Source organism: Tachypleus tridentatus, chromosome 9 (genome assembly GCF_004210375.1).
Source record: "Tachypleus tridentatus isolate NWPU-2018 chromosome 9, ASM421037v1, whole genome shotgun sequence".
NCBI classification, from domain to species: Eukaryota; Metazoa; Arthropoda; class Merostomata; order Xiphosura; family Limulidae; genus Tachypleus; species Tachypleus tridentatus.
In genome coordinates this window covers 152,052,213-152,196,391 of record NC_134833.1, presented here as the reverse complement: position 1 = coordinate 152,196,391, position 144,179 = coordinate 152,052,213, and the positions used below count along the sequence as shown (strand labels likewise).

The 144,179-nt window shown below is 33.5% G+C and overlaps 2 protein-coding genes across 7 annotated transcripts; both read right to left on the bottom strand.

The window, feature by feature from the left end:
• Nucleotides 1–17,870: 17,870 nt before the first annotated feature.
• On the bottom strand, nt 17,871–28,245 carry LOC143227277 (uncharacterized). 4 transcript variants are annotated; one of them, XM_076458737.1, is made up of 4 exons: nt 28,155–28,245; nt 26,058–26,911; nt 21,624–22,635; nt 17,871–18,035 (listed from the first exon to the last, which is right to left on the bottom strand). In XM_076458737.1, the coding sequence occupies exons 3-4, from the start codon at nt 22,356–22,358 to the stop codon at nt 17,892–17,894; spliced, it is 879 nt and encodes a 292-aa protein (XP_076314852.1). In that variant the 5' UTR covers nt 22,359–22,635; nt 26,058–26,911; nt 28,155–28,245; the 3' UTR covers nt 17,871–17,891. The 4 variants fall into 4 exon arrangements, with proteins under 4 accessions (XP_076314852.1, XP_076314854.1, XP_076314853.1 ...); XM_076458739.1 differs by having other exon boundaries at nt 26,058–26,244; nt 28,155–28,239; XM_076458738.1 differs by having other exon boundaries at nt 28,106–28,231.
• A 19,019-nt stretch (nt 28,246–47,264) lies between these two features.
• On the bottom strand, nt 47,265–104,682 carry LOC143226667 (homeobox protein OTX2-B-like). 3 transcript variants are annotated; one of them, XR_013014704.1, is made up of 5 exons: nt 104,199–104,682; nt 73,911–74,003; nt 62,147–62,331; nt 60,019–61,075; nt 47,265–47,406 (listed from the first exon to the last, which is right to left on the bottom strand). XR_013014704.1 is itself a non-coding variant. In XM_076457921.1 (4 exons), exons 1-4 carry the CDS (start codon nt 104,335–104,337, stop codon nt 60,455–60,457), a joined length of 1,038 nt encoding a protein of 345 aa, XP_076314036.1. In that variant the 5' UTR covers nt 104,338–104,682; the 3' UTR covers nt 59,722–60,454. The 3 variants fall into 3 exon arrangements, 1 of the variants encoding a protein (XP_076314036.1); XR_013014705.1 differs by lacking the exon at nt 73,911–74,003; XM_076457921.1 differs by lacking the exon at nt 47,265–47,406 and having other exon boundaries at nt 59,722–61,075.
• Between the last annotated feature and the right edge of the window lie 39,497 nt (nt 104,683–144,179).

The following is a 144,179-nucleotide window of genomic DNA, read 5'->3' as shown; positions in this document are numbered from 1 at the left end:
TGAAATATAAGACACATGAAAGTGTCATGGCAACCAGTCTAGAACTGTCACAGGTAATATGCAAGTTATGCATAAACTAAAGCCTCTTGGGATAGGAAATTGGTGGTATTTGCTTATCAACGGGCCCATCAATCAGTTACATTCTATAAGTACAAAGTTCCTCAAATCAGTGACAGTAGCCAACAGCCTTAGCATCTGTCATAACAAAAATAGAATGAACAAGTTTAATGGTAATGAGAATCTGACCCAAGAGACATATCATGAAACTTCACCAAACCATCCTAAGATAGTTAGAGTAACTGAAAATAATGAAAACCCTATATGTGATAAGTTGATTATTTCTGTGACAACTGTTCTGAAAGCCACTAACAATATTTGAATTTTCATCACGTAACACAAAATGTATATATCAGAACATAGAATTAATATGTTCCATAGCAAGTTTGGTTGTGCTGGTGTATAGCAGTGATGTTCCATAGCAAGTTTGGTTGTCCTGGTGTAGCAGTGATGTTCCATAGCAAGTTTGGTTGTGCTGGTATAGCAGTGATGTTCCATAACAAGTTCAGTAGTACTGGTGTGTAACAGTGATGTTCCATAACAAGTTTGGTTGTGCTGGTGTAGCAGTGATGTTCACAAGTTCAGTTTGTGGTACTGGTGTGTAGCAGTGATGTTCCATAACAAGTTCAGTGGTACTGGTGTGTAAACAGTGATGTTCCATAGGTTTGGTAGTGCTGGTGTATAGCAGTGATGTTCCATAGCAAGTTTGGTTGTGCTGGTGTAGCAGTGATGTTCCATAACAAGTTCGGTGGTACTGGTGTGTAGCAGTGATGTTCCATAACAAGTTCAGTGGTACTGGTGTGTAACAGTGATGTTCCATAACAAGTTCAGTAGTACTGGTGTGTAGCAGTGATGTTCCATAACAAGTTAGGTGGTACTGGTGTGTAACAGTGATGTTCCATAACAAGTTCAGTAGTACTGGTGTGTAGCAGTGATGTTCCATAACAAGTTCAGTGGCACTGGTGTGTAACAGTGGATGTTCCTTACAACAAGTTCAGTAGTACTGGTGTGTAGCAGTGATGTTCCATAACAAGTTCAGTGGTACTGGTGTGTAACAGCAGTGATGTTCCATAACAAGTTCAGTGGTACTGGTGTGTAACAGTGATGTTCCATAACAAGTTCATAGTAGTACTGGTGTGTAGCAGTGATGTTCCATAACAAGTTCGGTGGTACTGGTGTGTGTAACAGTGATGTTCCATAACAAGTTCAGTAGTACTGGTGTGTAGCATGATGTTCCATAACAAGTTTGGTTGTGCTGGTGTAGCAGTGATGTTCCATAACAAGTTCAGTGGTACTGGTGTGTAGCAGTGATGTTCCATAACAAGTTCAGTGGTACTGGTGTGTAACAGTGATGTTCCATAACAAGTTCGGTAGTACTGGTGTGTAGTGATGTTCCATAACAAGTCCAGTAGAGTACTTGTGTGTGCAGTGATGTTCATAACAAGTTGGTTGGTACTGGTGTGTAACAGTGATGTTTCCATAACAAGTTCAGTAGTACTGGTGTGTAGCAGTGATGTTCCATAACAAGTTCGGTGGTACTGGTGTGTAACAGTGATGTTCCATAACAAGTTCAGTAGTACTGGTGTGTAGCAGTGATGTTCCATAACAAGTTTGGTTGTGCTGGTGTAGTGATGTTCCATAACTTCAGTGGTGTAGCAGTGATGTTCCATAACAAGTTCAGTGGTACTGGTGTGTAGCAGTGATGTTCCATAACAAGTTCAGTGGTACTGGTGTGTAACAGTGATGTTCCATAACAAGTTCAGTGGTACTGGTGTGTAACAGTGATGTTCCATAACAAGTTCAGTAGTACTGGTGTGTAGCAGTGATGTTCCATAACAAGTTCAGTGGTACTGGTGTGTAACAGTGATGTTCCATAACAAGTTCAGTGGTACTGGTGTGTAACAGTGATGTTCCATAACAAGTTCAGTAGTACTGGTGTGTAACAGTGATGTTCCATAACAAGTTCAGTGGTACTGGTGTGTAAGCAGTGATGTTCCATAACAAGTTCAGTGGTACTGGTGTGTAACAGTGATGTTCCATAACAAGTTCAGTAGTACTGGTACTGATGTTCCATTAAGTGTACTGGTGTAACAGTGATGTTCCATAACAAGTTCAGTAGTACTGGTGTGTAACAGTGATGTTCCATAACAAGTTCAGTGGTACTGGTGTGTAACAGTGATGTTCCATAACAAGTTCAGTAGTACTGGTGTGTAACAGTGATGTTCCATAACAAGTTCAGTGGTACTGGTGTGTAACAGTGATGTTCCATAACAAGTTCGGTGGTACTGGTGTGTAGCAGTGATGTTCCATAACAAGTTCAGTGGTACTGGTGTGTAACAGTGATGTTCCATAACAAGTTCAGTGGTACTGGTGTGTAGTGATGTTCCATAACAAGTTCAGTGGTACTGGTGTGTAACAGTGATGTTCCATAACAAGTTCGGTAGTACTGGTGTGTAGCAGTGATGTTCCATAACAAGTTCAGTGGTACTGGTGTGTAACAGTGATGTTCCATAACAAGTTCAGTGGTACCGGTGTGTAACAGTGATGTTCCATAACAAGTTCAGTGGTACTGGTGTGTGCAGTGATGTTCCATAACAAGTTCAGTGGTACTGGTGTAACAGTGATGTTCCATAACAAGTTCAGTGGTACTGGTGTGTAACAGTGATGTTCCATAACAAGTTCAGTGGTACTGGTGTGTAGCAGTGATGTTCCATAACAAGTTCAGTGGTACTGGTGTGTAACAGTGATGTTCCATAACAAGTTCAGTGGTACTGGTGTGTAGCAGTGATGTTCCATAACAAGTTCAGTGGTACTGGTGTGTAACAGTGATGTTCCATAACAAGTTCAGTGGTACTGGTGTGTAGCAGTGATGTTCCATAACAAGTTCAGTGGTACTGGTGTAACAGTGATGTTCCATAACAAGTTCAGTGGTACTGGTGTGTAACAGTGATGTTCCATAACAAGTTCAGTGGTACTGGTGTGTAACAGTGATGTTCCATAACAAGTTCAGTGGTACTGGTGTGTAGCAGTGATGTTCCATAACAAGTTCAGTAATTTGTACTGGTGTGTAGCAGTGATGTTCCATAACAAGTTCAGTGGTACTGGTGTGTAACAGTGATGTTCCATAACAAGTTCAGTGGTACTGGTGTTATGTGCAGTGATGTTCCATAACAAGTTCAGTGGTACTGGTGTGTAACAGTGATGTTCCATAACAAGTTCAGTGGTACTGGTGTGTAACAGTGATGTTCCATAACAAGTTCAGTGGTACTGGTGTGTAGCAGTGATGTTCCATAACAAGTTCAGTGGTACTGGTGTGTAACAGTGATGTTCCATAACAAGTTCAGTGGTACTGGTGTGTAACAGTGATGTTCCATAACAAGTTCAGTGGTACTGGTGTGTAACAGTGATGTTCCATAACAAGTTCAGTTGGTACTGGTGTAGCAGTGATGTTCCATAACAAGTTCAGTGGTACTGGTGTGTAACAGTGATGTTCCATAACAAGTTCAGTGGTACTGGTGTGTAACAGTGATGTTCCATAACAAGTTCAGTGGTACTGGTGTGTAGCAGTGATGTTCCATAACAAGTTCAGTGGTACTGGTGTGTAGCAGTGATGTTCCATAACAAGTTCAGTGGTACTGGTGTGTAACAGTGATGTTCCATAACAAGTTCAGTGGTACTGGTGTGTAGCAGTGATGTTCCATAACAAGTTCAGTGGTACTGGTGTGTAGCAGTGATGTTCCATAACAAGTTCAGTGGTACTGGTGTGTAACAGTGATGTTCCATAACAAGTTCAGTGGTACTGGTGTGTAACAGTGATGTTCCATAACAAGTTCAGTGGTACTGGTGTGTAACAGTGATGTTCCATAACAAGTTCAGTGGTACTGGTGTGTAACAGTGATGTTCCATAACAAGTTCAGTGTGTACCTGGTGTAGCAGTGATGTTCCATAACAAGTTCAGTGGTACTGGTGTGTAACAGTGATGTTCCATAACAAGTTCGGTACTGGTACTGGTGTGTAACAGTGATGTTCCATAACAAGTTCAGTGGTACTGGTGTGTAACAGTGATGTTCCATAACAAGTTCAGTAGTACTGGTGTGTAACAGTGATGTTCCATAACAAGTTCAGTGGTACTGGTGTGTAGCAGTGATGTTCCATAACAAGTTCAGTGGTACTGGTGTGTAGCAGTGATGTTCCATAACAAGTTCAGTTCAGTGTACTGGTGTGTAGCAGTGATGTTCCATAACAAGTTCAGTGGTACTGGTGTGTAACAGTGATGTTCCATAACAAGTTCAGTGGTACTGGTGTGTAACAGTGATGTTCCATAACAAGTTCAGTGGTACTGGTGTGTAGCAGTGATGTTCCATAACAAGTTCAGTGGTACTGGTGTGTAGCAGTGATGTTCCATAACAAGTTCAGTGGTACTGGTGTGTAACAGTGATGTTCCATAACAAGTTCAGTGGTACTGGTGTGTAACAGTGATGTTCCATAACAAGTTCAGTGGTACTGGTGTGTAGCAGTGATGTTCCATAACAAGTGGTCCATACCGTGGACTTGGTAAACAGTGATGTTCCATAACAAGTTCAGTAGTACTGGTGTGTAGCAGTGATGTTCCATAACAAGTTCAGTGGTACTGGTGTAACAGTGATGTTCCATAACAAGTTCAGTAGTACTGGTGTGTAACAGTGATGTTCCATAACAAGTTCAGTAGTACTGGTGTGTAACAGTGATGTTCCATAACAAGTTCAGTGGTACTGGTGTGTAACAGTGATGTTCCATAACAAGTTCAGTGGTACTGGTGTGTAACAGTGATGTTCCATAACAAGTTCAGTGGTACTGGTGTGTAACAGTGATGTTCCATAACAAGTTCAGTGGTACTGGTGTGTAACAGTGATGTTCCATAACAAGTTCAGTGGTACTGGTGTGTAACAGTGATGTTCCATAACAAGTTCAGTGGTACTGGTGTGTAACAGTGATGTTCCATAACAAGTTCAGTGGTACTGGTGTGTAACAGTGATGTTCCATAACAAGTTCAGTGGTACTGGTGTGTAACAGTGCACAAGAAACAATGTTTCCAGTACTTTTAATTCTCAAACTTAGAAACAATAAAATCAGATTGTGAGCTAGTTATTTAATTTTAATATACTACCTAATGAGTTTTAATCACCTTTGTTATAAGATACACCATAAATGCATCACTTCATAATGATTCATAATGGATAACAAAGGAATATTCATTGAACAATGTTTGGAAGACATTTACTTATCCATGTTCATTACTTGATAAAGAAGCTAACTGAACATGAAATCTTAACTTGACAAATGTTTTCAGATTTAACACTTGTACTTACTTTTGATATTATAAAAGCACAGCAGCAACATTTGACATGAACTAACTGGTAATAGTGTTCTAAACAATTTCAATTATAATAGTTCAAAATTCATAGATATAATTTTGTAGTTTTTAAAAATAAATATAAACCTTCAGATATTGATGACTTGGGTGATGAATATAGACGTGTTTTGTTTGTTTTTTTTTACTTTGACAAAAAACTTTAACCTAAGGCCAAATTCCATGTACTTGTATTTCACAAAATTTTGATATGGCAACTACAATTCAACAAAATATAAATAAAAGATATTCATTCATTTTTTTTCATATAAAGTAGTAACAAATAATATTTTGAAATAAGACACTTGTTTGCTGAGTTCCGTGTTTAGTATCTTCACATACCACAAAATGGAATTGTTTTTTCTCACAGTTGATAAAATATGATAACAATTTTGGCAATAAAGGAAACAACAAAATCACTGTGGAATAAGAAAATTATTTTGTAATTCAAATGATATTTTCAGAAATCTTGTTCCTGAAGTAAAGTATAATTCTGAATCTCAAAGATTATTACCAAATATTACTTGCAACAGCCACCTGGGATGACTTAATACAGAGAAGATTCAATATAAAAAATTGTATACATGATGCACACCCACCGCCAACTCTTGGGCTACTCTTTTAGCAACGAATAGTGGGATTGACCGTAATATAATAACGCTCCCACGGTTGAAAGAATGAGCATGTTTGGTGCGACGGGCATGCAAACCCGCAACCCTTAGATTTCGAGTCGCACGCCTTTACACGCGTAGCCATGCCGGGCCAAATTTTATAGTTTAATTTTCTCTCTTAAACGCTTGACTTTGAGTGAAGAAATACATATTGAAGTTTTATGGATATTACTAATATATTTCTTTTCGTTTTACATTAAAATCGACTAATTTTATAAAACATTTTGTATTTCCTGGCATTTCAACATTATTCTATTTATTAACGTTTCACTATCTCTAATGAAGCACTGTTACCAAATATTTTTTAACAATATTAAGGAATTTCGTTTCATAATAATATGTATAGCACCAGGTCTTCATTGTTAAAAAAAAAGAGAGAGAGAGAAGCAAACAAGTTACGATTAATCAGACTTTCAAAAAGGCGGGATATTTGGAAAGAATTTTAAACATGTGTGACTTTTAATTACTTAATTTGTATCAAATGTCAGGAGGTAAGATATTGGAGATTGTGCAGATTGCCACAGTGAATACATTAGACTGTCTTGACATGTGAGATACTGTCACCTATTATTACAAAAATGTTTTCATTTTTTGTATACAGAACTGTTAGACAGAGATTGTACAGATTGTAACAAGATGTAAGAATTGTACACTTTATAACTGATAGATAATTAACTTAGAGGTAAGACAGAGTAGAGATTTTTAACAGCTAGATAATTTTCTTTGGCATAATATGTCGGATATACATATGTAAATAGAATTTAAGTTACTCAGATATAAAATATCAGAAGATATCATACAGTTACTAACATTTGGTTTCTGCTCCTATCCACCAGAAACGCCTGAACCATAGATAACAGTTTTAGATGGTGTTTCTCTCATTTCGTATCCAATGTTTTATTTCATTCTGTAGCTCTATAATCTTTAATATGTCTGGTAGCTGGAGTTGGACAAGTGAAATAAAAACTTTAATTGTGACAAAAAAAAATTGTACTTCTATTTTTTTTTCTTAAAATATTAAACATTAAAAATGCAGTAAAAATACATAAAGGTTCTAATACTGAAATGAAAGACGTATTGTTTTCAAGAATTCATCTTGATATGAAATTAGACTAGAGTATACAATGGCCATCTTCCTATCATCCTGGACCTCTTGAAAGTGTTCAGGTTATAACGATTTCTATTTCAGTTTTATCAATACTTCTTGGACCTACGTGTTTTAGCATGTCATAATTTTTACACGAAATACTTTTAGTTTTCTGGCATATTTTCATGGTAATTTATGTTTACATCAGTGATGCTATGCTATTGTAGTCATATTCAATGTTTTTAAATTCCTGAGGTGGAGACCCAACTAAGAAAAATTAAATGTTGACCTAGATCGATAAATCAGCAAGTACTGGAAATATTTACTTTTCTGTGTTGAGACTTCATTTGCAAGGAAATGTTAATATTTGCATTCAAATACAATATAATAGCGACAAAAATACTATAAGATAACGAAACTGTTTGACTTACAGCTGAACTCAAAGGTTCGATTCACTTGGGTGGACCCAGCAGATAGCCCAATGTGGCTTTGCTGTAAGAAAACAAGCACAAACAAACAAATTTACAGCAAAGCTACAGTTGACTATCTGTGCTCTGATAAAGCGGAGGATTGAACATCGGATTTTAGCATTGTAAGTTAGTTTATTTCCACATTTTATGAGAGAGGCTAGTTAGAGAGTAAACTCATTTCAAGATGATTGAGAGTTATTTCAGCTAGTGTGTGAAATATTTTGGATCTGTGTAGCCATCACGCTTATTTAGATACCTTGTACAAGTAGGTCGGTTTTACTTTAGTTTTAATTCCGTTGAAGAAATGTGAACGTTATTTGTAACGTAGGTCTACAACAATTTACGACACTCTACATATGCATGGTTAAGCTTAGAGAATTACTGGATACCATTGGTTTTAGAACTTAAACAAATTTACCTACACTTTACAAGTAATTATTCCTATTGTTAATCTAATTTCTTTTTAAATATATGCTGTTCGTTGTTTATCTTGTATGTTTTTTCTTGGTGGTGTTTTAAAATTATCCAATGAAAATAATTCACATTCGAATCCACGTAAACTATAACGAATTATTTTTATTTCCTCCTTTCACGATTCTGCAAACTGAAACACTTGTCCATTGTGGTGAATAGTTGTAGGCCTACGTTAAAATGACGTTAAGCTAACGTAAAATATTTCAATTACTTGTTTAAATTGAGGAGCAAAACACATATAAATATTTCATGAAGACATACTGACTGACTAAACTCTCAATCTTGAAAACTTCACAACTATAATCTGATTACTTAGTCTGATTGGAATTATGTACAATGGGCGGTCTGTGTTTCGTTTACCACAGATATCTAAACCCGTTTTCTTGCGGTGCGAGTCCGCAGACATTCCATTGTGCCACTGGGGCATAAAGATAATGAAAAACTTGACGAAACACAATTAAAATGTGAGTGATAGAGTTCCGTGGAAACCATTTAAAAACTTTTGTCTTTTTTATTGAACTAAATGACTGGTAATTCAACCACAATCTTAGGCACAGGCAAAGATTTAGTTTTGGAGAGATGATCTATTCGTAGATTGAAAGAAACAAGTTGTTGAAACCTGAATGAAATAACTCACACGTTTTCGAACTCTGCAAATCAAATAAACACAACATAACCATAGAAAACACCCAAATACTAAATAAATAAACAAACGTAAATAAACGAAAATTAAAGAAGCCTTAGTCATACAAAACTCAAGCCCAAAGTAAACCAATACAAAGCAACACCTTTATACCTATATTAATAAAGGTATCCCAACATCTGATCACGCCCTCTTTATTCCTACACTCAATTACATAACCACCTTCAATCATGTGGTCAGCTATCGGTCAGTTGCCCCTTTCTTTCTTTGTGAACCTGACGATGACTGAAGAAGGTCGACACGTTGTTTTCTTCTCTACATAGTCCTTTCTCTATCCATACCAGCCGTTTTTACATATATAATTTTCTCTACAAGTGGGTTTTCTCGTCATCACGGATTGTTAAAACACTCCTTCTCTTTGGTATCATGGAAATCAAACTGAGGCTTTTCGTTAAAATATGAACAAGAAATCTTAGCAAAACATTTCACAGCGTAATTTGAGCTTAACACACTAAAAATGAAAACCTTGAACAAAGCGATTTACACCCAACTATATTATTTTATCGACTCAAACATATTCAATTTATCGTTCTGTAATAAGACCTCGATAGGCTTAGCTGATATCACAATTATTTTGGTCACGGAAAGACTTCAGCCGGTTTAGCTTTTACTAAGAGGATTATCTGGATTTAGAAAAGTTGGCTTAGTGAGTGGTCAAACACTTTAAAAATGAATGTCATTGTGGAAAAGTGTAAATTTATCCATTTAAGGATTAGTCACAATGTTACTCTTGGTTTAACGGTGTAGAAACAAGCATGATTATACAAATAAGATTACTGTTACGGTGAGTTAGCTCATATTAATTGAAGAAAATATATTTAAACACATTCAAACGACATATAAAGTAAGTAGGCATAGAAATTCCATAAAACTCCATAAATTTGATATTATTACACATCAGAGAACAAGCCTAATTAAACTCGTTCTTCCACAACAAATACCGAGTGGTTAGCAAGGCTTAAAACAACGACAAAAGTGTGTATTTCTTTAGTTTTTTGAAAAGTTAAACAGGGGAATTAAATGTGTTATATCAGCAGCTGGCTGAGTCTGTATAAATTAAAACGTATTACACTCAGCAACTGCTACATACCACGTTCGTAGAAAGATAATTTTATTTTTCATACCACAAAAAAGATGAATGTTATTTCGTCTCTTTCAGCAACCATACGCATTCTCTGAAACCAATGTCACGAAGTTTATGTATAAGGATAGCGATTTTTATTAATATCAGGATACTAAGGCTTTGAGCAGATCGTTTTAGTTACAGAGGTTAATTAGGTATGTACATCGAAATCGTTTTACAGCAACAATTAATGCAGTTTTTATTTATTGAAATTTAGCAAGTTAATGTTACTGAGTACCTAACTTTATTTAAATTTCCATAAAATATGAAATCTCAAGAACTTTAAATAATTTGTATTGAGATTTTCGATAACAACTCAGTGATACAGCAACTGATATCCCTAAACATAGCATAGGAGAGCTTCAACATATTCTTCAGTATTATTTAATACAAAATTTATAGCTATTATTCGTAACGTAAAAGGTCAAAGTATCATGAAAATTAGATATTCTCGTTTTATGTTTTCTCTGAATGTTTTATTGGATGTCTTAAATAATTTGTTACCCCGATAGCCAATAAGCTTCACAAAAGTGGTGTTCCATATCCAGTACTTCGACTACCCCGTCACCCATCATTGTCAAGAGAGCTCAGTTTTTTTATTATTCATATCATCCTATGCTGCAATTTACATTGTAACAAGCTGTGGTAGGGTCAGTTTTAGTTTCCATTTTTCTTCAAACGTTCCACAGATCTTGTATTATGGACTGTCCATGAAATGTGGCCAGTGAGTTGATAGAGAGGTTCATAGTCCGAGTAATTTGTTCCATTTTGTCTATTTTAATGTAATTGTGTACCAAAGTAAATGCTTCAATCTTTTTCCCTATAAACGCAGTATTCTACTTTATTGTAAGTGAAAAACTTTAGAACAGTATTATAATTTATTGAGATTAAAGTTGGATGTTTCGTGTAATATATTGGTAGCGTATATTTGTTGTATCTACATAAAAAAATATCGATTATGTAAATATTTTGAAAGTATTGTATCGTATTGTAAACAGTACATATACAAAACTGTTTTTCGAAAACTGTGCCAAAGTTACTTTTGTATCTAAAGATTCTAAACCTTATTTTATATTTTATAACCTGATAGTTTTAGTGCTTTAAGAGGCATCGGCATGGCCGGGTAGGTTCGACTCGTAATCTGAGGGTCGAGGGTTCGAATCCAGGTCGCACCAAACATGCTCGCCCTTTCAGCTGTGGGGGCGTTATAACATGATGGTCAATTCTACTATTAGTTGGTAAAAGAGTATCCCAAGAGTTAGCGGTTGGTGGTCACGACTAGCTGCCTTCCCGCTGGTCTTACACTGCTAAATTAGGGCGGCTAGCACAGACAGCCCTCGAGTAGCTTTCTGCGAAATTCAAAAAACAAACAAACAATTTAGTGCTTTAGGTTTATTCATATTTAGTATATTGCCAATCCCAGTGAAAGAACTGGGATATTACCGTTCGGGCGCAATATTTCTAAACGTATTCTGCAAATTTTGCTAAGGTTATTTGGTTCAAAAATTTGTAAAAAGTCATAGTTGAAGTGGATACAACTGAGTGGCTGCGTGCTCTCTTTTCAGTAATTTAAAACCACAAACAGCTATATCTGAACTCTAGAAATATTTGATCCAGCCATTCAGCTGAAGTGTCTCATTAAATCTTGTTTTGCCTGACATTGGTTTCCTGCAGCAATTTTATTTTTATTTTATTAAAGAAACACAAAAATTTGTAAGGTATTCACCAGAGGGCATAAGATGAATGTGATAGAACGTAATTCCTTTGTTAATAAATAAGAAACTGACTCTGTGATTCCACTAGAGATTGTAAATGGTTTGTTTAGTGGACCCTACATTTCTGTTTGATTCTTCGAAATACTGTCCTTAATTCGATTTTACGACATTTATCAATCTCTTGTTTTCGACGTTGAACTGTTGAAGGAGCGGGAAAATACAGATATTAAACAGGTTACTCAGAGGACTGGACTCGTAATCTGACGGTCGCGGATTCGACCTAACATGCTCGCCCTTTCACTCGTGGGGGCATTATGCTTGTCACGATCAATCCCACTATTCGTTGGTAAAAGAGTAGCTCAAGAGGTGGCGGTGAGTGGTGATGACTGGCTGCCTTGCCTTTAATCTCATACTAATAAGTTAGGGAAGGCCAGCGCAGAAAGCTCCTGTGTACCTTTGCGCGAAATTCCATAAACGAAACAAACTCAGAGGCGCTGTAATTTTAGCGTGTGAAAGTTGCTTTGATAATGTGCGCTTAATCTTCTTTGTAAGGTAACACTCTGCACCTTTATTTTATTTACTGGTCATGTAACCATCTAGCATCAGTATTGATGGTGTGACATTGATTTGAGTGTTATGTTATATATTTAACAAGTGTTTTAAACACGTTTATAAACAGGTTGAAAGACCCTATCGTCTTGAAGTGGTGTTGTTGTACTTTATCTTCGCTTTATTTGTGCTTTGTTCAAAACGAACAATTAAAGTTAATTACGTAATGGGGTATGCTATCCCACGATAATTAAATAGTAAACTTATTAGTGCTCGGGAAAAAGTAATGTAAAAAAACGCGTTTATTTTAATTAAAGCTAACTGTAGCTTAATAATAGACATGAGGATATATTCTGGATTTGAAAAAAAAACAATTACATCTAACCTACAACATAAACCATACGTTGAATATACGAAAACAACCTACTTTTGATGACATTTCATATTATTATTATACCTATTAACTCTCCTTCTTTAAAACCAATATTATGATTATTTAAATATTCTTTCAGATGATATAAAACTGAGGTTTAAAGATACCAGAATTTCAAACCGTTACGAATCCGTAACAATATGTTCCCAAAATCTGACATCGTGATTCGTCAAATGAATTCATTCGACAATTTAACTGCTCAAGAACTTTTTCGTGCCATTTTTTCAGATAAAAGAGAATTTTCACAATTCAAAATTAATAAAATTGTAAACTCGAGACTATCACAGTGCTTGTTGTTGGGGTTGTCTGTGGAACGACCTTGACTTTATTTGTTTCTCTACTGTTGGGGCTAGCATTAAGTCGTGCTTTAAGAGCAGGAACAATAAGGCTTCAAGTGCATCGTATTTGTCGACAAATTTTCAACCTTACTACTACAGAAATAACGGAACCATATAACTGGACCTCAAAGAATGATCATATTATACCGGTGGGTAAAATACATGGACAATTTGTAGCAACGGTTTTAATCAAAAGAAATCTAATGGTTCATGTCATCTCGGCAGAATGTTTGTAAAAGATGGTTTCCGTGCTCAAGAGTTTGGAAAAATGTTAAATAAATGTGTTGAGACTCTCAAACAGAAAGGAAACAAGAATGTGAAATCGCTTCCAGATGGTTAGTCATGGAGTTTTTGTTAAAACGTTTCCTTCCAAGTGATTCCATCAAGACATGATATTGAGGCATGAACAGATATGAAATCGTGTTTTCAGACAAGTACTTTATTAATAGTATGAATATATAACATCAGCCGGTTCCTTTTTCAAAGACTCTTTCAACTTTAAATATATTCTTAATCAACTGAATCATAAAGCCTTAATGGTCAGTTTTGATGTAATTTCCTCTTCACAGAAGTCCCAACAACTGAAGCCTGCAAAATAGCTTTAGAACTTTATATCCAAGGCCCCAACCCATTGGTAGACATCCGCGGCAAGTAATTAACAACCCTTATAGAATTTACTACCACCGAAACTAACTTTACGTTCAATTACCAAAAGTACACACAAATAAATGGCCTAAGTACGGGAATCCTGTGTCACCAGTTCTAACCAACATTTATATGACACAAATTAAATCATAAGCAATCAATTGAGTCTTACATCCACCACTATACTGGTACAGGTATGTTGAGGATACAGTTGCTGGATTCACATTTACAGAACACACACTTTATTCAATCATGTTAACTCGATACACCCCAACATTAAGTTCACCTGTGAACAGGAAAAAACTAACCAAATAGTATTTCTTAACCTCAAAATCACTAGAACTGATACACAATTCAAAACAGAAATCCACAGAAAAATCACTCGTATTGGATTATTCATTCTCTGGGACTTAGCATATGAAACAAAACAAAACTCAACATATTAAGAAATCAAATAAACACAAAATTGTGTTCACCAGATAAAGTTAATGATGAAATCAACAAAATAAAACAACATTTCATCAACATCAACAAATTTCCTAAAAAATCGTGGAAAAATTATACGCACACATCTAGACCAACAACAAACAAACAACAATAAATATCAGGATACAACAAAACCTTATACTGCTGTATACCATATGTTTCCAACAACAGCGAAAAAATAACCAACATTTGAAGAAAAATGTATAACAAAACACAACATTCCAGTAAACAGCAAATTTATTCAAAACCCACGTATAAAACTAAAGTCCATACTATGTAAAACTACACTGAGAAACACAACACCAACATAATTTATAAAATACAATCCAACAATTGTCACGACTTCTATATTGGAGAAACAAGCAGAAAATGTAAACTAGATTCAAATAACACAAAATAACACACGGTTTTGAACACTGCAAATCAAATAAACACAACACAATCATAGTAGACACCCAGATACCAAGTAGGGAAACAAATATAAACAAACGCAAAATCAAAGAAGCTCTAATTATACAGCAACTAAAACCGAAATTAAACCATTATAAGGGAGCATCTTTATACCTGTACTAATTAATAACCTGAGATCCACCTGCAACGTCCCCTACAATCCCGTACCCACTTACACTCTCGTCCTTAAGACATGTGGCCGGCAACGGTCAGTTACAAACTCTCTCTTTATTAACCTGAAGATGACCTAAGAAGGTCCAAACGTCGTTCTCTGCTTTATTTATACATGTGTTTATACCGATACCAGCAGTTCTGAAATACATCAAGCTGTATATATCTGTTCTTTACGTCCTCTCATGGCCAGGCGGTTAAGGCTCTCGACTCGTAATGTGAGAGTCTTGGGTTCGAAACCCCGTCATACCTGCTAACTACAACAAATACTCTGGGAAAGTGGAAACATGGCGAGAATGCTAAAAAATAACAATTCAACATCTTACGAGACCTGCTGAACATTCTCTGCTCTACTTTGGAACTTAGTGGATGTCCCCTTATCAACTCAGTCCTGTCCATATCATACGAAAGAATATTACCAGTGTGAAAGAAGCAGACAGTGTAGACAGTTTCTGTATGACTTGTATTTGTTTCTATCTGCCATATCAATCCACGTATTCATCATGATATTTACATAGTTAAACAACATCAGCTCAGTACATTTATTAAAGCAAAACTAAACATATTAAAGGACTAATTGCCGGAGCTAAGAATGGTCTTATCATAAGTATTTGCGAATGTACTTTAAATATTTTAAAAGATAACTTAATCGATACAAGTCGATATTGAGAGAATTGGCAGCCAAGAAACATGATCTGAGGGTCGCTGGTTCGAATCCCCGTCATACCAAACATCTTCGCCCTTTCAGCCGTGAGGGCGTTATAATGTGACGGTCAATTACACTATTCGTTGGTAAAAGAGTGGCCCAAGAGTTGGTGGTGTGTGACGATGACTAGCTGCCTTCCCTTTAGCCTTACACTGCTAAATTAGGGACGGCTAGCGCAGATAGCCCTCGTGTAGCTTTGCGCGAAATTCACAAAACAAAGAAACATCTTTCATAAAATGATCGAAAATAATTAGTAGAATATCCATCCCTGAGAGTAACCTAAGAGATCTGATGTTCCATGTAAACGACAGACCTTCAATCCTATTGGATGGAAGAAACGTGTAGTTTGATTATTGTATATATATACAAATTTGAGTGGCAAATAACCAGAGTTACATGACGTACGAAGAGTAAGTGACAACTTAAAACGCAAGCAAATTCCAAGCGTGTTGGATCTTATTGTCTAGTCTTTAATAGTTTTTTTTTATTCATTTGTGTCATAGCAACTCTTTAAGTTTAGTAATATTTTAAACTGATTTATAAGCAAAGTCACTTGTCGTAACAGAGAACTAAAGACAAACCTGATAAAGGTAAGTCATTTGGTTTGTAATATATTTTGAATTTTGCGCAAAGCTACACAACCCACCGCAACTCTCGGGCTATTTTTTTACCAACTAATGGCGGGATTGATCGTTACGTTAAAATGCCCCCACGGCTGAAAGGGCGAGCATGTGTTTGGTGTGACGGGGATTCGAACTCGCGACCCTAAAATTGGGAAAAGTGAGTCAAGTAGCCAGATAAAGCATATAATGTTTAATGTGTTTCCAGTTATGGTGAGTGCAGCCTTTATTCACATTAGTTCATTCATCGTTTTAAAAAAGTCAAAGAGTAGTTAAAACTATCAGGAGATATACGCAGCACTCTAGCCATTAAGAAACTAGATGAACAATAGCAGGCTAATTTGGCAAATCTCTCTAATCTAAGTCACTGTAATTTAAGTAATTATCTCGCATATTTTCTAAACATCCATGGGTCGTTCCGTTCAAGGATAACTGAAACACAGCGCTTATCAAAGCTTTGAAACAAATTGTAAAACAGGACCTAAAACCCTGTAAAACTTCAAATTGATGTTGGAAAATAATTTACTAGTCGTCTGTTTCAACTTTACCACAAGGATAAAGACATTCTGTTCTTGCTACGCATAACGAAACAAACACATCTAGAGAAGAACAGAGATAACCATATTCTTACAAGTCTGAAGTGAACTTGAGGTGATAGAAGTCATTTACTATTCGTTCAATGACACGCATCATGAGAAAAGAAGCTATTTTACATCCTTTTAAAAAAATAAATGTTGAAAAAAGAAAACCCTTTTATTTATCGATGAACATACATATTTATAAGAACAAGGTCTATCATTTATCGATGAACTTACATATTTATAAGAACAAGGTCTATTATTTATCGATGAACATACATATTTATAAGAACAAGGTCTATCATTTATCGATGAACATACATATTTATAAGAACAAGGTCTATTATTTATCGATGAACATACATATCTATAAGAACAAGATCTATCATTTATCGATGAACATACATATTTATAAGAACAAGGTCTATCATTTATCGATGAACATACATATCTATAAGAACAAAATCTATCATTTATCGATAAACATACATATTTATAAGAACAAGGTCTATCATTTATCGATGAACATACATATTTATAAGAACAAGGTCTATCATTTATCGATGAACATACATATTTATAAGAACAAGGTCTATCATTTATCGATGAACATACATATTTATAAGAACAAGGTCTATTATTTATCGATGAACATACATATCTATAAGAACAAGGTCTATCATTTATCGATGAACATACATATTTATAAGAACAAGGTCTATCATTTATCGATGAACATACATATCTATAAGAACAAAATCTATCATTTATCGATAAACATACATATTTATAAGAACAAGGTCTATCATTTATCGATAAACATACATGTTTATATGAAGAAAGTATATCCCTTACTAACCAAAACATATATAGCGAGGAGATAGAGATACTTCGTTAATCATTTAAAAATATACATCTTTTGAAAGTTTCGCTTATCGATCAAAAATATATATCTTTATAAACGGAAGTGATTTCCCGTTACATCAACCTAAAGATAAATGTTGGCATTTCACTGAATTTCAAGTTAAAGAAATAAAGTTCTGTCAGTGAATCCACCCATGAATATGTTTTCTTACGTAACAACAACAAAAATAATCCTAAAATAAAAAACTAATGTGTAGGGGCATAGTTAAATAAGTGGTTTTTCATAATCTACCTAGCATGACCTGCACGTCTGCTACATTCTAGCCTTTAAAGCTGTCACTCAAATACAGCTACAGCAATGATCAGGAAGAGACGTTCAAATAGTTACGACGTAACACTTCATGAATGTCACATTCCGTTTCAGGTCCGACTTGACACAGCCGCAGGTCCAAAGTCAATAAAGTTTTGTTTTGTTGAACTCCAATTTTTAATTCTTCACCGCCGTCCTGGTTATATAAATGTATATTATTTATTTATATATAAACACAGTGAGGGGGAAATGTTATATTTACATTATATGTTACAATCCATAAAGTTTGTCTATGAATTTCGCGCGAAGCTACGCGAAGGCTATCTGCACTAGCTGCCCCTAATTTAGCAGTGAAAGGAAGCTACACATCAGTATCAAACACCAACTTTTGGGCCACTGTTTTACCAACATACAGTGAGATTGACAGTTACCTTATAACGCTCCTACAGCTGAAAGGACGAGCATGCTTGAAGAAACGATGGTAAGAGCAGAGGACCCTGACCACCTGGCGAGGCCGGACACAACCACAAAGAAACAATTAGTATAAACAGTAAAAGTAAATTTCATTCTAAACTAGATGAAACCATTTCATGAATTTGAAACGTAAAGCGGTTTTTTTGTGGCATCATACGTAATTTAACTATCCCTAAATTATAAAGCATACCTAGAGAGTGAAATACGATTATTTCCTTTCGCAAAAGTAAATAAAATATGTAACTTAAAAAACCTTATTAACGTTTCACGTAAGTAAAACACGATTAAAACTCATTGTGAAAAAATCCAACTACCTTTAATATCAAAGACGTTCTACCAAAAGCTGTAACCTTTAATATCAAACACATTCTACCAGAAAGCTATAACCTTTAATATCAAACATATTCTACCAGAAAGCTATAACCTTTAATATCAAACACATTCTACCAGAAAGCTGTAACCTTTAATATCAAACATATTCTACCAGAAAGCTGTAACCTTTAATATCAAACATATTCTACCAGAAAGCTATAACCTTTAATATCAAACACACTATATCAGGAAGCTGCAACCTTTAATATCAAACACACTATATCAGGAAGCTGCAACCTTTAATATCAAACACATTCTACCAGAAAGCTGTAACCTTTAATATCAAACACATTCTACCAGAAAGCTATAACCTTTAATATCAAACACATTTTACCAGAAAGCTGTAACCTTTAATATCAAACACATTTTACCAGAAAGCTATAACCTTTAATATCAAACACATTCTACCAGAAAGCTGTAATCTTTAATATCAAACACATTTTACCAGAAAGCTATAACCTTTAATATCAAACACATTTTACCAGAAAGCTGTAACCTTTAATATCAAACACAATTTACCAGAAAGCTGTAACCTTTAATATCAAACACATTTTACCAGAAAGCTGTAACCTTTAATATCAAACACATTTTACCAGAAAGCTATAACCTTTAATATCAAACACATTCTACCAGAAAGCTGTAACCTTTAATATCAAACACATTCTACCAGAAAGCTATAATCTTTAGTATCAAACACATTCTACCAGAAAGCTATAACCTTTAATATCAAACACATTTTACCAGAAAGCTGTAACCTTTAATATCAAACACACTATACCAGAAAGCTGTAACCTTTAATATCAAACACATTTTACCAGAAAGCTATAACCTTTAATATCAAACACATTTTACCAGAAAGCTATAACCTTTAATATCAAACACATTCTACCAGAAAGCTGTAACCTTTAATATCAAACACATTCTACCAGAAAGCTATAACCTTTAATATCAAACACATTCTACCAGAAAGCTATAACCTTTAATATCAAACACATTCTACCAGAAAGCTATAACCTTTAATATCAAACACATTCTACCAGAAAGCTATAACCTTTAATATCAAACACATTATATCAGGAAGCTGCAACCTTTAATATCAAACACATTCTACCAGAAAGCTGTAACCTTTAATATCAAACACATTCTACCAGAAAGCTATAACCTTTAATATCAAACACATTTTACCAGAAAGCTATAACCTTTAATATCAAACACATTCTACCAGAAAGCTATAACCTTTAATATCAAACACATTCTACCAGAAAGCTATAACCTTTAATATCAAACACATTCTACCAGAAAGCTATAACCTTTAATATCAAACACATTCTACCAGAAAGCTATAACCTTTAATATCAAACACATTCTACCAGAAAGCTATAACCTTTAATATCAAACACACTATATCAGGAAGCTGTAACCTTTAATATCAAACACATTCTACCAGAAAGCTATAACCTTTAATATCAAACACATTCTACCAGAAAGCTATAACCTTTAATATCAAACACATTTTACCAGAAAGATATAACCTTTAATATCAAACACATTTTACCAGAAAGCTGTAACCTTTAATATCAAACACATTTTACCAGAAAGCTGTAACCTTTAATATCAAACACATTCTACCAGAAAGCTATAACCTTTAATATCAAACACATTATATCAGAAAGCTATAACCCTTCAATATAATACAAACATTTTATCAGGAAGCTGTAACCTTTAATATAAAACACATTCTATCAGGAAGCTATAACCTTCAATATAAACACATTCTATCAGGAAGCTGTAACCTTGAATATAAAACATTCTATCAGGAAGCTGTAACCTTGAATATAAAACACATTCTATCAGGAAGCTGTAACCTTGAATATAAAACGTTCTATCAGGAAGCTGTAACCTTGAATACAAACACATTCTATCAGGAAGCTGTAACCTTGAATATAAAACACATTCTATCAGGAAGCTGTAACCTTGAATACAAACACATTCTATCAGGAATCTATAACCTTTAATATCAAACACACTATATCAGGAAGCTATAACCTTTAATATCAAACACATTTTACCAGAAAGCTGTAACCTTTAATATCAAACACATTCTACCAGAAAGCTATAACCTTTAATATCAAACACATTTTACCAGAAAGCTATAATATTTAGTATCAAACACATTCTACCAGAAAGCTATAACCTTTAATATCAAACACACTATATCAGGAAGCTATAACCTTTAATATCAAACACACTATATCAGGAAGCTGTAACCTTTAATATCCAACACAATATATCAGGAAGCTATAACCTTCAATATAAACACATTCTATCAGGAAGCTGTAACCTTGAATATAAAACATTCTATCAGGAAGCTGTAACCTTGAATATAAAACACATTCTATCAGGAAGCTGTAACCTTGAATACAAACATTCTATCAGGAAGCTGTAACCTTGAATATAAAACACATTCTATCAGGAAGCTGTAACCTTGAATACAAACACATTCTATCAGGAAGCTATAACCTTTAATACAAAACACATTCTATCAGGAAGCTGTAACCTTGAATATAAAACATTCTATCAGGAAGCTGTAACCTTTAATATAAACACATTCTATCAGTTTTACTGTGGCTACAACGATCAGTAGATATTTTGTTTCAGAGCCAAAACACGTGACTACATTTAACACTCATTCATTCTTCTTGGAAATAGAATAAATAAATAAATAAATGAACTATTTATATTTAATCTCTATTAGTCCTATTTGAGAGGCTACACGAAGAATATATCGATAATAGTGTTTTTCCATATCTTATTTCTGAGACCAAATTAAGAATTTGAGTTATATTTAACTCGTGTTCGTCTTATTAGAAACAATAAATAAATTAATTGTTGTGGTATTGATTACAGACGACACTTACCTAAAATAAACACTACTAACCTCTCCAAAGTTATTGCATGATAAGTCCAAGTGTGTGAGCGTAAAATTCTGTTCCACAACTTTGCTTAGAACGGATATAGTTTTTTCACCCAGTTGGTTTCCAGTAAGATTGAGTTCAGTGAGATGTGTGTTTTTCGCTAGTGTATTACAGATGGTAGCCCCGCCTTCATCTTCCAGGCGATTTAAACCAACGTTTAAGGTTTCCAACAGACAGTCTTTTAAAAGCACTGTGGCAAGATGTGCTGCTCCACGTGATCCAATGTTATTCCTAAAAATATTTAACTTACGCAAAGGACAACTACAAGTTAGCAGCTGTGCGATCGAATGTGCTCCTTCATCTTCCAAATGATTATAGGAGAGGTCCAGTTCCTTAAGGGTTGGATGGTTCTCAAGTTTAACGAGCAGAGAGTTAACTTGGTTATCAGTTAATCTGTTGTCTTTAAGTTGAAGGATTCGAAGAGAATTTAGGTTTGGAAAAACGTTAGAGAGATTAATGCAGTCCTCGTGCGTTAGAGAAAACATGTCCCATTCAAAATTCATACCACAGTTCCTTACACTAAACGTAAGGCTTAGTTCTTCTAAATTGAATAAGGCAGTTAGAACACCTTCCAAATTCAAGCGATTACGAGCAACCTCTTGTATCGATCGCCCTGACTTCCAGAAGTTGTCTTGATGGCGTCTATAGGCATCAACAGTTGTGTTATTATTAATCGCTTTACATATACGCGACACCATGACAGAACTTTTGTCAAGTCAGTATACGTGTTTGAGCCGGGCAAAAAGTTTTCAATCAATTCCTGTAGATGGCGTTCGACAAACATTCTCTTCCAACATGCTCCATATTTCTCCAAGTCGCATATTTTCCACCGCGCCAGGCAACATCGTTTCCAGTAGAGCTGGTCGGGTATTACAGAAATGACAACTTCAGGGGGTAAATCAACAGGTATTTTCTTAAGAATAGTAATACGATCTTTTGGTTTTAACGTGTCCAAACAAATTGTTTTGGCTAGCTCTGAAATGAAGTTACATACTTAGGAAGATTACATGATGCAGCAAAAAGTGCTACAATAATTATATATAAGATATTAGCATCGAAAATGTGTAACACATATCTCTACTTATCAAATTTTTTTAACCGGTAGTTTGATACTTGGCACGGCATGACCAGGTGGGTTAAGGCGTTCGACTCGTAATCTGAGGGTCACGGGTTCGAATCCCGTCGTCACACCAAACATGCTTGCCCTTTCAGCTGTGGGGCGTTATAATGTGACGGTCAGTCCCACTATTCGTTAGTAAAGAGTAGCCCAAAATTTGGCGAGGGGTGGTGATGACTAGCTGCCTTACCTCTAGTCTTACACTGCTAAATTAGGGACGGCTAGCGCAGAAAGCCCTTGAGTAGCTTTCGCGAAATTCAAAAACAAAACGAGCACTTTGATACTTTAATTTGGGGCTGTTGCTTGTTTTATAGTTTTTGTCTGATGCTAAGTAGGAGAAATGTGCACTTACATCTTTCTAATTTCGAACAAAAAAAGTTGGGCCCGGCATAACTAGGTGGTTAAGGCACTCGACTGGTAATCCGCGGGTTCGGATCTCCATCAAACCAAACATGTTCGCTCTTTGAGCGGTGGGGACATTATAATGTTACAGTCAATCCCACTATTCGTTGGTAAAAGAGTAGCCCAAGTGTTGGCGGTGGGTGGTGATGACTAGTGGCCTTCCCTTTAGTCTTACAACACTAAATTAAGGACGGCTAGCGTAGATAGCCCTCGTGTAACTTTGCGCAAAATTCAAACTAAAAGATTAGCTTGTGACAGTTTGTTTAATTGAATAGTGAAATTTGACTGTTACCTTATATCACACCCAAAAGCACATTATTATAGTTTCGAACCTCGGCTCCTCTAATTCACAGCCTAGGCACATTAACTATTTCATCACGCCAGTTGTTAGACCTTCAACTATATTCCTTAAAAACTCGCCAATGTTGTAATAACATTTCGCAGTACATTTCTCTTATTATAGTGAATTTGAATTACATCTTTTCTTTGAAGATGGCTAATACCGTTTATTTCCGAAAGGTACTTCAGGCGACAAAAATTCTTTCGAAGTTTTATCTTTGATTTTCCAGGTAAAATGGTACATTTTCAAGACCCGTGAAGTACGCGTGTGGTCGCATCGACATCTGAGATGTTCTGTATAATTATATATAATTAATAGCATTTAGCTAAAACGTAATAAGTGCTGCAGAGCATACTTACAGAAAAAAGTCGTCTTAGGGTAAAGATAGACTATCACGTTTTGTCTACCATGAGGAATCGAATCTCGGATATAGGGTTGTAAGTCCATAAAATTACCACTTACCCACTTGGATGCTTATTTTTATTTATTTGTAGTTAACTGCAAAACTATACAATTTGCCATCTATGCTCTCCCCACCACGAGTATAGAAATCTGGATTCTAGCAGATCACTTGTGTTTGTTTGCTCAGAAGTAAGAAACAGCACTACATAATGGGCTATCTGTGTTCTGCCCACCACGGGTATGAAAACCCGGTTTTTTAGCGGTGTGAGTTCACAAACATATCACTGTGCCACTGGGAGGCGACCACTTGTGGGATGAAAAATATTTAACTCGTTTCAAAGAAAGTATAATTTGATGGCAAACAAACAAATGTATTTTTAAATAAAATAGTATTTGATCTAATATCTCATCAACTATGACAAATTAGATAATTATCACCAAATAATATAACATTGAGTGAGTGAACAAAACTATGTAAATTCAAAAGACGCGTTACTAGTTCAGTACTGGACCCTTTTCCACATATCAAACTTAAAGGCACTTCTTAGCATTAAAGAAACACGCGAGATAGATTGTTTGTTTGTTTTTGAATTTTGCGCAAAGCTACACGAGGGTTATCTGCGCTAGCCGTCCGTAATTTAGCAGTGTAAGGTTAGAGGGAAGGCTGCTAGTCATCATCTCCCACCGCCAACTCTTGGACTACTCTTTTACCAAAGAATAGTGGGATTGATCGTCACATTGTAACGCCCCCACTGCTGAAAGGGCATGTTTGGTGCGATGGGGATTCGAACCCGCGACCCTCGAATTACGAGTCGAACACCTTAACCCACCTGGCCATGCCAGGCCACGCGAGATAGAAAATCTCAATTTTGATGGAATTTCTTCTTTTGTTTTTCTTCTCAACGAAACTACAGAAAATGTATTTGATAGAAAAACGTGTGTAATATTTATGGACCTTTTATAAACCTTGGTACACTAATAGATCTTTACAACGTACAATTATGTGTAAAATTTGATCTAAATATAAGCCACATGTGCAAAGTTATTGGACAAAAATCCCTTAGTTTGGGCCAAAATTTTTGCGTACACGTACGCAAAGAGTCACGTGAGCTATCAGTCTAAACTTTTTACCACAGCTTCACCTGAGAATAAAAGTGCACAGTTTTTAGATTTTTTGTCAAACGTAAAACTATATTGTGAAAGCACGTAAAGATACACAAGTATTGTTTAGCCAAAGCAAACTTGATTAGTAGTTTCTAGCTCAAGTTTTCAAAAGAATCACACGTTTGAACATTTATTATTCATTATTAACTTTGAAGCACATATTTGATAAATCTTATGAAATTCTCCCAATTAAAAAAACGTTTAGCATCACTTAATATTAGCTTAATTTTTTTACAGCACATTTTCACACCTAAGGTTTTATTCATTATATACCATTCTTCTTTTCAATACACACCAACAATTCACGGCAAGTAAGAAAGTAACACTCGATAGCAGCCAATATTAGTTCTAGAGTCACAACCGTCTAATTCTGAACAGACCTATTATTTAGAGAGCTAACCAGATTCTTTGATATACGTGGTGATAGTTTAAGTAGTGTTAATAACTTCCCTTATAGTGACGTCAATGAATTTAGGTTAACAGTTTCTTATCATCACCCCCATGTACTCGGTACGACTTTATCAAGCATCAGTGTTTTCTCTAACTGATCGTCCCTAATTTAGTAGTCAAAGACTAACGAGAAGGCAGTTAGTTATCACCACTCTTTTACCAACGAATAGTGCGATTGACCATCACATTATAACTCGCTCACGTCTGAAAGAGCGAGCATGTTTGGTTTAACAGGGATTTGAATCAGTGTCGAGCGCTCCATTACCACTTGGCTATAGAGGGAGCCAAAATTCTCGCTGACATGTTAAAGTTTAAGGATTATACTTAATTTTTCTTTCACTTTACGTACCTTTTTCAAATTTCCTAACATTTCAAGATTATTGGCCAACCCCTAATTATACGCCAAAAATTGTGAGGGAGTTAGTGACTTTAGTTTGATTTAACTTTTATTTTTCTGACAACAATAAAGAAAAGGTGAAAGTTTATAGATAAACTCTAAAAGAAACTGCTATCTATACTTACCGATAAAGTTTTCAGTAATTTTCTCAAGACTAAGGCTAACTAAACACGGGATATTTGGAATAGCCCAGTTGGGGTTTTCTGGATATGTTCTACGAAAATAATTAACAGCTACTTTTAATGGCGTAATATCTGAAGAAGCAGTGGTTATTTCTTCCAGCTTCGATGGTGGTAGTTCGGTGGTAGAATGCTATAAACATAGGTATCTATTACAACTGTGAAGAACCAGTACACGTCAATTTGAATGACAACCTGTGGTCTTGTTGTCTCGTCAGAAAGAGATCATTTAGGAAAGAAGACATTTCTGAATTATTGGCATTGTTTTATTATCCCTATTCTTCATATCTTAATGACAATCCAAATATCTATGAGAGCAAATAATGGTTTCATTACGTCTTAAATGATACAGATTGTAGTTAGCATTGGCTGATATGGACAGGAGCCACTGAAGTGTGACGTATCTTCTAAACCACGACTTGACAAAAGTATTTTGTGTGTTTGTCTAGCTTAGAACTGATGATTCACTAGACTGATTGTCACCAAACTTGGTGTGTATCCTTAGGATCCCAAAAAGGGACAGAGTGAAGTCGACGTTCAGATTTGACCCCTACGCCATTACTTGTGGACCCTATGACATTTTTGCTCGTTTAAAGGTCACAACAGCTAAAAAGCTTTATTTTTTTAACACATCATAAAGTAAGTTACTTAGTTTCATTGCGAAAGAAAAATTGCACGTCTGCTAGCATTGCAATTAAATCTATCATTCTTGTTTTCTTCACATCAAAAATGAGGTAATGTATAGTCCAAAATGAAAAGCATTAATACACATCAGATAACAAAGTCCACGCTATGTCCACCTGAAACAAATACAAAAAATAAACAAAATAACAAATACTAGTTAACTTATTGCTTAATGTGATCCAATATTTTCAGTTTTGACACACACATATATATGCTAGTTATACTAAAGTTACAATTTATTGAAGCTTTGTCTTTAGACAAAACGTTCGAAATAAGACCTTAGTTTTATAGCTCAAAATAATTATGTTATTTGTGTAAAAGATATTCTAATTTAACAGTTAATTTCGTCATATTATCAATCATTTTCATAATTATAGTCTTAATTTAGACAAAGCTAGAATTCATTGGTATATCTAAATTAGGCCTAGCAGGAACAACTGAAAACGAAATACAACACATCATTATCAATCATGCAATAATAAAACTCTTGCTTACATACATGATACTGGAAAAACGTTTTTTATTACGCGATGCGCAACCCCAACTTCGCGAAATTTTTATACTGCGTGCATGTAGTTTTGCAATAGGGGTTATGATTTTTCCGTTTCGCCTTCGTTCCTTGTAACGGAAAATGTTATTTTTCTCCATTTTCAGGGTACGGATATGACATCATGAATATTTCACATGCAAATCTAATGCACTGCCGCCACGAGTAATTACGTAGCTAGTTTGTATAATATTGTTGGTATTTAATACTCACTATAGACATCTCAAAGTCTCGTTCGATCAGTAGTACTGGATAACGATCGCACCAGTGATTGAAACATCATACTTGTTCTGAAAACTAATCTTAAAAGCTGTAAATTGTAATCAAATATATGTATCTCAGTTTAATGTTTCTGAAATGTATCTGTTGTTTACATTTGTATTTAAGTTATTCAATGTTGTAAAAAAATGACAATAATTTTGGTAAACCATATCACGCTCTCTGTTTAAGCCTAATCCTTCCCGTCAAATGTACGTGTTCCACCATGATTAACACTAGTACTACTACAACCAATAAGTTCTAACTTTGTCTAATATGAGACTATAAAAATGTTTGATAGTAAGTCGAGATTAATAACTGCTTAATTGGAATACTTTTTACACAAATAGCACAATTATTCTAAATTATTAAACTAAACTCTTATTGCTTATAGTGTAAGTATTAACCGTCCATTACCAGAGATATATGTAAACGAAAATGTCGCTAAACTTATGCTGAACAAATCAAAATAAAAAGGAGAGTAGACTATTAAACCTTAACGTACATGTAGTTCAGTTATACGTTTCAGTATTACAAATACCAGTTTTTCATACCGTGTTTTGTATTTCAGACATGGCAGTACGAAATAATATACCTTTTACTCTGCTCCTAGACAAGCGTGTACTATTTGACGTAACACTCGTTGCCATGACGACTGTTTTTGTTGATGACCGTGCTGTGGCGTTTTAAAAATCGCAATTTATATTGTGTTTGTGCTTTTCTTATAGCAAAGCCACATCGGGCTATCTGCTGAGCCCACCGAGGGGAATCAAACCCCTGATTTTAGCGTTGTAAATCCGGAGACATACCGCTGTACTAGCGGGGGGGGGGGCGCACGCAATTTATATTAACACCGGTGTATTTTTAATTCAATTAGCTCAAAAATGATCCTTCTTCGTATTTAATTATTATCTGCATTTACAGAGAAATTACGTTTGGCTAAAACAAGTGGAAAGTTAAACTCAATCTCGATACCAGAGGGTAATTGCAAAAACAACAAACGAAGGCGGAATTACTGTTGTCATCTATAATATATTTATCTACCTAATAAACAACCCTAAACGAAGCCAGATACTTTCGCTTGATAAAATAATTTCAATTTAGGTGTGCCATAGCGAAAATAGTACGATAAATATTTTACACGAGAAACAATATTCAGAAAAGATTATTCGACGTAATAGTAGTTCTATTATATCATATACAAAATATTCATGTTCACAAAACCTTACATTTCTCAGCGAAAGGGCTCAACTGTGAGAAATATACTTTTTTCATGAAAGGCTTTAATTTTCGTCGCAGGTTTCTGTAAAGAATTTATAATATTCCAGAAAAAACATTAATTCACTCTTTTCAGTTCAATTACTTCACTTTACTTTTACAAGTTTGAGCTTATATATTCAAATGGGAAATAGTTGAAATACTTTTCTCGTGATTTGATAATGTCATTACATATCTTTAACTTTAATACAGTGTTTTTGGTTCGCGCAGTGAGCCTTGATGGTTGATCAGTTCTTTATGAAAGGAAGTAAAAATAAAAAAAAGTAAAATGGCTACTTCATATAAAGGAAAGTACGTTACAAAAGTATTTTGGGTGTTATAGAGCGCCTACAGATTAAAATAATGCATTGTTAGCATTCAATGTTTGACAAAGATGTTTAGGTTCGAACCAAATAATTTTGAAGAAATTTCTTTTCTGCCTGTATTAAGACTGTGACTCTAAATTATTAGAATCACTCAAATGTTGTTAAGTGAAAGAAAGATTAATTTGTAGATTTTAAAACCAAATTAATTCAAAGTTCTATCTATAAACATGTTATTAGTTTTAGGCCACGGTCAAGGTCAGTATACATTTTTATGCGGTCAAAAATTCAAAACATAAATTTATTGTTATTGTTGTTGTAGCTCTTGTGTTTAATCAAAAAATCTTATTTACATTACGAGGTTGGACGCTGGAAATATATATTGATCGCCATCTTGGTCTCTCCCACCCAGTCTTGACAACATATTTTGTTGCAGTTAAAATTAGCTAATAGTACCCTAACATTAAACCTGAGCATATAGCACTAAAAATCAGGTTTTGATACCAAACAACGGGCAAAACACAAATAACCCATTGAATGGCCTTGTGCTTAACATCGTACAAACCCTGGTTTGCAGTTTAGTAAAAGGTTTTGGAAAATTTACTAAAGAAAGTTGACAGATCTGTTGATACAGGTTCATCGTCTTGTACTAACTGTAGCTTGTTGATAAGTTCTTACGCGACGTATAATCAAGGTGCAGTGTATATGTTCAGTCTTTAAATATCGAGAAAACAGTTATGAACTTTAAAAATATATGGTTAAGAAGCGTCTGGGCAATTTTATTATTTTTACCTGTAGATACAAGTTCATTTACAAGTTGGTAAGCGTTTGTTTCTTTGAATTTCTTTAGAGAATCAAAAGATAATTTCTTTTCGACTCGAAGTAACAATTAAAAGGCTTATTAGCGTTGAAAAATAAACACTATTATTGGTTATATTTTCCATCCATGTGTAATAACGTTTATGTTATACATCTTATTATTTTATATAAGAAAATATTTCAATCGTTTTAAGAATATTGTAAGGAAACCACAGCACGCTATCTGGTAATAATTTCATATCTGCTGGTGTTAGAGATAACTTTATTTTCATGCTACAAAGAAACCAACTGAAATCAAAGAATACATTTCGTGTTGAATATCTCAAAAGTTTAATTTTTGTGATTGAAGACGTAAAGCTGATTTCTTAATGAAACAAATTATCGTGTTCTCATTGGTCATCTACACATATTGTTTAATTATTTCGTTGTGTAGTATCGTAGTAAAAGCATTTCAACAAATGTTTGCAACAGAACTTTTGCTATTCTTCCTGGTAAAAAGAAACCAATGATTTTTTTGGTTTTTTTACTTTTAAAATGTCTTCCAGTGCATGATCGTTCTACATAAAGATGGCCGTCTTTTTTTATTCCTGATATCAGTTTGAGGAATCTGAAGAGCAGACGTCGACGTTCGACTGGAAACGTTGATCATTGCAGAATCAGGAGACATCTTCATCATGTTTCTCTTAAACTCATCCACATCATAAGATAAGTCAGAGTTTAATGAAAGACACTGGACACAGCCAGTGCTTACTATTTAACAGTGGACAAGATCTACGCCCATAAATGGACAATCATCAGTATCTTTTGCGATGACAATAGCAGGATGATCGCTCTGTATTCGAAGAGTGTGTACTTTTTGCACTAATTTATTTTCAATACTGTAGAATTCCTGGTGCTGTTCTAGTAACTTATTTTCGACATTGTAGAATTCCTGGTGTTGTCCGATGTCATTACTGTTTAATGATTTTAATGACATCATTAAACTGTCATTTGATTCGCCAGATAATGTGCAACTTGCTGAGATGGTTTCATCCAAGCTCATTCCTTTATGTTGATCAAGAGAACACTGGTGTTGATGAAACTCCTTCTCAGAACTTGAATCTAAATCAGTTGAAAACTCTGGAGCGTTCTTTTATATTTTCATGTAAATGATTATTACCAATTTTCAAGATTAAAGGTTTTTTTTCTTGATGGAAATCATGTCGTCTTTAATGGCCTGAAGAGTGGAACAACGTTGTTCTTTGCCACTTCCTATACAGACATCTTAAATATCATCGCTTTTGAAAAAGGTTGGTCCGATGAATATCGATCAATTACTGAATTTCGACTGCTGATTGGATGAGCCACTTTCTGTTCAACAACTTTCAGCTGGGGCTTCATCGAAGTTTCGTTTCGGGCCTGCAACATAAGTTCAAAAAGGAACAAAAATTGTAAATTAAAATTTGATTAAAGTGAATGAGATTAAACTTATTTCATGGTTGTAGCTATCCCGTACATTATTTGGACTTGTTTTATAATAAAAAAAAGACAACAAAAACCAGTGATTGATTAAAACTGATTTGACACAATAATATAATAAGCCTATATAGATTTAAACTACAAAATAACCATCGTCGGACAGATGATAATAAAAACAAAACTATTTTGCACTATTCCACCTTCTGGGCCCGGCATAGCCAGGTGGCTGAGGCACTCGATTTGTAATCCGAGGGTCGCGGGTTCGAATCCTCGTCACACCAAACATCCTCGCCCTTTCAGCTGTGGGGACGTTATAATATGACGGTCAATCCCACTATTCGTTGGTAAAAGAGTAGCCCAAGAGTTGGCGGTGGGTGGTGAAGACTAGCTGTCTTTCCCTCTCGTTTTACACTGCAAAATTACGGACGGCTAGCGCAGATAGCCCTCAAGTAGCTTTGCGCGAAATTCAAACCAAACCAAATTGCTTTAATATTCAAATTAAATCTTTTATTTATATTCACGTGTATATTAAAAGCTGTATTCTTTGTGTAATTTATTCATTTGTGTTGTGCAATACTCGTAAATAGCTTTATGTAATGTTCTTATACATTTGTGAAACCACACACACACATGTATGACTCACACATATATGTTGACATGTGCATATATTATCGAGTATTGTTACTTTATCAGTAGCTTCCCTCCACATATATTAAAGCTACTTTGGTAGCAATCTTTGATTACCCTTCATTAGTTAAGTGAGAACCCTCAGATGTTTCTCTCCACGCATATAGAAATAAATAAATAATTATAAAACTCAGCGACACTAAATTATTCTAGTTATGAACCATAGAGCCTAGATTAACGTTTGTACTGTTATTATGGTATTCATACCAACACATCCTTAGAGGAAACACAGCTTTCTAATTACTGTTATTATTGTATTCATACCAACACATCCTTAGAGGAAACACAGCTTTCTAACTACTGTTATTATTGTATTCATACCAACACATCCTCAGAGGAAACACAGCTTTCTAACTACTGTTATTATTGTATTCATACCAACACATCCTTAGAGGAAACACAGCTTTCTAATTACTGTTATTATTGTATTCATACCAACACATCCTTAGAGGAAACACAGCTTTCTAATTACTGTTATTATTGTATTCATACCAACACATCCTTAGAGGAAACACAGCTTTCTAACTACTGTTATTATTGTATTCATACCAACACATCCTTAGAGGAAACACAGCTTTCTAATTACTGTTATTATTGTATTCATACCAACACATCCTTAGAGGAAACACAGCTTTTTAACTACTGTTATTATTGTATTCATACCAACACATCCTTAGAGGAAACACAGCTTTCTAACTACTGTTATTATTGTATTCATACCAACACATCCTTAGAGGAAACACAGCTTTCTAATTACTGTTATTATTGTATTCATACCAACACATCCTTAGAGGAAACACAGCTTTCTAACTACTGTTATTATTGTATTCATACCAACACATCCTTAGAGGAAACACAGCTTTCTAATTACTGTTAGTATTGTATTCATACCAACACATCCTTAGAGGAAACACAGCTTTCTAACTACTGTTATTATTGTATTCATACCAACACATCCTTAGAGGAAACACAGCTTTCTAATTACTGTTATTATTGTATTCATACCAACACATCCTTAGAGGAAACACAACTTTCTAATTACTGTTATTATTGTATTCATACCAACACATCCTTAGAGGAAACACAGCTTTCTAACTACTGTTATTATTGTATTCATACCAACACATCCTTAGAGGAAACACAGCTTTCTAATTACTGTTATTATTGTATTCATACCAACACATCCTTAGAGGAAACACAGCTTTTTAACTACTGTTATTATTGTATTCATACCAACACATCCTTAGAGGAAACACAGCTTTCTAATTACTGTTATTATTGTATTCATACCAACACATCCTTAGAGGAAACACAGCTTTTTAACTACTGTTATTATTGTATTCATACCAACACATCCTTAGAGGAAACACAGCTTTCTAACTACTGTTATTATTGTATTCATACCAACACATCCTTAGAGGAAACACAGCTTTCTAATTACTGTTATTATTGTATTCATACCAACACATCCTTAGAGGAAACACAGCTTTTTAACTACTGTTATTATGGTATTCATACCAACACATCCTTAGAGGAAACATTAGTCTTCCTTAATTTAGCAGTGTAAGACTAGATGGAAGACAGCTAGTAATCACCACCCATCCCCAACTCTTTGGCTACTCTTTTACCAACAAATAGTGGGATTGGCCGCCATATAATAATGCCCTCGCAGCTGATAAGGCGAGCATGTTTGGTGTGACGAGGATTCGAACCCGCGACCTACAGATTGCGAGTCGAGCGTCTTAACCACTTGGTCATGTTTGGCCGATCTGTGAGGAATTAGATAGATCTTCAACCAACACCAACCTGAGAAGTCGTAAACATTTGTTCATGGATCTCAACCTTTTGAAAAAGTAGTCAGTCCCTGATCCAGAGCTTTTTCTCTGAATGTCATTCCTTGGTTCTGTATTACTCCAAATATATCTATGGTTTCTGTGGAAGAAAATCTCCCAATGTGTAGTGACTCACTGCAAGAAAATCTCCCAGTTTGTAGTGACTCACTACAAGAAAATCTCCCAGTTTGTAGTGACTCACTACAAGAAAATCTCCCAATGTGCAGTGACTCACTGCAAGAAAATCTCCCAGTTTGTAGTGACTCACTGCAGTCCCACAGGTCATCAACCCCAGTATAAGGTGAGATAGCTCTTGTTGGTCGGTGATTTCTGTCAACTGAATCTTCAATCTTTCTATACTCTCTGTGGCTACGACCAAAGCCCGAGTAGGGATTGTTCTCGCTGGCAAAGTTCTAGGATTCATAAAGAGACTATCCCAATAAATCTTGAACTTATCAGGTACCAAACCACTATGATGTGTCTCATTTGTTTGTATTTTTCTTGTACTGAAGTTGAATTTTATGGGTAGAGTATTATGAACATATGTCAGAATCTCTCCTTCGTGCTGTACAAAATGCTAGTATCTTCAATGGACTGGCACACACAATAGATAAAATACAGAAACTTTACAATAAGATATCCTCTGGTCAATAAGATATCCTTTGGTCAAGACACCAATATTTTTTCCTTACTTGTTCATTCTGTTTTACTTTCGGTTAAGACTAACTCTGTGCAGACCAACAAGACAGGTCTGCTAATAATGACAAGATACTGTGAGATAATTCTATTCTCTCTGCCTAATAAAGTCATAATAAATAAAGAAAAGTGGACACATAGAAACAATCACAATAAATAATTTTTGTTTGAGATAAAAGACAATTAAATTATATACCTAACTGGTCACCAAAAACAATTGTCTTTACTGGAGTGTTACTACTAATTCAGTAATCTCAATTCCAAAGTGTATCTCTTAAGGTCATAGTTCAAATATTACAATCATATTCCAGATTGAATCCTCTGGTATCTTGTACCAGACTGAATAGTTTTCACATTAACTACCTTAATCACTAAAGATGGACTTACACAAAGTAGTTAGAGTTATATACATGAAATACAAAAAAGGTCGCTACCTATAGGAATCCATCTGACCACTATCGGAAAAATATCCGTCTATCTTTACATATCATGGTGGCCTTACAGTTATCTTTTCCACGTGAAGATAAAAGGTAATACCTTAGGTGAATGACGTTGTACTATAGGTAGCTAAAGTGAAAGGAATTTAAAACATTAACCAACGTTGTGTGAAAACAGCACTAGATGAAACTTTTTATATATTAACACAAGCAGTTAGAAGATATATAGTAGGTTAGCATACGACATATTTACAGGGATTTAAAAATACATCTCTGTATCTACTATACACTCCAGCTCAAAAAGGTTGTTACATGTGATATTTTGTTGTCACAAAAAGGTTGTTACATGTGATATATTGAGCTTGTTTGTCCCTCATTTCTTATTTTTCTTGTGTTTTTAATGTGTGCAATGTCTTTCCTTTGCTAATTATTGGTAAGTAGGTTTATAATATGAACATTCATGTAATATTTCATAATTATGTCTTTTTTATGGAAATTTCTGTGGAACTTAAGATCTGTACCACCAGAAATGGACTTTTTTCTTCACTTCTTAGTCAAAATAAATAAGACCGTCATTTTGTTAAAATATTTATTATCAATCTGATAGTTTCAGTAAACGTGCAACAATTATATTCACATCAGAATATTTAACTCACTAACGTCTGTAGCCTTACGTGCTGCGTGGCATACTCTCAACTAACGTTACGAGTCTTTGATTTGGAATTCATTCTGTTCCACTCTTCAGTCAATGTTTGATGTAATTGCTGTAGGAGAATCGTTCATTTTCCTTATTGCACAGTCAAGTTCATCCCAGAGATGCTCCATCGGGTTGGTATCTGGGCTTACAGGTAGTTGCTCAAGGACTAACACACCACGATGTTGCAAGAAATCTTGTACATTGCGAGCACTATGAGCCGATGCATTGTCCTACTGCAGCCGGAAATTGTCCTGGAAAATACCCTGGACAAATGGTAGTAAGTGGCGATCCAGGATATTCTGATACACAGCACCAGTGACGTTTTGATATAGAATGACCAACTGGCTGACAGCTGCAGAACAGAATGCACCTTAGACGTACATTGAACCCCCGCCTCCTGCGACGTTGGGTTGAACATTTTCATTATCCAGCTGTTCTCCAGGAAGCCTGTGCACTCGTATCTATCCATCAATGGGGTACAGCAGAAATCTGGATTCGTCAGGAAAAACTACATGTTTCCAGTGTGCGATCGTCAGGTTACGGTATCGCTGAGCTCACTGCAGTCAGTTGTTGCGATGTCTAGCTGTCAGATTAGGTTTCTTTACCATTCGTCTTGCTCTGTATCTAGCTTGTACCAGCCGTTCATTAATCGTCTGGCGTGAAATCCAGGTCAGTTGTTGCGCACGTAACCTAGAAACAACGACCTGGAGGACATCGTACAGTTTCGACGAGCAAGTGAGGATCAGGCGATCATCACGTGCTGTAGTGGTGCGTGAACGGCACGTGGGTCTGCTGAGACTCACACTTTCGGATGCAGTTCTTCTTCTGAGACGGAAGTATGTGTCATGCGTCCCATAACAACGTACTGAATACACTGAAACTCATGCTCTGTGTTGCCGCCCCCTGTGTAATGCCATTCTATCTTGAGCTTTGACGAAGATTAGACAACCACATTGACTTCAAGTTACAACAGATTATCAGGGATTTTACTTGATAAACCAAAGGTTTCACAGGTATTTACCCATTAATTTCATTTATCTTTTATTGAAAAGTAAAACATAGCATGCATGTATAAGTGTATTGTGTATAGGTCAAAACTATGAAGCATTTAGCCGGTGTTGTGTCCTCTGTGAAATCATTTTGCATTGTGTATCAGCCATCCAAAATTGTACTGATGATTGTGGCATACACTTAAAATTGTGACTTGCAATCCAATTAATGTTATACTTATGATTAGATAATAACCTTACATGAAAACTGACTAAATAATATTTCTAAACAATTCTAGAATGAATTTTGAAGTTGTCATTGGGCTATTTAGAAATTCCTAATTTAATGTAATGTAGTAGTTACATTATTGTAACAGGTGCTTGTCACACTTATGATAATAAGAACAATATCACAATCACAGTTTGACCTGTATGAATAATGTGAACTTATGAAGAAACCAGCCTTTCTATGAAGGTCAACTGAAATTTAGACATTTTGTTTTGGTGCTACTATGACCGTTCAATATCCAGGCCACGGGTTTACTTTGTTCCAGCGCGCGATTCCTGCTTCGAACGCCTTAAACGTATGATCTCCGAGCCGCTGACCATGGTGTACGCTCTACGTACGGCTAACGATCGGCTCAGCCCGATCGAGATCCAGATGCCAACCGCACGCCACACACACCCCCGCTCACTCCCATTAGCTGCCCAAAGTTTTACAACATGCCCTATCAAAGCTGTATTTGTGTTCCCTAATTAGCCCTGTAATTTTACATTATCACTACCCTCTAATTAAGTATTTGTGCTATATGGTTACAAATAAACACTTTCTCTAACAATATTTCACGGATATGTTCTGGATTTTCATGTGCTATTAATATAATTTGGTGATTTCAATGCCGCAGAGCAGTTGTTCGTAATGTTGAACTACGTTTAGTTGCTATTTGTTCCTTATTCATGAAATGACCCAATAGTATGTATGTTATATATTTTTCCTTAGATTTAAATAATGGGTGCAACTGCATTGAACCCCAAACACTCCATATTTCTAGACAAACAAGCACTCTTAGGAATGGCAGCAAACTATGGTGTGGCAGAGGATGACCTCGCAGTGGAGGTCCACCAGTTGAACTGGCTAAGGATGACCTCGCAGTGGAGGTCCACCAGTTGAACTGGCTAAGGATGACCTCGCAGTGGAGGTCCACCAGTTGAACTGGCTAAGGATGACCTCGCAGTGGAGCTTCACCAGTTGAACAGGCTAAGGATGACCTCGCAGTGGAGCTTCACCAGTTGAACCGGCTAAGGATGACCTCGCAGTGGAGGTCCACCAGTTGAACCGGCTAATTGCCAGGAAGACAAGGGGCAGGAAGTATACACACCATTGGAGCTTGCAAACATGCTGGAGCCATACAAGGATGCCTTCATGGATCTCCACAAACTTGTATGCATTGCTGTGACCCTGCCTGTCACTTCAGCTGCCTGTGAGAGAAGTTTCTCCTGTCTGAAACTTCTCAAGACATACTTGTTCAACAGCAGTGGTAACAACTGCACCAGCAACCTTGCTGTCATATCATTAAACTCCAGGAGGGTAAAACAACTCGATATTAATACTGTTATAGACACATTTGCTGCCAATCACCAGAACAGGAACATTGTTTTGAAGTAATATTGACTATAAACACAACATGATGAAAGATAGTTAGCCTGATAGTGACCTTACTTTTCCTCAGAGTGTATTAATTTCACATAGGATAATTCGTTTCTGCTATGTAACCTATGTCTTTATGTTATATTTCTTTTGATTTGTAGCTTTACTCTTAATGGTATATTAAATGTTCAATCTAAACTAATCTTGATTTTCTTTATTATTATGTGTTACCTTGGGTGGAATTTAGGTGAGCTTCCTCTTTTACATATACACATATTTTCATAAACAGATTATTTCTAATTTGTAATAATTAATTTTTAAACAGAGTATGAGTTTCCAATGAAAACTGCATTGAAAACGCAGTTCAAAATATCACACCTTTCTGAAATGTACCTTGGTATTTACATTATTATAATTTACCATCTATACTTCATATTGATGGCATTTTGGGAAGCCCCTCCACAGTTTACCTCAGCCCACCAACGAAGATATCCTGGCGCCGCTTTCTCTTCTGGTCAGCTCAAGTTTTTCCCTTGTTTGACCCATACAAATATCATTTTTCTTTAAAGTGCTTTACATGCTCGTATGATGGCTGAAAAGGGTGACTTCGCACCAGGAAGTCGTAAAGTGCAATCCTTTTAAGAAAAAAACACATCAATTTTAAGCACCGTTTGCATTTCAAAATCACTACGCTCAATTGCAACTTGAGAGACATGGCTTGTATCATATGTTATCATGGACCACTGTGTTGTCCAGGAGGTAGGTGATTGCACACGAATATTGTTCCATAAATCACGGAAGCAGTTAATCACTTTCATTTCGGACCTTGAAGGGTCAGGTGTCATCTCTTTCCTCCCTCACTTCCTGATTGTTATTTCAATTGAAGCTTGGAATGTTTTTTATATCATTTTCAATTTATTATTTCATTTTCAGGGCCATGTCCACGAAAGTTATACTATGGCCAATATAGATGAATCGTTGGATTGAGGTGACTTTTACTTTTTACATGGTTTTGGATATTTTGGTATTTGATTGTGTGGTATTTAGGCTTAATAATGAGTGTACGATGTGTGTAATAACAGCTATGAGCTATTATAGCTTATTTTTAGCTATTTCTATTAAAAATGTGAAACCATCTGTGCAGTTGTATAAAATGTAAGAACGTATTTTTATTCACACAAATGTTAGTTGACTTTCTGTGATTCGATTTTTGTTTTGCTATACATTTGAGCTGATTGGTTGTTTCTAGATTTGTTTTGTCGGCATTAAAGTTTATTTATTTAGTTGCTGTGACCGTGCGACCTGTTCATAAATATATACATCGTAGTTTATTTTGTGTTACGAGTGTATATAATACTGGTGTGTTTCTGTTAGCATTTATTTCTGGAATGTGTGTGTGTGTGTGTGTATTTTTGTTTCAGCTAGCTTTGATTTATTGAGCATATTGTAGATTCTAATTCTGGTGTAATTATATTTAAGACATTTTTATAATTATCTGTAATAGCAGAAAAGTTAGCCCTCTGGACAGGTATCACTGCTAGTTCTTATACAGGATTATTAGACCTGCGGCCTTTCCTGGAATTATCAGACATTTCAAAAACAATGTTCTCATAGTTCGCATTCAAAAATGTTCACCGTCCGTGAGAGAAAAAATATATTTTATTTGAAATTTTAGTTTAAATATAAGCTATCATCACAACATCACGTCACAGCGTAGATTTTATTGGAGTGTTTCTTTGTAGACACAGCTATCAATAAAAGTGTCTTGCGTTTGTGTTGGAACACTCATGAGATTTTCACGGAATAAAAAAAAAAACGATTGTTTTACGTTTGGTTTCCATTGTGTGACATTGGAAACTTACTCCATTTTTGTAATTTTTATTGGTTAAATTTGAAACACGGCCCGGCATGGCCAAGCGTGTTAAGGCGTGCGACTCGTAATCTGAGGGTCGCGGGTTCGCATCCCCGTCGCGCCGAACATGCTCGCCCTTTCAGCCGTGGGGGCGTTATAATGTGACGGTCAATCCCACTATTCGTTGGTAAAAGAGTAGCCCAAGATTTGGCGGTGGGTGGTGATGACTGGCTGCCTTCCCTCTAGTCTTACACTGCTAAATTAGGGACGGCTAGCACAGATAGCCCTCGTGTAGCTTTGTGCGAAATTAAAAAACAAATAAACAGTTGTAATACTGGGTTGTAACCTCGCCGAGTGTTTTTGTTTGTTTTTTCACCTGAAATTTCTGATACCATAGCATAATACACTAATATATTATACTTTGGATGTCCAGTGTTTCCTGTTTATATATATTTTAGTTACTTTACAATTTGTTCGTTTCTTTCTGGTATTCGCGTAAAGCTACACAAGTGCCACCTGTGCAATTCATCATTAATTTTAAACTAATAAATTTGAATGAAAAAAGCCAGTTAACATTACCAACAGATAACTCTTGAGCAGTTTACAAATACGCGAAATTTAGACTTGGAAACACATACAACATACACGAATCTAATATAAATACCTGAAACTTAAACAGATATAAGGTAAACTTATCATTAAGAGAAACGTACATAGATATAATGTACACCTAAAAATATATGATCACACACGGGTGTAATGTGAACTTATAAATACCTGAAACTTACAAGGATGTAAACTTATAATTATGTAAAACTTACGCAAGTCTAATGTAAACTTATAAATATGTGAAACTTACACAAACCTAAGGTAAACTTATATAAAGATACGGGAGACCTAAACCGATGTAATGTAACCTTAAAAATGACTACTAGCTACTATAGTCACCAATCTACCCAACATAATGTTCCTTATAATACCTATTAATTTGTGAAAACCACGGTAAACAGAAAAAACTGTCAGAAGTCCGATATCAGAGAATCTAGTTTTCACATGTTCATGCGTCCTCTTCAGACTCGCGTTGTCTTCGAAGGTCGAAACTAGTTACTCTGACATCAGACTTCTGACACTTTGTTCTGATTACTGTAGTTTTTTCCACTAATTCTTACACATGATACTGTGTTCGTTTTTAAATACAACTATCAGCTGCTTTAATCACCAACTGACAATGTTTCTTCTAATATCTATCATAACGACTGTTAACTAATGATGATAACGTACATAGTTAGATCAAATCGAGTATGTATAATAAACTGGTATTGAACACTTCCTAATTTTAAAAATATCTTGACGACGGTCTATTTCTTATGTTTATATTTTAGTTTTGGTAAAATATTATAAAAAACTATTATTTTCAATAACGATATATTTCATTCTTATCTTTATCACATTTTTTCTGACCTTCTGACCAATTCTTTGATCCCTATGAGAAACGTTACTTTTAAGATACGACAAGATCTATCACAAAGTGGCTCACTTTACAGGTCACCAATAAGTAATTTTACAATGATGTCGGTTTCACTATAGTCATCGTTCTGATCAGGATGACTTTGAAAGAGACCAACTTGCATTGGTTTTAAACAGATCCTATAGGTGAAGCTGTGATAATTGGCTTAGACTAATTTGAATTGACATGGCGTCGTAAGGTGGCTAAATGTACCAACAGTATACATATATATATTTGTGTCTCTGCTGAGGTTTGACGTCATACTGACGTCAAGTGATGCTGAACTCGAACGCCTCATTCGATATAATAGTTTAAAAAAATGAAAATAACGAATATGCGTCTTGAAGCCCTCAGTTTTACAATGATCAGATATATGACTGACTTGTTTTATGTGAACGTCGCACTATCAGGATATGAAATATTAAATACAAAAGGCACTTTGGGCACTGCTTAGATGAAAACTTAGAAGTTGTCGAGCAGTACCTGGTACTCTATTTACCGACCTTTATCCCCATTATTGTACATGTTTCTGAGCTGGCTCGAATAAATGCATGTTTGTTGAGGTTGATTTCGATACATTGTATTATGTACTTGCGTTGTCTTGGATACGTTATAACAAGGCAATACCTGAAAATACTGTTTGAGAGACTGCAAATGTATACAAAATACAGTCATATTGACTCTAACATTTTTTTAGAAATGATATAAATCACTTTCGTCAACAAGACAACGTACAGGGCTACGTGTTGGAAAGTTCAAGGTTCGAGCTGCTATATCTCTGTACACACTCTTGCATTTTCAGGCTCAAGGTAGTTATAACGCTGAGAGTCAACCCACCAAACTCTGTTATTAAAAGCGTAACGTGTGTGCATGTATTTCTAACTCTTTAAATTTTATTAAACTATGAAAAAAAGAAATTAGGAATAAGGAATTATCGATGACATCATCACATGTGTAGAGACAGTGTTATGTAATACAAAGGGATAGATATTTGAAGAAGAGGTCCGTCATCTCTCAGTGTTATGTAATACAAAGGGATAGACATTTGAAGAAGAGGTCCGTCATCTCTCAGTGTTATGTAATACAAAGGGATAGATATTTGAAGAAGAGGTCCGTCATCTCTCAGTGTTATGCAATACAAAGGGATAGATATTTGAAGAAGAGGTCCGTCATCTCTCAGTGTTATGTAATACAAAGGGATAGACATTTGAAGAAGAGGTCCGTCATCTCTCAGTGTTATGCAATACAAAGGGATAGATATTTGAAGAAGAGGTCCGTCATCTCTCAGTGTTATGTAATACAAAGGGATAGATATTTGAAGAAGAGGTCCGTCATCTCTCAGTGTTATGTAATACAAAGGGATAGATATTTGAAGAAGAGGTCCGTCATCTCTCAGTGTTATGCAATACAAAGGGATAGATATTTGAAGAAGAGGTCCGTCATCTCTCAGTGTTATGCAATACAAAGGGATAGATATTTGAAGAAGAGGTCCGTCATCTCTCAGCGTTATGTAATACAAAGGGATAGATATTTGAAGAAGAGGTCCGTCATCTCTCAGCGTTATGTAATACAAAGGGATAGATATTTGAAGAAGAGGTCCGTCATCTCTCAGCGTTATGTAATACAAAGGGATAGATATTTGAAGAAGAGGTCCGTCATCTCTCAGCGTTATGTAATACAAGGGGATAGATATTTGAAGAAGAGGTCCGTCATCTCTCAGCGTTATGTAATACAAAGGGATAGATATTTGAAGAAGAGGTCCGTCATCTCTCAGCGTTATGTAATACAAAGGGATAGATATTTGAAGAAGAGGTCCGTCACCTCTCAGCGTTATGTAATACAAGGGGATAGATATTTGAAGAAGAGGTCCGTCATCTCTCAGTGTTATGTAATACAAAGGGATAGATATTTGAAGAAGAGGTCCGTCACCTCTCAGCGTTTTGTAATACAAGGGGATAGATATTTGAAGAAGAGGTCCGTCATCTCTCAGTGTTATGTAATACAAAGGGATAGATATTTGAAGAAGAGGTCCGTCATCTCTCAGCGTTATGTAATACAAAGGGATAGATATTTGAAGAAGAGGTCCGTCATCTCTCAGCGTTATGTAATACAAGGGATAGATATTTGAAGAAGAGGTCCGTCATCTCTCAGTGTTATGTAATACAAAGGGATAGATATTTGAAGAAGAGGTCCGTCATCTCTCAGCGTTATGTAATACAAAGGGATAGATATTTGAAGAAGAGGTCCGTCATCTCTCAGTGTTATGTAATACAAAGGGATAGATATTTGAAGAAGAGGTCCGTCATCTCTCAGTGTTATGTAATACAAAGGGATAGATATTTGAAGAAGAGGTCCGTCATCTCTCAGTGTTATGTAATACAAAGGGATAGATATTTGAAGAAGAGGTCCGTCACCTCTCAGCGTTTTGTAATACAAGGGGATAGATATTTGAAGGAGAGGTCCGTCATCTCTCAGTGTTATGCAATACAAAGGGATAGATATTTGAAGAAGAGGTCCGTCATCTCTCAGCGTTTTGTAATACAAGGGGATAGATATTTGAAGGAGAGGTCCGTCATCTCTCAGTGTTATGCAATACAAAGGGATAGATATTTGAAGAAGAGGTCCGTCATCTCTCAGTGTTATGTAATACAAAGGGATAGATATTTGAAGAAGAGGTCCGTCACCTCTCAGCGTTTTGTAATACAAGGGGATAGATATTTGAAGGAGAGGTCCGTCATCTCTCAGTGTTATGCAATACAAAGGGATAGATATTTGAAGAAGAGGTCCGTCATCTCTCAGCGTTATGTAATACAAAGGGATAGATATTTGAAGAAGAGGTCCGTCATCTCTCAGCGTTTTGTAATACAAAGGGATAGATATTTGAAGAAGAGGTCCGTCATCTCTCAGCGTTATGTAATACAAAGGGATAGATATTTGAAGAAGAGGTCCGTCACCTCTCAGCGTTTTGTAATACAAGGGGATAGATATTTGAAGGAGAGGTCCGTCATCTCTCAGTGTTATGCAATACAAAGGGATAGATATTTGAAGAAGAGGTCCGTCATCTCTCAGTGTTTTGTAATACAAGGGGATAGATATTTGAAGAAGAGGTCCGTCATCTCTCAGTGTTATGTAATACAAAGGGATAGATATTTGAAGAAGAGGTCCGTCATCTCTCAGCGTTATGTAATACAAAGGGATAGATATTTGAAGGAGAGGTCCGTCATCTCTCAGTGTTATGCAATACAAAGGGATAGATATTTGAAGAAGAGGTCCGTCATCTCTCAGTGTTTTGTAATACAAGGGGATAGATATTTGAAGAAGAGGTCCGTCATCTCTCAGTGTTATGTAATACAAAGGGATAGATATTTGAAGAAGAGGTCCGTCATCTCTCAGCGTTATGTAATACAAAGGGATAGATATTTGAAGAAGAGGTCCGTCATCTCTCAGCGTTTTGTAATACAAGGGGATAGATATTTGAAGAAGAGGTCCGTCATCTCTCAGTGTTATGTAATACAAGGGGATAGATATTTGAAGAAGAGGTCCGTCATCTCTCAGTGTTATGCAATACAAAGGGATAGATATTTGAAGAAGAGGTCCGTCATCTCTCAGTGTTATTAAAAGTAATCGAAAATTTGGCGCGGGTGTTACTCATTACCCTTCCTCTGGTCGTCAATTCTGAATAAAGAATGGTTATACTTGAACCTTTGGGGTCTCTGACATGATAAGTTATAAGTTAAGAGACGTGGTAATTTTTAATGGCCGTTTCGAAGTAAAAAAATATTACTCATTTTTATTTTTTTCCGAAATTTGAGGACTTAAAATGTGTTATTTTAAAGTTATGAAGCAGCTAACTCTCCCTCCCATAAAAGACGAGAACTCACGAGAAGTGTTTTCATAATACTTTCTTTATCAATCGCAAAAGAAAACAACATGTATTTATATTATTTTGACAATTTTTTAGATCTTCAAATTCCTTGTATTCCGCATGGAATAGTGCGGGAAACAGCTTCCAAGGTAAGGTGATTTGCGGATAACTTAAATTATTAACGTTTTCTGTTTAATTAAAATCCAGACTGAAGAAAGAACATACGAGGTCTGTTCAAAAAATAAGCGGACTGACGTCATAAAACAAAATGTACTTTATTTAGAAGTTACAGGTCTGGGACCCCTTCAAAGTACTCTCCTCCCCAACGCACACACTTATCCCAACGGTGTTTCCACTTGTTGAAACAGTCCTGGTACGCTTCTTTTGTAATGTCCTCCAGCTCCTTCGTTGCATTTGCCTTAATCTCGGGAATCGTCTCAAATCTTCTTCCTTTCAAGGGTCTTTTGAGTTTGGGGAACAAGAAAAAATCGCAAGGACCAAGGTCAGGTGAGTAGGGGGGTGGAGAAGAACAGTGATCGAGTGTTTGGCCAAAAACTCACGAGTTCTGAGGGCTGAATTTCGCAGCAACGCGGTGCATCTTCAATTTTTCGGTCAAAATCTCGTAACAAGATCCAACTGATATCCCACACTCTTCAGCAAGCTCCCTGACAGTCAGACGTCGATTTGCCCGGACCAGGGTGTTGATTTTGTCGACGTGTGGGTCGACAGTTGACGTGGAAGGACGTCCAGGACGCTCATCATCTTCAATGGACTGTTGACCATCCTTAAAACGTTCATGCCACTTGAAACATGCCGTACGATTTATAGCAACATCACCGTAAGCCGTGTTAAGCATAGCAAAAGTTTCAGTCGCAGATTTTCCAAGTTTAACACAAAATTTCACAGCAAGTCGTCGCTCCTTCGGGTCATTCATTCTGAAATCCGCCAAACGAAAAAATCGCACTTCACTTAAAACCGCGTAGCTAATACACAAATGAAGATATCTGCAATCGGGAAATGGCGTCGTAATCAGCTGATCTGTGCGAATCTAGCGACACCAAGCGGATTCCCCTGGAACCAACTGGAGCCGCGCAATTCAAACAGTCCGCGTATTTTTTGAACAGCCCTCGTAGTATCTTACAATCAAATATTTCTTGAAATAAAGCCGAGATACACACACGTATACTCCACATAGTTGCTAGGATACAATATCCAATGATTAGGAGAGTAAAGTTTGTTTCACTGCTTAGCTTCTTTATTTATTTTTATCTCTCTGAGTGATTGTAATGGATATTAATCATAACCAGCAGAATACGACACATTTATGTTAACATTAGTCTAAAAAGTAAGACACGTTGATTTTATGTTAACGTTAGTCTAAGAAATAAGGCACATTTGTGTTAACCCTAGTCTAAAGAGTAAGACCCATTCAGTTTGCTTGTAGTGTGCAGAATACGACAAATCGTCTTTTGTGAAAACAAAATAAATTGCTAAAAACAAACAAACGACGATTCAAGAGCAATCTGTATTTTATGTGTCTATATATCACGTAAAGATGAATTAGTGGGTGTTAACGATAAATGTTACATCATACGTGTGGTATTCAGAGGCAGTTCAAACTGTCGTTGCCAGATCCACAAACAACAGGAAGTTTCGTCACAACTTCAGTTATCGCCAGATCCACAAACAACAGGAAGTTTCGTCACAACTTCAGTTATCGCCAATATTTGACTGATATTCTATACAAAAGAAAAGACACAATTACAGAGGTCAGAAAATAACGATGACCTTTGTGACACAACGAAGCCTTCACAGTCCACTTTGAAATGTTTGTTTTAGAGCAACACACTAATTGACTTCCTGCTATGTCCACTGCTGTACAGAATTGTTTCCTGGATTTTAGCCTCGTAATTCCACAAACTTACCGCGGTCCCACTAGGAAGAGTGGGGTGGCTGACGTAACCTGGTGTTTAAGATGCTCCACTCAACTATCTGTTTCGGATCATCGTTTCTGAAGATGCTCGCTCTTTCAGCCACAGGAGCATTGTAACATGATGGCCAATCTCACTATTCGTTGGTGAAGAGAGTAATCCAAGAGCTGGCAGGTGGTGGTGTTGACTGCGTACCGTCTTTTCAGCATATCACTTCTAAATAACGAGTGGCTAGTACAGATAACTCTCGAGTAGCTTTATGCAAAATCTAACAAACCAAATTAAACGAAATCAAAGGTCAAGTGTACACTTGGAAACGTGCTCATGTATTCTAATGAAATAAAGAGCACTAATAAAGCTTTTCGTTCGTGGATGACAAAATTAAACCAAATTTAGCTAACATCTGTGATAAAATGATTTACATCACGATTCAGTCATTTAACTCTCTAAAGTCTGAAGACCAGCAAGGAATCTAAATCACATAATGAGCATGACGAATCTATAACTTAACAACTATATATATAATGCAATCTTTATCAAGTCTTTAAAAATATAAATCTGAATTTGTTTCAAAAGAAGAAAATACATACTAAATTTTCTCTCTCTAGGTAATACAGCATCCACGTGACATAAGGCCACTTTCCTGTGCTATCATATTCTTTGTCTATAGCAGTATAACCCTATTAGAGCGAATTAGTGTGTGTGTTTTCTCATTGCAAAGCCACATCGGGTTATCTGCTGAGAACACCGAGGGGAATCGAACCCTTGATTTTGACGTTGTAAGTTCGTAGACATACCGCTGTACTAACGGGGGGGCTAGAGCAGATTAATGTTTCTTTTTATATCGATCTCTCTTAATTAAGATCTCATGTGACCTACTTAATGAGTCATTCATCCAGTTTTGTGAGTAACCACGACAAAAGAAACTCTACAGCTCTTTGACCTACGTTCGACATAGATGACCAAAACTTGAAATATACTGGAAGTTTGAGAAAAGTATTCAGTAACTAAGGAGGTAAACAAAAAACACATATCCACATACCACATATAGAAATAAACAAGGCACGCCATTTCCTTTTGGAAAAAAAGAAATATAAAAAAAATTATATACATTTTTGTAAGTTTAATTGACGGATTTCTTCGTTCAAGAGTTACTTCTCAACTCGTGCATACAAAGAAAAGTAATATTTTTTTATAACTAAAGGATGTCTAAAAGTATTAAAACTGCACCGTTAAAAGTTTTTGAAATTGGAATAGAAATTACACAGCAAGTCGTATTCAAAAATACATTATTATCAAACGTGATATACTATCAACGTAAAAGCTTTAGGGCATCTGGAACTCTGTTTATTTATAATAGCACCTTTGAAAGTTTACTCTGGCTGTAATATGTGTGCGTGTGTAAAATTAATTGAAAGGAATGTGGAGAAATATTTTTGAACAAGCTTCATTTTTATCACAAATATCAGGCCTACGGGTTATATTTTCTATTTTTATTTAAATAACGTAGTGCAGACAATATTATAGAAACCATAATTTAGAGCAATTGTAGCATTTTATATCTCTTTAAAGAACGCTTGTTTTTATTACCCTCTGTTTCTCTTTGCAGCTTTTTCTAGGGCACAGGTTCCACTGTGGTCTACAGACCCCACATCGCTATAATATTTAAAGACTTCTGCAGTATTACATCCAATTTATGAAATTTCCGTTTACTGAAAGAGTAACAAATAAACTAAAATGCTAAGGTATTATAAAACTAATATTGTAATATGTACAAGTTCCAAATTAATAACTGTCATTAACATAAATTATGTAAATTCGTTGTGCACCTGGCACCTTTTTCTTTCCATTGCAAAAAAACGAGACAGTTGATTTCCAATTGGAAAGACACATATAAAATCAAAGTTTAGAAATCAAATAAATGTGGAGCTGGATCTTCTTTTGAAACTGTCAGACATGTTTCAACAAAGCACCACCATCCTTCACATTAAAGTAAATCGTAAGATAATTTTCTAAATTTAAATCTATTTTGAATTTTATTTTCTTTAATCTAGAATCAAACTGTAAGAGTATTAAAATACACACATGATACACCAGTTACACACGATAAAACTATTTTTAACATGAGGTGGTTCACTGATACAGTAAAGAAGTTGAAACGGGTTCACTGTACTAGGATATAAAATTAAAAATGAAACAGATTACCATGTCACCCAAGGGTTAGGTATATTTTGCTTTTCAGTGTTTTATTGTAGTAAAAATGGATGCAAGTAGATATTTATAAATATCGAGGTGTTGAATGGATTAAAAATTTAATCAAAGAAAATAGCAGCAGATAAAATAAGAGTAAAAATAAATCAACAAAGAATAATTTTTTTTTCACTTGTAAGGTTGCGTTAATATTTACGAAATATCATTAACATATTAATATATTTACAGACACACACACATACATATATATTTGGTTAAAAGGTAATAAAGAATGAATTGACACGCCTGACTAAAAACGTTTCATAATTTTATTTTGTATAACGATTCAGGCAGACGCCTTTCGTTAGGCCTAATTTCATTATAACTGTGTCTACTGTCGAAGGAAGAACATAAGCCTGAAACTTCGCAGAGAATAAACCTATAATATGATGTTTGTTGTTACGTCTACGTTTATTCTTTGTTTTCGTCTATCCAAGTGTTACTTTTAACGACTGTCAGAACAACATATATGTACAGGCAAGTTTGGTTAGAAATGTTCGAAAAATTAAATTTTAAGATATTGGAAACGATTTAAATAAAGATATATTAAATATTTAATACATTATTAAAAGTGGAATTAAAACAGTTAAAGGCGTTAATAAAACATTTTTCGTTTGAAGCATCAGTTCAAAATTTTACACTTTTACACAGTTTCGGATTCGCTACGACATATTTGGCTTCTTTTGTAAGCTGGCTTTAGTGGAACAACAACCCGCCAGTAGATGGCATGTGAGACAAATCTAGACCTTTTGTTAGTTTGTTTTAAGGTAAAGCTGCACAAAGGATTTTAGCGTTTTAAACCTGTACATTTACTGCTGTCCCGCCGGGGGCATTGTTTTATTAATAACGTGCGAATGATTTTCATAAACTGAAACTTTTACGTTAAAAATTAAAAAGAAAAACGACAACACTAAATTTGAACAACGTTGAATTTTGCTCTACTTTCAGTATAATATATCACCAGTGGTATTTACCACAACTGATCTACTCATCTGTCAAAAATATGAAATTTATCAATGTGTGTATGTACGTATGTATATTTGTTAAGAGCATGTGTGTGTTTTCTTATAGAAAAGTCACAGCGGGCTGAGTTCACCCAGTTACAAGAGCAAAGCCCTGAATTTGGGTTTTTAAATCCATAGACTTAGCGCTGTTCCACCAGGTGAAGTTTTTGTTTTGAATTAAGCACAAAGCTACACAATGGGCTATCTCTGCTCTGCCCACCACTGGTATTGAAACCCGGAAGTTAGTGTTGCAAGTCCGCAGACATACCACTGAGCCACTGGGGGACGCCAGGTGAAGGAATTTATGATAATTAAAAATTAAGTCTTGAAGGTTTCTTTAGTAATAAAGGCAACGCAGAAAAACAAAACAACAACAATGATCAACTGACAAAGTGCATTTTGGAACAAAAAATATCTGCTTTAAATTTAAAAGGTTTTTATTTTGTGAATACGTAAGTATTGTCATACAGATGTTTTCATTCATCTTTGCCCTAAATCATTCACAAGTGAATGGAAGAGAGACGTTTAAAAGTTGCATCGTTGTCATGGCCTAATTTATCCCCAGTACGTGCCTCTCAGTGGCACAACGGTACGTCTGTGGATTCACACCGCTGGAATCCAGGATTCGATACCCGTGGTGAGCATAACACAGATAGCCCATTGTGTATCTTCGTGCTTAATTCAAAACAAACTACTAAGTGACAACAGTATTCTACCATTAACAAAATTAATACAAATAACAAATTGTCTCATGCTGGGGAAGCGCTGTAAAAATTAATCATATTTGCATTATTAAGTTTCTATATATATATATAAATATATTTCTTAAAAAACTATTTACTTTATTCGGTCCTTTAAGGTTTTTCTGAGAAGAATGTATAGTAGGATTTCAACCAGACTGTTTTAACCTTAACCAGTATCGACGAAGCATTTTGCTCAGTACCAGATCTCACCAGTCTGGCTGGGACGCAACAAACAGTATTCTTCAGTGATGTCGAGAAAATCCACTTGTAGAGAAATATATATGTAAAAACGGCTCGTTTGGGTTGAGAAGATATTTTACATAGAGGAGTGAACAACGTTTCGACCTTCTTCGGTCATCGAACAACAACCGTTATAGTTTGTTAGAGCAACGGTATTATAATCAGCCACACTTCTCATAAAACATTAGTATCGGGTTTTATTTTTGTGAGTTACAATAACATATTCCTGCTCTATTTTATTTATTTCCTACGAAAATCAGCCGAAGTTTGTGAACCATAAAGTAAAGAACATAACAACTCAGATAGAAGTGGAAATGTGAATGTGCTGAAGATGTTGCTTCTTCAGTTAATCATAATTAATGTTGGATTCTATAAAAACAAAACAAAAAACTACTTTATGTACCGCCAGTTTTGATGCGAAGTAACTTACATTATTTAATGTTAAACAACTTTTTCGTTGTTTCTCGATGAAACTTAGTTAAATATAAATATAGTAATTAAAAACATAGCAACTTCAAACGACACTAGATGGTACTCGAATATTATCTTTGTCACAAATTTCAATACCTTAGTCAATTTATTAATGAAAGTTAGCATATAAATCGAACCCTAACCAGCATGACCGTCGAATGCAATGTTATCTATTGTAACTTCTGTTCGTTTAACTCTTATTAAATATTACATATTTAAATCTTACTTATATCTATAAATTTTATTTCTTTAAAATCTACTTACGTTTCTAAATCTTACTTCTTCAAATCCTACTTGCTTTTCTAAAGCTTAAGTCTTCAAATCTTGCTCACGTCTCAAAATCTTATTTACGTCACTAATTACGTCTTTACATATTATGTTTCTAATTCTCAATTACTTCTCTAAATATTACGTCTCTAAATCTTTTATTCCAAATCTTACTTTGCTATGTTACAATTTAGATCGTTGTTACTGCCTCAATGGAAGACCTGCGTATTAATATTGATTGATATTCGAATATAATTTTGAAACTGACTGGAAAATGTTTTTTTCTTTCATCTTCTTCAAATAAGTTTTATTGAAATTGAGATTCTTGCATGGAACAGTTGTGCAATATTACTACAAAAAGATTGTTTAAAAAGTTCACTCTTTATGAAAATTGATTTCTTTGTTTGTTTAGAATTAAGCACAAAGCTATATAATAGGCTATCTGTGCTCTGCTCACCACGGGTATCGAAACTCGGTTTCTCGTGGTGTGAGTCCGAAGACTAAGTCTATGAAAATAGGACACGGATCTCAGCAGCAGATACATCACATATAAGTCATTGTACAAACAAACCGCATAATATTATTTACCTACAAAAAAAACAACAAAATAGGTAAAGAGTAGGCTTGGCATGGCCAGGTGGTTAAGGCACTCGACTCATAATTCGAGGGTTATGGGTTCAAATTCATGTCACACCAAACATGCTCGCCCTTTCAGCAGTGAGGGCGTTATAATGTAACAGTCAATCCCACTATTTGTTGGTAAAAGAGTAGCCCAAGAGTTGGCGGTGGGTAGTGATGACTGTTGGCCTTCCCACTGCTAAATTCGGGACATCTAGTGCAGATAACCCTTGTATAGCTTTGCGCGAAAATCCAAGCAAACCAAGGTAAAGAGTATCTTTTTCTTACAAAATAGATTTAAATATAATAGTCAAAAATATCTTTTTCCTACAAAACAACTTTAAACAAAATAGTCAAACAATGTCTTTTTTCACCAAAATAAATCTAAACGATGCCATCAAAGACTAATCATTTTTGAGAAAGGTATGTATCAGCCCTTTCATAATTAAGTGTTAGATTGGGGATACAAAATTTCTAAGACGAGGATACCAGTTGTACGCAATATCGTTAGAAAATAAAGAAACGTGGATCAACTTGGATTGAAGGACCATCCAAAAAACATCTTTCAACAAGTCGTAAGCCAGCTATGATAAGCAAAGTGTGATGTCTCGTAACAGGTGAGAATTCACGAATACAAAGATCAGTGGCAAAAACCGTCCACGTGTTTCAGACAAACAGTTAATCAAGTAAACGTTTCGTCTGGAAAAACGACGCAAGTTACGGATAAACAAGCTGTTTCAACGAAATATCTGATAAAAGTCGCATATCTCAAACAAATAGAGAATGAAATTGGTATTCATGATATTCTATAAGAAGCCATATCAGTTAAGTAACTGGACACAGCATATTTGGATTTCTGTGCATAAAGATTGTTGAAACGTTCACTCAGAAACCGTCATCCTCGTACGCTCAATGGATTATGAAAGACATGCAGAGAGAAGTTGTGTATTTTGGACATGACAGCCTTACCAGTGAGTCTTTTTACTGGACGTGACAACATGGTCTGTAACGATGAATTGAGGGTCAGAAATCCTTTTAAATGTAACGTACTCTAAACATGTAACAATCCCCCACGGTGACAACGGTAAGTCTTCGGGTGTACAACGTTACACTCAACAGTTCGTTTCCGTTCAGTAGAAACAATATAATGAGATTTTATTCTAATATTTACTTGTTAATAGTTGGAATCAAAATGTAGTTTATAAAATGGGTACGTTTTGTTTTTGATAAATTTGATAAACATATTTAATGTTATCTTTACTTTTCTTTTACGCTTGTTGATTTGTTTTTTGTACGCGGACCTGAATGACAGCTATGTAAAGAGTATGTGTTTTTATACAACAATAAGATCTGACCAGCGCATCAAATGTTGGTCGTAGACCCAGTTTACCAAGTTTTCGAAGCATTTTGTAGTTTGAGTATACATAAACTTATATAAGTTTCACATAGAAATAGTTTTTATTTACACATTACTGTTGCAGAAAGGATAACAAACTAAATAGATCAAATAGATCTCCTTATTTCTGAAAAACAAACATAACTCGTCAAATATAAACGAGAAGTTTCCATTTCACACAATTTACACTTCAAATGGCTTACATATGTGCATATATAAAACACTTTAAAAGCACTATTTCAGCGTGTATATATTAAGCAGTAAAAAAGTACCATTTCAATGTATCGAAGCAGCGCCGCCCTACGGAAGCTTTTATCAGCTTTTATACAACAAAGAAAATAAAACGAAATCAAGAAAAATAAGAACTCGATAATTAAAACAGGAAATATTATATTGATCAGTAAATACCTGACTTACGAATTATGACGTCAAAATGGTTCCAGCTCATTCACTAACAACTTAAAATTTTAATTAAAACAACTTTTAAATCATTTCATTTGAGAATTAGAAATTTCTTTTTCACGTAATTAAAAAAAAATATTGTTTGCAAAAACAAAAACAACAGAAAACAAACACAATAACTAGATAAAATAGTGCATTTAAAATGTTAATTAAATAGGCTTAAAATAATCACTGGGAGAATAGTTAACTGTACCATTAATTAAATAAAAAGTTTCGTTTAGGTTTTTTTTAAATTAGGCTAAAAGTGACATCTCGATTTTTAAATCTTAAACACATTTTTCAAGTCCTAAAATCACACAAGACTAATTATGGCGGCTTTGGTAATCACAGCATTTGTGCGATATTTAGAGTGAGTAATCAAATATGACGAATAATCTGACAATCTGTCTTCCTCTGTTCTTAAGTCTAACCTCATGTCATTCCAGCTAAAGAGTTTACTCGCCAAAAGGGAAAATAGATGGATATATTAGTTACTATTAAATAGAAAAAAAGCGAAAGTAGTGACTGTTCATCACGTGTAACATGAGCTTCAGCTTGGGTGAAAGAAAAACAATTTAAATATTAGAAAAAATAAATTATTTAAAATTCTGGCATATAATCCATTAACTATATGAAGTGGACTTTAAACCAGCTGACCCAATTTTAAAGGTTTAGTATGCAATATTATCTGTGTATTCAGAGCTCGGTTTATTTACACATGTGCCGGATGTGACCTAATGGTTGACCCAAACCGCGAATCAGAGGACTCGTGGTTCGCGACTCCTTGCCAGGAAAACGTGCTCTGTAATTTGGGGCTGTAGGTGCGTTTTAAAAGTGCTAGGCCTATTCCATTACTCTCTCAGACAAGGGCAGTCCAAGAACTGGTTATGGTTGTTACTGGTTTACTGCCTCTAATCTATGAATCTATAGATAACACAGTGTGGTAGAGTTTTTGTAAATCTACGCGAAAGAAACGAACGTTTCCACGTGCAGTGCTTAAAAGTCAAGAATTACAGTTCACTATAACAATAATATCCCAGCCATAAGTTTAAGTTCTACAGTAAATTGGGTTAAACATGAAACGTAATAGCCGGGTTTGTATTTTTGTTTATTTATTTACTTGTAATAGTGTCTAATATTACGACTCTTACCTCTTACAGGACGATAAATAGCCCTACGCACAGCGGGGGGGGGGGGGGGGGGGGTTACCTCATGCGGGCTGAGATACAATACAATAGAAGTAGGTTGAACGTTACGTGGTTAAAGCTTCCTGTCTGTCCTCTTCCCCTGACATGTTCTGGTAGTTAGGGCTCTCGAACTGAAATCTACAGGTCGCCAGACGTGCTAGACCCTTCAGCCGCGAGGGCGTTATTATGGCACGATCGATCCCACTGTCTGTTAGTAAAATAGTAGCTCAAAGACATTAAGGATGAATAGCGCAGATAGCCCTCGATTAGCACTCATTGGTTAAACTGAGAACTTATAACGTTAAAATTCGATGTTCGATCTTCGCAGCGGACACAGTGCTTAAAACAACCAAAAAAAGAATTCCTTGATTGTGAAAAATGTTATTCACTAACTGTTTGTCTTTTTTTTTCTTCTTACCCTTACTAAGGTCCTTATCGTGTCTTAAGGTCATAATGACTTTGTTTTACACTTTAAGTGAACTAAACGACCTATTAAAAACCTATAGAAAGACAAACAAACAGATGCCACCATGAAGCGGTTACACGTAATCGTACAGAGGTATTGACTGTCACTCTTATAATGCACATCTCAAACCCATGACCCTAGGATCCTTAGTTCGATACATTATTAATATTAAAAAAATTGTTTATTAAAGCACAAAGTGTATCATTTACTGGATTTATCAATCAGCTCCGTCTCAATAGACCTTGCTAAATACACTTTACACATGCATAAGTTCGGAACAGTTTTAACACCAGGAAGCAACTCTCTGATGCCTCCCCTACCCCAGCGGGTGAGCGGCAAATTTACGACTTGAAATCCGAGGTTCGAGTCCCTTGGTAAACAAGTAGTATGTAAACATACTGTGTAACTTTCTGTTAAAAACAAACATTCACGGACGTCTTCCGCAAATAAAAAAGTTTGTACTCAAGTTTGGCAGTAGAGGTCAGTTTCATTTACCGTGGTTAGACTTAGAATGGCCTGGTGGTTAGGGCGCTTGACTCGCAACCTGCAGGTCACTGGTTCTAATCTCTGTATGAGCGTTATAAAGTGGTAGTCAATCCAACTATTCGTTGACAAAATAACAGCCCAAGAGTTGATAGTAGGTACTGCTGAGTCCCCTGCTGTAAGAGCGGTATGTCTTCTGATTTACAATACTAAATCAGGGTACGATTCCCCTGATGGACACAGCAGGTAGCCCGATGTGGCTTTGCTGTAAGAAACGCACACACACACAGGTATTGTTGACTAGCTGCCTCCTCGCTAGTCTATAACTCCTAAATTAGGGAAGGCTAGGGCAGGTAGAACTCTTAATAGCTTTGCGCGAAATTCAAAGACAAACCAAACTCATTGTATCATATTACCAGTTTTATTTTGATTCATTTACTACGTCATATCATTTATTAATCTGACCAATCAGATCTTTCTCGAATATCTTGCGCAATATTTTAATTTTGTAACTATAGTTTGTTTGAAACGTAGCAAGAACTTATGCGTATATATAAGCAGTCTGCGTTAAGAGACAGACCCAGGTCAAACATGCGGGCAAAAAGTTTCCCAAATGTTTCAAAATTGTAAATTTGTAAACATATTAGGAGCACGAGTCTCTATGAAACAGGGTTGTTTTAACCTGTATATTATATCGAGTATACATACGTTTTAATGTTGATCTCTTGGGTTGTTAATGGCAGCTCTTTCAACCATTTCTAAGTTAGGGTAAAAAATCATCTTTCCAATGTTAAGACTTCGAACAGCCTAGCTAAGCCTCATCAGATGGTTGAAATATACTTTAAGTTAAAATTATTAACTAATGCTTGTTCTTACTATTGTTAAACGCAAAGCTGCACACACTATAAAAGTTGTCCCACTGAAAGGATCGAACCTTAAATTTTACCTATAAATGAAAAGATCTATTCTTGTGTGAACGACAAAACACCAGGTTAATCTAAGTACTCTCAACACGTTCTATTGATGCTCGATTTCAGCCAATTAGAAAAGAGTATTAGCTTTTAATCTGACAAATGTTAATGCTTAAAGAAACTATGACGTATGCTGCTCAGTTTTATCCATCATGAAATAGGAAAAGTCAACATATAACGGTTAGTTGTTTCTGTATATCAACAGAAAAATATCAGCGAATATTGGTCAATTTTACTCACTAATACGTAGAAAAACCTCAACGTATAATGAATGGCCAGTTTTACCTGTTAAGAAATAGAAGATAAAAAATCAAAGTACGGGGTATCCCAGAAGTCTGAATCCATAGAAAAAATTACATTAATAAAGCTAAACAAACACATTTTTGATATCTGTTCTACACATTTCAGAAGAAATAATACTTGAAGGTTCAGTATTATTGACAACTGATATTATATGTTAATTGCATTCAGTTTGAATAATAAATAAATTATGTGTTTTTTCCTTATTGGTCCAGATTTCCGATACACCCTGTATACTGGTCAGTTTTATCTCTCAAGAAACAGTATAAACATTAAGGTATATTGGTCACTTTATCTTTCAATTCACAGAAAACTCGTCAATGTATACTGGTCAGTTTTTTATATTATTGAAGAGAAATACTCTTAAGCTTTTAATGGTCACTTTCATATATCATTAAACAGAAAGATCCTCAACGTATGAATGGTCACTTTTGCATATCATTGAACAGAAATTTCTTTCGGGTATAGTGGTCAGTCTTATCTGTCAGTAAACAGAAAAACGTCAATGTATGCTGGTTAATATTACGTGTAAGTGAGCAGGAAAAAAATCTTTTTTATAGTGGTCAGTTTTATTTGCCAATAAACAAACAAACAAAAAGAAGAAGATATACAATGGTCTGCCAATAAATAGAACAGAGTAAACCTCGGCTCTTAACGTTTTAAAAAAGATATACAATGGTCTGCCAATAAATAGAACAGAGTAGACCTCGGCGCTTAACGTTTTAAAAAAGATATACAATGGTCTGCCAATAAATAGAACAGAGTAAACCTCGGCTCTTAACGTTTTAAAAAAGATGTACAATGGTCTGCCAATAAATAGAACAGAGTAGACCTCGGCGCTTAACGTTTTAAAAAAGATGTACAATGGTCTGCCAATAAATAGAACAGAGTAGACCTCGGCGCTTAACGTTTTAAAAAAGATATACAATGGTCTGCCAATAAATAGAACAGAGTAGACCTCGGTTCTTAACGTTTTAAAAAAGATGTACAATGGTCTGCCAATAAATAGAACAGAGTAGACCTCGGCTCTTAACGTTTTAAAAAAGATATACAATGGTCTGCCAATAAATAGAACATAGTAAACCTCGGCTCTTAACGTTTTAAAAAAGATATACAATGGTCTGCCAATAAATAGAACAGAGTAGACCTCGGCGCTTAACGTTTTAAAAAAGATGTACAATGGTCTGCCAATAACTAGAACAGAGTAAACCTCGGCTCTTAACGTTTCAAAAAAGATATACAATGGTCTGCCAATAAATAGAACAGAGTAGACCTCGGCGCTTAACGTTTTAAAAAAGATGTACAATGGTCTGCCAATAACTAGAACAGAGTAGACCTCGGCTCTTAACGTTTTAAAAACTGTAACCATAATCATTCAACGTGTGATTGTTCGATTGTAAAGTAACAAACAAGCAGTAACAAAGTAAGAATCTTCGAAACATGTTTGTATGGAAGTCATAAATCTCTAACATCCGGCTTCATCGATTTTTAATTTATTTTTTGCATATTATAACAGTTTAAAAGACAAGATTATTAAAATTATTCGTAGTTTTTCAGCATTGTAGAAGACTGCAATAGCTTACCAGAAGACTAACGGGTGAAGATACTTGTTTGACGTGGCAGATCTGAGATTCGTACACTAATAATTGCTAGGGAAAAAAAAAAAACAGCACGTTTTCATCACGACAGGAATTTTATTTTGTTATCAACGTTGTCAGTTTTCGAGACTGAATTCCTGATCGCAGGTTCCGCTCATCACACTCAATGATATAGTTTCTTATATATCATTAGTACATCAGCTTATATCACGAATAATCTCACAGCTTGTCACTGTCTCTGAACTTATGTTTCACGTAAAACGAAGTAAAATAACATACAATAAGATTCGGTTACGAAATTTGTTGTTCAAGTGCGGTTTTTCAAGTCGCTAACATTTGTTGAATAGAGTACTGACTGAAAGGTAGTTTGTACCGACACAAAGAACTTCGACTAAGGTGCCAACACTTTAATAAACCCCTATCACAGTACTTGAAACTTCCACGTGGGTGGCTTCTCAAAGCCATAATCTATACATTCGGTTGCTGAAATATTTCCATTCAGAGGGGGAGTTCGCGGAGTTAAAGGCTGTGCAGAAGGTAAACCTACAGAGTTCATATGTGACGTCATCACGGGTATGTTCATCTGGCTCAAGGAGCTCACCGTTGAGACGCTCAGCTGCGGATGCGGTACAGGTGGTGGTAGATAATCCATGCTCATATTTCCATAGTAGGATGAAGACGAGTAACACTGAGAATAGCCGTTGCTTACGTTGTTGGTTATTTGGTAGCAGTTGCTTACGTTGTTGGTCATTTGGTAGGACGATCTTTGCATGCAGCTGCTACTGTACATCAGATCCGACATCGGGGTCATGGCTGGACTCCAGATTGACCCCGTGCCGTTTGATGTCACAGGAGACGGAGAGGGAGCTGGAGTTAAGGGAGCTGGTTTGTACAACACAGAGTTCCGGGAGCTCGTGTCTGAAGAAGTGGTGACTGGTTGAGAATGTTTGGTTCTCTTGGAGCGCGAGATCTTCGTGGACAACCCATCGTTCTGGTGTTGTTGCTGCTGACGACATTTGGCACGACGGTTTTTAAACCACACCTAGCACACAAAAAAAAACAGAGTTCTGATTGGTTGTAAAAACACGTGGTTTTTCTGATTGGTTTTAAAAACACGTGAGTTTTCTTCAATAAATTTTATTCACTTCAATGTGGTTCTTAGATAGGATTGAGCTGAAAACAGGTTTACTTGAAACAGTCAAGTCTATCATTACAGAACAGAAGGTGTAATTAGTCGAAAGGGTGAACACAAAAGACAAATGCTTCCAGATATTCTTGTTAATTCATGTACACAAATACATAGGTACATCTATTCCAAATATTGTCTAAGAGAGAACAGCTACTTACAAACAAAAAAACACAGACACACCTTCTAGTTTAAATTTTCACGAAAGCCAACCAATGTTTAATTTTCAACCGCGGCTTAGTGGCTCATAGAATAGTTCACTTTTTACCCTCGAAGTGAAAACCTTCAGCTCACAGCTCCGACTTGAGAATCTAATTACAGTTTCGGACCCAGGAGGTCAAACCCATTCAACTAATGTGTTTGAGCATGCCCAAAGCCTCATAGATTAATTTAGTCTAGTCCTGCCTAAAAAAAAATCAATTTAAAAGTAGGCTGGAAAAGATCCTGGTGAGAAATAAAATCGAATAAAGTATACGAGCGCCCCACACTTGATAAAGCTGGTGCACAAAAAATATAGCTAATAAAAAGGAGGGGGTAAAAGGTCTCGTAGATTAATTTCCTCTAATTCTGCTTGAAAGAATTTCAAGTTCCATGGCTATTGAGGATTCCTTTTTGTCTTACTTTGTAAGGCTGAACATAAGTTTCCACTTCTTACCTATGATGTATTCTCGTAAGTAAGCCAAAAGTTAAATATCTTACGTTTTCTCTGAACGTCTTGAAGCTTCCATAAAACTATAGGGGATCTGTTATCTGGACTTCGTATTTACACCAGAATATAAAATTGTTTTAACTCCACCAACATTCAAAATTCTTGTCTGGACTCTCAAAGACTAATACGTATTTAAACACATGACTTCCAAGAAGATTATCATTTAACCCATTTACCTCGATTCTGGACTCCAGAATATTAGCAGTTGAAACTCTTACCTGGACTCTGGACTCTGGTAGATTAATCTTCATTGCAACCTCTTCTCTCATGAAAATGTCGGGATAACGGGTTTTAGTGAATAACGCTTCCAAGATGTCTAACTGAGCTCTTGTAAATGTTGTCCTTTCCCTCCGCTGCTTCCGAGAATTGGCTGCAGAGGCCGCTGGAGAGGATGAGAGTGGAGCTAGTATACAAAAGGCACAAGAGTATGATTTGGATTACGAACACGTGGTTTTTACTCAGGCTAGTTTAATGTCTTAAGGAAGAACGTATAATGTAAGTTTATGTTACGCTGAAGTGAAAACAGTAATATGAAAATCTCCATTGGTTTGAAGTGGCTCCTAAAGATATTACGTATTTCAATATGCAATATTAGATGAAGACACGTTCAGCCAAAGTGTGTTTATTTTAGAATGTTTCTTAATAGAATATTATGTATCATTCAATAACCACTAGGTAGCGCATGAGTGAATGAGAAGTACAGTTTGGAAGCTACAAGTACGATGGACGGAAAGTTTAGTACTTCGTAAGGCCAATAGAGAGCGCAGAGGAAAGGGTCATTTAAAAGCTACAAGTATAAATGTAAGAAAAGACGGACGGATATTATTTAATATATGTACTAAAAGCCAGAACGTTATTAAAAATTTGTTCCTCTATAACCACGTGAACTGTAATTAAGACAACTCTAACGATATACCTCAAGGCTCGACATAATCCTTCTAGGTTTAAAAGTGTTGGACACATAATGAAGCATGTTGCACTTCATAACACGTGCGCGAAACATATTTTTCATCAATTACCAAATATATCTAGCAATATAGGTAAATAAACATTTAAGCAATAAAACAAACAAAATTAATAAGTAAACTGTTCTAACTTGTAATTAATATCAACTCAGACTTCTTTACAACATAATATATTCAGTATAATCCAAAATGACCTCCTAAACTGTACCATTTGGTTTACAAAGTCTGGCTCCATTGGAAGTTGAGCTGTATAGGTTTTAAAATAAACTCAAACTTAGAAAACACATAACTGCTTTATAAAGTAAAATATATAGTTATTTTATGTGAATAATAATTAGTTCCTTTACGCAGTTGAAGTATCCTTGCACAATAGCCTCCTACCGGGGAAACACATGGATATATTGCGGAGTAAAATTGTATTTTGTGTTAATAAAAAATTGAGATTATTTATTATCAGATACACAAAATGATAATTAATGTTGTATTATATTTATTTTAGAAAAGTTGATATATTTATTTGTAATGAGACCGCATATTTACATGTAATGACAAGTTAATTCGATCATTGTACAGCACGTGTTGGTATTAAATACATTAGTTCTATGTAATTACTAGTTATTTATCTTAATATCTGAAACTTCTACTAGGATTAAATAAATTTGTACAGTTTGTAATAAAACATACCCAGTCTATAAGCCTTTCACATTAAAATATAAAGGTAATTACACACTGCAGAGATGCCAACTCTTTCGAATGACTGAGCGTAATGATTGCAGACAGTTTCATAGTTTTAGTCCTTTTAGATTTGTCAGAAACATAACAATCTGGTGAACGAGGCCTTTTTTTTTTCCAACTTGTGAACGATCGCATTGGTGTTTTTATGCCACTTAGAAAATGAGAAATACCCATCTACGCGAGCGCTGATTGGCTGACAAGCACTGATGACGTAACTATGGATTTCCCCAGGTACCCAGTATGGAGAAGCACCGCACTCAAACTATTGGTAGACGTCGGAGATACAAATATTTTTTATTATTTCAAGCACAAACATGATTATCGCAAGCAGCCATTTGGACTATGTCTTTTATTTATTATGAAAATTTATTTGTATCTCACTAGAAATTTTCTTTTCACCCCTTTCAAGCCCTGGAGGAACAATTTATCACTTTATTGTATAGGCCTATATAATATATAATAATTTGGGAGTTGCAACAAGTCGTAATATTTGTCTGTTTGAGCGTATAGTCATAATATATACACGAAAATCATAATGATTACAATCGTAATGGTTGGCATCTCTGTTACTGTTGATATTTATGTATAATGTTTGTTTGTTTGTTTTTGAATTATGCGCAAAACTACTCGAGGGCTATCTGCGCTAGCAGTTCTTAATTTAGGAGCATAAGACTAGAGGGAAGGCAGCTAGTCATCACCACCCACCGCCAACTCTTGGGCTACTCTTTTACCAACAAATAGTGGAATTCACCTGAAAGTGCGAGCATGTTTGGTGTTTCGGATTACGAGTAGAGTACCTTAAGCCCCTGGTCATGCCGGGCCTACAAATTTGGAAGGGGTAGACTATAAGAGTGGAACAGTAAATAAACGACACCATCTACAGTCAACTCTTAGGCTCTAATCTTATCTGACTGAATAGTGAGATATGACTGTCACTCTTATAACTTAAAATCCCACCATTTAGTATGGAGTACGAAATTCTTCATAGTCAATGGGAACCCAAATCACAGAATGCTAGCTCTGTAATCTAGTCCACTAAATTGCTGGACTATAATCAGCTCATGTATTCAAGAAAACAATTTTGTATCGTATGCTCCCTGGACAGTGGCACAGCGGTATGTCTGCGTATTTACAACGGTTGAAACTGTGTTTTGATATCCATGGTAAGCAGAGCACAGATAGACCATCGTGTAGCCTTGTTCTTAACTTTAAATCTATACAGCTTTACGAACTGTATAATATATATTTTTTAAACTAAACTATAATTAGTTTCCTTTTTAAAAGGCCTGGCATGGCCGGGTGGTTAGGACACTCGACGCGTATTCACGCTGACAGCAAAATTGTTTTAGAAGAAGAGAAGATGAGACCTTTTCCCCTGGTCCACCCCAACAAGAGAGCGACAGCAGTATGAAACTACTGCTTAATAAATCTCATATTCCACAACCAACAATAAACATGGAAGCCATCGACATAGAGACTGTTAGCAAAAGTAGAAAGAAGCTGTTCAGTGATAGCATAGATCTTAATTCTGAAAAGTGTGACACTCAAGACACAGCTTAGGGGTTCAGAGTTCTTGTGGGAAGGAACGGGGCAGGGTCAAACTCACACCGACTAGGAAACTCCTGTCTAGTAGAAGTTACAAATAAAAATGAGCAAATTTTAATGTAACACCTCCATCTAGTGCCGAATGCCTTCTCAATATCATAGAAAATGGATACAAGATGTTCCCTCTTGAGAACCAAAGGAACAGCAGCTTAAATAAAGCTGGACCAAACTGACTGGCTGTCCTTCTCTTGGGTACTTCATGGTAAAAGCTAGACCAAGCACGACATGATAGGAATTGACAAAGAGCTTAATTTTATTCAAATTAGAACAATAACCTCGACAGCTCTATTGTATCAAAGTGTCTGTTTTTACTTAGAAGCAGTAGAACTAGGTGAAGATTTTTTATCTTGCGACTCTGACATTTAGTAGAAAGAGGTCTGTCGACCACCATTGAATCTGTTCAGGGCCGATTGGAGAATTTCTGTTAGACGAAGGAGACTCCAGTGATTGAGTAACTGAATAATGGTCCATATTTCGGGGCCAAAGGACAGAAGCCAGAACAAGTACTGGATGCGATAGCGAGAACAGAGAGAGCAGTAGACGTAGACATGTCAACTCTTAAATCCATGGAGGATAAAAGACTTTTTATCTGTTGTGAGATACAGTATGTGGGAGACACGGAAAAAATATGTTTGCACTCCCACCGCAGTAATGGAATGGAGTGTAGGAACATATATCTCAGGTGGATGAGGCGACAACAAATTCCAAGCCATAAGATAAAAGATATTATTAACATTACATGAACATTGAATCACTTTCTCTTCCACCAAGTTATAGCAAGAACGAAAGAATCAGAGATGGGAACCACCACAGTTAACACAGTGAGAGTCCAACTGACACTTGTAGACGTCATGACCATTGCCATCATGACGAGCACGTGTCAAGTATCCACGACAAGATGTCTTAGAGTGTCCAAACAACTTACACTGAAAATATCTCAGAGGGTTAAGAATATAGGGTCATACCTTACAGTTGAGACAACCCACCTTGATAACGGCAAGTGAAAACGGTAATATAAATGTGAAACAAAAATCTGGGTAGGTCGTATAATTTCGTCTTTACGAGTAGAGATACATCAGAGATCTAAAACTCCTTGGCTGGAGAAACCAGCGAGAATCTTAACAGTTACTTCACGGGAATAATTCCAAGTAGCATAAATAAGTTTGACCAAGATGTCATCGGAACATAAGTTCTCAGCTGACTTTGGAAAGCCAACAAACCCTTTTAATTCCTACTAGATAAAAAGGGAAGACATTTACTACAAATATTTGTCATATAAGGAATGAAGAAAGTAGTACAGGTTTGTTTGTTTGTTTGTTTTGAATTTCGCGCAAAACTACACGAGGGTTATCTGCGCTAGCCGTTCCTAATTTAGTAGTGTAAGACTAGAGGGAAGGCAGCTAGTCATCGTCACACACCATCAACTCTTGGGGCACTCTTTTACCAACGAATAGTGTAATTGACCGTCACATTATAACGCCCTCACGGCTGAAAGGGCGAAGATGTTTGGTATGACGGGGATTCGAACCCGCGACCCTCGGATTACGAGTCAATTGCCTTAATCACCTGGTCATGCCGGGCCTAGAAGTACAGGAATAGTCAGAGGTGGTGAAAATATAATATAGTCTTTAATATTGATTGTTTACCACAGAAATAGTCAGAGGAGGTGATAGTATAATATACTCTTTTATACTGGTTGTTTACCACAAGAATAGTCAGAGATGGTGATAGTATGATATCGTCTTTTATACTGGTTGTTTACCACAAGAATAGTCAGAGATGGTGATAGTATGATATAGTCTTTTATACTGGTTGTTCACCACAGGAATAGTCAGAGATGGTGATAGTATGATATAGTCTTTTATACTGGTTGTTTACCACAAGAATAGGAAGAGATGGTGATAGTATGATATAGTCTTTTATACTGGTTGTTTACCACAGGAATAGTCAGAGATGGTGATAGTATGATATAGTCTTTTATACTGGTTCTTTACCACAAGAATAGTCAGAGATGGTGATAGTATGATATACTCTTTTATACTGGTTGTTTACCACAGGAATAGTCAGAGATGGTAATAGTATGATATAGTCTTTTATACTGGTTGTTTACCACAAGAATAGGAAGAGATGGTGATAGTATGATATAGTCTTTTATACTGGTTCTTTACCACAAGAATAGTCAGAGATGGTGATAATATGATATAGTCTTTTATACTGGTTGTTTACCACAAGAATAGTCAGAGATGGTGATAGTATGATATAGTCTTTTATACTGGTTGTTCACCACAGGAATAGTCAGAGATGGTGATAGTATGATATAGTCTTTTATACTGGTTGTTTACCAAAGGAATAGTCAGAGATGGTGATGGTATAATATACTCTTTTATACTGGTTGTTTACCACAGGAATAGTCAGAGATGGTAATAGTATGATATAGTCTTTTATACTGGTTGTTTACCACAGGAATAGTCAGAGATGGTGATAGTATGATATACTCTTTTATACTGGTTGTTTACCACAGGAATAGTCAGAGATGGTAATAGTATGATATAGTCTTTTATACTGGTTGTTTACCACAAGAATAGGAAGAGATGGTGATAGTATGATATAGTCTTTTATACTGGTTGTTTACCACAAGAATAGTTAGAGATGGTGATAATATGATATAGTCTTTTATACTGGTTGTTTACCACAAGAATAGTCAGAGATGGTGATAGTATGATATAGTCTTTTATACTGGTTCTTTACCACAAGAATAGTCAGAGATGGTGATAGTATGATATAGTCTTTTATACTGGTTGTTTACCACAAGAATAGTCAGAGATGGTGATAGTATGATATAGTCTTTTATACTGGTTGTTTACCACAGGAATAGTCAGAGATGGTGATAGTATGATATAGTCTTTTATACTGGTTGTTCACCACAGGAATAGTCAGAGATGGTGATAGTATGATATAGTCTTTTATACTGGTTGTTTACCAAAGGAATAATCAGAGATGGTGATAGTATGATATAGTCTTTTATACTGGTTGTTTACCAAAGGAATAATCAGAGATGGTGATAGTATGATATAGTCTTTTATACTGGTTGTTTACCACAATAATATCAGAGATGGTGATAGTATGATATAGTCTTTTATACTGGTTGTTTACCAAAGGAATAATCAGAGATGGTGATAGTATGATATAGTCTTTTATACTGGTTGTTTACCAAAGGAATAATCAGAGATGGTGATAGTATGATATAGTCTTTTATACTGGTTGTTTACCACAGGAATAGTCAGAGATGGTGATAGTATGATATAGTCTTTTATACTGGTTGTTCACCACAGGAATAGTCAGAGATGGTGATAGTATGATATAGTCTTTTATACTGGTTGTTTACCAAAGGAATAATCAGAGATGGTGATAGTATGATATGGTATTCCGTACTGGTCGTTTATCAGTTAACGATTTTTTGGGATTATTTTGGTTTCAGGAGAGTAATTATTCATAACAATAAAGAATGTTCAGTTCCCACTAACCCTCGAAGAAGATTCTCAAGCAGTGTTATGAACAAATTATTATTGGATACACAATGTATATATACAGTTCATAATGTTGGATACACAATGTATATATACAGTTCATAATGTTGGATACACAATGTGTATATACAGTTCATAATGTTCGATACACAATGTGTATATACAGTTCATAATGTTCGATACACAATGTATATATACAGTTCATAATGTTGGATATATAATGTGTATATACAGTTCATAATGTTGGATATACAATGTGTATATACAGTTCATAATGTTGGATACACAATGTATATATACAGTTCATAATGTTGGATACACAATGTATATATACAGTTCATAATGTTGGATACACAATGTATATATACAGTTCATAATGTTGGATACACAATCTGTATATACAGGTCATAATGTTGGATACACAATATGTATATATAGTTCATTATGTTGGATACACAATGTATATATACAGTTCATAATGTTGGATAGACAATGTGTATATACAGTTCATAATGTTGGATACACAATGTGTATATACAGTTCATAATGTTGGATAGACAATGCATATATACAGTTTATTATGTTGGATACACAATGTGTATATACAGTTCATAATGTTGGATACACAATATGTATATACAGTTCATAATGTTGGATACACAATGTATATATATACAGTTCATAATGTTGGATACACAATGTATATATACAGTTCATAATGTTGGATACACAATATGTATATACAGTTCATAATGTTGGATACACAATGTATATATACAGTTCATAATGTTGGATACACAATGTATATATACAGTTCATTATGTTGGATAGACAATGTGTATATACAGTTCATAATGTTGGATAGACAATGTGTATATACAGTTCATAATGTTGGATACACAATGTGTATATACAGTTTATAATGTTGGATAGACAATGTGTATATACATTTCATAATGTTGGATAGACAATGTGTATATACAGTTCATAATGTTGGATACACAATGTATATATACAGTTCATTATGTTGGATACACAATGTGTATATACAGTTCATAATGTTGGATACACAATGTGTATATACAGTTCATAATGTTGGATAGACAATGTGTATATACAGTTCATAATGTTGGATACACAATGTATATATACAGTTCATTATGTTGGATACACAATGTATATATACAGTTCATAATGTTACATACACAATGTATATATACAGTTCATAATGTTGGATACACAATGTATATATACAGTTCATAATGTTGGATAGACAATGTGTATATACAGTTCATAATGTTGGATACACAATATGTATATACAGTTCATAATGTTGGATAGACAATGTGTATATACAGTTCATAATGTTGGATAGACAATGTGTATACACAGTTCATAATGTTGGATACACAATGTATATATACAGTTCATAATGTTGGATAGACAATGTGTATATACAGTTCATAATGTTGGATAGACAATGTGTATATACAGTTCATAATGTTGGATAGACAATGTGTATATACAGTTCATGATGTTGGATACACAATGTATATATACAGTTCATAATGTTGGATAGACAATGTGTATATACAGTTCATAATGTTGGATAGACAATGTGTATATACAGTTCATAATGTTGGATAGACAATGTGTATATACAGTTCATAATGTTGGATAGACAATGTGTATATACAGTTCATAATGTTGGATAGACAATGTGTATATACAGTTCATAATGTTGGATACACAATGTGTATATACAGTTCATAATGTTGGATACACAATGTGTATATACAGTTCATAATGTTGGATACACAATGTGTATACACAGTTCATAATGTTGGATACACAATGTGTATATACAGTTCATAATGTTGGATAGACAATGTGTATATACAGTTCATAATGTTGGATAGACAATGTGTATATACAGTTCATAATGTTGGATACACAATGTGTATACACAGTTCATAATGTTGGATACACAATGTGTATACACAGTTCATAATGTTGGATAGACAATGTGTATATACAGTTCATAATGTTGGATACACAATGTGTATACACAGTTCATAATGTTGGATACACAGTGTGTATATACAGTTCATAATGTTGGATAGACAATGTGTATATACAGTTTATAATGTTACGTGTTTCTCCGCTAGGAAGCTACCATGCAAGAGACAGCCTCGACTGTTTTAAATCCGGAACACTAAATAAAATTAGTATGATATATTTAGAAGATATTGATATCAGGTAATGTTATGAACAACTTACCACACACACACACACACAGATACAATATATATATATATATATATTTTACTATATTTCTATGTATCCCCAGTGGGTGGCTATTTAGCAACCTATATAGCTTATTGACCAAAAATTAAGAACTCTAAACAGTAAACAAGTTATAATTTAGGGGGTCGTTTGGTAATTTATGACATGTAACTCATAAGGAAAAATCTCAAGTAATGTTATGGCTGAGTTACCGAGCACACCAAATATATTTTAAATCTATGATATATCTATTTGTTCCCCGTTAAGAAGCTATTATGCAAGGCAGCCTTCACTGTCATAAAAGAACTCATTATTATTCACATAAAATATATATTATTACTTTATAACAGTGTAATGTGTTTCATTGGTGAAAGTAACCTACACAGCTCAACGTTCAATGGAGCCAGACTTTGTTAACCAGTTGGTGAAGGAAAATATTTAAATTGTTTTTGTGTTTAAGTTGTAACAAGTGTTAGTAAAGAACACCATTTCTTTCTACAAGTTTTATTTGTTTCGTGATCCCAAGACAACATGTTTTTACTGGGTTTAGTGCTAACCCTAACTGTTGTAGATACAAAGTTTGTGTCCCTCTGTATCATAAGCACGTTTTTCTCGACTACGGTTCCTCTGGTTATGCAGTAGTAAGTTATTGATACGGTTCCAACCAACACACTTTCTTTTAGAACCGAGTTCCTATTCAGTTCCGGGTTTTAGTCATGCCTCATTTAGACCACGACATAGGGATAGAGTAAAGGTTTGTTTAGGAACCACAAGCATACTCCGAAAACGGAGTACCTATTAAGACCAATAGATGGCGGTAAAGTAAAAGTCAATTACTTCGTAGTTTTAATAGAGTATATAAATAGACGAAGAATCTAGAATCAATTAATCACCTTCTATAGAAAACTAAAGAAGCAAAGAAAAAATAAAACTATCACTTGAAAACACAACCATTAACATGAGCAAAAACATCACATTCCTTGGCGTCACTTTCGACACAAAACTAACATGGAAAAAACACATAAACAATATACACTCATCAATCAGAAAAAGGATTTCATATCTAAAGACTATAACTGGTAAACAATCGAAATGCGCACCGAACACCATTATACAAATATACAAGGCTTACATCCGTCCACTAATAGAGTACGGATGTCAAGTAACATACAATATGTCAAACAACACACTCCAAAAAATCCAAGTGCAACAAAACAAAATATTAAAATCCGCATTCAGTTTACCATCATTTACGGCAACAAATTATCTACACCAAATCAGTAATTTACCAACTATAAGAGATAGAATAACAGAACTTTCTCTCAAATATTATCTAAAAGCAGAAAATATAAACAAACTAACGGCATCACTACACAAATTATCAAGTGCACCAACAAAATACATATCACCTTACAACATATTTCAAGAATCACAATCCACTCAACAAAGAATCTAAATAAATAAAATCCATGTTATTAACATGAATTCCTTTTTTTTCAGGTACAGGGCACACGACAGGCAAAACTTTCGGCGCCTGTCGTGTGAAAGTGGGTTTTCTCGGGGCACTCCCGTTTCCCCCCACATCAAAATCTTTAGGCATTGGATTTCTAGATCCCAGCCCAGGCAACTCTTTTGCCAGACCCTGAATCGTGCCGTTTGATTTGATCTGGATTTGAATGAATTATATTCATGTTCACATCTGCCCAACTTCTTCCTTTCGGGACAAGTCCCGGCCTTTCTTTCCACTGCCGCCTTTGCCTCCACCCAAAACAACATTTAGAGAGACATCCTCCACCCAAAAAGTCAAGAATAATAACGATAATTAATTTATTAAAATAATAATAAAAAGAACCACCACTTAATCTTAATAACAATCCACGAAAGGGGACGAAGAGGAACCACAAGGTTCCTGAACACACCGGTTGGAGAGAGAACTCTTCTGATTTCTCTCTCTCTAAACTGAACCCCTGCCACGTTAGTTTAGTTTAGTTTAGTTTAGTTTAGAATCAATTAATTAAAGATCAAAATATGGAGGAAGAGCACGAGGTCCGTGAAGCATCACTTCAACACTAGTACCCAGAACTACGATAAAATGATAAAGATTATTTTTTAATAACAGAGCAATGTGCAATTAAATGCAGTAAGTACGTATTACCGGTTAAACAGGTTTCAGTTTTGTTATCATCAGTAATCCAAAGATATAAGTCCTTCTAAACTTCACTTAAAGAAGCATTACCGCACATTCAACACAATGCTGTATTGTTTCTTTGTTGTAGATTAAAATTTTTTGTAACTCGAAAGATAAAGTTAATACAATCCGATTACAACTTATTTAAGCTGTGTGACAGTACAGTTACAGAAAAATATAATTTGTCGAGATGCTTCAAAATAAAAAAATTAGTAAGTTCCACATAGAAAACAAAAATAAACAAAAACACGCATCAAAGGTATTGACCTAATTTTCATTGTTTTAACTTTAAATCATTATAATAAGATAACAAAAAATTCCGAGCAAAAAAATTATAAGGTTTGAATTTCACGCAAAGCGACACGAGGGCTATCTGCGCTAGCTGTCTTTAATTTAGCAGTGTAAAACTAGAGGGAAGGCAGCTAGTCATCACCACCCACTGCCAACTCTTGGGCTACTCTTTTACCAAAAAATAATGGGATTGACCGTCACATTATAACGCCTCCACGGCTGAAAGGGCGAGCATGTGTGGTGCGACAGGGATTCGAACCCGCGACCCTCAGATTACTAGCCTTAACCACCTGGTCATGACGAGTTCAAATTTACAACGATTGTGAGTGTCTGTAAAAAGTAAAAGTCTAATCTTGGACAAAATCATTGTCGAAAATTTACTCACAGATAAAGTACGAACCCATTCCATCTATTTCATAATGGCGGCAGTCGGGAAGTTTAGTCCACGAACTACAGCGGGTATTGTTGGAAATTCTGTCTAAAGAAAGAGAAATATGAAATAAAACAATTACTCACAACTGGAAAATGTTTAATCTTGCTTAACATGTTAAAATTATTCCGTTTCGCAATAAATTCTGTTGTTGTTTTTCATAAGTAATCCACAGTCACTGAGATTATTTGTGTTGAATGCTTTAATCGTTTAAACCGTTTTCAGAATTAAACATCTTTTATGCTGTTTGTATCACATGGCTTGATAGTTACAACCGGTTTCAGAGTGAACCATCTTTTATACTGTATGTATCACATGGTTTGATAATTTCAACTGTTTTGTTTTCAGAATTAAACATCTTTTATGCTGTTTGTATCACATGGCTTGATAGTTACAACCGGTTTCAGAATGAACCATCTTTTATACTGTTTGTATCACATGGTTTTATTGTTACAATCGGTTTCAGAAGGAACCATCTTTTATACTGTTTGTATCACATGGTTTGATATTACAACCGGTTTCAGAATGAACCACTTTTCATACTGATTGTATCACATGGTTTGATTGTTACAATGACATTTCTTTGGGCCGCTGTTCAATATAGAATAATAAATTCGACGAAATACCATTACATTATTAACATGTATAAATTATTCTAGGTTGTTGTATACTGAAGTAAAATGGACATAAAACTGAACAAAAATTACAAATTCATTGTTTCATAAAAATGAATCGCTGAAGATGGTTTAAGTATAATCCGAAACACTGGATATAAAATGTTCATTTTCACTATAGTCTTTATCTTGTTGAATGTGACAACCGTCCTCACTTTGAAATAGTTATATTTATTGCCACTAGAGAATAGCACTAATAAATCCCTAAAACACTGGCCCGAACAGACACTTAACAGATTGATTAAAGCACTTTTTCCATTGTCATCGGCAAATATCAAATAAAATTTGCCAATATACTGGTATTAGTCCTTAAATTACTGAATAGCTTCGGACCCAGTAACGTTATAATTTTTCCTATTACAATCGCCAGGGTAACGAACTGACAAAACAAATACACAGAATCAAAACATATTTTCTACATAAAATAAATAGAGACTGAAAGACTTGTTCAGTTCGCATACAATATTAGTGGTGATTATATCGACATTTCTTCAAAACTCATCCACTACCTAAGTCGTAGCTGCATAGTTTAGAAAAATATATGTAAAAAGTAGTTTTAGGTTTAGCTAATTAGTTTCTGTTGTCGAGACTTAAATGGAAGAAGTGTGATAGGCATATATACACATCAATTACCCCAGACAACCAGGTTTTTCTTGTGTTTTCTTTTTCTTCTGTTTGACTATTTCCCATCCTCGATTTTTTTTTCTAAGCAAACACGCATCATCATGTTCTCGACATCGATTACGTAGATGCAGTATGTTGTGTGGGTGAAAGGCTTTTTTTCCTGTACCTTGGCTTGAGAGCTAAGGAAGGATTAGAAGCGGGGCTATAATCCCCTTACGATTGAGTACATGCACGAGTTGTGCCTGCAGTGATAGAGGCTTTCACATGAACACCAGAATTTTATCTAGAACAGGACGAACGATGCACAATGCTAGATTTATATTGTACCCACTTTTATTTTTTTAAACAAAGCAATTACTCAAAGATATTTGACTGACTAGTTTTCTTCTAATTAAAATGCACGTATTTTTTATTTTTTTGTACAACGCTATTATTTTCATCGTTTCTATTAATTTGCTTTAAGTCTGTTTAGTCTTAATTTCTATTTATATTTGTCAGGTTTACATGTATGTAGAGGTCGCAATCTTTACAGTAGGTGCCTGTGATTTGTTGGCGACAAATGTCGACAATAAACGAATAGCATACAATCAACTTGCTTTAAAATAATACATTCAAAACAAATCAAACGTATGCACAAAAATCTGTTTCACTATTAGTTATCAAAGTTGTATATAATTCTTTTCTTTCTAAAGTCCACTCAGGATAGTTTAATTACTTTGGAACACCTTTTGACAAGACAGATTATTCTCTTTAATCACTGTTATTACAATACCAGCTGTGAAACTCACTATAAATATTTCCCGTTACGACTAAACCAACAATCATGCAATCTAACTTCACTTTTACTAACCTAATGGGCCCGGCATGACCAGGTGGTTATGACACTCGTCTCGTACTCTAAGGGTCGCAGGTTCGAACCCCCATCACACCAAACATGCTCGCCTTTTCTTACGTGGGGTGTTTGTTATAATGTGACGGTCAATCCTACTATTCGCTGGTAAAAAAGTAGCCCAAGAGTTGGCGGTGGGTGGTGATGACTAGCTGCCTTTTCTCTTGTCTTACACTACTAAATTAGGAACGGCTAGCGTTGATAGCTCTCGTGTAGCTTAGCACGAAATTCAAAAAACAAACAAACTAGTTTAATGTTTTCCGACTTGTGCTCACTTGAGATCTACAGTATTCTGTAAACCGCGAAACGCTATAATGTAACAATACCAACTTAAGACAACGATAAAAATACAGATGGTTCAAGTAATGTGACTTACACTACAACAACTGAACTACACATACAACATACGACTCTTACCGAGTTATATAACGGAATTTCTTATAATTATTGTTATGAAATTAAATAATCATTAAATTACAAAATTAACAATATGATGACTCTTACATTAAAGAATCTTGTATGTCCAACAATACTGTCCTTTTATTTGTCTCTGCTTCGTTTCTGGTTCATTTTGTTAGCGAGCGGAAGTGACCAACGCTTACATTAACAGTGACCTCTGCATTCAGTTTAGGTATATTTTTGTTTTCTCTTTGGTTTATTATAATAAACGTAGTCGTGTAAAAGAAATATTGCGTTTATTTGAGATCGAAACGTTAATAATTACCATAAAAAATACACGATACAAAATATCTGTAGAACCACTGATATTGTTATACGTATTACAATAATATACAAATCATGTCTTAAATGTTTATTTTATTGTTATGTGCATCACTGGCTATTTACTTTCTTAATGTTCGAAACTCAAAAGAATCAGTTTTATTCTGCAATAAAAGTTGTTAGTGATGCACTAGAGATAAACAAACTACAACAAATAAATATTAGTGGTACACTTTAAATAAAGATAATCACAATAATTGTTAATGGGATATTAACAGTAATTTTAATTAACTTTTCAGCCTCAAGTCTTCACTAACATATCAAAATTAATATCAGTATTCATACGATAAAGTTACAATTACCATTAAATCCCTTGAAATTATAGTGTATAGTAATAACGCCAGGCCCATCATTACTGGAAATCTGACTTTAAACATTTAAACTGAAGTTTAACGTTGAAACTAATTACTCCACTTATCAGAATAGTTACAGATACTCTTGCTGTTGTTTTACAGAACTGAATAAAAAATAATAATAGTAAAGCACATGTCTGGAAAATGTCGACAGTGCTATGACATTTTCCAAATATGTGCAAATTACATTGAACTTTCACCTTAATTTTCAAGGTTTAACCTCACTGACAAAATATACTGGTTTTAATATATAGAAACAAGTGACAAAGTCTACACATAGGTTAAATGTAACAGCTTCTATGTATACAAATGTACCTATAAAGTACCTCTATATTTCAGCCACTTCTCTCAACTACTTATAAACCATATTTCCATAGATCGCACACTAGCGTACTTCTATTATACACTTATTTAGACAGACCCAGAATTTACAGACATAATTTTTTTCAAAGCAAATGTTGACCTGTATCTAATACTCACCCTTTGACAAAACCCGCGTTTTACTTAAAAGTTTCAAAGATAAACGATCAGGTAACTGCTTCATATCTTGAGAAATGGTAACTAAAGTCAAATATTTTTGTACAAGTTGTTTTTATAATATATGATCTCTGGTCTAGAATTATAGATAAATTGCATTCACTTTTGAAATATTTTTTTCTAAACTATTTATGCACTAATTACTCGTGGATCCACCACTTTGGGGACCTTAATAGCATGAACATTAAACAAAAGTGCTTTCATTGTTCACAAGTTTCTATGTTCAATTCTTTACAGGCTCAAACACGATGTTACAGTATGAAACAAGTTGGCCATTTAAGGATTAATTCGGAAAGGGCTAACGAACTTTGTTGATAAAGGTAAGAAAGCTTATCTGACTCAAAAACAAAACTAAACTTGTGGCACCAGGCTTAACGTATATACTCGTCCAACCTTTTGTAACATGGAATTAAACCACAGGGCAAGCCCATCAAATCGGAAAGAAGATGAAGGATTTTGTGTGTTACCAACAGTCGAGTAAACGTTAGGGTATTTCAGTTGCGATCAGCAGATTTAACCACATTTATTCACTAAGCTATACCTTCCCTTAAATCACGCAAGTGAAAGAATTACTCACGGAACCGCACGGAAACAAGTTACAGTTGTCGTGGAGACGCATATCGACCAATAGGTGACTGAAGCCAGTCAGCTGCATAATTAATTACTAGCGCCTTCTGTACTGGTTGGAGGCTGAACTTAAATATTCCATTTTTGCACCGAATATTTATTTTTATCGTGTGCACTGTATTAAGTGTATTAAAACGTTTCTTACCACAGTAAAACGAAAATAGGACAAATAAAGACCTAAACAACGACGAAGTAGAACATTTATTATACAATAAAACAATAGTTACAATAGATATATTCATTGTACAATACTATATAAGCGTAAGAGTATAAAAGAACTGTATGTATCTAGGTCTAATACATTACCAGTTTAACTTCGTCCATTTTTTATATATATTATCTACATTATATGCATTTTAAATTTGTTGCAGAGTTTTGAAAGTTTCAATATCCCTCTATAATTATTAGGTGTCTAAGTGTACTACTTCTTCAATATTTTTAGGTATCTTGTTGTTCGGTTACCTACGAGCTCACATCCTTAACAAATGTATCCTTCACAGATTCAGATACGTTCAGATTGAGGGGGGATGGATGTAAAGAACACCTAGCTATACCCGGTGGCATATTTAGGTAGAGGGCTGAGACCCAAGGCCCACGGTCTTAACGGAGGATTATTGATAATTATAATTTATGTAAGATTACATACGATGTAAGGCCTACAAAAATTATTAACCCCTGGGCCCACACAACCTTAAATCAGCCACTGGTGATACCATAATCCTTTGTTATTAACATTGCTGTAAAAACAAACCACATGATTCTCTCAAGATTAATATCAAACCACTGCTCGTACCGTGTTTCTCCGATAATAAGACCTACCCATAAAATAAGACCTAGTGTGATTTTTGGGGATAGTTTTAATATAAGCTCTACCCTTAAAATAAGCCCTAGTTAAGAGTGGCAGGAAGAGGAAAGAAATTAAAAAAAATTAATTTATTAATTAGTTTAATAGTTAGTTAATTAGTTTGTTTAAGTATTAATCAGTTAGTTTAATAGTTTAATAATAGTTTATTTTAAATGGTTAGTTTAATAGTTTTACTTTGTAACTTCATTTTTTTAATATATCAAAATAAGACATCCCCCGAAAATAAGCCCTAGTGTCATATTTTGGAGTGAAAATTAATATAAGCCCTGTCTTATTTTCGGAGAAACACGGTATTTTAATACAACTCATATCTATATTGAACTGAACTGAGCATTGACCTTTTCACGTGATGTCACCGGAAGTTATAAAGGGACCATCTTGTTAGTCCCTTGTCTCAATTTTAGCGTAGTGATTCAAGATGTAACCTCTAAAATGCTAATATGTGTTGCCCTGAATTGTAAAACTAGATAAGATCTAGTCATGTGTCGTTTCAATGGTACTTTCACATTTTGCTTTCGTAAATAAATTAATGTGAATTCAATTGCTATTGGCTGTAGCGTTATCTAATTTAGACGAACTTTGACTTTTGAGTACATAGAATTTCCGTTTCAAAGATCGGAGTTTTCATTTGGTTTAATATACAGTAACTGCCATATCAATCTATGTAACGCATTTTAAAATATCATACAGCTTTTCACGAAGAAAAAAAAACAGACAAATTGTTAAAAAAAATGGATTGTAAATACTTGAAGTTTCAAGTGGTATCCAACAAAAGCCTGCAGGCTCTGTTCTGAACATTTTTTACGAATAATTTTTTGAAAAATCAGGTCTAAACATTTGTCTGAGAGATAATGTTTTACACGCTGTACTTTCATTTTACCAGTATTAATACCTACAAAAAAAAGTATATTTTCATTATGACTTGGGAATATGCTGTTTTAATTATTATTTTTAGACTTTTGGAAATTGGGCTAATTATTTATTTTGTTGACGATCGGCTGTTTCGTTTTGTTGTTTTTTTTTCATTAGTTGTTACACAGTTTTCGAAAAGATATTATAAAGATGATTTTAATTAAAATAAATATATAGATGAAATAAATTTATATCACATATCAGTCTACAATGTTGTCGGCAAAACAATCAACGGAAAATTTTTAGTGTATTCAAAACCAAATACGGATAGTGAGCGATGTTGTATCTGATTATAGACGTAATATCTCGTGAAACCAGTGAGAATACATTTGAAAATTACCAAGCAGGTATCCACTGGTATGTTGCTATGTCTCTATCTTGAATATTACTTTAGCATATTTGTAGAAGTTTACACTTGGTAATAAATCATATAGTACTTACAATAATAGTCAAGTAACGTAGCAAAATGTAAGAAAGAAAGAAACACTAGATATAACGGTAATAAAGCCTATGAAAACTTTAACACAACGTTTCGCGCCTAAACCCTCCCGTTGAACTACAAACAAGTATTTAGGCCCGTAACACTACAAACAAGTATTTAGGCCCGTAACACTACAAACAAGTATTTAGGCCCGTAACACTACAAACAGGTATTTAGGCCCGTAACACTTTGCCAAATTCAAAGTTTTCATACATTTTGTTACCCTCGTTTCTGGTTTCTTACACTTTTATCTCGCATTTTCTGCGCGTTTTAAAGCAATATAGCTGGTTGATCATGTAGTGAAGTACTTATTTTAAAAGGGAAAAATAAAATAATTCGATTTAGTAACTTCTTTATTTGATGGTATCTTGTGATTTATTTGCAGTTTGCTTATAAGATAACATCAGTACAAATGTATATCAATCCATAAACACCTGAGTTTTTGTTGTCACCTTCCAGTTGCCTCAAGTACAACATAGGCACATCATATTGTTACAGTGGCCGTTTTATTACCAGGCGCAAAGCGTCCATGATATACGGTGGCTCCAAACTTTAAATTAAAAATATTCATATATATCTTTCATATATATGAAACATGGGTTACGTATTATAATTTATCCTGAACGAGTCTACTATATACAATGTCACGCACTGCTATTTCAAATATCTGGGAATTTAAAGTCAGAAGATAACTAAATGTTAATATGTATATCAAATTTATGTTATTTGCCAACAAGAATGATACAGTTTTCTTTTTTAACACAAATACATTTTAGTATAAAAAACTATAGTTTATAATAACGGTTATTAATAATGGTTATTACAAATGACAGTTTATATACGAGAGTGGCCCGGCATGACCAAGCGTGTTAAGGCGTGCGACTCGTAATCTGAGGGTCGCGGGTTCTCATCCCCGTCGCGCCAAACATGCTCGCCCTTTCAGCCGTGGGGGCGTTATAATGTGACGGTCAATCCCACTATTCGTTGGTAAAAGAGTAGCCCAAGAGTTGGCGGTGGGTGGTGATGACTAACTGCCTTCCCTCTAGTCTTACACTGCTAAATTAGGGACGGCTAGCACAGATAGCCCTCGAGTAGCTTTGTGCAAAATTCAAAAAAACAATATACGAGTGTTTTACAAACTATACTGAGGCTTTTATCTGGTCTTCCACTGAATATTTTATTGATGGTCCGGGTTCACGACGAGCAAATTAATTCTGGGTTGATTTTCTCACGCCTCGCTTGAGCTAACGCTGTTTCTTCTTAGCTGGCCTCACATCGGTTTTAAGTTCACTTCCTATTAAAGAAGATATTTAATGTCCCGTAGAAATAATAACGTCCGAAATGATTCACTGAAGTTCAACAATTTGTAATGCTCGAAATCTATAAACGTTCCTGATCAAAACTCTCTAGTTTTCCGATTAATAAACGTTAATCACAATTATAACTTCCGAGGCCTATAGCACACAGACTGTAGCTGACTACTACTACTAATAATAATTGTCTCTCGGCGTGTCGGCTTTATAAACCAATCACGCGAGATTCTCGAAGTTTCAACAATGTTCGAAAACAGGCTAGCATTTTCTTAAAACGCATATTGTCGATTCTCCCTCTCGCGAATCTTCTACAACTTTAAAGAAGAAGTGGGACTTTCGCATTACGCATCTAACAATATACGTCACATGCATCAAACTGAAACACATCTTAGTGTATTAAAATACACGGTAGATCCATTACACTTGTATATGACTCTTTTTGTTGTTGTTGTTGTTTTACAGAATCATACACTGCTGGCCAAAATCTTAAGGCCGGTGAACAGAAAGAAAAAATATTCATTTTGCGTTGTTAGACTCTACCACTTATTTGAATAGAGCTTCGAAAGATGAAAATAAGAAAAAAAAACTGTTTTAGTATTTAATAGGGAAAATGTGAACACAATAAAATTAGCCTAAATAGTAGCTGGTCAAAAGTTTAAGACCGTACCAAGAAGAAGTCCCATACAGGGTAGGAAATGCCTAACAAGAGGTCTCAGTAGTGAGTTGCACGGTCGTCATTGCGAATAACTTCAAACATTCGCTTTAGCGTGGTCGATATAAGGGTTTGCAGAAGGCTGGCTGGGACGTTATTCCAAGTGGTGAAGATGGCTTCACGAAGGTCATGCACTGTTTGGAATTGACGTCCATTTCTATAGACTTCCCTTGCCATATACCCCCAAACATTTTCAATGAAGTTCAGTTTGGGTGAACACGCTGGATGGTCCAAAAGAATCATGTTATTCGCCATGAAAATGTCCTTTGTCCTGCAGACATTGTGGATTGTAGCATTGTCCTGCTGAAAGATCCAGTCATTTCCACACAAGTGAGGGCCTTCAGTCAATAAGGATACTCCTTCCAATATGCCAATGTCGCCAGCTGCTGTTTGACACCCCTGTATAACCTGAAGCTCCATTGTTCTATGGAAGGAGAAAGCACCCCAGATCATGATGGAACCTCCTCCACAGTGTCGTGTAGAAAATGTCTCCGGTGTGATATCCTTATCGTGCTAGTAACATTGGAAGCCATCTGGACACTCCAGGTTAAATTTCTTCTCATCAGAGAACAAAACCGTCTTCCACTTTTTTACGTCCCATGTTTGGTGCTTTCGAGCAAAGTTTAATCGAGCTGTTTCGTGGTGTGGAAGGAGACGTGGCCTTTGAAGACGTTTACGGTTTTTAAAGCCTTTCTCTCGGAGATGCCGTCTTATTGTTCTTCAGCTGCATTCTGAGTTCGTAAGGGCCTTAATCTGGTTCGACGATCGGCTGGTGTCTTGCCGGACAGCCCGTCGAATCCTCCTGCTCAACGCCGGCGAAAGTTTCTTGGGCCGGCCACTTGAAATTTTCGTTCCGTATCCCTCAGGATCTTTTAAAAAATTGCAGCAGCAGTTTCACTACACCAAATCTCAACAGCGATGGCACGTTGAGAGAGACTTTGCTTTTGCAACTCGACAACTCTGCCACGTTCAAACTCTGTCAAATTTTTAGACTTTGCCATGTTTTTACCCAATGTAACACAGGAGATGTCAGTGAGAGATGTTGACAACGCTAATGCTTGAACACAAATGACTAAATTTCGTTACGTGTTTACCGATTAACGCTTCGTTTCAGTTTGGTCTTAAACTTTTGACCAGCTCGTATTTAGGTTAATTTCATAGTGTTCACATTTTCCCTATTAAATGCTAAAAAAGTTTTTTTTTATTTTCCCTTTTCTTATTTTCATCTTTCGAAGCTCTACTCAAATAAGTGGTTGAGTCTAACAACGCAAAATGTATATTTTTTCTTTATATTTATTGGCCTTAAGATTTTGGCCAGCAGTGTATACAGTATCTTGATTACCAGGAGGCTTGCCAGTTGTCCCGGATTCTCTAAAAATGCTTGCAAATCAAAACACTTACGTGCCATATGAAAATAAATAAAAAGTCAAAGAAAAATAATATACTACAAGGATAATCTAAAATTGTTTGTTTTTTCTTAAATTGCAATAGACATAGTGAAAATAAATATACATTTCGATAAATACTTATTTTAAAAAATATGAATGTTTAATTTGGTATATCTACACTTTTTTGAATAGTCCCTTAATGGCACAGCGATATGCTTGCAGACTCCCAACGCTAGAAATCGGGTTTCGATACAAGTAGCGATCAGAACACAGATAGTCCTTTGTCTAGTTTTGTGTTTAATTAGAAATAAATAACTTTTTTTTTAAATAAAAGTTTGTCATTAATTAAATACACGAGTTGTTGTCAACCTCTCACTTGCATATTATTAACTTTTATATACCTTCAAGTTTTAAATACCATATATAAATTATGAAAATACACACATATATATCTCGCAACTGTATTTCAGATAGTTGTTAAGCCTAAACAACTCCCATGGGGAGCATCGTTATGCGAGGCACGGGTATCAAATATCAGGTTGTAAACACAAGTTGGAACATGTATTTTACTGTTTTACCCTAACAAGTAACGTTAACATGTATTTTATTGTTTTGCCCAAACAAGTAACGTAAACATGTATTTTGCTGTTTTGCCCTAACAAATAACGTTAACATGTATTTTGCTGTTTTGCCCTGACAAGTAACGTTAAGTTAACCAGTATTCACAGAACTGAATGACCGCTGCTAACATCTTATGGAAGAATATTTAACAAACATAGATATTTAATGTTTGTTTGTTTCCTTTCAAATTCGTCGCTCACTGAGATTGTTTGTTTTATGAAATTCGCGCAAAGCTACACAAGGGCTATCTGCGTTAGCCGTCCTTGATTTAGCAGTGTAAGACTAGAGGGAAGGGAGCTAGTCATCACCACCCATCGCCAACTCTTGGGCTACTCTTTTACCAACGAATAGTGGGATTGACCGTCACATTATAACGCCCCCACGGCTGAAAGGGAAAACATCTTTAGTGAGGTGAGGATTCAAACCAAAGACCCTTAGGTATCAAGTCACGTGTTCTAACAGAAAAAAAAAGGTAAAGACAAAAAGCATAATAGGAAAGCAAACATAAGGAGAGAGGTGGAATTTCCCGTTTCCTGGAACACCAAGCAGCCGAATGTGAAACAAAGACGCCGGTTAATCTTGTGATAATCCAATATATACAGTCTGATATAATAGTACTAAATACAACCAGGCTGAAAGTAATGGTCAGTGAGGTTTCAACTGTTTGGTTCAATTTAAAGTCTTTCCTGGAACAGAGCGACACTGGATATATAAAAATGGTTTACAATATTGGTCAATCATGTAATTTTTAACATAACATCCAAAAATTCACGAGGCTAAATAATTAGTTATCCGTTAACCACAATAATGAGAGGTTTAGAAATGAACCTATGTTAAATATTACCGTATCAACCAATAAGAAATATTCCTAACCAGGAATTCTCGACTTTCAAATTATCTTATCAACTTGGAGGCACTGTTACCAAAAGACTTCTGGATTTTAAATACTTTCAAATAATTTTCGTAAAATTGTAATATCTGGGGAGAACTTGATCGAATATGTCATTTGAAAAACTCGATATGTTCAAGAAATGTTAAAACACCGGATTCCTTCTTTCCTTGGACACCTGCACAAGGAGGGTGTTCGACACTAGGGTGTAATGGGCGCTGCTTTCTAATTAGTTTCATATACAATAGTCACAATTTAAGTGTTAATTTATAAGACATCCGTACTTTCTGTTTCCTTGTGTTTTCACCTGAAAAACACAGTGGGCCAGGTTCAGATACACTTATGGCTCACGCAGAATCGTTCCTAAGTTCGAACTGCAAAATGATTGTTTTTGTTTGTTTTTTTTTATTTCACGCAAAGCTGCACAAGAGCTATCTGCGCTAATCGTCCCTAATTTAGCAGTGTAAGATTAAAGGGAAGGTAGCTAGTCATCACCACCTACCACCAACTCGTGGACAACTCTTTTACCAACGAATAGTTGGATTGACCGTCACCTTATAACGCCCCCAAGGCTGAAAGGACGAGCATTTTGGTGCCACGGGGATTCGAACCCGTGACCCTCAGATTACGAGTCTAACGCCTTATCACATCTGGCCATGCCACCAACAGAAAAGATGACAATCAGTTGGCGGCATCCGTCATCTAAAGTGGCCACATTTAATCGAACAGCGACACTGACAGCCACTTTTTAAACACATACACATGTGAAGTTCGAAGCAGTTTGAGTAGCACTACGTCTCGAACCTCAGTCCTTCCAGCCTCAGTTTGATATATTGGCCTCAGTATAGATTACACTTTCACAACACTTGTTCCACGACAAAAGCGACAATGTATTATCCTATCGTACCCATACACAAATACAAATAACGAATTTCGAGCACACTTCAACTGAATTATATTTCATCATGGAATCGAACAGCGTTAGGATAACGTCATTATTTATTATCTCCAGTTGCTGGGTTGCCACTGATTTAGAAACTCTGGGTAAAAATATACGCTAGAGTGAAAAGATTTGTTTCTTTTTAACTTAAACTTGAAAACAACAACGAATATGCGGTCAAGCAAGTGATATGGGATAGCAAAGTACTTTTAAAATCCTATCAAGACTGTCACGTTGTAGCACAACGCATAGACCGACAGTCACATGGTTAACCTCTCACGTTGTAGCACAACGCACAGTCCGACAGTCACGTTGTTGGCCGTGCAACGAATGAGAACGTCGCCTTTCGTTCCCTGAGCCTATTCCTTCCAATACATGTGATTCGACACGTTATTCAATACCTGTGATTCAATACGTTATTCAGTTCATGTCATTCAATACGTTATTCAGTTCATGTCATTCAATACAAGTTATTCGATACATGTTATTCAAAGTTTTATTTTATAGAAAAGTTTAATTGTATTAAACAATGTTCCTGGTTACAGTGATCTAACAAATCAAGATGTATTAAACAATGTTCCTGGTTACAGTGATCTAGTAAATCAAGATGTATTAAACAATGTTCCTGGTTACAGTGATCTAATAAATCAAGATGTATTAAACAATGTTCCTGGTTACAGTGATCTAGTAAATCAAGATGTATTAAACAATGTTCCTGGTTACAGTGATCTAATAAATCAAGATGTATTAAACAATGTTCCTGGTTACAGTGATCTAATAAATCAAGATGTATTAAACAATGTTCCTGGTTACAGTGATCTAACAAATCAAGATGTATTAAACAATGTTCCTGGTTACAGTGATCTAGTAAATCAAGATGTATTAAACAATGTTCCTGGTTACAGTGATCTAATAAATCAAGATGTATTAAACAATGTTCCTGGTTACAGTGATCTAATAAATCAAGATGTATTAAACAATGTTCCTGGTTACAGTGATCTAACAAATCAAGATGTATTAAACAATGTTCCTGGTTACAGTGATCTAGTAAATCAAGATGTATTAAACAATGTTCCTGGTTACAGTGATCTAACAAATCAAGATGTATTAAACAATGTTCCTGGTTACAGTGATCTAATAAATCAACATGTATTAAACAATGTTCCTGGTTACAGTGATCTAACAAATCAAGATGTATTAAACAATGTTCCTGGTTACAGTGATCTAACAAATCAACATGTATTAAACAATGTTCCTGGTTACAGTGATCTAACAAATCAAGATGTATTAAACAATGTTCCTGGCTACAGTGATCTAACAAATCAAGATGTATTAAACAATGTTCCTGGTTACAGTGATCTAACAAATCAAGATGTACTAAACAATGTTCCTGGTTACAGTGATCTAGTAAATCAAGATGTATTAAACAATGTTCCTGGTTACAGTGATCTAACAAATCAAGATGTATTAAACAATGTTCCTGGTTACAGTGATCTAACAAATCAAGATGTATTAAACAATGTTCCTGGTTACAGTGATCTAACAAATCAAGATGTATTAAACAATGTTCCTGGTTACAGTGATCTAACAAATCAAGATGTATTAAACAATGTTCCTGGTTACAGTGATCTAATAAATCAACATGTATTAAACAATGTTCCTGGTTACAGTGATCTAACAAATCAAGATGTATTAAACAATGTTCCTGGTTACAGTGATCTAACAAATCAAGATGTATTAAACAATGTTCCTGGTTACAGTGATCTAACAAATCAAGATGTATTAAACAATGTTCCTGGCTACAGTGATCTAACAAATCAAGATGTATTAAACAATGTTCCTGGTTACAGTGATCTAACAAATCAAGATGTATTAAACAATGTTCCTGGCTACAGTGACCTAGTAAATCAAGATGTATTAAACAATGTTCCTGGTTACAGTGATCTAACAAATCAAGATGTATTAAACAATGTTCCTGGCTACAGTGATCTAATAAATCAAGATGTATTAAACAATGTTCCTGGTTACAGTGATCTAGTAAATCAAGATGTATTAAACAATGTTTTTGGCTACAGTGATCTAGTAAATCAAGATGTATTAAACAATGTTCCTGGCTACAGTGATCTAATAAATCAAGATGTATTAAACAATGTTCCTGGTTACAGTGATCTAGTAAATCAACATGTATTAAACAATGTTACTGGTTACAGTGATCTAGTAAATCAACATGTGTTAAACAATGTTCCTGGTTACAGTGATCTAGTAAATCAACATGTATTAAACAATGTTACTGGTTACAGTGATCTAGTAAATCAACATGTATTAAACAATGTTCCTGGCTACAGTGATCTAATAAATCAAGATGTATTAAACAATGTTCCTGATTACAGTGATCTAGTAAATCAACATGTGTTAAACAATGTTCCTGGTTACAGTGATCTAGTAAATCAACATGTATTAAACAATGTTACTGGTTACAGTGATCTAGTAAATCAAGATGTATTAAACAATGTTCCTGGTTACAGTGATCTAATAAATCAAGATGTATTAAACAATGTTCCTGGTTACAGTGATCTAGTAAATCAACATGTATTAAACAATGTTACTGGTTACAGTGATCTAGTAAATCAACATGTATTAAACAATGTTACTGGTTACAGTGATCTAGTAAATCAACATGTATTAAACAATGTTACTGGTTACAGTGGTCTAGTAAATCAACATGTATTAAACAATGTTCCTGGCTACAGTGATCTAACAAATCAAGATGTATTAAACAATGTTCCTGGCTACAGTGATCTAATAAATCAAGATGTATTAAACAATGTTCCTGGTTACAGTGATCTAGTAAATCAACATGTATTAAATAATGTTCTTGGTCACAGTGATCTAGTAAATCAACATGTATTAAATAATGTTCTTGGTTACAGTGATCGAGTAAATCAAGATGTATTAAACAATGTTCTTGGTTACCGTGATCTAGTAAATCAACATGTATTAAATAATGTTCTTGGTCACAGTAATCTAGTAAATCAACATGTATTAAATAATGTTCTTGGTCACAGTAATCTAGTAAATCAACATGTATTAAACAATTTAAAACAGTAGTTAATACACACATCTGTAATAACTTGTAAATGTAACAGTAGTTAATACACACGTCTCTAATAACTTGTAAAGGTAACAGTAGTTAATACACACGTCTCTAATAACTTGTAAAAATAACAGTAGTTAATACACACATCTGTAATAGCTTGTAAAGATAACAGTAGTTAATACACACGTCTCTAATAGCTTGTAAAGGTAACAGTAGTTAATACACACATCTGTAATAGCTTGTAAAGGTAACAGTAGTTAATACACACGTTTCTAATAACTTGTAAAGGTAACAGTAGTTAATACACACGTCTTTAATAGCTTGTAAAGGTAACAGTAGTTAATACACACATCTGTAATAGCTTGTAAAGGTAACAGTAGTTAATACACACATCTGTAATAACTTGTAAAGGTAACAGTAGTTAATACACATATCTGTAATAACTTGTAAAGGTAACAGTAGTTAATAGACACGTCTGTAATAACTTGTAAAGGTAACAGTAGTTAATACACACATCTGTAATAGCTTGTAAAGGTAACAGTAGTTAATACACACGTCTGTGATAACTTGTAAAGGTAACAGTAGTTAATAGACACGTCTGTAATAACTTGTAAAGGTAACAGTAGTTAATACACACGTCTCTAATAACTTGTAAAGGTAACAGTAGTTAATACACACGTTTCTAATAACTTGTAAAGGTAACAGTAGTTAATACACACGTCTCTAATAACTTGTAAAGGTAACAGTAGTTAATACACACGTCTCTAATAACTTGTAAAGGTAACAGTAGTTAATACACACGTCTCTAATAACTTGTAGAGGTAACAGTAGTCAATACACACATCTGTAATAACTTGTAAAGGTAACAGTAGTTAATACACACGTCTCTAATAACTTGTAAAAGTAACAGTAGTTAATACACACGTCTGTAATAACTTGTAAAGGTAACAGTAGTTAATACACACGTCTGTAATAACTTGTAAAGGTAACAGTAGTTAATACACACGTCTCTAATAACTTGTAAAGGTAACAGTAGTTAATACACACATCTGTAATAACTTGTAAAGGTAACAGTAGTTAATACACACGTCTCTAATAACTTGTAGAGGTAACAGTAGTCAATACACACATCTGTAATAACTTGTAAAGGTAACTGTAGTTAATACACACGTCTCTAATAACTTGTAAAAGTAACAGTAGTTAATACACACGTCTGTAATAACTTGTAAAGGTAACAGTAGTTAATACACACGTCTCTAATAACTTGTAAAGGTAACAGTAGTTAATACACACCTAGGTTTGTAGTGCTACAGATAAGTCATTCACGTTTTTTTTTTGTCACCAATCGACATTAGCCTATGGCTAGTTGGTTAAAGCGCTCGACTCGTAATCCCACAATTCGTTGGTAAAAGAGTAACTCAAGAGTTGGCGGTGGGTGGTGATGACTAATTAGCTGCCTTCCCTCCAGTCTTACACTATTAAATTAGGGACGGCTGACGCAAATAGCTCTCTTGTAGCTTTGCACAAAATTTAAAGAAACAACTCGATATTAGCTAACAAACACGTTATTCTTGCAAACTGTTAAAATAACTTTTGTTGGGACCTTGATTCTCAGATGTCTCTAATATACTCAGGTTTATATATTATCAATGAATAACTTTGTCAGTAATTATGATTGGTCTTAAAGCGATGTAATTATGCTTGGTCTTAAAGCGATATCATGTGAGTAGTCGATTGCTATTTCCTTCCTCGTCATAAAATTCATCATAATAACCACGAGACTGTGTAGTAGGCTACGCAAATCTTCGTACGAACGAAACCATTTAACACAGACGTTATTGAATCAAGGAACAAATGGTACATTTCACATCTAGATTCTGAGCAAAATATAAATGTTTGTTGCGTGTTTTAAAAGAAGCATTTTTATTACTAGCTGAAGTACCCGTCCTATGGATGGAAGTTATGTAAATTAACAATTTTTATTACTAGCTGGAGTACCTGTCCTCTGGATGGAAGTTATGTAAATTAACAATTTTTATTACTAGCTGGAGTACCCGTCCTATGGATGGAAGTTATGTAAATGAACAATTTTATTACTCGCTGAGTACCCGTCCTCTGGATGGAAGTTATGTAAATTAACAATTTTTATTACTAGCTGAAGTACTCGTCCTATGGATGGAAGTTATGTTAATTAATAATTTTTATTACTAGCTGGAGTACTCGTCCTATGGATGGAAGTTATGTTAATTAATAATTTTTATTACTAGCTGGAGTACCCGTCCTATGGATGGAAGTTATGTTAGTTAACAATTTTTATTACTAGCTGGAGTACCCGTCCCATGGATGGAAATTATGTTAATTAACAATTTTATTACTAGCTGAAGTACCCGTCTTCTGGATGGAAGTTATGTAAATTAACAATTTTTATTACTAGCTGGAGTACCCGTCCTCTGGATGGAAGTTATTTAAATTAACAATTTTTATTACTAGCTGAAGTACTCGTCCTATGGATGGAAGTTATGTTAATTAATAATTTTTATTACTAGCTGGAGTACCCGTCCTATGGATGGAAGTTATGTTAGTTAACAATTTTATTACTAGCTGGAGTACCCGTCCTATGGATGGAAGTTATGTTAATTAACAATTTTTATTACTAGCTGAAGTACCCGTCCTCTGGATGGAAGTTATGTTAGTTAACAATTTTTATTACTAGCTGGAGTACCCGTCCTATGGATGGAAGTTATGTAAATTAACAATTTTTATTACTAGTTGGAGTACCCGTCCTCTGGATGGAAGTTATGTAAATTAACAATTTTTATTACTAGCTGGAGTACCCGTCCTCTGGATGGAAGTTATGTAAATTAACAATTTTTATCACTAGCTGGAGTACCCGTCCTCTGGATGGAAGTTATGTAAATTAACAATTTTTATTACTACCTGGAGTACCCGTCCTGTGGATGGAAGTTATGTAAATTAACAATTTTTATCAGTAGCTGGAGTACCCGTCCTCTGGATGGAAGTTATGTAAATTAACAATTTTTATTACTAGCTGAAGTACCCGTCCTGTGGATGGAAGTTATGTAAATTAACAATTTTATTACTACCTGAGTACCCGTCCTATGGATGGAAGTTATGTAAATTAACAATTTTTATTACTACCTGGAGTACCCGTCCTATGGATGGAAGTTATGTTAATTAACAATTTTTATTACTAGCTGAAGTACCCGTCCTGTGGATGGAAGTTATGTAAATTAACAATTTTTATTACTAGCTGGAGTACCCGTCCTATGGATGGAAGTTATGTAAATTAACAATTTTTATTACTAGCTGGAGTACCCGTCCTATGGATGGAAGTTATGTAAATTAACAATTTTTATTACTAGCTGAAGTACCCGTCCTATGGATGGAAGTTATGTAAATTAACAATTTTTTTACTAGCTGGAGTACCCGTCCTCTGGATGGAAGTTATGTAAATTAACAATTTTTATTACTAGCTGGAGTACATGGACATACAACAGACAATACTAATATATTTTTATATAATTTAAGTATACCTAATTATTTTACAGTAAATACACTACTGTTTCCGATACGCTACAAACGAGCGATTGTTTCATTTCACCACACACGTGGTGATGAGACAGCGGTGAAACAGACTACACCGGATTAACAGTAACAGACATAATTGGTTTCTCTGTGGTATGGTGTCAAGCAGTTAAACTTGTTGTTTTATACATGACTCCTTTTGTTTATAAAGATCCAACATAAGTGAACTTAAAGCTATTTATTATTTCCAAGTTTTACTGTCTTAGCCAATACTAAACGATACTAAAGTTAGAAACGCTAATTCTTTATCTCTAAAAGACAGTATTTTAACACCTCAAACAAGTGTACCTTTTAGTTTGACACAAATGTACTTTATTAGCCACACACGTGTAGTTTTACCCTTACACATGTACACATTTTATCCTCGTATAAATGTGCATTATTAACTCCACAAAAGCAATTTTTCTACTTCACGCACGTGTATTGTTTTCGTATCCGAAATATAAGTCTATTTTTACTATTGTACTTATATCACACAAATCTACATTAATCTCATTCTACTAACTTCTATCTTTCTTTCAGCCTACGCATAATGATGACTGGAAATCCCTTTTTTTTCTGAGCAATGGAGAACGTGAAGTAATGCCGTAGAGAGTTTCAAGGCATTTTGATCAACAGCACCTGCTAGCCACTTTTACATTAAGGACTTCTAATCAGTCACTTTCTTTGATTTTGCTTTTCTTACTAGGCTTAACTTTTGATGTAACCGGAGATAGAATGTGAGTGTTTTAAGGTTTGTAAATCCAGTGTATGTTTAAAACCGAAATATTTTAATTGTCCCACGGCATGAGGCACGAACACATAAAGTGAGTGGATCACCTACTAATGATCTGCCTGAAGGTTAGAAACAACTCCTTTTACCGAGCCACACGTTGTAACAAAGCCTGCAGGAAACATTGGCGAACAAATTACACAGCTTTGATCAGGATCAGACCTGAAGAAAAAGACAACACGATGTCTGTGAAAACGGACATGAAACAATTATACAACTTACTAAAGCTTGTTACCCCACGGAATTTAGTTGTTTATCTAGGTAGAAAACAAACCAGGAGAAACGAACCTCAACGGATTAGACCTACCGTAAGTTGTACAAGGTAATTTTGTTTTTGCAGAAATATGTTAGAAAGTTATTGTGAAGACAAAAAGGCACAAAAGACGAAATAAATCGAAAAACCCGCTATCGTCTGCTTTGGTGCGGCGACAACCAATAAAAATAATAATAATAAACACGTTGACCGCTGTTTCTGATGCAGATACAACCAATAAAAACAATAAAAAGAACCCGTTGACCGCTGTTTCTGATGCAGATACAACCAATAAAAACAATAATAAAAAACTCGCTGATGGCTGTGTCTGGCGCATCTACAACCAATAAAAACAATAAAAAGAACCCGTTGACGTTTGTTTCTGACGCAGCTAGAACGAATAAAAATAATAATAATAAACCTATTGACCACTGTTTCTGGTGCAGCGACAAACATAAAAACGGTGATCCAGCACCACAATAAAATACGAACGAAACTACTGATGTCAATTTTTCCTGCTAGAATCCTGGTCTTACTGTCAACGTGTGTAGCTTATCACAGCTAAGTTAAGACATATTTTCTTACTAAGCACATGCTTATTTGCACGTACCAAAATAGTTACGAAAGGGTTTTATTGTTTTTAGGACACGCGCGCCGTGTTCCACCTTCTCGAATCACCCACACCTCGTTGTCTGTCGCCTAGGAAACACTGCACTATTCGGCAAAGTTGTGATGTAACAACACTTGTACAGCTAGCTATTTACCTTTTCATTGTACATCATTCTATTTTTCTTGTTACCACGGTAACAGCGAGTGACGTGTCAAAGAGTTGTTTCCTTTAAAAAAACTCTGTCAAGATTCCTTCTTTACTGACTGGAGTAATACGTCGTGTTGTTTTTCTGGGTCTAGTTTTTTCTTAATGGCCTAGCGCGTTAAGGCGTGCACTTCGTAATCTGAGGGTCGCGGGTTCGCGCCCGAGTCGCGCCAAAACATGCTCGCCCTCCCAGCCGTGGGGGCGTTATAATGTGACGGTCAATCCTACTTTCGTTGGTAAAAGAGTAGCCCAAGAGTTGGCGGTGGGTGGTGATGACTAGCTGCCTTCCCTCTAGTCTTACACTGCTAAATTAGGGACGGCTAGCATAGATAGCCCTCGAGTAGCTTTGTGCGAAATTCAAAAACAAACAAACAAACAGATTTTCTTAGGCAAATCCTTTTCATTTTCAGAGTGCAGGCCATGCATGGCCTGTACTTTAGCGTGTCCGTCTTTCAGGTTACAGTTGGAATATAATGATATTTAACTAATGCGTCCAAAATTAATGTTTGTATCGGAACGCTTTATAGACGTTATTTTTTATTTTATTGTTTCTTTTGTTTGAAGTTTAGCATAAAGTAATACAAAATGGACTATCTATGCTCTGTCTAAAACGGGTATCGAAGTTCAGATTCAAGTGTTGTAAGTCCGCAGACATACCGCTGTGCCTTTGGGTGCTTCACTTTACTGCCATGTTCTGAAACTGACATATGTGGCACGTGTCTATTGAAACTGATTATGTATGTATGAACAAATAAACGGTCAAAATACATCCTGAGGAAGCCGCAGAGGCGTTTCGCCTTTGTAACGTTGGTTAAAATGAAATATTTTATATACATATCTGGAGCGTAAAGATCGTTTGTTTGTTTTTAAACGATTTATCAAAATGTGTAAATCTATCCAGTATGCACGTTTTGGAAGTTATTCTGTGCTATAAACGGGATTTCATAACTATGGTGTACAAAGCACATTGTGAAGTTTCATGTTTAACACTAAAACCAAACCAGAATTTCACGTAAAGGTAAACAAGGGTTGTTTTTTTACATACTGTCGTTACTAATTTTGAACATAGAGACCAGAGAAAACCATCAGATCAACAGGACTTACCGCTAACTCGTGGACCACGTGCGGGCCGTGATTATATCAAGTTTAGCTTTGGCAGATTGAAAAATAAAATAACTTGATGTTATTTAGTTTTCTTCTTATAAAACTGTTTAAAAACTTACTAAACTTTCAGCCTTGAAATAAAATCTTCGTTCGTGCACTGAAAACCATTTTGTGTATTTCATTGTCGTTATGCGCAAAGCTACACAATGAGTTATCGGTGCTGCGTCCACGAGTGTGGAAACACGGTTTTGTAGCGTGATAATTTACAGACGCGCCGCTGAGCTTAAAGTCACAGCAAACAATCGTTTGTGGAATACACCTCTAACGTTCAAATTACAGTAAACAACTGTATGTGGAATACACTTATAACGTTAATATTACAGTAAACAATCGTTTGTGGAATACATCTATAGTGTTAAAACTACAGTAAACAACTGTATGTGGAATACACCTATAACGTAAAAATTACAGTAAACAAGTGTACATGGAATACACCTATAACGTTAATATTACAGTATACAAGTTTACATGGAATACACCTATAACGTGAAAATTACAGTAAACAAGTGTACATGGAATACACCTATAACGTAAAAATTACAGTAAACAAGTGTACATGGAATACACCTATAATGTTATAGTTACAGTAAACAACTGTTTGTGGAATACATCTAGTCACACTATCTACTGTAACTGTTGTTACTACTATTAAAATTATATTCAGCAACAAGTGTGAGAACCGTCTAAAAACAACAACAAACAAACCCACAAAAAGTCAACTCTACAGCTTCAAAGTAATGGTTTCGACAGAAGTTAAACCAGCGATAACGAAAGAAAACCAAAACCATAAAATATATATTAATTCAACAGAGGTCCGAATGTTAGAGTTTCATGTCTTGTCGTTGAGACTGAACACCATGAAGGTGTTTTCAAATAACCTCTATAATCTATTTTGTATAAAATGTGAACTATTTTGATCATATGTCCGTTATATTTGCCGAGAAGTTCCAGAGTACTGTGTCAAACCTTTCAGCTGGAGTTAACCCTACGTGTGACAGCTTTGGTTTTTTTAATATATTGAAGAAATTTCACGAGTTAAACTGTGACACAGAATCTACAAAAGACAGAACCATGTCACTGAACATGTTTTACACAATGTTTTAAACTGTGACACAGAATCTACAAAAGACAGAACCATGTCACTGAACATGTTTTACATAATGTTTTAAACTGTGACACAGAATCTACAAAAGACAGAACCATGTCACTGAACATGTTTTACATAATGTTTTAAACTGTGACACAGAATCTACAAAAGACAGAACCATGTCACTGAACATGTTTTACATAATGTTTTAAACTGTGACACAGAATCTACAAAAGACAGAACCATGTCACTGAACATGTTTTACATAATGTTTTCGTGATTTAAAATCAGTTTTACATTGTCTCGTCTTAACAATAAAATAATATTATTTATAACGTTTTTTCCATATCAACATTCTCTCAGTCTCTGCTATCTTGACAATGATATAACATGTTTTAAGATTTTCCCACCTGGACGATACAACGTGTTTTCCATCTTGACCACACAATAGCAGTTTTTGTTACGCATTTTTTTGCTGCAGTAACAAGTTAGAATATTATTAAGTCCTATACATTCTAGTAATAAAACAAAGTTTGATATTTAGTTTCAGAAAGTTCGTTTTTGTTCCACTCAATGGGATATCTTTGCTGTGCCTACGGGGTGTAACGAAACCCGACGTTTAGCATTATAAGAACACCAGAGTTCTCTCCCTCTATATTACGAGGGAAGGGCCAGAGGGAAGGGGAAAATGTTCATTGTTTATATTCCGTCCTTCAGAGAGAAAATGACGTTCATTAGTTCCTAATTTAGTCACAAAAATTGTAATAGAAGTTGTCACTTAAATTTAGCCAGAAAGGCTGAACATTTTGATGTAAGAAAAAAAACAGTCTTTCCAAAAAAGAGAATGTATTATTTAATGAAACTCGTCTGTACAAAACTACTTCTGTATGAAACTACTCAAAACTACTTCTGTATAAAACTACTCAAAACTACTTGTGTATAAAACTACGGTGTTTTTAACTTTACAAATGAGAGCACAACATGTGCTTTAATTAAGGTGTTCTATATGTATATGTGATTTTCCTTGAGAAATACTGAATGTAACAACACATTTGACTTGTTTTACTGAATACTAAGTTACTTAACTAAACATGTAAGGTCAGTCAGGATTACTTTAGTCCAGTAAGCTGTCCCATCGACTAAAATGAAAAAAAACAACCTCGCAACCAGCTCCTATCACTGAAATATTTATCAAGTTTCCCAATACTCCAATCTCCTTTAAATTAACTGAACCTATCAAACCTGTAGATAATTCATTCCAAGGAGCAGTTGCCCTGTTAAAAACACGAAACTGTTTTATCAGGATACAACTCCTACCGTGATAACATCCGGATGTATGTCTTACCATTCTCTCCCTTAAGTACGATAAAACATTATGTAGAAACACTATGAAACTTTATATAATTAATTTGAGTAAATACAAGGAGAGATAGTACTTGATAACTATTTCAAAAACTCTAATAGTAATTCTAATACCAATTCTAGGGACAATGACAGTACATTGTAATTTGAATAATGTCAGTAAACAGTAGGGACGACAACATTTTACTGCTATTTTCATTTGAAATAAATACTAGAAACCGTAACACTTCATTACAATATAATTAAGTGTAATAAACAGTAGGGACGACGACATTTTATTGCTATTTTCATTTGAAATAAATACGAGAAACTATAACACTATATTACAATATAAATAAGTTTAATAAACAGTAGGGACGACGACATTTTATTGCTATTTTAATTTGAAATTAATACTAGAAACCATAACACTTTATTACAATATAAATAAGTTTAATAAATAGTAGGAACGACGACATTTTATTGTTATTTTCATTTGAAATAAATACTAGAAACCATAACACTTTATTACAATATAAATACGTTTAATAAATAAAGTAGGGACGACGACATTTTATTGCTATTTTAATTTGAAATTAATACTAGAAACTATAACACTTTATTACAATATAAATAAGTTTAATAAATAGTAGGAACGACGACATTTTATTGCTATTTTACTTTGAAATTTATACTAGAAACCGTAACACTTTATTACAATATAAATAAGTTTAATAAACAGTAGGAACGACGACATTTTATTGCTATTTTAATTTGAAATTAATACTAGAAACCATAACACTTTATTACAATATAAATAAGTTTAATAAACAGTAGGAACGACGACATTTTATTGCTATTTTAATTTGAAATTAATACTAGAAACCATAACACTTTATTACAATATAAATAAGTTTAATAAATAGTAGGAACGACGACATTTTATTGTTATTTAAGTTTGAAATAAATACTAGAAACCATAACACTTTATTACAATATAAATAAGTTTAATAAACAGTAGGAATGACGACATTTTATTGCTATTTTAATTTGAAATTAATACTAGAAATCATAACACTTTATTACAATATAAATAAGTTTAATAAATAGTAGGAACGACGACATTTTATTGTTATTTCAATTTGAAATAAATACTAGAAACTATAACACTTTATTACAATATAAATAAGTTTAATAAACAGTAGGGACGACGACATTTTATTGCTATTTTAATTTGAAATTAATACTAGAAACCATAACACTTTATTACAATATAAATAAGTTTAATAAATAGTAGGAACGACGACATTTTATTGTTATTTTAATTTGAAATAAATACTAGAAACCATAACACTTTATTACAATATAAATAAGTTTAATAAACAGTAGGAATGACGACATTTTATTGCTATTTTAATTTGAAATTAATACTAGAAACCGTAACACTTTATTACAATATAAATAAGTTTAATAAATATTAGGGACTACGACATTTTATTGGTATTTTACTTTGAAATTTATACTAGAAACCATAACACTTTATTACAATATAAATAAGTTTAATAAATATTAGGGACTACGACATTTTATTGCTATTTTACTTTGAAATTTATACTAGAAACCATAACACTTTATTACAATATAAATAAGTTTAATAAATAGTAAGAACGACGACATTTTATTGTTATTTTAATTTGAAATTAATACTAGAAACCGTAACACTTTATTACAATATAAATAAGTTTAATAAATATTAGGGACTACGACATTTTATTGCTATTTTACTTTGAAATTTATACTAGAAACCGTAACACTTTATTACAATATAAATAAGTTTAATAAATAGTAGGAACGACGACATTTTATTGTTATTTTAAGTTGAAATTAATACTAGAAACCATAACACTTTATTACAATATAAATAAGTTTAATAAATAGTAGGGACGACGACATTTTATTGTCACGTGATTCAACTTAAAATTATTTAACGATTCTCAAAGGATATGAATACCTAAAAGATTACTGACATAGCTGTGAACATTTTATGTTGTTCATAAAACAAAATGGTTATATAAAGAAGTGAGGTTACGTGGGTAATGTTCCTATAATACAAGATGTATTTGTGTATGATACCTGTAAGAGAGAGCAAACAACCCTCCAAGTGTTGTTACTGGACTCTGATATATTGTTAGGTTATGTATTCTCAGTTGTAGATGAATTTTTTCTTCTGGACATACACGTCAAAGAGACGAATGAAATGAAAACTGTAGATATTGGCGAAACAGCTGAGAAATATCTTCCTCTTTATTGAATACTGTTTCAATAAAGCGTGTCAAACTACCTGAAGCCACCAAGCTCCTCGGTGGGGTCTCGTCAATTTCACGAACGATTGGCGTGTTCATTCCACATGTTAAATTCCCAGATGAAGTAAATTCTGCTAGAGAGACGCAGAGAAAGATAGGTAACTTATATAATACGGGTATTCGTGATTCAGTGGCATGCAATTACAAAACCAGTGGACCCTACACCTGTAATAAAGTTTCCACTATATATATATGTTATATGTACCATCACCTGAAACAAATTAAAATTGAAGAACTGACCGAAGCTGTTGTGTTTTGTGGAAACCCCAGCGGGTTCAAACTTACAGAGTTGTGATTATTTGTGGGGACCATGTTGTAGTTTGTGAGGGTTCTGATGGTTTGAAACTTGCAGAGCTATTAGTAGGTAGTGCTGGTGCTTTGAAACGTACAGAGCTGTGATATTTTACGGAGGTTTATATGTAACTTAATTTTATATTCAGATTGTATATCATTCAGTAATGTTATCTGACAACAGGTGACGTTCACATGAGTGTTCAGTGTAAGTTACATAGGAAAACTTTGATTATTAGTGTGAACTACATTGTGATATCTTGATGACTAGTGTGAACTATATTAGAAAACGTATTTGATCAGTGTGTGTGTGTGCCACGTGGAAAAGAATTTATGGTTCGGAGTAAACAACATGGGAAAACCCTAGTGTTCCATACAGGCTACAGATAGGAGAACTTTGATTCTCAATATGAATTACATGGGAAAACCCTAGTGTTCCATACAGGCTACAGATAGGATAACTTTGATTCTCAATATGAATTACATGGGAAAACCCTAGTGTTCCATACAGGCTACAGATAGGATAACTTTGATTCTCAATATGAATTACATGGGAAAACCCTAGTGTTCCACACAGGCTACAGATAGGAGAACTTTGATTCTCAATATGAATTACATGGGAAAACCCTAGTGTTCCACACAAGCTACATATAGGAGAACTTTGATTCTGAATATAAATTACATGGGAAAACCCTAGTGTTCCATACAGGCTACAGATAGGAGAACTTTGATTCTCAATATGAATTACATGGGAAAACCCTAGTGTTCCATACAGGCTACAGATAGGAGAACTTTGATTCTCAATATGAATTACATGGGAAAACCCTAGTGTTCCATACAGGCTACAGATAGAAGAACTTTGATTCTCAATATGAATTACACGGGAAAACCCTAGTGTTCCATACAGGCTACAGATAGGAGAACTTTGATTCTCAATATGAATTACATGGGAAAACCCTAGTGTTCCATACAGGCTACAGATAGAAGAACTTTGATTCTCAATATGAATTACATGGGAAAACCCTAGTGTTCCATACAAGCTATAGATAAGAGAACTTTGATTCTCAATATGAATTACATGGGAAAACCTTAGTTTTCCATACAAGCTACAGATAGGAGAACTTTGATTTTCAATATGAATTACATGGAAAAACCCTAGTTTTCCATACAAGCTATAGATAGGAGAACTTTGATTTTCAGTATGAATTACATGGGAAAAACCCTCGTGTTCCATACAAGCTATAGATAGGAGAACTTTGATTTTCAGTATGAATTACATGGGTAAACCCTCGTGTTCCATACAAGCTATAGATAGGAGAACTTTGATTTTCAGTATGAATTACATGGGTAAACCCTAGTGTTCCATACTAGCTATAGATAGGAGAACTTTGATTTTCAGTATGAATTACATGGGTAAACCCTAGTGTTCCATACAAGCTATAGATAGGAGAACTTTGATTTTCAGTATGAATTACATGGGTAAACCCTAGTGTTCCATACAAGCTATAGATAGGAGAACTTTGATTTTCAGTATGAATTACATGGGTAAACACTAGTGTTCCATACAAGCTATAGATAGGAGAACTTTGATTTTCAGTATGAATTACATGGGTAAACACTAGTGTTCCATACAAGCTATAGATAGGAGAACTTTGATTTTCAGTATGAATTACATGGGTAAACCCTCGTGTTCCATACAAGCTATAGATAGGAGAACTTTGATTTTCAGTATGAATTACATGGGTAAACCCTAGTGTTCCATACAAGCTATAGATAGGAGAACTTTGATTTTCAGTATGAATTACATGGGTAAACCCTAGTGTTCCATACAAGCTATAGATAGGAGAACTTTGATTTTCAGTATGAATTACATGGGTAAACCCTAGTGTTCCATACAAGCTATAGATAGGAGAACTTTGATTTTCAGTATGAATTACATGGGTAAACACTAGTGTTCCATACAAGCTATAGATAGGAGAACTTTGATTTTCAGTATGAATTACATGGGTAAACCCTAGTGTTCCATACAAGCTATAGATAGGAGAACTTTGATTTTCAGTATGAATTACATGGGTAAACACTAGTGTTCCATACAAGCTATAGATAGGAGAACTTTGATTTTCAGTATGAATTACATGGGTAAACCCTAGTGTTCCATACAAGCTATAGATAGGAGAACTTTGATTTTCAGTATGAATTACATGGGTAAACCCTAGTGTTCCATACAAGCTATAGATAGGAGAACTTTGATTTTCAGTATGAATTACATGGGTAAACACTAGTGTTCCATACAAGCTATACGATCGTGATTAATATCTGTAAGCTCCAGGTATAGAAATCTGTTTTGCCAGTACAACAAACACGAATAGCAGACGCCATCTTTAAGTGTAAAGGCACTACTTTGCTTTATATTAATAGCGAAGGATAGGGCATTCGATCACGGGTTCTTTAGGGCTAACACTTTTTAAACTAGCGATTTCTCTTTCTTTTTTTTTTTTAAATAGCTTTCGGTTTCACTTGTCAGTCAATAATCCCTCGATGAATGGAGCTAAGCAATGATGGTAAAAGTAACGAGTGTTAAAAACAATCTCCTGAGTCATTCCTATTGACGTGTATTAAGATTAGAGAGACGGAATAATCAACTTTGTGAATGACAGCAGTCATAACACGAGCTGTCCGGTAATCGGCTTTACGAAATTCCTAATACGAATATAGAGTGATAGCACGTGAAAAATAGCGATATGTAATATGCAGAAAAGCTACGAGCTATTAAAATACCTTGAATATCAGAGGTATTAGTAAAATGTGTAAAAACAAACAGCAAATAAACCACATAACTCTGTAGCTTACCCGCATAACCAACAGTCGGATGTAGGAAGTCGACTCCTGGCGATGGTAGACCTATTCCGTTCATAGAATACGGGGTAGACTTCAGATAGGCCACACCTGGCGAAGAAGTCGGCTGATAGCCTGACGGTGTGAAAGACATGCCGGCTGCTGGAAATGCCAGGATGCTGCAGTGGTATCGGTGATCGCTTACCTAGTAACCCGTCGAGGCCGAGGCCGTAAAATCAAAATAGTATCGTTTGAACTCCTTCAAAAATACACACAAAGATTCGTCTTATTACACACGATCTTTCTTGAAAACAATGAACTAGGAATATCACGTGATGAGGCACGGCGAACTTTTGTGAAACCGTTGCCCGTGCAAGCCTGACGCTCCGAGCCCACTTCGAACAGCCAGAAGTTACGATCGCGGTATTATAATACTACGAGCTTCGAGCACGGGTATCTAGGCGACGGAGGGATAACTTTGTTGGGTGGCGAGCAACCATAAACCTGCTGCGAGTTGTTCCCACCTTCGCTGTGGAATTCTATACAGATACACCAATCATTTGCCATGATTACAAAAACGATGTCTGAAAAGGCGGAGCTTACGAAAGAGAAAACTATTCCATTGGTCCAGGTGCTTGCATGGCTATTAAAAGCTATGTATAGGTATCTATAGGCATCCAGACACATTAATACATAACGTAGTAGGAAGGTACTAGGGCATGTTATTTATGGCTGAAAAGCGTGTTCAGTAGTTAACATAAAATAATCAAAACTGTACGTGAAATAAAGCAACACATATGCAAGTATAATACAGGGTTACTAAACTGAACGTAAGTGGTAGATATTTTTTACTACACCGCTCTGTTAATTTGGCTTAAGGGATATAACCCTTACCCTAGGAATATGAGTGATTAAACAGCTCAATTTGTGTAAGGTCAACCTGAAACAAATTAATATATGTATAACATTGCAATCTGGTTTACACATCGTGGGATGTTAGATTCAGAGTTGTAAGCTGATGTTACGAAGGTCGACACAGTAGGATACGTAGGGTGGTGTTATCAAAAGTGTAATAGCTCCTTGTGTAACATTGTAGCTTGAAGTGAACTGTTTATTGTGTAATATACCAGTTACAAATGTATAGTTTATTATATAGCATCGTACCAAGAAATGAACTGTTTACTGTGTAGCATTCCGATTAGTAATGTATAGTTTGTTGTGTAACATCGTAGCGTGAAGCAAACTGTTTTTGTGTGTAACATTCCGATTAGAAATGTATAGTTTCTTGTGTAACATCGTAGCGTGAAGTGAACTGTTTACTGTGTAACATTCCGATAAGTAATGTATAGTTTCTTGTGTAACATCCTAGCGTGAAGTGAACTGTTTACTGTGTAACATTCCGATTAGAAATGTACAGTTTGTTGTGTATCATCATAGCGTGAAGCAAGCTGTTTTTGTGTGTAACATTCCGATTAGAAATGTATAGTTTCATGTGTAACATCGTAGCGTGAAGTGAACTGTTTACTGTGTAACATTCCAATTAGAAATGTATAGTTTCTTGTGTAACATCGTAGCGTGAAGTGAACTGTTTACTGTGTAACATTCCGATTAGTAATGTATAGTTTCTTGTGTAACATCCTAGCGTGAAGTGAACTGTTTACTGTGTAACATTCCAATTAGAAATGTATAGTTTGTTGTGTAACATCGTAGCGTGAAGTGAACTGTTTACTGTGTAACATTCCAATTAGAAATGTATAGTTTCATGTGTATCATCGTGGCGTGAAGTGAACTGTTTACTGTGTAACATTCCGATTAGTAATGTATAGTTTGTTGTGTAACATCGTGGCGTGAAGCAAGCTGTTTTTGTGTGTAACATTCCAATTAGAAATGTATAGTTTGTTGTGTAACATCGTGGCGTGAAGCAAGCTGTTTTTGTGTGTAACATTCCGATTAGTAATGTATAGTTTGTTGTGTAACATCATACTATGAAGTGAACTGTTTTTGTGTGTAACATTCCAATTAGTAATGTATAGTTTGTTGTGTAATATCGTGGCGTGAAGCAAGCTGTTTTTGTGTGTAACATTCCGATTAGTAATGTATAGCTTGTTGTGTAACATCGTGGCGTGAAGCAAGCTGTTTTTGTGTGTAACATTCCGATTAGTAATGTATAGTTTGTTGTGTAACATCGTACTATGAAATTAACTGGTTTTGTGTAAACATTCCGATTAGAAATGTATAGTTTGTTGTGTATCATCGTGGCGTGAAGCGTTGTTTTTTGTGTAACATTCCAATTAGAAATGTATAGTTTGTTGTGTAACATCGTGGCGTGAAGCAAGCTGTTTTTGTGTGTAACATTCCGATTAGTAATGTATAGTTTGTTGTGTAACATCGTACTATGAAATTAACTGGTTTTGTGTATAACATTCAAGTTAGAAATGTATAGTTTGTTGTGTAACATCGTGGCGTGAAGCAAGCTGTTTTTGTGTGTAACATTCCGATTAGTAATGTATAGTTTGTTGTGTAACATCGTGGCGTGAAGCAAGCTGTTTTTGTGTGTAACATTCCGATTAGTAATGTATAGTTTGTTGTGTAACATCGTACTATGAAATTAACTGGTTTTGTGTGTAACATTCAAGTTAGAAATGTATAGTTTGTTGTGTATCATCGTGGCGTGAAGCAAGCTGTTTTTGTGTGTAACATTCCAATTAGAAATGTATAGTTTGTTGTGTAACATCGTGGCGTGAAGCAAGCTGTTTTTGTGTGTAACATTCCGATTAGTAATGTATAGTTTGTTGTGTAACATCATACTATGAAGTGAACTGTTTTTGTGTGTAACATTCCAATTAGTAATGTATAGTTTGTTGTGTAACATCGTGGCGTGAAGCAAGCTGTTTTTGTGTGTAACATTCCGATTAGTAATGTATAGTTTGTTGTGTAACATCGTACTATGAAATTAACTGGTTTTGTGTGTAACATTCAAGTTAGAAATGTATAGTTTGTTGTGTATCATCGTAGCGTGAAGCAAGCTGTTTTTGTGTGTAACATTCCAATTAGTAATGTATAGTTTGTTGTGTAACATCGTGGCGTGAAGCAAGCTGTTTTTGTGTGTAACATTCCAATTAGTAATGTATAGGTTGTTGTGTAACATCGTAGTTAAAGTGGAACTGTTTCAACAAACCATAACATTTAACGTGTATATATTTAACAGATTCACATCCGTCAGTTTCTGTGTTAAATAGTATCAATAGTTATTATTTAATATATGTTTCTTTATAACATCGCATTACATGTTTTTTGTCAACTGATGGACCGACTGTGTCCGTGTTTTATTCTATTGGTTCAGTACAGGTAAACCAGGGTTATACGTTCGATTGTGATGCTAATACTGATATGTATTAATAACCTATCGGTAAGAGTTCGCTAAACTACTGAAAGACATTGAAACTTGTCAGAAATGAGAGAAACACTTGACAAACAACAGAAACTTACTGGAACATGGAATATAGTAACTAACAGTTTTCACACACACGTTACAAACACACTGGTTCTCTTTATAAACGACAGAAATACGTTGCTACTTTTCCCAAACAATAAATATACACGGACACAACTTGACAAACAACAGAAGCATGTTGACCTCTTTCACAAACAACAGAAGCACAAATAACACTCTTCACTAACATTAAATGTATACTGACGTGTTTTTTATACAATAGAAACACACTGACATATTTTACAGACAATAAAAACACACTGATATATTTTACAGACAATAAAAACACACTGATATATTTTACAGACAATAAAAACACACTGACATATTTTACAGACAATAAAAACACACTGACATATTTTACAGACAATAAAAACACACTGATATATTTTACAGACAATAAAAACACACTGATATATTTTACAGACAATAAAAACACACTGACATATTTTACAGACAATAAAACACACTGACATATTTTACAGACAATAAAAACACACTGATATATTTTACAGACAATAAAAACACACTGATGTATTTTACAGACAATAAAAACACACTGATATATTTTACAGACAATAAAAACACACTGATGTATTTTACAGACAATAAAAACACACTGATATATTTTACAGACAATAAAAACACACTGATGTATTTTACAGACAATAAAAACACACTGACATATTTTACAGACAATAAAAACACACTGATATATTTTACAGACAATAAAAACACACTGATATATTTTACAGACAATAAAAACACACTGACATATTTTACAGACAATAAAAACACACTGATGTATTTTACAGACAATAAAAACACACTGATATATTTTACAGACAATAAAAACACACTGATGTATTTTACAGACAATAAAAAACACACTGACATATTTTACAGACAATAAAACACACTGATATATTTTACAGACAATAAAAACACACTGATATATTTTACAGACAATAAAAACACACTGATATATTTTACAGCCAATAAAAACACACTCACATATTTTACAGACAATAAAAACACACTGACATATTTTACAGACAATAAAAACACATTAGCACTCATCACAAGAATTTGGAACACACCGGCACTCTCCATAAAGTATAGAAACACACCGTGTACTCTCTATAAACTATACAAACACACCGGTACTCTCCATAAACTATACAAACACACCGGCACTCTCCATAAACTATACAAACACACCGGCACTCTCCATAAACTATACAAACACACCGGCACACTTCACAATCAATATAAATACAAAACACGTCTTTCGAAACTTCCTGAACGTATTGGTGTTTTACACAAACAATATAAGCATATTGAGGCTGTATTCAGATAATATAAAACCACTTCACAAATAATACACACACCTACAGTCTTTTCAAAGAAAGAATCACGCTGTCTCTCTTTAAAAGTAATATAAACATTCTGTCACTCTTACTAAAGAATAGAAATAGACTGAATCTCTTCACAAACAACATGAAAACATTGAAGTTTTTTTATAAACATTCGAAACACACTTACCCTCCCGAGGAAATAACATGAGCACATTGGCGCTCTGGAACAAACTTAGCAGTAGCCATTTTGATTAATCAAGCGAGAAAGGTACCGAATATTAATAACATCTGACCTGCAAGACAAAAAGAGTCAATTTCTCCCACATTGTTTACGTCTACACGGCCAAACCGGATGTCGCACGTTCAGTCTGTACGAGACAAACACTGGGAAATTCTGCTGCATTTGTAGCTCGTGGTTTAGACGTAGGTAAACGTAGTTAGAAAGTTTCAGATGCAATTACGGATAAGCATAGGGTATCACGCAAGTGGCGGGCTTAAAAACTAAAATATCTAGATAACTCTGAAGAAATGATGGTATTAAAATATCTACCCTGAAGTGAATGTATACCTGGAGTAAAACGTACACTGGAATGTATATCTGAAGTAGAACGTATACTGGAATGTATACCTGAGGTAGAACGTATACTGGAATGTATACCTGGAGTAGAACGTTTACTGGAATGTATACCTGAAGTAGAACGTTTACTGGAATGTATACCTGGAGTAGAACGTTTACTGGAATGTATACCTGGAGTAGAACGTTTACTGGAATGTATACCTGAAGTAGAACGTTTACTGGAATGTATACCTGAAGTAGAACGTTTACTGGAATGAATACCTGGAGTAGAACGTTTACTGGAATGTATACTTGAAGTAGAACGTTTACTGGAATGTATACCTGGAGTAGAACGTTTTCTGGAATGTATACCTGAAGTAGAACGTTTACTGGAATGCATACCTGGAGTAGAACGTTTACTGGAATGTATACCTGGAGTAGAACGTTTACTGGAATGCATACCTGGAGTAGAACGTTTACTGGAATGTATACCTGGAGTAGAACGTTTACTGGAATGTATACCTGAAGTAGAACGTTTACTGGAATGCATACCTGGAGTAGAACGTATACTGGAATGTATACCTGGAGTAGAACGTTTGCTGGAATGTATACCTGAAGTAGAACGTTTACTGGAATGCAAACCTGGAGTAGAACGTTTACTGGAATGTATACCTGGAGTAGAACGTTTACTGGAATGTATACCTGAAGTAGAACGTTTACTGGAATGTATACCTGGAGTAGAACGTTTACTGGAATGTATACCTGAAGTAGAACGTTTACTGGAATGTATAACTGAAGTAGAACGTTTACTGGAATGAATACCTGGAGTAGAACGTTTACTGGAATGTATACCTGGAGTAGAACGTTTACTGGAATGTATACCTGGAGTAGAACGTATATTGGAATGTATACCTGGAGTAGAACGTATACTGGAATGAATAGCTTCAAGAAAATTATGTGGAATGAAATATCTACCTTAAAAAGGTATACCCTAAAGTGAGATACCTACCCTAGAGTTGTATGTTTACCTAAAAAGGATTATATACCCTGAAGCGGAATATTTACTTTAATGAAAATTATATACCTTGAAATGGAATGTATATATATGATAAAGTATGCTTTTCTTATTTCTTTGGTAAAGAAAGTGTTTATTACACATCTGTTCGGCATAATAAATGTGTATTATCTTTGTTCTGTGATATCCACAACAAACTAGAGAGGACGTTCAACATTAATCTCTGTCCAATATAAAACGAACTAGTCACTTTTAGTCATGACAATGGATAAAACAATAAATCTTTATCTATATAAATATGTTATGGTAGCTGGTTTTTGGTTTTGATCTAAGTGGGTTGTGTTTTGTTTTGTTTTCTAGTCTGAAGTTGATATCAATTATTCTTAAAAGACTAGTTATTGTGTTATTCTAGAAATATCTTTTTTGTTATATTTTTTCAGTTCTTGTTGTCATTTCGTATATTTCATTCATCATGAGGACGTCTGTGTAACAATAAAACTGCTTCTTTAAGTTCCAGTTCTGTTTTATTAACCTACAAGTTCGGAACCACGCGTGAGCTTTCCATGAAAATTATAATTTTTAAGTCTTTAACATCCTGGAGCCGTGTATGGTTATTTCAGTTCTTTTGATATAAAACGCTTAAAAATTACTTAATGCCAGTTTCTTGGAACACTTCTCACGGGCGATGCCTCGAGTGCAGCGCGATATGAAACTTTCGCAGACGCCGCGGTTAGATTGAGAGCGAGGTCGCGCGACGCGTCGCTTTGTTATGTCAGGAAGCTTTTCCCAAGGCGACAGTACGTGCAATGAAAAGCGCTTCCCATGGAACGTGTCATTGTGCAAATGCAATTGTCGTGTACGAGGACACTCACAGACTGCATAATTGTGACGTTCTGGCGGAGAGGAGGGCAAATATTTGAGAGAAACTGTGTATTACAGCCACGAGCGGCAGCTAAAGTCAATACGATAGGCCATTGGACGCGTCGGAGAAGATACGCTCGCGAAAATGAATAAATCTCCATGACTACCCCAGACAGAAGTGGAAGAAAACTCATAAGGACTGGTTAGTGGTACTTCAAGAATTCATAACTTCATGAGCCCTTCCAAATATGAAGGGTCATCTCTTCGGCTGTTGAAAGCTTTCTGACAACACTTAGCGAAATAAGCTGACCCAGCAACTAACAAGACAATGTGAATGTGTTCCCGTGCTCCAGAGAATGGAGTAGCAAAGAGAGTGAATGGATTACTTGAGACGTCATCTGTAATGTGTGTCGTAGGTTACATGTGTGTCCTTACTTTAGAAGAAACACAGCGAATTAAAGTAAGAGAAACGGTGAAAAAAACCAACAACAACTGGACACAGAAAAAAAATGTAACATTGTCACGTGGAAATAAAAACTCTGAATAAAGACAGCGAGCAAGATATGATAAAGAAATACAACAAGACAAAAAATCTATAACATTGTTATGAAGAATAAATAGTTCTAAACATCAAAAACAATAATCCTCGCCAAAAACAGTAGATAGAACTTGTTAATTTTAACGCATTAACACGGCACTGTGTACGAATTCTTGTTAAAGCATGATCGTCGGAAAAAAAAGGTAGAAAAATACCGAACTTTAATTGTAAGTAATCAGCTGTTTAATGATGTCTGTAGTTACTTTAATTGTTGTAAGTAATCAGATGTTTAATGATGTCTATAGTTACTTTAATTGTTGTAAGTAATCAGCTGTTTAATAATGTCTGTAGTTACTTTAATTGTTCTAAGTAATCAGCTGTTTAATGATGTCTGTAGTTACTTTAATTGTTCTAAGTAATCAGCTGTTTAATGATGTCTATAGTTACGTTAATTGTTCTAAGTAATCAGCTGTTTAATGGTGTCTGTAGTTACTTTAATTGTTGTAAGTAATCAGCTGTTTAATGATGTCTATAGTTACTTTAATTGTTGTAAGTAATCAGCTGTTTAATAATGTCTGTAGTTACTTTAATTGTTCTAAGTAATCAGCTGTTTAATGATGTCTGTAGTTACTTTAATTGTTCTAAGTAATCAGCTGTTTAATGATGTCTGTAGTTACTTTAATTGTTGTAAGTAATCAGCTGTTTAATAATGTCTGTAGTTACTTTAATTGTTCTAAGTAATCAGCTGTTTAATGATGTCTATAGTTACGTTAATTGTTCTAAGTAATCAGCTGTTTAATGGTGTCTGTAGTTACTTTAATTGTTGTAAGTAATCAGCTGTTTAATGATGTCTATAGTTACTTTAATTGTTGTAAGTAATCAGCTGTTTAATAATGTCTGTAGTTACTTTAATTGTTCTAAGTAATCAGCTGTTTAATGATGTCTGTAGTTACTTTAATTGTTCTAAGTAATCAGCTGTTTAATGATGTCTGTAGTTACTTTAATTGTTGTAAGTAATCAGCTGTTTAATAATGTCTGTAGTTACTTTAATTGTTCTAAGTAATCAGCTGTTTAATGATGTCTGTAGTTACTTTAATTGTTGTAAGTAATCAGCTGTTTAATGATGTCTATAGTTACGTTAATTGTTTAAGTATTCAGCTGTTTAATGGTGTCTGTAGTTACTTTAATTGTTGTAAGTAATCAGCTGTTTAATGATGTCTATAGTTACTTTAATTGTTGTAAGTAATCAGCTGTTTAATAATGTCTGTAGTTACTTTAATTGTTCTAAGTAATCAGCTGTTTAATGATGTCTGTAGTTACTTTAATTGTTCTAAGTAATCAGCTGTTTAATGATGTCTGTAGTTACTTTAATTGTTTAAGTATTCAGCTGTTTAATGGTGTCTGTAGTTACTTTAATTGTTGTAAGTAATCAGCTGTTTAATGATGTTTATAGTCACTTTAATTGTTGTAAGTAATCAGATGTTTAATGATGTCTATAGTTACGTTGTTGTAAGTAATCAGCTGTTTAATGATGTTTATAGTTACTTTAATTGTTGTAAGTAATCAGCTGTTTAATGATGTCTATGGTTACTTTAATTGTTGTAAGTAATCAGATGTTTAATGATGTCTATAGTTACGTTGTTGTAAGTAATCAGATGTTTAATGATGTCTATAGTTACGTTGTTGTAAGTAATCAGCTGTTTAATGATGTCTATAGTTACGTTGTTGTAAGTAATCAGCTGTTTAATGATGTTTATAGTTACTTTAATTGTTGTAAGTAATCAGCTGTTTAATAATGTCTATAATTACGTTAATTGTTGTAAGTAATCAGCTGTTTAATAATGTCTGTAGTTACTTTAATTGTTCTAAGTAATCAGCTGTTTAATGATGTTTGTAGTTACTTTAATTGTTGTAAGTAATCAGCTGTTTAATGATGTCTATAGTTACGTTAATTGTTTAAGTATTCAGCTGTTTAATGGTGTCTGTAGTTACTTTAATTGTTGTAAGTAATCAGCTGTTTAATGATGTCTATAGTTACTTTAATTGTTGTAAGTAATCAGCTGTTTAATAATGTCTGTAGTTACTTTAATTGTTCTAAGTAATCAGCTGTTTAATGATGTCTGTAGTTACTTTAATTGTTGTAAGTAATCAGCTGTTTAATGATGTCTATAGTTACGTTAATTGTTGTAAGTAATCAGCTGTTTAATGGTGTCTGTAGTTACTTTAATTGTTGTAAGTAATCAGCTGTTTAATGATGTTTATAGTCACTTTAATTGTTGTAAGTAATCAGATGTTTAATGATGTCTATAGTTACGTTGTTGTAAGTAATCAGCTGTTTAATGATGTTTATAGTTACTTTAATTGTTGTAAGTAATCAGATGTTTAATGATGTCTATAGTTACGTTGTTGTAAGTAATCAGCTGTTTAATGATGTCTATAGTTACGTTGTTGTAAGTAATCAGATGTTTAATGATGTCTGTAGTTACTTTAATTGTTGTAAGTAATCGGCTGTTTAATGATGTCTATAATTACGTTAATTGTTGTAAGTAATCAGCTGTTTAATAATGTCTATAGTTACTTTAATTGTTGCAAGTAATCAGAAGTTTTGCGATGTCTATATTTGTTGTTTAATTGTTGCAAGTAATCAGAAGTTTTGCGATGTCTATATTTGTTGTTTAATTGTTGCAAGTAATCAGAAGTTTTGCGATGTCTATATTTATTGTTTAATTGTTGCAAGTAATCAGAAGTTTTGCGATGTCTATATTTATTGTTTAATTGTTGCAAGTAATCAGAAGTTTTGCGATGTCTATATTTATTGTTTAATTGTTGCAAGTAATCAGAAGTTTTGCGATGTCTATATTTGTTGTTTAATTGTTGCAAGTAATCAGAAGTTTTGCGATGTCTATATTTATTGTTTAATTGTTGCAAGTAATCAGAAGTTTTGCGATGTCTATATTTATTGTTTAATTGTTGCAAGTAATCAGAAGTTTTTCGATGTCTCTATTTATTGTTTAATTGTTGCAAGTAATCAGAAGTTTTGCGATGTCTATATTTATTGTTTAATTGTTATACGTAAAGAAACTGTTGTTCGATGTATCGTTTTGGTCGTTCACTGTTGTTACAAAATTTAATATTTTCTTGGTTTTTCACCGCACTTTTAGTTCACATATATTGTTAGATGAAAATAAATGAAAGGCCCCAGAAACTTTGTTACATAAATGGAGACTTTCTCCTTAGGAAGAACGTCTTTCGGTTATTTACCTCAGAAATCAGTTTCCAATAACTACAGCGTATCGGAATTATTGAGCGGTAGGACGTGTCTTTTGTACGAACCTGCATGGTTGAAACACTCGTGTTACATCAAGAATGTTTGTTTACGTTTGAGCTTTTCTGTTCCAATTCTTCATATTCACTGCCACTTCCCGCAGGATTTGTATTGACTCTTACTGTGTAGAGGTTTTCAGAGTTAACCTGGTTTCGCAGCTACCTTCGCTACTTGTCTGTGAGAGTTAACTGGGCGTCAAAGCACGATGTTCCAGATTTCGTGTCTGCCATCAGATGTAATTTTGTTATCGTCATTCGTTTAGTATAGGAACTTTTTATGAAGGTCAGTGGAGTCCAGCTGATACCCGAGACATTCCACGGTACTACTTACACATCTTATGCATTATGTGTGAAGCCGCTTTTAGATGTCTCTGTTTGCTTTTTAAGTTGTCATGTTGTCAGTAATCAAACGTTCTACGATATATTTGTTCATGTCTTAATTGTTGTCAGTAATCAGACGTTCTACGATATCTTTGGTGATTTCTTAATTGTTGTAAGAAATCAGATGTTTTATCATGTTTCTGTCCGTCCTTCAACCAGCTGTTGTATGAAGTTTCTGATGGTTTATCCGTGAAGCTGCCCCAAACACTTCACTGTGCTCGCTGTCCTCCAACCCCATGACGTTTTTTTTTGTTTGTTTTTTTTCAAATGTTCAACATCTCGCTGTATGGATATTTGTTTTTATGAACGGACTTTTCTGTATACATTCTTCTAGCCATAAGTCCAGCCATAGTGGTATTGCATTATAGAAGAATCACAGTTAATGGTTGACGTATTAGGCTATGGATCAAAGGTCCAGTGTTCCACGCGTGATATGCTACTGAGCATGCTCTGAAGGTCTAGTTGTGTTGGTTCTGTAACTGACATCCAGTACTACTATTTGTTGGTTCTGTAACTGACACCCAGTACTACTATTTGTTGGTTCTGTAACTGACACCCAGTACTAATATTTGTTGGTTCTGTAACTGACATCCAGTACTACTATTTGTTGGTTCTGTAACTAACATCCAGTACTACTATTTGTTGGTTCTGTAACTGACACCCAGTACTACTATTTGTTGGTTCTGTAACTGACATCCAGTACTACTATTTGTTGGTTCTGTAACTGACACCCAGTACTACTATTTGTTGGTTCTGTAACTGACACCCAGTACTACTATTTGTTGGTTCTGTAACTGATACCCAGTACTACTATTTGTTGGTTCTGTAACTGACATCCAGTACTACTATTTGTTGGTTCTGTAACTGACACCCAGTACTACTATTTGTTGGTTCTGTAACTGACATCCAGTACTACTATTTGTTGGTTCTGTAACTGACACCCAGTACTACTATTTGTTGGTTCTGTAACTGACACCCAGTACTACTATTTGTTGGTTCTGTAACTGACACCCAGTACTACTATTTGTTGGTTCTGTAACTGACACCCAGTACTACTATTTGTTGGTTCTGTAACTGACATCCAGTACTACTATTAAGTTCAAGTTAGTCACATAGACGGATTCACGTTTAAAACACCAACACAAATACTGAATGGTATGGAATTCGTCCTTATTCAAATACTTACGTGACGGTTTCTAGTGGTTCAGCGGTGAGTCTGAAGGCTGTTAAAGCTAAAAATCGGGTTTCGATCCTTGTTCTGTTGTACAGTACAATAGCCCACTCTATAGTTTTGTACTTACCTACAAACTAACCAAATGTTTAGATAATAAACTTCCCTTGGCAGTGACGTGCTGCTGTATTAGCACGTGAAAATTATTCTCTTGACGCGAGAATACCCTTTTCGAAACTTTCTGTCTATCTAAAACACACAGTTAGATATCAGCTGACGAGGTTCGTAAACAAATGTCTTGGAATTTCGTACGACAGTAAAATCATCTTTACGCGAGCACGTTAAGTGAAAGCTTTGTGTAACAGAGATTACGTGGAGAGCGCTTGAGACCTAGCGTCACGCCACGAGCTCCTCTAAATTCACGTGCTAAGAGCCTACAGCATTCCCAGCAGCTGAGAGTTTGATACAAGCATAACAGATATACAACAGCAGGCTTGAATGAATAATGTAATACTTGATGGCTTACGTTATATGAACTTGTATTTGTTTGTTTGTTTTCTGAATTTCGAGCAAAGCTACACGAGTGCTATTTGCGCTAGCCGTCCCTAATTTTGCAGTGTAAGACGAGAGGGAAGGCAGCTAGTCATCATCACCCACCGCCAGCTCTTGGGCTACTCTTTTACCAACGAACAGTGGGATTGACCATGACGCTGTAACGCCCCCACGGCTAAAAGGGCGAGCATGTTTGGTGCGGCGGGGATTCGAACCCGTGACCTTCGAATTACCTTAATGCCTTAACTCACCTAGCCATGCCGGGCCTGAACTTGTATTTAAGCCAGCGCCCAGAAGAGGACGTTGTTTCGATAATATATGTGTTGATAACTAGTAATATAAGAACCTAATATAATACATACATGTAACAAAATATAATATATTTTATTGAACCCAGTACCACACCCTTAAAATTGTTTGTTCTTTCTTTCGTTTTGTTCCAGAGTAAAAACACATTGAGCTATTTGCTGGGCCCACCTAGGAGAATCGAACCCCGGATTTTAGTGTAATAAAGTCTGTAAACTTACCGTTGCCCCACGAGAGAGCGACACGGAGAATAACTGATTGATAGATAGACAGAATTATTTCTTAAAGTGTGTGTGTGTCTTCTTATAACAAAAGCGAAATCGGGCTGGCTATCTGCTGAGTCCACCGAGGGGAATCGAACACTCTATAAGAAACTTTTCTTGAGACTTCTCTGGTATATATTAGTCATAATGTTTGCTTATTGGTAATTAAGCCCAAAGCTATACACAAAAGGCTTACTACACTGTACTCATCACGGATATCGAAATCCAGTTTTGAATCGAGAGATTTATCTTATCGCTTAACTACTAAGGTAGGGACATATTTGACACCAGAATTCAAGGGCATAACTATGATGGAGATTGTACAACAAGTTCATAGAGCGTTTGGTAAGAGAAACAGTTTGTAATAGGAGTTCTTGAATTTAGTCGGTTCCAAGTGAATGGGGCTGGAAATGTACAAGAAAGAACCAATAATTGTAAATAAATAAAACCAGTTGTTATTAATGTAAAGCTATTTGCGCTGTGTCCATTTGAAGAATAAAACGTCGTATCCTGTGACATGATAAGCTCTCAAGCGAACTGCTGAAGCACCAGTGTTTGTTTGCTTGTTTCTAAAGCCATCTGCTGTATTTACCGACGGGAATCAAACCCCGGATTTCAGCATTGCAAGCCCGTAGACTCACCGTTGTTGAAATTCGCGCATAGTTACTCCAGAAATATCTGCACTAACCATTCGCAATTGTAAAGAGATAAATTAGAAAGAGGGCAGCTTGTCAACACCACCTACCGCCAACTCTTGTGCTACCCTTTACCAATGGAATTGATCAAAGGTTATTGGGCACTTAGGTCGAAAGGGCGAGCTTATTCAGTCACGGGATTCGAGCCTGTGACCCATATATTCCTAGTTAAGCTTCCTAACCACCTGGACATGCTAGACCTAGCCACGGGAGACAAATGAGGATAATATCAAATTCAAAGTACAAGAACATTCACTAAAAAAAAAAAGCTGAAGACAAAACTTTATTTCGTAACATTGATGTGCACTTAACCGCCCATAAATTTTGAACTGATAAAGTGACTACTTAAAAGCACCATCTGCCAGTTCTTGAGCTATTTAATTAAATAGTGTGGCTTGCCTGTCACTATTGTAACCCACACATCACCCCAAAGTAGTGACGTGATTCTGGAGCGATGGGGTAAGAATCATGGATCCACGTACCCCACCCCCCCAACAAAAAACAACAGAAAGTTTGTTGTTTTTTTTAATTTCGCACAAAGCAACTCAAGGGCTATCTGTGCTAGCGGTCCCTACTTTAGCAGTGTAAGACTAGAGGGAAGGCAGCTAATCATCACCACCCACCGCCAACTCTTGGGCTACTCTTTTACCAACAAATAGTGGGATTGACCGTCATATTATAACGCCCCCATGGCTGAAAGGGCGAGCATGTTTGGCGCGACGGGGATGCGAAGCAGCGACCCTCAGATTACGAGTCGCACGCTTTAATCCACGTGGCTATGCCGGGCCAACAGAAAGTAAGTTACAAGTAAATGAATGGCGTGTAGATCGTTACAATCTATAGGATAAAAAGAAATTAATTATCTAAAAATCAAGAAAAAATAAGTAATAAAACCAGAAAAGCTAGGAAAAAAAGGCTTACAGTAGGTAACCCTAAAATAATAAAAGTCAAATGAAAAATAATATGATGTAGGAAAACAAAAGTAAACTTACATAAATACATGAAAAAACAAAGTATGAAACATGCATCTTGTAGAGAGGTAAAACATGCATTATACACAAGGTAAACGATGAATAACGTAAATACGTACTGCAGAAAAGACAAAGGATAATTACAGAAGCGGAGAGAGGATACATAACAGAAAATACGTGAAAAATGCAATATAGACAAGATAGAATATGCATTACAGATAAGGTGATAGATGCATTACAGAAATGAAAGATATTTTATAAACATGGTAAAGGATAAGTCACAAACAAGATAAAAAGATGCGTTAGAGACAAGGTAAAAGATGCATTACAGGCTAGATAAACATGCATGACGATAAAGGTGGACATTACACTACAGAAAAGGTTGAGGTCTATTACAGAAAGCATGTGAAAAATACACTGTAAACAAGGTAAAAGATGTATTACAGATACAGTAAGAGATGCATTACAGAGAAGGTAAAATATATGTTGTAGAAAAGGTAATGGATACGTTAAAGAGGCTCAAAAACATGACAAGGAAGATGGACTTTTCCAAACCAAGGAGACATGAAAAAGAGAGGTAAAAAACAATTTATTAATAATACAGCCTAGTCAGAAAGAGTAGAATAAAACATTTATATATAATACAGCCTGGTCTAACAGAGTACAATAAAGCATTTATAAATAAAACATCCTGGACTCACAGAGTAGAATAAAACATTTATTAATAATACAGCCTGGTCTCACAGAGTAGAATAAAACATTTATAGATAATACAGCCTAGTCTCACAGAGTAGAATAAAACATTTATAAATAATACAGCCTGGTCTCACAGAGTAGAATAAAAGATTTATTAATAATACAGCCTGGTCTCACAGAGTAGAATAAAACATTTATAAATAATACAGCCTAGTCTCACAGAGTAGAATAAAACATTTATTAATAAAACATCCTGGTCTCACAGAGTAGAATAAAACATTTATAAATAATACAGCCTAGTCCCACAGAGTAGAACAAACATTTATTAATAATACAGACTGGTAACAAAGAGTAGAATAAAACATTTATAAATAATACAGCCTAGTCTCACAGAGTAGAACAAACATTTATAAATAATACCAGCTGGTCTCACAGAGTAAAATAAGACATCTATAAATAATACATCCTGACCTCACAAAGTAGAATAAAACATTTATAAAAAATGCATCCTGGTTTCACTGAGCAGAAGAAAACATTTAGAAATAATACAGACTGGTCTCATTGAGTAGAATAAAACATTTATGAATAATACATCCTGGTCTCACAGAGTAGAATAAAACATTTATAAATAATACAGCCTAGTCTCACTCAGCAGAAGAAAATATTTATAATACATCCTGGTCTCACAGAGTAGAATAAAACATTTATATATAATACATCCTGGTCTCACAGAGTAGAATAAAACATTAATTGATAACACAATTTGATTTCATCTGTACACTGTTTTCATTTTCCAGTCGTCTGGTACAAATAAAATCCAGTTATGAACACTGAATTATTACAATTTCTTTGATCCATATTATGCTGTCTTACGACATAGGTCTAAATGAATCACTGGTTAGGAACGATTTACCTATTAATTTCCAATGTTCCCTGTAAAGCTGTCTTTTATATAGAATAAATCGGCCTTAAGATTCACGAGTCATAAAGATGTCAATGTTTATATGATGCAGATATGAAAGTTATGTGGCTCAAAATGACCACATGTGTTTTCTAGTTCCCATCACACTTGATGACCCTTGATACATCCACTATAGCTAATTCTCGTTTTGTTTTGAGTGTTGGTAGACAAAGCTCTAAACAACAACATGGCGGCCATTATAAAGGGACGAATGATTGGGCCGTTTGGAGCGTGAAGATTGCACGTGAGAGATAAAAAGCTAGCTTCTCTAATCTGTATTGATCTACAGTTTATCAGAGGTTTTAGATAACCGAAACTTTGACATCTCCCTTGATTAATGCTTCTGTGTTTCTCTCTGATATAACAATAGATGGGTAGATAGACAGGTCGACAGATAGATAGATAGACAAGAAGATAGATAAGGAAGGCATTCATGCTGAATAGAAACAGTCACAGAAAGTGAGTGTCTTTATTCGACAACTCGATTGAGAGACTATTTAAACCTTGGTGTCTGTTGTCGCTATTCTGCTCACAAGAACACGAGAGAAAGAAAAAAGCGCCATGCAACACGCATGCGTCAGTGCAAAATATTTGAGATACGGGAATTTATTATTATAGAGGCATTGTCCACAGAAAATTGAGGGGAATAGTTCTGAATATATCAGTGGAAACGTCCAACTGTTATCATAAATTTTGCAAAAGAACGACTGAAGAGAAGTTCTGTGTTTCAGATATTCGTTCAAAGCTACACAAGGGTTATATACGCTAGCTGTAATTAATTTCCAATTGTTATATTAAAGGGAGGGCAGCTAGCCAACAACGTCCACAGTTAAAACCTTGGGCTACTCTATCGGGTAGTAGGAATGGACCACCATCCTTACTCTAATAATGCACGCATGGCCCCAAAAGAGTAAACCGTGATTTCATGGTGCTAGCTATGGAGTCGTATCAAACTGAAATAAAACACTAAATGTATAACTTCATACTATTAGAAGGGGAACCCCAAGATATAACCTTCCCATCACATACGGAAACATGCACTCGCTATGTAACACAAACATCACCATATATTCAGCACGAACCAGTATATTTCCTCAACAAAAACAAAGTTTAATAAGTCACATATTTCTGTCTCTCTTCTAACAATTTTTAATTGTTACATTGTGTAAAATTTCACTTGATCTGTAACAGGGGACTCATTAGAAATAACTAGGCTTAACGTGAATTGAAAGATGGAGTCTTGTTGAGTGCCGGATGATACCTCTCGTTCGACTTAAAAAAATGAAAAAAAATTATATATATGTGTCTTTTCTCTCACGTTACAGATACACACGTCTCTTTGTATGACTTTCAATATCTAAATAAAATCTACGTGGATCGCACTGCGTTACAACAAGCCGCCATTTGGTAGCAGAAGACAATAATGAGTGAAGTAACGACTTGTATGTGTCAGTTCACTTAGTGTAATGAAAAACAAGTGTGCATGACAACCCTCTAAGAGTGAACAAACACTCTCCTAGCAACATTGTTGACAGAGTCATTCAGTAGTGAGACATTTAGTCTTCTGCGTTTGTTTACATAGTGCGGATTCAACAATGACAGGAAAACAAACAATACGGATACACTTTGATAGCTGCTGTTAGTCTAGAAAAAGTATTGTTTACAAATGATAACAGATAGGATTCTTTTTTATAAATTAAAATCGCTTATTATTTGATTGATTAGAAGTATACAATTTTTATATCATAAACATGATAAAACATGTTAACACCGAGCACGAATTCAGGAGTACACAAACAAACGGTTCATATCTAAATAGCGATCATCACATCAGTAGACAATACACAGACATATAAATATAACATGAACACTATTCAAGGAGACTATGGACAGACAATTACATTTTAATATGAACACTGTCCAAGAAGACTAAGGACAGACAGTTACATTTTAACATGGACACTATCCAAGAAAACTACAGACAGACAGTTACATTCTAACATGGACACTATCCAAGGAGACTACGGACACATAGTTACATTTTAATATGGACACTATCCAAGGAGACTAAGACGGACAGTTACATTTTAACATGAACACAATCCCAGAAGACGAAGGACAGACAATCACATTTTAATACGAACACTATCCAAGGAGACTACGAACATACAGTTACTTTTTAACACAAACACTATCATAGGAGAATACGGACAGACAACTAACTTTTACAATTGGCCAAATTCCAAGGAGGGCACAGAAAGAAAAGTTATAATAAAAGTCGCCACTACAATAAATCTCTAGGACTAAATATAATACAAAAAAGCCATGAACACAAACTGAATTTTAACATTTCTCGCCATCTCAGGAGTGATAGAGCAAAAATTTTAACACTAAAGAACAGCATCCCAGGAGACTATAGACAAAAAATCAAATGTCAGTAAGGAGTTAGTTTTATGATAAGTTTTGCTAGGTTTAGGTACAGCGAATAAGAAACTTCTCCCAACTGTAAAAACGAAACTTTCATTAATTAATGTGCTGGTTGTGGAGTCGTTAAATACTGTGTCGTAGCGAAATTCTGGCTTAACAGAATAATTATCTTAAACCCTTTCTCTGCACGATACAATTTAGTTTTTAATTTTGTTTATTATAAATTTCGCTATCGGCAATAATTTGCTAACGAATAATGTTTCTTTTTATTTGTCGAATTTTGAACAAAGCTATTTGAAGGATATCTGTCATGGAGTCTGGTGGGCAGAGCACAGATACCCCATGGAGTCCCTAAGTTAGATGTGGGAAGTTAAAGGAAAGGAAGTACTGTCCACCGCCAACTCTTGGGGTTCTCATTTGCACATGAAAAATGAAATTGATCGTAACATTATAACGCCTTCTCAAGCATGCTGGGTGATGGGATACGAATCCACGACCCGAGGGTTGTGTGTTTCGCGCTCCCTGACCACCAGGCCATAACAGGCTCTGACAGATAAACGAATTCCACAGTCCATAGTACAAAGAAAATTTGTTTCAAAACTTGCGTGTTGGGAAACCTGTTAACTTATTTATCCTTAAAAATGAAATGTGATTTTTTGTATAGTTTATATTATAAATCTGACCTGCTTAACGAATATCAAATAGGATATATATAAGAGGTTAATGTCTGTCTGTCTGTCCGTAAAACTCATCCCACATTTTAAGTCCGGTGTGATGAAACTTAATGAAGTTGGTGTCAAAGTTTCATTACAATAGGGTCTGAAAGAGTCTATTTAATGCACGTGTCCGATATTTGAATAAATAAGTAAATAACAGCTTTATGTGAAGCCAAAATGTTTGTTTGTCTTTGAGCTTCGTGCAAAGATACAGGAGGGCAATCTACGCTAGCCGTCCCTAATTTAGCACTTTAAGACTAGAGGGAAGGGAGCTAGTCTTCACCACTTACCGCCAACTCTTTAACTATTCATGTACCAATGAATAGTGGGATTGGTGAAGAGGAGGTTTCGAACCCGTGACTTTCAGATTACAAGTCGAGCGCCATAACCAGCAGGTCATCCCGGGCCAGGATCCAAAATGAAATGTATAAAATAGACCCTCGTTAAATTCGAACAAAACGTAATAGAACCTTATTTTATATCAAGTTTTTCTAAATCGTTCTTTTGACGTATAAACTATACTACTTTCGTTGTGGATAACATAAATTAATTTTGTAAAATTATTATCAATGAAATTATTATTTTTAACTTAAAACTCCTAAAATTGTGGTAAAGTGAGTTTAATGCAGAGTTTACAAATGAATGTTTTCAATAGAGAATCATTGTGATATATCAGAATCGAAGTGTACAATGTTACGAATTAAGTTGTTCCGTGACCGAAGGAATCGCAAGTCCTTCGTACAGAGTTCGTTACATACAAATATCCAGGTATTTTATACTAACGCAGTATAAGTAAGTTACAGCCATGTAATTACAAAACTTGACACAGAGTGGTGTAATTACAAAACTTGACACATAGTGGTGTAATTACAAAACTTGACACAGAGTGGTGTAATTACAAAACTTGACACAGAGTGGTGTAATTACAAAACTTGACACAGAGTGGTGTAATTACAAAACTTGACACATAGTGGTGTAATTACAAAACTTGACACAGAGTGGTGTAATTACAAAACTTGACACAGAGTGGTGTAATTACAAAACTTGACACAGAGTGGTGTAATTACAAAACTTGACACAGAGTGGTGTAACTACAAAACTTGACACATAGTGGTGTAATTACAAAACTTGACACAGAGTGGTGTAATTACAAAACTTGACACAGAGTGGTGTAATTACAAAACTTGACACAGAGTGTTGTAATTACAAAACTTGACACAGAGTGGTGTAATTACAAAACTTGACACATAGTGGTGTAATTACAAAACTTGACACAGAGTGGTGTAATTACAAAACTTGACACAGAGTGGTGTAATTACAAAACTTGACACATAGTGGTGTAATTACAAAACTTGACACAGAGTGGTGTAATTACAAAACTTGACACAGAGTGGTGTAATTACAAAACTTGACACAGAGTGGTGTAATTACAAAACTTGACACAGAGTGGTGTAATTACAAAGCTTGACACAGAGTGTTGTAATTACAAAACTTGACACAGAGTAGTGTAATTAAAAAAATTGTCAGAGAGCGGTGTAATTACAAAACTTGACACAGTGTTGTAATTACATAATTTGATAGAGAGTGGTGTAATTTCAATGTATATCATACAAAGATTATTTCTCGAAGGGAAGTTCAGTAACCTAAAGGTTTATATTACTTGTGTAGCTGTGAGAACAGTAGATCGCTGGCCGCAATAATTTTAAACCTAAAGACGTGAAAATATTATTCAAATGTAAGGTATACAAAGTCATACACAATAAATGTAGACAATCTATAAACACAAGACTGGAAGCCATAAACATAAACACATACATAAGGACAGTGGATGAACAGATGTAAACCTACTGGTCGTTAACAGATATAAAAAGACGGATGACTATAAGAAATTATAGACGTAAAGCTACGACGTTTCTATGACCAAGGAAGATATAAGATATAAGTTATGGTAGAGTAATATGGAAATATAACTTTAAGGGTTATATATATAGAAAACACGTGGGGTATATCGGACTGCAGACCATCCAAAAATTGGAATTATAAAAGTAAGACAAAAGGAAACATAAATAAAAACCAACATGGAGAATATAAAGACATAAGGATATATGAAACTCAATACATGAAACTATCCAAAACCATATAACAAACTATAGAACAAAGTAAAAATATTACAAGCCTTTAAACATCTTAGAACATGAGGATAGGATATTATTGGTAAATTCATGGGAAGCCTGTAGACTGGATAAGAAAATTCTGTGAATATAAAACATGGAAAACAGCAACAAATGTCCTTTTCAGTAGGTATGCTTTGTATACAGTATACAGCTAATAAAAATATTCTCAGTTTGAAAAACAAATGTTTCAACGCTATCAAGAGTATACCAGCATTATCTGTTTCCTATATGAGTGCTATCTATATTGTACTAGTTTTATCTGTTTAATGCTACAGAACAATTAAAATTATATCACTTTTATCTGTTTACTGTTTGAATCTATGTATATAAATACATTATATCACTTTTATCAGTTTAATGTTTGAGCTCTATAGAATTTTATAAATAGATTATACCAGTTTTATCTGTTTAATTTTCTAACTCTATATCTAGGTTATACCAGTTTTATCTGTTTAATTTTCTAACTCTATATCTAGGTTATACCAGTTTTATCTGTTTAATTTTCGAACTCTATATCTAGGTTATACCAGTTTTATCTGTTTAATTTTCTAACTCTATATCCAGTTTATACCAGTTTTATCTGTTTAATTTTCTAACTCTATATCTAGATCATACCAGTTTTATCTGTTTAATGTTTGAATCTATGTATCTAGATAAAACAAGCTTTATCTGCTTAATGTTTAAACTTTATATCTAGATTACTTTAGATTTTACTCTTTAATGTTTAAATATTATTCCTTTCATATTATGAACGGAGTGTTATATATAATATGTTGTAAAGTAAGATGTGTATTGTTACTTTCATGTTATAAACAGAGTAATATAAGATGTTGTAAAGTAAGATGTATATTGTTACTTTCATGTTATAAACAGAGTAATATAATATGTTGTAAGGTAAGATGTATATTGTTACTTTCATGTTATGGACGGAGTAATACAATATGTTATAAAGTAAGGTGTATATTGTTACTTTCATGTTATGGACGGAGTAATACAATATGTTATAAAGTAAGATGTATATTGTTACTTTTATGTTATAAACAGAGTAATACAATATGTTGTAAAGTAAGATGTATATTGTTACTTTCATGTTATAAACAAAGTAATATAATATGTTGTAACAAAAGATGTATATTGTTACTTTCATGTTATGGACGGAGTAATACAATATGTTATAGAGTAAGATGTATAGTGTTACTTTCATGTCATGAACGGAGTAATACAATATGTTATAAAGTAAGATGTATATTGTTACTTTCATGTTATGGACGGAGTAATACAATATGTTATAAAGTAAGATGTATATTGTTACTTTTATGTTATAAACAGAGTAATACAATATGTTGTAAAGTAAGATGTATATTGTTACTTTCATGTTATAAACAAAGTAATATAATATGTTGTAACAAAAGATGTATATTGTTACTTTCATGTTATGAACGGAGTAATACAATATGTTATAAAGTAAGATGTATATTGTTACTTTCATGTTATGGACGGAGTAATACAATATGTTATAAAGTAAGATGTATATTGTTACTTTCATGTTATGAACGGAGTAATACAATATGTTATAAAGTAAGATGTATATTGTTACTTTCATGTTATGGACGGAGTAATACAATATGTTATAGAGTAAGATGTATAGTGTTACTTTCATGTTATAAACAAAGTAATACAATATGTTGTAAAGTAAGATGTATATTGTTACTTTCATGTTATAAACAGAGTAATACAATATGTTATAAAGTAAGATGTATAGTGTTACTTTTATGTTATAAACAGAGTAATACAATATGTTGTAAAGTAAGATGTATATTGTTACTTTCATGTTATAAACAAAGTAATATAATATGTTGTAACAAAAGATGTATATTGTTACTTTCATGTTATGAACGGAGTAATACAATATGTTATAAAGTAAGATGTATATTGTTACTTTCATGTTATGGACGGAGTAATACAATATGTTATAAAGTAAGATGTATATTGTTACTTTCATGTTATAAACAAAGTAATATAATATGTTGTAACAAAAGATGTATATTGTTACTTTCATGTTATGAACAGAGTAATACAATATGTTATAAAGTAAGATGTATATTGTTACTTTCATGTTATGGACGGAGTAATACAATATGTTATAAAGTAAGATGTATATTGTTACTTTCATGTTATAAATAGAGTAATATAATATGTTGTAACAAAAGATGTATATTGTTACTTTCATGTTATGAACGGAGTAATACAATATGTTATAAAGTAAGATGTATATTGTTACTTTCATGTTATCAACGGAGTAATACAATATGTTATAAAGTAAGATGTATATTGTTACTTTCATGTCATGAACGGAGTAATACAATATGTTATAAAGTAAGATGTATATTGTTACTTTCATGTTATGGACGGAGTAATACAATATGTTATAAAGTAAGATGTATATTGTTACTTTCATGTTATGAACGGAGTAATACAATATGTTATAAAGTAAGATGTATATTGTTACTTTCATGTTATGGACGGAGTAATACAATATGTTATAAAGTAAGATGTATATTGTTACTTTCATGTTATGGACGGAGTAATACAATATGTTATAAAGTAAGATGTATAGTGTTACTTTTATGTTATAAACAGAATAATATAATATGTTGTAAAGTAAGATGTATATTGTTACTTTCATGTTATAAACAGAGTAATATAATATGTTGTAAAGTAAGATGTATATTGTTACTTTCATGTTATAAACAGAGTAATATAATATGTTGTAACAAAAGATGTATATTGTTACTTTCATGTTATGGACGGAGTAATACAATATGTTATAAAGTAAGATGTATATTGTTACTTTCATGTTATAAACAGAGTAATACAATATATTATAAAGTAAGATGTATATTGTTACTTTTATGTTATAAACAGAGTAATACAATATGTTGTAAAGTAAGATGTATATTGTTACTTTCATGTTATAAAAACAAAGTAATATAATATGTTGTAACAAAAGATGTATATTGTTACTTTCATGTTATGAACGGAGTAATACAATATGTTATAAAGTAAGATGTATATTGTTACTTTCATGTTATGGACGGAGTAATACAATATGTTATAAAGTAAGATGTATATTGTTACTTTCATGTTATGAACGGAGTAATACAATATGTTATAAAGTAAGATGTATATTGTTACTTTCATGTTATGGACGGAGTAATACAATATGTTATAGAGTAAGATGTATAGTGTTACTTTCATGTTATAAACAGAGTAATACAATATGTTGTAAAGTAAGATGTATATTGTTACTTTCATGTTATAAACAGAGTAATACAATATGTTATAAAGTAAGATGTATAGTGTTACTTTTATGTTATAAACAGAGTAATACAATATGTTGTAAAGTAAGATGTATATTGTTACTTTCATGTTATAAACAAAGTAATATAATATGTTGTAACAAAAGATGTATATTGTTACTTTCATGTTATGAACGGGTAATACAATATGTTATAAAGTAAGATGTATATTGTTACTTTCATGTTATGGACGGAGTAATACAATATGTTATAAAGTAAGATGTATATTGTTACTTTCATGTTATAAACAAAGTAATATAATATGTTGTAACAAAAGATGTATATTGTTACTTTCATGTTATGAACGGAGTAATACAATATGTTATAAAGTAAGATGTATATTGTTACTTTCATGTTATGGACGGAGTAATACAATATGTTATAAAGTAAGATGTATATTGTTACTTTCATGTTATAAATAGAGTAATATAATATGTTGTAACAAAAGATGTATATTGTTACTTTCATGTTATGAACGGAGTAATACAATATGTTATAAAGTAAGATGTATATTGTTACTTTCATGTTATCAACAGAGTAATACAATATGTTATAAAGTAAGATGTATATTGTTACTTTCATGTCATGAACAGAGTAATACAATATGTTATAAAGTAAGATGTATATTGTTACTTTCATGTTATGGACGGAGTAATACAATATGTTATAAAGTAAGATGTATATTGTTACTTTCATGTTATGAACGGAGTAATACAATATGTTATAAAGTAAGATGTATATTGTTACTTTCATGTTATGGACGGAGTAATACAATATGTTATAAAGTAAGATGTATATTGTTACTTTCATGTTATGGACGGAGTAATACAATATGTTATAAAGTAAGATGTATAGTGTTACTTTTATGTTATAAACAGAATAATATAATATGTTGTAAAGTAAGATGTATATTGTTACTTTCATGTTATAAACAGAGTAATATAATATGTTGTAAAGTAAGATGTATATTGTTACTTTCATGTTATAAACAGAGTAATATAATATGTTGTAACAAAAGATGTATATTGTTACTTTCATGTTATGGACGGAGTAATACAATATGTTATAAAGTAAGATGTATATTGTTACTTTCATGTTATAAACAGAGTAATACAATATATTATAAAGTAAGATGTATAGTGTTACTTTCATGTTATAAACAGAGTAATACAATCTGTTGTAAAGTAAGATGTATATTGCTACTTTCATGTTATAAACAGAGTAATATAATATGTTGTAAGGTAAGATGTATATTGTCACTTTCATGTTATAAACAGAGCAATATAATATGTTGTAACAAAAGATGTATATTGTTACTTTCATGTTATGGACGGAGTAATACAATATGTTATAAAGTAAGATGTATATTGTTACTTTCATGTTATGAACGGAGTAATACAATATGTTATAAAGTAAGATGTATATTGTTACTTTCATGTCATGAACGGAGTAATACAATATGTTATAAAGTAAGATGTATATTGTTACTTTCATGTTATGGACGGAGTAATACAATATGTTATAAAGTAAGATGTATATTGTTACTTTTATGTTATAAACAGAGTAATACAATATGTTGTAAAGTAAGATGTATATTGTTACTTTCATGTTATAAACAAAGTAATATAATATGTTGTAACAAAAGATGTATATTGTTACTTTCATGTTATGGACGGAGTAATACAATATGTTATAAAGTAAGATGTATATTGTTAATTTCATGTTATGAACGGAGTAATACAATATGTTATAAAGTAAGATGTATATTGTTACTTTCATGTCATGAACGGAGTAATACAATATGTTATAAAGTAAGATGTATATTGTTACTTTCATGTTATGGACGGAGTAATACAATATGTTATAAAGTAAGATGTATATTGTTACTTTTATGTTATAAACAGAGTAATACAATATGTTGTAAAGTAAGATGTATATTGTTACTTTCATGTTATAAACAAAGTAATATAATATGTTGTAACAAAAGATGTATATTGTTACTTTCATGTTATGAACGGAGTAATACAATATGTTATAAAGTAAGATGTATATTGTTACTTTCATGTTATGGACGGAGTAATACAATATGTTATAGAGTAAGATGTATAGTGTTACTTTCATGTTATAAACAGAGTAATACAATATGTTGTAAAGTAAGATGTATATTGTTACTTTCATGTTATAAACAGAGTAATACAATATGTTATAAAGTAAGATGTATATTGTTACTTTTATTTATAAACAGAGTAATACAATATGTTGTAAAGTAAGATGTATATTGTTACTTTCATGTTATAAACAGAGCAATATAATATGTTGTAACAAAAGATATATATTGTTACTTTCATGTTATGGACGGAGTAATACAATATGTTATAAAGTAAGATGTATATTGTTACTTTCATATTATGGACGGAGTAATACAATATGTTATAAAGTAAGATGTATATTGTTACTTTCATGTTATGGACGGAGTAATACAATATGTTATAAAGTAAGATGTATAGTGTTACTTTTATGTTATAAACAGAGTAATATAATATATTGTAAAGTAAGATGTATATTGTTACTTTCATGTTATAAACAGAGTAATATAATATGTTGTAACAAAAGATGTATATTGTTACTTTCATGTTATGGACGGAGTAATACAATATGTTATAAAGTAAGATGTATAGTGTTACTTTTATGTTATAAACAGAGTAATACAATATGTTGTAAAGTAAGATGTATATTGTTACTTTCATGTTATAAACAAAGTAATATAATATGTTGTAACAAAAGATGTATATTGTTACTTTCATGTTATGAACGGAGTAATACAATATGTTATAAAGTAAGATGTATATTGTTACTTTCATGTTATGGACGGAGTAATACAATATGTTATAAAGTAAGATGTATATTGTTACTTTCATGTTATAAACAAAGTAATATAATATGTTGTAACAAAAGATGTATATTGTTACTTTCATGTTATGAACGGAGTAATACAATATGTTATAAAGTAAGATGTATATTGTTACTTTCATGTTATGGACGGAGTAAAACAATATGTTATAAAGTAAGATGTATATTGTTACTTTCATGTTATAAATAGAGTAATATAATATGTTGTAACAAAAGATGTATATTGTTACTTTCATGTTATGAACGGAGTAATACAATATGTTATAAAGTAAGAAGTATATTGTTACTTTCATGTTATAAACAGAGTAATATAATATGTTGTAAGGTAAGATGTATATTGTTACTTTCATGTTATAAACAGAGCAATATAATATGTTGTAACAAAAGATGTATATTGTTACTTTCATGTTATGGACGGAGTAATACAATATGTTATATAGTAAGACGTATATTGTTACTTTCATGTTATAAACAGAGTAATATAATATGTTGTAACAAAAGATGTATATTGTTACTTTCATTTATGAACGGAGTAATACAATATGTTATAAAGTAAGATGTATATTGTTACTTTCATGTTATGAACAGAGTAATACAATATGTTATAAAGTAAGATGTATATTGTTACTTTCATGTTATGGACGGAAGTAATACAATATGTTATAAAGTAAGATGTATATTGTTACTTTCATGTTATGGACGGAGTAATACAATATGTTATAAAGTAAGATGTATAGTGTTATTTTTATGTTATAAACAGAGTAATATAATATGTTGTAAAGTAAGATGTATATTGTTACTTTCATGTTATAAACAGAGTAATATAATATGTTGTAACAAAAGATGTATATTGTTACTTTCATGTTATGGACGGAGTAATACAATATGTTATAGAGTAAGATGTATAGTGTTACTTTCATGTTATAAACAGAGTAATACAATATGTTGTAAAGTAAGATGTATATTGTTACTTTCATGTTATAAACAGAGTAATACAATATGTTATAAAGTAAGATGTATATTGTTACTTTTATGTTATAAACAGAGTAATACAATATGTTGTAAAGTAAGATGTATATTGTTACTTTCATGTTATAAATAGAGTAATATAATATGTTGTAACAAAAGATGTATATTGTTACTTTCATGTTATGAACGGAGTAATACAATATGTTATAAAGTAAGAAGTATATTGTTACTTTCATGTTATAAACAGAGTAATATAATATGTTGTAAGGTAAGATGTATATTGTTACTTTCATGTTATAAACAGAGCAATATAATATGTTGTAACAAAAGATATATATTGTTACTTTCATGTTATGGACGGAGTAATACAATATGTTATATAGTAAGACGTATATTGTTACTTTCATGATATAAACAGAGTAATATAATATGTTGTAACAACAGATGTATATTGTTACTTTCATGTTATGAACAGAGTAATACAATATGTTATAAAGTAAGATGTATATTGTTACTTTCATATTATGGACGGAGTAATACAATATGTTATAAAGTAAGATGTATATTGTTACTTTCATGTTATGGACGGAGTAATACAATATGTTATAAAGTAAGATGTATATTGTTACTTTCATGTTATGGACGGAGTAATACAATATGTTATAAAGTAAGATGTATATTGTTACTTTCATGTTATGGACGGAGTAATACAATATGTTATAAAGTAAGATGTATAGTGTTACTTTTATGTTATAAACAGAGTAATACAATATGTTGTAAAGTAAGATGTATATTGTTACTTTCATGTTATAAACAAAGTAATATAATATGTTGTAACAAAAGATGTATATTGTTACTTTCATGTTATGAACGGAGTAATACAATATGTTATAAAGTAAGATGTATATTGTTACTTTCATGTTATGGACGGAGTAATACAATATGTTATAAAGTAAGATGTATATTGTTACTTTCATGTTATAAACAGAGTAATATAATATGTTGTAACAAAAGATGTATATTGTTACTTTCATGTTATGAACGGAGTAATACAATATGTTATAAAGTAAGAAGTATATTGCTACTTTCATGTTATAAACAGAGTAATATAATATGTTGTAAGGTAAGATGTATATTGTTACTTTCATGTTATAAACAGAGTAATATAATATGTTGTAACAAAAGATGTATATTGTTACTTTCATGTTATGGACGGAGTAATACAATATGTTATATAGTAAGACGTATATTGTTACTTTCATGTTATAAACAGAGTAATATAATATGTTGTAACAAAAGATGTATATTGTTACTTTCATTTATGAACGGAGTAATACAATATGTTATAAAGTAAGATGTATATTGTTACTTTCATGTTATGAACGGAGTAATACAATATGTTATAAAGTAAGATGTATATTGTTACTTTCATGTTATGGACGGAGTAATACAATATGTTATAAAGTAAGATGTATATTGTTACTTTCATGTTATGGACGGAGTAATACAATATGTTATAAAGTAAGATGTATATTGTTACTTTCATGTTATGGACGGAGTAATACAATATGTTATAAAGTAAGATGTATATTGTTACTTTCATGTTATAAATAGAGTAATATAATATGTTGTAACAAAAGATGTATATTGTTACTTTCATGTTATGAACGGAGTAATACAATATGTTATAAAGTAAGATGTATATTGTTACTTTCATGTTATCAACGGAGTAATACAATATGTTATAAAGTAAGATGTATATTGTTACTTTCATGTCATGAACGGAGTAATACAATATGTTATAAAGTAAGATGTATATTGTTACTTTCATGTTATGGACGGAGTAATACAATATGTTATAAAGTAAGATGTATATTGTTACTTTCATGTTATGAACAGAGTAATACAATATGTTATAAAGTAAGATGTATATTGTTACTTTCATGTTATGGACAGAGTAATACAATATGTTATAAAGTAAGATGTATATTGTTACTTTCATGTTATGGACAGAGTAATACAATATGTTATAAAGTAAGATGTATAGTGTTACTTTTATGTTATAAACAGAGTAATATAATATGTTGTAAAGTAAGATGTATATTGTTACTTTCATGTTATAAACAGAGTAATATAATATGTTGTAAAGTAAGATGTATATTGTTACTTTCATGTTATAAACAGAGTAATATAATATGTTGTAACAAAAGATGTATATTGTTACTTTCATGTTATGGACGGAGTAATACAATATGTTATAAAGTAAGATGTATATTGTTACTTTCATGTTATAAACAGAGTAATACAATATATTATAAAGTAAGATGTATAGTGTTACTTTCATGTTATAAACAGAGTAATACAATATGTTGTAAAGTAAGATGTATATTGTTACTTTCATGTTATAAACAGAGTAATATAATATGTTGTAAAGTAAGATGTATATTGTTACTTTCATGTTATAAACAGAGTAATATAATATGTTGTAACAAAAGATGTATATTGTTACTTTCATGTTATGGACGGAGTAATACAATATGTTATAAAGTAAGATGTATATTGTTACTTTCATGTTATGAACAGAGTAATACAATATGTTATAAAGTAAGATGTATATTGTTACTTTCATGTTATGAACGGAGTAATACAATATGTTATAAAGTAAGATGTATATTGTTACTTTCATGTTATGGACGAGTAATACAATATGTTATAAAGTAAGATGTATATTGTTACTTTTATGTTATAAACAGAGTAATACAATATGTTGTAAAAGTAAGATGTATATTGTTACTTTCATGTTATAAACAAAGTAATATAATATGTTGTAACAAAAGATGTATATTGTTACTTTCATGTTATGGACGGAGTAATACAATATGTTATAAAGTAAGATGTATATTGTTACTTTTCATGTTATGAACGGAGTAATACAATATGTTATAAAGTAAGATGTATATTGTTACTTTCATGTTATGAACGGAGTAATACAATATGTTATAAAGTAAGATGTATATTGTTACTTTCATGTTATGGACGGAGTAATACAATATGTTATAAAGTAAGATGTATATTGTTACTTTCATGTTATAAACAGAGTAATACAATATGTTGTAAAGTAAGATGTATATTGTTACTTTCATGTTATAAACAAAGTAATATAATATGTTGTAACAAAAGATGTATATTGTTACTTTCATGTTATGAACAGAGTAATACAATATGTTATAAAGTAAGATGTATATTGTTACTTTCATGTTATGGACGGAGTAATACAATATGTTATAGAGTAAGATGTATAGTGTTACTTTCATGTTATAAACAGAGTAATACAATATGTTGTAAAGTAAGATGTATATTGTTACTTTCATGTTATAAACAGAGTAATACAATATGTTATAAAGTAAGATGTATATTGTTACTTTTATTTATAAACAGAGTAATACAATATGTTGTAAAGTAAGATGTATATTGTTACTTTCATGTTATAAACAGAGTAATATAATATGTTGTAACAAAAGATATATATTGTTACTTTCATGTTATGGACGGAGTAATACAATATGTTATAAAGTAAGATGTATATTGTTACTTTCATATTATGGACGGAGTAATACAATATGTTATAAAGTAAGATGTATATTGTTACTTTCATGTTATGGACGGAGTAATACAATATGTTATAAAGTAAGATGTATAGTGTTACTTTTATATTTATAAACAGAGTAATATAATATATTGTAAAGTAAGATGTATATTGTTACTTTCATGTTATAAACAGAGTAATATAATATGTTGTAACAAAAGATGTATATTGTTACTTTCATGTTATGGACGGAGTAATACAATATGTTATAAAGTAAGATGTATAGTGTTACTTTTATGTTATAAACAGAGTAATACAATATGTTGTAAAGTAAGATGTATATTGTTACTTTCATGTTATAAACAAAGTAATATAATATGTTGTAACAAAAGATGTATATTGTTACTTTCATGTTATGAACGGAGTAATACAATATGTTATAAAGTAAGATGTATATTGTTACTTTCATGTTATGGACGGAGTAATACAATATGTTATAAAGTAAGATGTATATTGTTACTTTCATGTTATAAACAAAGTAATATAATATGTTGTAACAAAAGATGTATATTGTTACTTTCATGTTATGAACGGAGTAATACAATATGTTATAAAGTAAGATGTATATTGTTACTTTCATGTTATGGACGGAGTAATACAATATGTTATAAAGTAAGATGTATATTGTTACTTTCATGTTATAAATAGAGTAATATAATATGTTGTAACAAAAGATGTATATTGTTACTTTCATGTTATGAACGGAGTAATACAATATGTTATAAAGTAAGAAGTATATTGCTACTTTCATGTTATAAACAGAGTAATATAATATGTTGTAAGGTAAGATGTATATTGTTACTTTCATGTTATAAACAGAGCAATATAATATGTTGTAACAAAAGATGTATATTGTTACTTTCATGTTATGGACGGAGTAATACAATATGTTATATAGTAAGACGTATATTGTTACTTTCATGTTATAAACAGAGTAATATAATATGTTGTAACAAAAGATGTATATTGTTACTTTCATTTATGAACGGAGTAATACAATATGTTATAAAGTAAGATGTATATTGTTACTTTCATGTTATGAACGGAGTAATACAATATGTTATAAAGTAAGATGTATATTGTTACTTTCATGTTATGGACGGAGTAATACAATATGTTATAAAGTAAGATGTATATTGTTACTTTCATGTTATGGACGGAGTAATACAATATGTTATAAAGTAAGATGTATAGTGTTATTTTTATGTTATAAACAGAGTAATATAATATGTTGTAAAGTAAGATGTATATTGTTACTTTCATGTTATAAACAGAGTAATATAATATGTTGTAACAAAAGATGTATATTGTTACTTTCATGTTATGGACGGAGTAATACAATATGTTATAGAGTAAGATGTATAGTGTTACTTTCATGTTATAAACAGAGTAATACAATATGTTGTAAAGTAAGATGTATATTGTTACTTTCATGTTATAAACAGAGTAATACAATATGTTATAAAGTAAGATGTATATTGTTACTTTTATGTTATAAACAGAGTAATACAATATGTTGTAAAGTAAGATGTATATTGTTACTTTCATGTTATAAATAGAGTAATATAATATGTTGTAACAAAAGATGTATATTGTTACTTTCATGTTATGAACGGAGTAATACAATATGTTATAAAGTAAGAAGTATATTGCTACTTTCATGTTATAAACAGAGTAATATAATATGTTGTAAGGTAAGATGTATATTGTTACTTTCATGTTATAAACAGAGTAATATAATATGTTGTAACAAAAGATGTATATTGTTACTTTCATGTTATGGACGGAGTAATACAATATGTTATATAGTAAGACGTATATTGTTACTTTCATGATATAAACAGAGTAATATAATATGTTGTAACAACAGATGTATATTGTTACTTTCATGTTATGAACAGAGTAATACAATATGTTATAAAGTAAGATGTATATTGTTACTTTCATATTATGGACGGAGTAATACAATATGTTATAAAGTAAGATGTATATTGTTACTTTCATGTTATGGACAGGAGTAATACAATATGTTATAAAGTAAGATGTATATTGTTACTTTCATGTTATGGACGGAGTAATACAATATGTTATAAAGTAAGATGTATATTGTTACTTTCATGTTATGGACGGAGTAATACAATATGTTATAAAGTAAGATGTATAGTGTTACTTTTATGTTATAAACAAGTAATATAATATGTTGTAAAGTAAGATGTATATTGTTACTTTCATGTTATAAACAGAGTAATATAATATGTTGTAACAAATGTATATTGTTACTTTCATGTAATGGACGGAGTAATACAATATGTTATAAAGTAAGATGTATAGTGTTACTTTATGTTATAAACAGAGTAATACAATATGTTGTAAAGTAAGATGTATATTGTTACTTTCATGTTATAAACAAAGTAATATAATATGTTGTAACAAAAGATGTATATTGTTACTTTCATGTTATGAACGGAGTAATACAATATGTTATAAAGTAAGATGTATATTGTTACTTTCATGTTATGGACGGAGTAATACAATATGTTATAAAGTAAGATGTATATTGTTACTTTCATGTTATAAATAGAGTAATATAATATGTTGTAAAGTAAGATGTATATTGTTACTTTCATGTTATGAACAGAGTAATACAATATGTTATAAAGTAAGATGTATATTGTTACTTTCATGTTATAAACAGAGTAATATAATATGTTGTAAAGTAAGATGTATATTGTTACTTTCATGTTATAAACAGAGTAATATAATATGTTGTAACAAAAGATGTATATTGTTACTTTCATGTTATGGACGGAGTAATACAATATGTTATATAAGACGTATATTGTTACTTTCATGTTATAAACAGAGTAATATAATATGTTGTAACAAAAGATGTATATTGTTACTTTCATGTTTATGAACGGAGTAATACAATATGTTATAAAGTAAGATGTATATTGTTACTTTCATGTTATGGACGGAGTAATACAATATGTTATAAAGTAAGATGTATATTGTTACTTTCATGTTATGGACGGAGTAATACAATATGTTATAAAGTAAGATGTATATTGTTACTTTCATGTTATGGACAGAGTAATACAATATGTTATAAAGTAAGATGTATAGTGTTACTTTTATGTTATAAACAGAGTAATATAATATGTTGTAAAGTAAGATGTATATTGTTACTTTCATGTTATAAACAGAGTAATATAATATGTTGTAACAAAAGATGTATATTGTTACTTTCATGTTATGGACGGAGTAATACAATATGTTATAAAGTAAGATGTATAGTGTTACTTTCATGTTATAAACAGAGTAATATAATATGTTGTAAAGTAAGATGTATATTGTTACTTTCATGTTATAAACAGAGTAATACAATATGTTATAAAGTAAGATGTATAGTGTTACTTTCATGTTATAAACAGAGTAATACAATATGTTGTAAAGTAAGATGTATATTGTTACTTTCATGTTATAAACAGAGTAATATAATATGTTGTAACAAAAGATGTATATTGTTACTTTCATGTTATGAACGGAGTAATACAATATGTTATAAAGTAAGATGTATATTGTTACTTTCATGTTATAAACAGAGTAATATAATATGTTGTAAGGTAAGATGTATATTGTTACTTTCATGTTATAAACAGAGTTATAATATGTTGTAACAAAAGATGTATATTGTTACTTTCATGTTATACGGAGTAATATGTATGTTATAGTAAGATGTATATTGTTACTTTCATGTTATAAACAGAGTAATATAATATGTTGTAACAAAGATGTATATTGTTACTTTCATGTTATAAACAGAGTAATACAATATGTTATAAAGTAAGATGTATATTGTTACTTTCATGTTATGGACGGAGTAATACAATATGTTATAAAGTAAGATGTATATTGTTACTTTCATGTTATGGACAGAGTAATACAATATGTTATAAAGTAAGATGTATATTGTTACTTTCATGTTATGGACGGAGTAATACAATATGTTATAAAGTAAGATGTATATTGTTACTTTCATGTTATGGACAGAGTAATACAATATGTTATAAAGTAAGATGTATAGTGTTACTTTCATGTTATAAACAGAGTAATATAATATGTTGTAAAGTAAGATGTATATTGTTACTTTCATGTTATAAACAGAGTAATATAATATGTTGTAACAAAAGATGTATATTGTTACTTTCATGTTATGGATAATACAATATGTTATAAAGTAAGATGTATATTGTTACTTTTATGTTATAAACAGAGTAATACAATATGTTGTAAAGTAAGATGTATATTGTTACTTTCATGTTATAAACAAAGTAATATAATATGTTGTAACAAAAGATGTATATTGTTACTTTCATGTTATGAACGGAGTAATACAATATGTTATAAAGTAAGATGTATATTGTTACTTTCATGTTATGGACAGAGTAATACAATATGTTATAAAGTAAGATGTATATTGTTACTTTCATGTTATAAACAAAGTAATATAATATGTTGTAACAAAAGATGTATATTGTTACTTTCATGTTATGAACGGAGTAATACAATATGTTATAAAGTAAGATGTATATTGTTACTTTCATGTTATGGACAGAGTAATACAATATGTTATAAAGTAAGATGTATATTGTTACTTTCATGTTATAAATAGAGTAATATAATATGTTGTAACAAAAGATGTATATTGTTACTTTCATGTTATGAACGGAGTAATACAATATGTTATATAAGTAAGATGTATATTGTTACTTTCATGTTATAAACAGAGTAATATAATATGTTGTAACAAAAGATGTAAATTGTTACTTTCATTTATGAACGGAGTAATACAATATGTTATAAAGTAAGATGTATATTGTTACTTTCATGTTATGGACGGAGTAATACAATATGTTATAAAGTAAGATGTATATTGTTACTTTCATGTTATGGACGGAGTAATACAATATGTTATAAAGTAAGATGTATATTGTTACTTTCATGTTATGGACGGAGTAATACAATATGTTATAAAGTAAGATGTATATTGTTACTTTTATGTTATAAACAGAGTAATACAATATGTTGTAAAGTAAGATGTATATTGTTACTTTCATGTTATAAACAGAGTAATATAATATGTTGTAACAAAAGATGTATATTGTTACTTTCATGTTATGGACGGAGTAATACAATATGTTATAAAGTAAGATGTATATTGTTACTTTCATGTTATAAACAGAGTAATATAATATGTTGTAAAGTAAGATGTATATTGTTACTTTCATGTTATAAACAGAGTAATACAATATGTTATAAAGTAAGATGTATATTGTTACTTTCATGTTATAAACAGAGTAATACAATATGTTGTAAAGTAAGATGTATATTGTTACTTTCATGTTATAAACAGAGTAATACAATATGTTATAAAGTAAGATGTATAGTGTTACTTTCATGTTATAAACAGAGTAATACAATATGTTGTAAAGTAAGATGTATATTGTTTCATGTATAAAACAGTAATTACTTTCATGTTATAAACAGAGTAATATAATATGTTGTAAAGTAAGATGTATATTGTTACTTTCATGTTATAAACAGAGTAATATAATATGTTGTAACAAAGATGTATATTGTTACTTTCATGTTATGAACGGAGTAATACAATATGTTATAAAGTAAGATGTATATTGTTACTTTCATGTTATGAACAGAGTAATACAATATGTTATAAAGTAAGATGTATATTGTTACTTTCATGTTATGGACAGAGTAATACAATATGTTATAAAATAAGATGTATATTGTTACTTTTATGTTATAAACAGAGTAATACAATATGTTGTAATGTAAGATGTATATTGTTACTTTCATGTTATAAACAAAGTAATATAATATGTTGTAACAAAAGATGTATATTGTTACTTTCATGTTATGAACGGAGTAATACAATATGTTATAAAGTAAGATGTATATTGTTACTTTTTATGTTATAAACAGAGTAATACAATATGTTGTAAAGTAAGATGTATATTGTTACTTTCATGTTATAAACAAAGTAATATAATATGTTGTAACAAAAGATGTATATTGTTACTTTCATGTTATGGACGGAGTAATACAATATGTTATAAAGTAAGATGTATAGTGTTACTTTTATGTTATAAACAGAGTAATACAATATGTTGTAAAGTAAGATGTATATTGTTACTTTCATGTTATAAACAAAGTAATATAATATGTTGTAACAAAAGATGTATATTGTTACTTTCATGTTATGAACAGAGTAATACAATATGTTATAAAGTAAGATGTATATTGTTACTTTCATGTTATGGACGGAGTAATACAATATGTTATAAAGTAAGATGTATATTGTTACTTTCATGTTATAAACAAAGTAATATAATATGTTGTAACAAAAGATGTATATTGTTACTTTCATGTTATGAACGGAGTAATACAATATGTTATAAAGTAAGATGTATATTGTTACTTTCATGTTATGGACTGAGTAATACAATATGTTATAAAGTAAGATGTATATTGTTACTTTCATGTTATAAATAGAGTAATATAATATGTTGTAACAAAAGATGTATATTGTTACTTTCATGTTATGAACGGAGTAATACAATATGTTATAAA

Bases quoted from the DNA above. Each gene is read 5' to 3' on its own strand.
- LOC143227277 (XM_076458737.1), bottom strand. From the start codon at position 22,358: ATGGTGTCGCGTATATGTAAAGCGATTAATAATAACACAACTGTTGAT. The intron at 18,036-21,623 runs GTTAGTAGTGTT...TTATATAACCAG, and splicing joins CATGCAATAACTTTGGAGAG to GACGGCGGTGAAGAATTAAA.
- LOC143226667 (XM_076457921.1), bottom strand. From the start codon at position 104,337: ATGTCTTTCACACCGTCAGGCTATCAGCCGACTTCTTCGCCAGGTGTG. The intron at 62,332-73,910 runs GTGAGTAAATTT...TTTGTATACTAG, and splicing joins AATGGGTTCGTACTTTATCT to CTCCACTCTCATCCTCTCCA. The intron at 61,076-62,146 runs GTAAGAGTTTCA...TTTGTGTGCTAG, and splicing joins TACCAGAGTCCAGAGTCCAG to GTGTGGTTTAAAAACCGTCG.